Source organism: Bos javanicus, chromosome 5 (genome assembly GCF_032452875.1).
Source record: "Bos javanicus breed banteng chromosome 5, ARS-OSU_banteng_1.0, whole genome shotgun sequence".
NCBI lineage: Eukaryota > Metazoa > Chordata > Mammalia > Artiodactyla > Bovidae > Bos > Bos javanicus.
Genome location: NC_083872.1, coordinates 48,957,520 through 49,101,698, shown reverse-complemented (window position 1 = coordinate 49,101,698; position 144,179 = coordinate 48,957,520). Strand labels below are relative to the sequence as shown.

Sequence of the window (144,179 nt, the reverse complement as noted above, 5' to 3'; positions counted from 1 at the left end):
AAAAATGCTGTGAATTCTTCAGCTTTTCCACTCACTGCTATGTTACAACTCTAAAGTAAAATAAAATAAATTACTAGGACTCACATTATACAACCTCATGAGTTTACTAAGAAAGCAAAAAACAAAAAATCTTTTTTTTGCTAGAAGAAAAGTGTACTATAATATTACTTCTACAAGAGAAAATACAAGTCTCTTGTATTTTTATAAGGTGTTTACAATTAGTCAATGTTTGGATTGGGGTGTTAAAGACCTTTTGCCATTTACAGTATTTATTCTTCAGCCTTCTGAAACTGCTTTGGGAAATTTTAACATGTAGAAATGTTTAGTTCACTTATTGTAGGTGATTAAAACAGTTAAGGAAGGAACATTAATAAATGCCTTAATTTGGATAATATTCAAATAATAGATGTCAAAATGATGAGTTACTAGCTTTTTACATTTTCTTATCTAATGATTTAACCAATTAAGTTATATGAATATGTAATAAGGATATATGGTTCAGATAATCATTAATTGATACCTGTGCTGAGAATCTGTAATTCATTTTCAGCATGTTGGCTTTCTAAAAGAAGAATCAAATAAATGTCACTTCATTAAATTTGCTTACAATAATTGACACTGGGATTGAGTGTGAAGTCAAATGATTAAAAAATTGAAAAAACCAAACTGTACTTTATTGACCATAAGTTGAACCATGGGTTTGAAGGCAAGATGAAGCCTCCAATGCTGATACCATACATTCTATTACAGTATCTATTATAGTGGTACATCATCAACCTTCAAGTGGCACTCCTGTTATATTTACTCAAAATTGTAGTTGTGATTGTCCCATTCATCATCAATTGAAAATTGGAGGGGTGGCAGTGGAGATAGAGGTATAGATGAAACACAATTGGCTGTGAGTAGATAATTATTGGAACTGAAACTTCCTCTGCTGCTATGATGAAGTAACTGGTGCTAGACTTGTCCTTCTTTTGCAAACAACGAGGAAAGTGGACAAAATATAAGAAGCAACTGTTTTAAGACATTGAATGATAGGAATTGTTAAGTTTGTAAACCCTAAAAGAAAAGAAAGCCCAAGATCGCTCTGGATGTTTTTCTGAAGGCACTTTCCTGACTATGGAGTAGAGAAAGGGAATTCAAGCAGAGCAAGTTAGTCTCTGGGGAAACAGAGATGGGGAGATCAAGGCAGATGGAATTTGTGAAGCAAAGAACTTAGAAGAGAGATTGTGGGGTTGGGAGGAAGCTCAAGAAATGTTTGCAGAAGTTCCCTTGCTGCTGCTGCTATGTTGCTTCCGTCGTGTCCGACTCTGTGGACCCCATAGATGGCCGCAAACCAGGTTCCTCCATCCCTGGGATTCTCCAGGCAAGAACACTGGAGTGGGTTGCCATTTTCTTCTCCAATGTATGAAAGTGAAAAGTGAAAGTGAAGTCGCTCAGTTGTGTCCGACTTGTAGCAACCCCATGGACTGCAGCCCACCAGGCTCCTCCGTCCATGGGATTTTCCAGGCAAGAGTACTGGAGTGGGGTGCCATCACCTTCTCCAAGAAGTTCCCTTATTAAGCTAAAAATCCACAGGGAGTAACTTCACAAGGCTGGTTAAGGATCTACTCAGAAGCAATAACCTTAAAAGTTCCCAGAGCTGATGCAGAGCAGGGAGATATTTGAGCTCCAATCAACCAAATTGTAGAGACTTCACTGAACACTTGAAGCAAATGGTGCCAGAAGGATAATCCTTTAATGGCGGGGTTAAACTAGCTCTAGAATACATATTACTCCAGATCCACTCTAATGGCTTCCCTTGTGGCTCAGCTGGTAAAGAATCTGCCTGCAATGCGGGAGACTTGGGTTTGATCCCTGGGTTGGGAAGATCCCCTGGAGAAGGGAAAGGCTACCCACTCCAGTATTCTGGCCTGGAGAATTCCATGGACTGTATAGTCCATGGGGTCACAAAGAGTTGGACACGACTGAGCAACTTTCACTTTCACTTTCCACTCTAATGAAGCTTAACAACAAGATTCAAATGGATTGAACTAACCTGCAAGTTAACTCTCTTCAAAAACAAGACTCAACCCTTAAAAAAAATTTTTTTTAAATCCTGACATTTAAAACCTGAAATTCATAATGTCCAGCATCCAATAAAAAAAATTACTAGATGTGTGAAGAAGCAGGAGAAGGTAATACATAATCTAGAAGACAAATGAATCAATAGAAGAAGAGTAAGAAATGATGAAATTCACAGATAACTACTTTTAAGCACCTACTTTAAACATGCTCAAGGGTTTAAAGGAAAACATAAATATAATGAGGCAAGAGATGGCAGCTATAAAAATGATACAACTGGAACTAATACACTGAGAAGTGCAATATCTAAAATAAAAAAATTCACTGAATAGGCTTCAAATCAGATTAGACATTATAGTAGTTTTCTATAAACTTGACATAGCACTAGAAATTTTCTAAACTGAAACACAAAGGAAAAAGACTGAAACAAAATACAGCCTCAATGTCTGTAGAACAATATTAAGCAGACTTACATATATGTAATTAAAGTTTCAGAAAGACATAGGGAAAGGAGGAAGAAAAAACTATTTGAAAAAAGAATGTCTAAAATATTTCCAAATTAGATGAAAACTGTAAATGAGCAGATTCAAGAAGCTCAACAAATCCCAAGCAAGATGAACAGAGAAAACTGCACTAAAGCACATCTTAACCAAACTGCTGAAACCACGTGATAAAGAGAAGAAACTTTAAAGAAGGCAGAGAGTAAAAGACACATTACTTATAGAGGAATAAGCTTAAGGCTTCTTTTTAGAAACAATTCAAGCTAGAAGAGAATGGATTTTACAGTGCTGAAAACAACACCAACCTAGAATGCTATATTCATTGGAAATGTTCTTTAATAAATTAAAATGAAACAAAAACTTTTTAAACAATAGTTGAGAAAACTTGTCATCAAAAATCTGATACAAAAAATACAAAAGGAAGATTATATAAGATGGAAATCAGAAAAGCTAAATATGAGGATAAATACAAAATAATCTTTTCTCTTTTAAAAATTTCCTTTAAAGCAACTGACTCTTTGAAGCAAAAATAGTAATAAAGTATTGCAAAGTTTATAATATATAAAAGTAAGACGTATGACAGCTATAGCACAAAGAATGAGAGGGAAGAAACTGAAGTATAGTCTTATTACTTTCTTTAGCATACATGGAGAGGTAAGTATTATTTGAAGGTAGACTGTGCTTAGTTATAGATGAATGTTGTACATCCTAGGAAAAACAGTAAAAAATAAATAAAACAAAGAGGTACAGTTAATAAAATAATAGTGGAGATAGAATACTAGAAATAATCTAAAAGAGGGGAGAAATGAAAACAGAATAGATATAATAAGTAGAAAACAAATAGCAAAATGGTAGACTTAAAACTAACTTAAGGGGCTTTCCCAGGCGGTGCAGTGATAAGAAAAGAATCTACCTGTCAATGCAGGGGACACAAGAGACGTGGTTTCGATCCCTGGTTTGGGAAGATGCCTTGGAATAGGAAATAGCAAACTTCCTGGAAAATTCCATGGACAAAGGAGCCTGGCAGGCTATCGTTCATGGGGTTGCAAAGAGTCCTACACAACTGGGCAACTAAGCACAGCACAAAGCTAACTATATCTTTAATCACATTAACTATAAAAAGTCTAAACACCCATTTAAATAGCAGAGATTGTCAGACTGGATTTTAAAAAAGGAAGACTCAACAATGCTGCTTACGAAAAAAAAGTGTTTTAAATATAAAAACTCAGGTAGGTTAAAAGTAAAAGGATAGAAAAAATGAAAAATGTATATCAATCAAACATTAGTCATAAGAAATAGAGGCATTATTAGCGTCAGAGAAAACTGACTTCAAGACAAGGAATATAAGCAGAGATAATTGTTGAAGTTGGGTGATGGATATATGCCAGTTCATTATACTATTCTCTTTAGTTTTGAAAATGCTTGGCATTTTTCATAACATAACATTAAAAACTGAAAGATGAGAAACATGTGTTAAAACAAAAAATTTTTTTTTCTGTATAGACTGAATATACTCATCCTTATTTCATTTACCCATTTTGAAATAAAAATAGCTTATGCTGTGGGTTTGCATTACCAGCCTTAGTATCATAGAAACCTACTTTTTCTTTTTTCTATTATAATCATTTTAAGAGAAATTAAAGTAATACATATTTTGAAATCATACTTAGGATCTTCCCTGGTGGCTCAGACTGCAAAGAGTCGGCCTGCAATGCAGGAAGCCCAAGTTTGATCCCTGGGTCAGGAAGATCCCCTGGAGAAGGAAATGGCAACCCACTCCAGTATTCTTGCCTGGAGAATCCCATGAACAGAGGAGCCTGGTGGGCTATAGTCCATGACTAAATATACAAGCACCCACAGGAGTATTAGAGAAGGTTAATAATTCCCCTGGTAGATGTGGCTATTAGGTTCTGGAAGGCTGTGGGTGGATTTCAGTTTTATAGAGTTCCCACAGTTACTACATATTTGTAACACTGTATTGCAATTCACATTTTATAGCTACTTTTCTCAAACACTCTCGAACAGAAAAGAATGTTTTCCATTATTAACAGAATAATTTTTCTTTTCTCTTCTTTTTTTGCAAAAAAGAGAAGCAATTTGAAAACTGCCAGATTGAAAATGGCATATAATTGACAGGACAATAAACCATTTCACAGAGAATAGCCATACATGGCATTTAGCCCAGTTTAAAAAGATTTTGTCATTTAACTTCCATCTTCTCCATTGTTATTTACCATCCTTACTAGAGTTTCAGTTTGTCACAGATAAGCATAATTTCCAATCTCAGACAAGATTTTGTAGATAAGCTGTGCTTCTCATATACAGAAGTCTATGCATATTCTTCCCTAATTCACTAGGTAAGATTCAATAAACTTCCAACAGAAACTGAAAGATAATGTTTAACAGAAATTTTACCAAAATACACCTTAAACATGAAGCATTTTTTGTTATAATATTGATATCTTCTATTTTTATAACGCCATACTTATATACAGGGCTTCCGTGGTGGCTCAGTCAGGAAAGAATCTGCCTGCAATATAGGAGACCTGGGTTCAATCCCTGAGTAGGGAAGATTTCCTGGAGGAGGGAATGGCAACCCCTCCAGTATCCTTGTCTGGAGAATTCCATGGACAGAGGGGCCTGGTGGGCTACAGTTCATGGGGTCACACAGAGTTAGACATGACTGAGAATGCAGGCATGCATAGGTTTCAAAAAGATTTTTAAAAAGAAAACTTAAAAAAAACAAAAACAAAAAACATCTTTTTATTTTGTGTTAGGGTATAGCCCATTAACCGGAGAAGGCAATGGCAACCCACTCCAGTGTTCTTGCCTGGAGAATCCCAGGGACAGGGGAGCCTAGTGGGCTGCTGTCTCTGGGGTCGCATAGAGTCCGACACGACTGAAGCAACTTAGCAGCAGCAGCAGCAGCATAGCCCATTAACAATGTTGTGATAGCTTCAGGTGAACAGTGAAGGGAGTCAGCTATACATATACATGTATCCATTCTCCCCCAAACTCCCCTTCCATCCAGACTGCCACATAACATTGAGTAGAGTTCCATGTGCTGTATAGTACATTCTTATTGGTTTTCCATTTTAAATATAGCAGTGTGTACATGTTCATCCCAGACTCCCTAACTATCCCTTCCCTCATCCTTTCCCCAAACAGCCCTTACCCTGCCCTGCAACCATAAATTCACTCTCTAAATCTGTGAATCTCTTTCTGTTTTGTATGTAACTTCATTTGTAACATTTTAGATTCCACGTGAGGGATTTATATGATATTTCTTCTCTGTCTGACTCTAGATTCATCCATGTGACTGCAAGAGAGATTTCAAGTGGTTTAAAAGATACATTGAATATAACTGGATGGCATACATTTTCAAGACAGGGATTCTTAAAGTTTAAATCAGAATATATAATTCACCCTGCTGCTCCCTTCCCTCTCATGAAGAATGTAAGAAGTTGCTTACATTGTTCACATTAGTGGTTGTCAATCCTGGCTGCATATTAGTGATCTCGAGTGGCCATGGAGCAGGGTTTGGGTTCCCAGGCAGAGATGGAGGCCAGGTCACTGTGGTAAAAGCACCAGATCCTACCCACTAGACCAGTGACAAGGGCCCTGGTCTTCAGCCTTGCAGAAAAGAATTTCCACAAAGATAGAAAGTAGTGAAGCAAGTATTTATTAAGAGGGAAAAAAAGGACAGTACATATGGATAGACACACAAGAGTCTCAGGGAGAGAGAGAGTTACTGAGTCGTGCCCTCATAGCAGTTTGAATTACTTTTATGGGGCATTTCTTCTGGGTTTCTTTTGACCAATCATGTTGATTTGCCTGGTTCATAGTCCATAGTTGGTATATCTTGGGATCCCCCCATGTCTGTGCACACATCTTTTAGCCAAGATGGATTTTATTGAAAAGGTGTCTGGGTAGAACATCCCTTGACATAACTCCCCTGTGGCCTCCAAGAAGCCTTTTCTGTACATGTGTGGTCAACGAGGTCTCCTGACTCTGAGGAAGCCTAGCCTCCTCCCTTAATTGTCCTGCTATTCTTGTCTTGCAGTTTCAGTCAATAGGGAATGAATCGCCTCAATTGCTTTACCCTGTCAGGGGTTGGGATGGGGGACGGGGTGGGCATCTGCTTCCTATCTCATTAGACTCTCATGGAGCTCTTTGGAAACCTACCCATGCTAAGGTTCTAACCAAGCCCAAATACATCAGGACTGGCAGCATCAAGCTGGGGCTTTCATGGTGATTCCAATGTGCAGTCAGTGTGTGGAACCTATTCCTGTCCCCACACATACACTCTCTACCTCTCTGACTTCTACAAGTCTTCCCTAGATCATTTCACTCTAGCCACACAGGCTCCTCACCAACTTTCTGGCCATCCATCACATTCCCTACTCAAGGCCTGTGTATCTACTATTCTCTCCACCTGAAATATTTTTCTCCCAGACAGGCTTGCTCCCTCACCTCCTTTAGGCCTTTGCTCAAACTCATCTTTGCATTGAAGTTTCCTATCCCTCCTATTTAAAACCATACTCTCCTCCACCCTGCTCCAACATTTTCATCTCCCCTCCCTGCTTTATTATGATTGGTAGTCTTTCTCGCCATCTGACATATCTTATGTACTTTATACACTCTCTCATCTCTACACTCCCCAAAACTAAGTTCTGCAAGCTTAGTCTGTTCTGTTCACTACTATATTCCCAGGACCTGGGAGAATGCCTGGCACTTATTTAGCACTCTATGCATATTTGTTAAATCAATTAAGAGAGAGAAAGAGAAAATAAAAGGCCTTATATACGACCCCCAGGACTTCCCAGGCAGCTCAGACGGTAATGCAGGAGACCTGGGTTTGACCCCTGGGTGGGGAAGATCCCCTGGATGAGGGCATGGCAACCCACTCCAGTATTCTTGCCTGGAGAATCTGCATGGGCAGAGGAGCCTGGTGGGCCACAGTCCATGGGGTTGCAAAGAGTCAGACACGACTGATCGAAACAGCACAGCACACATCACAAGAACCGTAAGTGTGACATATTGGTTGGCCAAAAAGTTACAGAAATACCTGAACATACTTTTCAGCCAACCCGGTATTTTACGGTTAACCATTACCATAACATTAGGAAGAAGATATCTGTAATTCTTTCCACAGCCTCCCTCCTTCTAAGGCCACCTTCCTGTAACATGGTATAGGAGAGATACTTCTCTGGGCCACCAAGGATTTTTTACTCCTCCCTGCCACCTGAAACTTCAAATCACTTGTCATTGTCACGTGACGCTCTTAGCCTCACATAAAGATCAGAAAAAGTGGCTCTAGGGTAGACCTCACTGTCCATGCTGGTCTTTTCTTTATGACCCAACCACTCACTCACATATAAGTACAGACAGGTGAGATTTTGGTGAAATCCTGGAAAAGGGGGGTTAAATCAAAGACATGCAAACACAGACTTAGACATCCCCTTTCCGTCACGTTTTTTATTTGTTCACCTTACCGTTCCCACTGGCAAGCTTTCTCCCCAGGTTCCAGCCTTGTCTTCTCACTCTTTTTTCTTCTCTTCCCTCCCATACATTCTCCCTCATCTCTCAGCTGTTTGTTTCTCCACTATGCACAGTTCAGGTAAAATTTCCTCTTTCAGTACATGCTCTGTGATCCCATTTGCACTTCCCACTTATTGTTAAGATATTTTCCTAAATGAAAACAGCTCTCCCCCACCTTGGCAAGAATTATGGGGAGGGCTGTAGAAATAATTTCTCTCAATGAAAAAAATGTATATACAATGAAGGGAAAGAGAGAGGTTAATGACTATCCAAGGTAAAATCTCCAGTAATCGGGATTCAAACCCAGGTCATCTGTGATACCTTGTGTCTTAGTTAATGATAAAAGAATCTTGTGTTAGGCAGAGATTAGTGTGACCATTTCACAGAGAAAGACACTAGCTCACAGCAATAGTGCCTTGTTCATTCAGATGTGTTTATAAATGTGGGTCAACCCATTAGACTGGTCTTTTTATTACATTATAATAGAAGCCGTAATACCTTATACTAAGAAACCATAAGTTTAGTTAATATAATTAATAGAAGTGTATTAGTTAATATAGCTAATATATCTGTAGCATTTTATTTTGAGGAACTAAAAGTTTAGAGAGATATAGAATTATAGCCAACAATTATATGGCATTTACCAGGTGTCAAGCACGCTTGTAAGCATTCTACATGTGTTAGTGTATTTAACTCATAATCTTGGTGAGCTCTCTAATAATGATGATGATGATTGCTTCCACTTGACAGTCAAAGTCACACAGCTAGTTAATGACAGTGACAGCTGGGATTTTAAAACAACTAGCCTGATTCCAGAGTGTTTGCGCTTAATCGCTCTGCAATATAAGGAAACCATCCCTCCTTTACCTTCTGACTCCACCCAGCACATTTGAGGATTGACTTATTGGCCACGCTCTTCTACGTGCTTTACATGTTATCTCATTTAATCCTTACAAAGTCCGGTGAGGTGGGTACTCTTGTCTACATTTTACAAATACGGAAACTAAGGCTCATAGTTAAATGAGTCATATAAGATCATGGAGCAAATAAACAGTAGAGCAAAGATTTGATCCCGTGTCTTATTTACTACACCGTATTCTCTTTTCGGAGAAGGCAATGGCACCCCACTCCAGTACTCCTGCCTGGAAAATCCCATGGACGGAGGAGCCTGGTAGGCTGCAGTCCATGGAATCGCTGAGGGTCGGACACGACTGAGCGACTTCACTTTCACTTTTCCCTTTCGTGCATTGGAGAAGGAAATGGCAACCCACTCCAGTGTTCTTGCCTGGAGAATCCTAGGCCCCGGGGAGCCTGGTGGGCTGCCGTCTATGGGATCACACAGAGTCGGACATGACTGAAGTGACTTAGCAGCAGCAGCAGCATTCTCTTTTCAGAATATACAGTACCTATATAAATGAACATATACAAATACATACACACCACATGGAATCTAAGAGCTCAATGAGCTTAAGAAAAAAGGCAAACATATGACCTTCTGACTTCATTTCTGATTTTAAAAATATGATTGGAACGTTTCCCCCTTGCCCTTGAGGGCAAAGATTATGTCCTATTTTTGTTTATATCCCCAAAACTAGGCACAGTGTTAAGTAGGTAAAAAAGGAAACGTTCGTTCCCATGAATAGTGATTTACTTCTTAAATCGTGAATACTGGAATATGATGGACTCCTGTAAAAATGACTTTTTATGCTTTTAGTGTGATGGAAATTGGAAGTGACCATAAGTATAAGAGACAGTGCAATACCTGGCAGATGTTTGGCTTCACAAATAAATTTCACTTTAGACATTCAATACAGCTCATGGGATTCAGCCAAATGGTAAGTCTGAAATAAAACTAGCTATGAATAAGTGGAATTTGGTGACTGAAACTGCTCTTTGGGTTATGGAGAAAATTGCCACAGTCAACAAGGTACTTTAATATTCTGTGGGTGATTTAAAACAGAAAGGGGATAATAAAACAGTTTTTGAACAAAAAGGTAATTTGAACCTGGTAAGCAGGCTTGAAAAACATTTTTTGAAGGAGAGTAAGGGCAGTGTTGGAGAAGGCAATGGCACCCCACTCCAGTACTCTTGCCTGGAAAATCCCATGGACAGAGGAGCCTGGTAGGCTGCAGACCATGGGGTCGTGAAGAGTCAGACACGACTGAGCGACTTCACTTTCACTTTTCCCTTCCGTGCATTGGAGAAGGAAATGGCAACCCACTCCAGTGTTCTTGCCTGGAGAATCCCAGGGTCGGGGGAGCCTGGTGGGCCGCCATCTATGGGGTTGCACAGAGTCGGACATGACTGAAGTGACTTAGCAGCAGCAGCAGCAAGGGCAGTGTACCTAGGTAGGTTTCTACACTGGACCATGCTATTAAAAGAATGGGGTGGTGGGAACTGAGGTAGGCAAAAAAACAGACCCCAAAGATTTTCTGTGTCCTAATCCCCAGAATCTGTGGATATATTACCTTGTGTTGTGTTAGTTGTTCAGTCGTGTTTGACTCTTCGTGATCCCATAGACTATAGCCCGCCAGGCTCCTCTGTCCATGGAATTCTCCAAGAATCCTGGAGTGGATTGCCATTCCCTTCTCCAGGGGATCTTCCCAACCCAAGGATTGAACCCAGGTCTCCTGAATTGCAGGGAGAGTCTTTACCTTACATGGCAAAAAAAAAAAAAAAAAAAAATCAGATGTGATTTAGTTAAAGATCTTGAGGTGATGAGATTATGGTGGATTATCCAGGTGGTCTCAATGTGATCAAAGGGTCCTTCTAAGGGAAAGTGGGAGGTAGGAGAGTGAGACAGAGGAGATGGAATAACAGAAGCATGGATTGAGTAATGCGCTTTGAAGATGGAGAAGAGAACCACAGGCCAAGGAAGGCAGGTATCCTTTAGGAGCTCAAAGAGGCCAGAAAATTATTTTCCCTCTTCAACCGCCAGACACAACACAGCCTTGCCTACACCTTCATTTTAACCCAGTAAGACCCCTTTTGGATTTCTGACCCTCAGAACTATAAAATAATAGATTTGTATCATTTTTAAGCCACTAATTATGAGGCAATTTGTTACTGCAGTGATAAGAATCTGATAAAGAAGCCAACTTATCCATCATTATCACAATTCAAACAAATCATTTTTAAAGAGCTAATCAAGCCAAAGAATATATCATAAAGAATAAGATTAATACATTTGACTATGTAAAATTTCCATGTATCCATGTATCCAAAATAAAAGACAAATAACAAACTGAGAAATATACCCAGGACAAATATGACAGAGAGAGAAAAAATCATCTTCCTATTGAAAAAGAACTATCGAACTAGAAGATTTCCTAATGGAAAAGTGGGCAAAGAACATAACTAGATAATAACCAGGAAGAATGCAAAGGGTAAAAAACATATTTTTAAAAAATTATCTCATTTTTAAGGAGAAAATGCAAATTAAAACAAGACTAAGACACTATTTTTAATTTATAAAACCTGAACAGGGGACTTCTCGGGTGGTACAGTGGTTGCTGCTGCTGCTAAGTCGCTTCAGTCGTGTCCGACTCTGTGAGACCCCATAGACGGCAGCCCACCAGGCTCTGCCGTCCCTGGGATTCTCCAGGCAAGAACACTGGAGTGGGTTGCCATTTCCTTCTCCAATGAATGAAAGCAAAAAGTGAAAGTGAAGTCACTCAGTCGTGTCCGACTCTTAGCGACCCCATGGACCCCATGGAGGAGCCCACCAGGCTCCTCTGTCCATGGGATTTTCCAGGCAAGAGTATTGGAGTGGGGTGCCATTGCCTTCTCTGGGTACAGTGGTTAAGACTCCACAATTCCAATGCTGGAGGGCACAGGTTGGATGCTGGTCCAGGAACTAAGATCCCACATGCCACATGGCCAAAAAACCACAACTGAAACTCTTTTAAAAATTTCATATTCAAAGTTAGCAAGAGTTCCACCAGAGAGGCAGTGCTGGTAGAGGTGTTTATTTATGAGTACTTTACCAAAAAAAAAAAAAAAATTTTGCTATCATGTATTAAAAGGTATGGGGCGTCCCTGGTAACTCAGCAGTAAAGAATCCACCTGCCAATTCAGGATAAGCAGGTTCGATCCCTGGGTTGGGAAGATCCCCCGGAGAAAGAATTGGCAACCCTTTCCAGTATTCTTGCCTGGGAAATCCCATGAACAGAGGAGCCTGGAGGGCTACAGTCCATGTGGTCACAAAATCGTCAGGTACAACTTAGTGACTAAACAATAACAACATTAAAAGGTATAAAAATGTTTACATTCTTTTCTCCAGTGGTTCAGGTTTAGGGAGTGGCTGGTTTTTCTCTTTCTGTTCCTCCATGTCACCATTCCACCGTTCTTGGTTCTACTACATGTTGTCCACAGAAAGATCCCTGCGCTCCCTTGCTCTTTAGCTTCTAGTTGGGTCTAGTCAGTGAAGGAGAAGAGAGAGCAGAAAAGCGGAGGAAATCTGAGGACATTTACCTTCCATCACTTGATCCCTCCCTCCTGCCATGGCTTTGTGAACAACTTTGTTCTGTAAGCCAGTGGTTCTCAAACTTCAGAGAATCAGAATCATTTGGAGGCCTTGTTTCCAAATTGGTAGAATGGGGAAGGGCCTGAGAATTTGCATTTCTGATAGATTTCCAGGTGTTGCTGATACTGCTGATCTGGGGACCACACTTTGAGAAGTACAGATTTAAGGTCATGGTTTCCTGTGGGGCAGCTCTAATTGCTTGGTTGAGACTTTCTTTGTGAGCCAGTAACAATGTGGCCCTTTTCTCTCTTGGGCTAGGGATGGGAAGGGTGTGTTTGCCAATTCCTGAGTGCTTCACCATTCCTTGTTGATTCCTTTTTTTTATTTTTTATTTTATTTTATTTTTAAACTTTACAATATTGTATTAGTTTTGCCAAATATCGAAATGAATCCACCACAGGTATACCTGCGTTCCCCATCCTGAACCCACCTCCCTCCTCTCTCCCCTACCCTCCCTCTGGGTCGTCCCAGTGCACCAGCCCCAAGCATCCAGTACCGTGCATCGAACCTGGACTGGCGACTCGTTTCATACATGATATTATACATGTTTCAATGCTATTCTCCCAAATCTCCCCACCCTCTCCCTCTCCCACAGAGTCCATAAGACTGATCTATACATCGGTGTCTCTTTTGCTGTCTCGTACACAGGGTTATTGTTACCATCTTTCTAAATTCCATATATATGTGTTAGTATACTGTATTGGTGTTTTTCTTTCTGGCTTACTTCACTCTGTATAATAGGTTCCAGTTTTATCCATCTCATTAGAACTGATTCAAATGTATTCTTTTTAATGGCTGAGTAATACTCCATTGTGTATATATACCACAGCTTTCTTATCCATTCATCTGCTGATGGGCATCTAGGTTGCTTCCATGTCCTGGCTATTATAAACAGTGCTGCGATGAACATTGGGGTACACGTGTCTCTTTCCCTTCTGGTTTCCTCAGTGTGTATGCCCAGCAGTGGGATTGCTGGATCATAAGGCAGTTCTATTTCCAGTTTTAACCCTGCCCACACCTCTAGTAATCATCAGTCCTTTCATGAAGCTCTCTTGAATTAAACATTTGGAATAGGTCATCAATTTCCTGCTAAAACCCCAGCTGATATAAGGATTTACCCTTGAGAAATAATCAGAGGTGCAGACAGACTTTTGAGCAAAAGTGTTCTCTGCAGCATAATTTACAATAGCAGAAATATTAGAAACAAGGTGCATAGCCAACAATAGGGGAAAGATGGGATATGAGGTAGTTATGAACAGCTAGCTGTATAACTCTATCGGCTAACGTAGGGAATGCTCATGATGCAACGTTTAAGTGAGAATAAGATATAAAACCATATTCAGTGAATGTCCACAATTTTTATAATCTTGTGTGGATGTGCTTATATAGGTTCAAATTGAAATGAAGTTGAAGAGAGAATAGTTTACTGAAGGAGGATTCGATTCACCAGTATTATTTGTATTTTTCTGATTGAGCATTTTGAATCCAGAAGTAACTCCAATTAACATTTTCTTCCTTCATTTCCAGTTGGCTTCAGAATTAAAACCATACTTAATATTACATAAATATAAATATTATACTTAATCGATTTAAATTTTATATTTAATTAATGAAATTAAAATGTGCTTAAATATAAAGGAATAGGAACCAACTCTTCATGTCACAACCTCTTTCTTTATTTTAAACACGTGGATTCAGACAAATTTAATCCACAAAGTTTTACTGAGTACCTTCCCTCAAGGAAGTAACAGTCTTGGAAGGCACATAAGACACAAATAAACAAAAATAAACAAATGGGACTTAACTTATAAGCTTTTTTTTACAACTTTTATACCATAAACAAAATGAAAAAACAACCTACAGATGGAGAAAATATTTGCAAATGATGCGACTCAGTTCAGTTCAGTTCAGTGGCTCAGTAATGTACGACTCTTCACAACCCCATGGACTGCAGCACGCCAGGCCTCCCTGTTCATCACCAACTTCTAGAGTTTACTCAAACTCATGCCCATTGAGTTGGTGATGCCATCTGACATGCATCTGTCATGATGCGACTGACAAGGGTTTAATTTTCAAAATACACAAACAGTTCATAAAACTCCATAACAAAAAACCAAACAACCCAATTCAAAGATGGGACAGAAGACCTAAATAGACATTTCTCCAAAGAAAACAAACAGATGGCCAATAGGCACATGAAAATATATGTGCCTTTAATTTTCTAAATGCGTATCAAAACTACAATGAGTTACCACCTCACACCAATCAGAATGGCCGTCATCAAATAGTCTACAAATAATGATGCTGGGGAGGGTGTGGAGAAAAAGGAACTTCCTACACTGCTGGTGGGAATGTATATTGGTGTGGCCACTAGGGAAAACAGTGTGAAGTTTCCTCAAAAAATTAAAACTAGAGTTGCCATAGGATCCAGCAATCCCATTCATGGGCATATCCAAACTATAATTTGAAAAGACACATGCACCCCTATGCTCACAGTAGCGTAATTCACAACAGCCAAGACATGGAAGCAACCTAAATGTCCATCAACAGATGAATGGATAAAGAAGATGTGGTATACATATACAATGAAATATTACTCATAAAAAAGAATGAAACAATGTCATTTGCAGCAACATGAATGAGCCTGTTGAGGTTAGCATACCAAGTGAAGTAAGTTTGAAAGAGAAAGACAAATGCCATATGATATCACGTACATGTGGAATCTAAAATATGACACTAATGAACACATCTATGAAACAGAAACAGATTCAGAGACATAGAGAACAGACCTGTAGTTGCCAGGGTTAGGGGAGGGAAGGATTGGGAGTTTGGGACTAGCAGATACAAGCTATAATATCCAGAATGAATAAACCACAAAGTCCTACTGTATAGCACAGGGAACTATATTCAGTATCCTGTGATAAACCATAGCAGGAAAGAATCTGAAAAAGAGTTTATATATGTATAACTGAATCACTTTGCTGTACAGAAAAAATTAACAAGAGCATTGTAAATCAACTATACTTCAATAATAGTTTTTAAAAAGACACAAGATCAATGTGGAATAGTGGGGAAACCACCATTTGGGATTAAAACACTAGAGTGTGATTTTAGGTTTTGTCACAACCACAATCAAGCAGTCCATGAAATCTTTTGCAGAGTATGTAGTAGAACATAAATTATAAAGCTCAATTATGTAATCAGGGAATCAGGAAGAGCTTTTTCATCATTCTGAATGCTCTGTGGCATGCATAGCAAGTATGTGTTTACTAAGCTGGAGTTAACATTAGTCTATCCTTTTAATTCTTCTCTGCTTCAAAACAGATGTACACATTGTTCTCCCTGCACATGCATAATTACCAAAGTTTTGGCATATTAGTTATACTGAGAATGAAAATTCAAAACCGGAGGATAGTTAAAACAGAGGAGGCATTTTTCATAGATGGGAAAATGCGTATCTCATCCCTGATTCTTAACAAAGATATGTTTCCATGAAGAAAACTGGAAAGGCTGCTTAGGAATCTAGCTTATAGAAAAATAAGCAATTCAAATTTGTATGAGTCAGAGAAAAAAATTACTTTAAAAATTATACAACTGGAGGAAAGACAACCCAACAATGAACTGGTATCATCAAACTGTTAATGACTATGGGGTTCAAATAAAATATGAATGTAGGATAAACCTGAAACTCTGAATTAAAAAGAATATGAGCAACTAAGATGCAATGAGATTTTCAATTCTGCCATTTCAGTTCTGATCACATCATTCTAATCATCCGTTTCTTTCACTCCTATTGAACCTCCTGGGCTTCCCAAGTGGTGCAGTGTAAAGAATCTGCCTGCCAATGCAGGAAGTGCAAGAGACGTAGGTTTGATCCCTGGGTCAGAAGGATCCCCTGGAGTAGGAAATGGCAACCCATTCCAGTATTCCTGCCTGGAAAATTCCATGGACAAAGGAGCCTGGCGGGCTATAGTCCATGGGGTTACAAAGAGTCAGACACAACGGAGCAACTACACATGCACACAAGCCTATTTGTCCAAATAATAAATTCAAGTTTTACTTTTCCCTGCTCCTTCATAATATCTGCTGGCTGGAACTTCATTTATCTCCATATCCACTAGACTGAACTCTTTCATCACTACATAAATTTATGCCATAGTCTGTTTGGCCAGACCTCAACTTTAGGAATCCCTAATGTCTTTTCTTTGCTCAGACTCTGAAGCTGCCAAACCCAGCTGCAGAACCACAGTACTATTCTTCAGTTTCAGTTCAGTTCAGTCACTCAGTCGTGTCCGACTCTTTGCTTCCCCATGAATCACAGCACGCCAGGCCTCCCTGTCCAACACCAGCTCCCGGAGTTCACTCAAATTCATGTCCATCGAGTCAGTGATGCCATCCAGCCATCTCATCCTCTGTCATCCCCTTCTCCTCCTGCCCCCAATCCCTCCCAGCATCAGAGTCTTTTCCAATGAGTCAACTCTTCGCATGAGGTGGCCAAAGTACTGGAGTTTCAGCTTCAGCATCATTCCTTCCAAAGAAATCCCAGGGCTGATCTCCTTCAGAATGGACTGTTTGGATCTCCTTGCAGTCCAAGGGACTCTCAAGAGTCTTCTCCAACACCACAGTTCAAAAGCATCAATTCTTCGGTGCTCAGCCTTCATCACAGTCCAACTCTCACATCCATACATGACCACAGGAAAAACCATAGCCTTGACTAGACGAACCTTTGTTGGCAAAGTAATGTCTCTGCTTTTGAATATGCTATCGAGGTTGGTCATAACTTTCCTTCCAAGGAGTAAGCATCTTTTAATTTCATGGCTGCAGTCACCATCTGCAGTGATTCTGGAGCTCCCAAAAATAAAGTCTGACACTATTTCCACTCTTTCCCCATCTATTTCCCATGAAGTGATGGGACCGGATGCCATGATCTTCGTTTTCTGAATGCTGAGCTTTAAGCCAACTTTTTCACTCTCCACTTTCACTTTCATCAAGAGGCTTTTTAGTTCCTTTTCACTTTCTGCCATAAGGGTGGTGTCATCTGCATATCTGAGGTTATTGATATTTCTCCCAGCAGTCTACCTTCTGCCTAAAATTGTGAGAAAAGGCACAATGAAGAATCTCTCCCAAATTGCCTCCTAGTTAACCAGGAAAAAAACTTATATGAGAAAACTTGTCTATGAACATATGGTAAAATAAAAGATATAGTCAGATTTTGTTAAGAAACAAAATAGTCCTGCCTATCTGTGAAGTAGACTTGAAATATGAAATAAGCTTGTTCTTGCTCATTACTTGTTGCCACAGTGACCATGGCTCAGTAACTAAAGGCACTGACTTTCCATCCACTCTAAGCTACCTATGCCATTTATTATCAGATAGGAAAGGCATAGAATGACTTTTAGGTATCCAAGAACATAGAAGTCATATTGTCTTTCCAAACAAATGCCCTAAAGGCTTGCTTCAGAATCCCAACATATTAATAAAAATTTAGATTCAAGAAAATAAAAGTGATGGCTAAAGGAATTAGGGTAATCTATAAGGTAAATTAAATACCTAGAGAGAAGTTGAATTTTTACAAATAGTGTATAAATTTGAAATAAAATTAGTTACTTGAAACAGGTGATTTATACTATTTAATATAAAGATAATGATGTAATTTTTGACTACAATCTAAAATAACCTTCCCTGCTCCACCCCGCCCAAAAGGAAAAAAAAAAGAAAGCACAGGAGAGAAAGGAGAAGCTTCACCAAAGGAAATCAGAGCCCTGGGTTTTGCATCCTTAATAATGGGGAGTACAGTTCTTATGTTGCTCTTCATTTTAATAATTAGATGGCAAAAGTCTAAGAATGGTTTAATTGAAACAGGATGCCTTCCTTCCTAATTATCTCAGACTATAAGAACAAACTAACAATCCATGTCTAAAAGGGGAAAGGGATTAAAACTTAGGAACTATAAAATAAGACCTTTTGCTTTTTCTAACAATTAAGATGGTCATTTACCTCTTTTTCTGCCCAGAACCCATGCATTTTTCTGAGCAAAGAACCTCATCTGCCATCCCCACTCTATCCATACACTACAGATGAAAAAACATTGTTTTACATGATGTTATGTACCTGGTCTAATTATGTAGACGTGAATATCTGACTTGAGCTAAATCAGTCCTAGAACCTCGCCATCCCCATCCACCCACCACCCAGCCCTGAACATCATACTCCTTTTCCAGGGTTTGTTCAGGAGTTGTGCATGAGGGTTTTTTTTTTTTTTTTTTTTTAACTTTGAGGATAAAGTTGGGAAGATGGGTGGAGAGGTATGTATGGACAGTAAGAGAAGCAAAGAAGGAAAGCAAAGCAAGAGGATCTTGGAGCCTCAAGTCTCTGATTCAGGGCATCTCTAGCTGCACTCTTGCCCCTTCTGGTTACAGGAGCCAATGCATTTTCATTTTGCCTAAGTTAATTCAAGATGAATTTCTAAATCTTCAAACAAATATACATGTAAGATTTATGATTATAAATGCAAATGAATTTAATTCTCTTAGTAAAAAGTCAAAGACTCAGATTCCAGTAGAAAATAAATCCAGTTTTATGGCCCCCTCTACAGTACCTGACATCTTGAAATCATCTGAGATTTTACTTATGGAAAATTAATTTTTTACTTTGTGTATTAATAATGAATTAATTATAATTAATCCATGATAAAGTTTACAGATTCCTTTATTGTGATAAATGAACTAACGCATGAAAAGTGATGCTTGGCATACCCTAATCATTCAACAGTATTTGCAGTGATGAAGAGGTTTTATCAACACTCCACACAGAGCCCCTTTCTCTCTGCACTCATCTCAGACACTAGCAAAATAATGCTCAAAATTCTCAAGGCTAGGCTTCAACAGTACATGAACCAAGAACTTCCAGATGTTCAAGCTGGATTTAGAAAAGGCAGAGGAACCAAAGATCAAATTGCCAACATCTGTTAGATCACAGAAAAAGCAAGAGAATTCCAGAAAAACATATACTTCTGCTTTATCGACTATGCCAAAGCCTTTGGCTGTGTGGATCACAGCAAACTGTGGAAAATTCTGAAAGAGATGGGAATACCAGACCAGCTTACCTGCCTCCTGAGAAACCTTTATGCAGATCAAGAAGCAACAGTTAGAACTGGACATGGAACCACAGACTGGTTCTGAATTGGGAAAGGAGTACATCAAGGCTGTAAATTGTTACTCTGCTTATTTAATTTCTATGCAGAGTACATTATGAGAAATGTCAGGTTGGATGAAGCACAAGCTGGAATCAAGATTGCCAGGAGAAATATCAATAACCTCAGATATGCAGATGATACCACCCTTATAGCAGAAAGCGAAGAGGAACTAAGGGCCTCCTGATGAAAGTGAAAGAGGAGAGTGAAAAAGCTCGCTTAAAACTCAACATTCAAAAAATGAAGATCATGGCATCCAGTCCCATCACTTCATGGCAAACACATGGGGAAACAATGGAAACACTGACAGGTTTTATTTTCTTGGGCTCCAAAATCACTGCAGATGGTGAATGCAGCCATGAAATTAAAAGATGCTTGCTCCTTGGAAGAAAAGTCATAACCAACCTAGACAGTATATTAAAAAGCAGAGACATTACTTTGCTGACAAAGGTCCATCTAGTCAAAGCTATAGTTTTTCCTGTGAGAGTTGAACCATAAAGCTGAGAGCAGAAGAATTGATGCTTTTGAACTGTGTACTGGAGAAGACTCTTGATAGTCCATTGAACTGCAATGAGATCAAACCAGTCAATCCTAAAGGAAATCAGTCCTGAATATTCATTGGAAGGACTGATGTTGAAGCTGAGGAGCCAATACTTTGGCCACCTGATGTGAAGAACCAATTCATTGGAAAAGACCCTGATCCTGGGAAAGATTGAAGGCAGGAGGAGAAGGGGACAACAGAGGATGAGATGGTTGGATGGTACCACCGACTCAATAGACATGAGTTTGAGCACTCGGGGAGTTGGTGATGGATAGGGAGACCTGGCATGCTGCAGTCCATGGTGTCGCCTAGAGTCGGACACAACCGAACTGACTGAACTGAATCCTCAGCTTTCACTGTCTCAACTACCTGGATGATTTCCAAACCGATGTCACCTGCCTGGTCACCGCTCTTGGGCTCCCTTGTCTTATTTTCAATTTCTCATACAAATCATCACTTAAATATTCCACCAGAACCTCAAGCTCAACATATCCAAATTAAACTACCTCCTAATTTCCCAATTCCAGCTAATGGAACAAGCATTCTCCTCATTCCCTAATCTGGAAAGCTTTGTTGATCCTCTTGCCCGAATCCTTCATCAAGATAGTTGAGCCCAATGCCAAGATCATGCAGCTTCTCAGTCCATGTTAGTCTTCTTCCTTGTCCTCCTTTAATTTCAATACACTGCCAAGTCCTGTTAAGACTTTTTAAAATGCCACTTGTGCTTACCTTTCTGACTCCCTCCTTCCAATGTATTACCTTTTACAGAATTGAACTAGACTCCTAGTTTTCCTCCTAATTTTCCAGTTTCTTCTCTCTTCTGCTATCCTTATAGAGTATCCTCTTCAAACATGCCATTCACACATTTCTTGTGTGTTACCTAACAGGTTCCCTGGTAGCTCAGACAGTAAAGAATCTGCCTATAATGCAGGAGACCCAGGTTTGATCCTTGGGTTGGGAAGATCCCCTGGAAAAGGGAAGGGTAACTCACTCCAGTATTCTTGCCTGAAGAATCCCATGGATAGAGGAGCCTGGCAGGCTATAGTCCACGGGGTCGAAAAGAGTCAGACACAACTAAGCAACTAGCACACACAACAGGTTCCTTGGGGCTTCCCAGGTAGCTCAGTGGTAAAGGGTCCACCTATAATGTAGAAGATGCAGGTTTGACCCCTGGATCAGAAAGATCCTCTGGAGAAGGAAATGGCAACCCACTTCAGTATTCTTGCCTGGGAAATCCCATGGACAGAGGACCCTGGTGGGCTACAGCCATGGAGTCACAAAGAGTCAGACACAACTTAGAGACTAAACAACAACAGGTTCTTTGCTTTGAACATAAGTCTAAACCCCTCAGCCAGACTTTCTACTGACATGAGTCTAACCTATATCACCAACTTCCCGCTTTATGGACACTATGGCTCAGTTGACCTGGCACACTGGTTCCTACCCGATAACCCAAACACTTTCTGAATTCTCTGATATTTATCCTTGATATTTCTTCTGCCTAGAAAGTATTCTTGAATCATCTCTGCCTATCAAACCCTAGCTATCCTTCCTTCCAGGACTTTGTCAAATATCACCCTTGCCAAAAAAAGCCTTGATTTGTGCACCAGCTATAACTTGTTCTTTCTTTAAGCCACTATAGCATTCTGTATGTTAGTGATGAAAATATTTTTCTTAAAAGATTTTCAGAATTTGTTATCTTGACCTCTTACTGGATTTTAAGTGTTTAAGAGTTTTTGTCCTGTTTATCTTTTAATTTTATGAAGGCCCTTTTTAGTACAGCATATTTCACAGAGTTCAATGAATATTTATTAATTTATTCAATGAATATTTATTAAATTTAATAAAGACTGTATTCTTTAAGACAGAAAAAAATTATTTTGAAAGCATGACCAATGTTTCTTGAGCAGACTATGTAAAACAAAGACTTGTTCAAATATAAAAGGCTATTTACTATATGTAAATCTTTGCTTAGAGAATGAACTAGTTAAGCATGTCTTTGCACAACACATGAGAAGGCACCCATCATTTTTTATGGTGGTAGACCTGAATGAAACATGTACTCTGCAAGAAAACCAGGCCACAGAAACACCTGTGAATAGAGGTCTTTCTGAATATTTGATGAAGTGCCAGAAGTTAACCCTTATACACAGTTTATTTAGAAATATTTGACTCTCTGTGTTATTTTTGTTAACATGGAGATAATAACAGCTTTCACACACTACACTGCACAGCCTGAGTAGATGTAAGAAAATAATGGAATACAGGTCTAGGAATGCGGATTGCAACTCAATTCTGGAGGACCTTGAATGCTAGTATTGAAATTTTATTTAGTAAGCAAATCACGAATTTTTGTTTTTGTTTTTTTCTTACTGTTTGTGCTTGATGTTGTGGGCACTATCATAGACATGTGTTTCAGGGAAATTAACTGCAGAGCAGCAAGTAGGTTGGATTGGAAGGAGAGCCTAGAGGTAAGGACCTAACTCATCTACTTAGAGTAGGAAAAGGTCAATTGGACTAAAATGGCATAAGTAATGGACAGGAGGGAAAGGATGCTGATGAAGGAACTATTACAAAGGACTTACCAAGTGACCTGTAAACGATTATGATGGTCAGGGTAAGGAGAAACCAGAAATTGCTCTCAACGTTTTGACTCAGAAAGTGGAGACAGTACCATTCAGTGGGGGCTGGGATGGGGATGAGAAAGAGAGAGAGGCCCTGCAGGAGCTGGAAATGTTATTTCCTTTACTTCTCTGGTGGTTCAGATGGTAAAGAATCTTCCTGCAATGCAGGAGACCCAAGTTCAACCCATGAATCAGGAAGATCCCCTGGAGAAGAGAATGGTTACCCACACCAGTCTTCTTGCCTGGAGAATCCCATGGACAGAGGAGGCTGGTGGCTACAGTCCATGGGGTCACAAAGAGTCAGACATGACTAAGTGACTAACACTTCCTTCCTCTGAAAACAGGTTTTCCTCTTCCTTCTCCATCTTTTATTTTGGTTACTCTTCATTTGTTTGCCCTTTAAAAGTTAGCATTTCAGACAAGTCACTAATATCTGGGTCATGCGAGCCAGTTAGATATCTCTTTTTGAGTAGCAAATGGAACATAATTCTAAAGGATTTATCACCTGCAGTTTCAGGTTATCAGTGTGGGAAAATAGATTATGGTTATGTGCGCCTGGGGCAGGGAGAATATAAACTGGGAATTAGATTTTCCATTTAGAGATATGTATATGGTTTGGATTTCTATAGTTTAGATCAATTTTGTTGATATTTACATATAATAAAATACATTCATTTAAGTGTATTGTTAGGTATTAAGATTCATATTTAAATCTTTGAGTGGATATGTTTCTTTTTTAATTGGGCAAATATCCAGGAGTGGAATTGCTAGATTACATGGTGAGTTTATGTTTGACCTTATGAGAAACTGCCAGATTGTTATCCAAAGTGGGTGTACCATTTTATATTCTCACCAGCAATGTGTGAAAGCATTGGTTGTTCCACATCCTTGTCAACACTTGGTGTTATCACCTTTTTGAATTTTAGCCATTCTAGTGGGTATGCTGTTGTATTTCACTGTGTTTTAATTTGCTTTAATCAGCAAATAACTCAAATAACTAGTGATGTTGTACATACTGCCATGTGTTCATTGCCCATTTTTATATCTTCTTTTGAGAAGTGTCTACTCAAATACTCTGCCCATGTTTAAATTGGGTTCTTTGTCTTCTTACTGAATTATAAGTCTTTGAGATACATGTTCTTTATCAGATATATGTATTGTGAATATTTTCTCCCAGTATGTGGTTTGCCTTTTCATTTTATTAAATGCAGTCTTCAAAGAGCAGAATATTTTAGTTTTAATGACATTCAATTTACCATTTGCCGGGAGCCGGTGAGGCATTCCACTCGTGACAAACGTCATGAGGAAGGAGGCTCGGCATACGCAAAGGCGGGATAGAGCCTCAGGAATCCTCCTGGATATTCTCGAGCATCTACCCCCAAAAAACCAGAGTCTGCCTACTTTATTGCTTTGTGCTCTCACCTCTGACTTTACTGGGGGCTGTCTTCCACCACCATCTCACTCTCTCTGACAAAGAGTTAACTTACAGCTCCAATTAATAAAGTTCCTGGGCAATTAGGAGTGTTTAAATCCAAACCCCTCAGATAGCTCTCTAACTCGCCTGACAAGTTTACCCGGACTCCTACAGCTATGCATATGATTGTTTACAGTCTCCCAGCCTCGAGAGGCACAGGAAGCTTAAGATATTCAAATAGATTAGAGCCTCTCAGAGAGTTAGAAACTGTCAGAATAAAACTAGTAAAAGATTTCATTGATGAGCCAATGCTTGCTGCCAAGTTTCCACATCCCCTGTATTGTATCCTTGAATGTGTATTAATTAATATAGTTGGTATGTAGAAAAAATAAGTAGTGGCCTTGGTGTTAGTAAATTTAAACCCTTAAGGTAATAAATTCTTTCCTTTGTTGTAAACCCATTACACACCCGCCCTACAGGAATGCAATTTTATCTTAGGAAGATGGCGCCAAACCTTAAAATAATTACTCTTAGAGAAAATAAGTCTTTGTTGATAAGTCTTTGTCAAGAGTCATAAAATGTTAATAGGCCTTCTGGCCAGAAGATGATGTAAATCACCTAAACCATTTGTATACGATAAATTTGCAGGAAAGAAACCCTGGTTTTTGATAAGGATCAAAAACTGCTGACTTTGCATCCCCTAATATCCTCTATGTGTAACTTAGGGTATAAAAGCCCCTGTTGAAAATAAAGCTATGGGCCTTGCTCACCAGAGCTTGGTCTCCCCATGTCATTCTTTCTTTTCACATTCTGGCTGAAGTCTCCATCTGGAGCGCGGAGGTCCTCTGCGACCATTTATTTGCCTGGGCTTCTAAGACCCACTCGAGAAGGTGTCTAAGGTGGGGCACCTTCCGCTATTCGAGAGGGCGCCTGCGGCCTCCGTGGTCAGAGCTAACCTGGTGTCACAGGTTATATTGATTTTCCGCGTAAACCAAGCTACTCAGCCTCTTTTCTCCACTGAATTTTCCCACTGAGCTATCCTCATTCTATTACTCTTTATAGCTCTAATTAACATTTGAATAGGTCACCGACGCCGTCTCCCCTTCGAATACCCTGGATCAGCCGGGGCTGGACCTCGGCAACCATTTTTCTTAATGACCATTACTTTAGGAACTCTAGTTTAAGAAATATAAGCCTCAGCATTAACTTGCTACAAATTGCAAATTGTTATCAGTTTGCTTGCAAATTGCAGAATTAGGTTAGAATCTAGATAAACTGTACAAAAGTCCTTGAATGCGACTTCCACCTTTGTTTATATTATTAGGTATCATTTTGTGGGTGTATTGTACACCCTTTCCTTCTCCAGGGGATCTTCCCACTGCAGGGATCCAACCTGGGTCTCCCGCATTGCAGGCAGATTCTTTACCATCTGAGTCACCAGGGAAGCTCTGTACACAATAAGCAGTATAATAAATACTTCATATATTTCATTTAATCATTACAAAAAGCCTTAGTGAAGAGGAAACTTATTTGAGTAATAAAATAAGTTAAGGCTTAAATATTATCAGTGGCAGAACTAGAGTCTACCTGACTCCAAATCCCTTTGCATCTTAAATACTATGCAGTATCTTGTCTAGGAAATTTTTGTATATGTAAAAATCAAGAAGATATTTTCCTACGTTTTCTTCTAGAAATACTATGCTTTTAGTTTTTATGCTTGTGATCCATTTAGGTTCATTTTTGTATACAGTGTGAGGAAAGATTGGAATTCATTTCCTCCTATGAATTGAAGTTGCTCCGTCATCATTTTGAGAACAGTCTCCTTTCCCCCGCTGAATTACCTTGACACCTTTCTGGAGAATCAACTGGCAGTTTGTGCGGGTCCATTTCTGGAACCACTGTTCTGTTCCATTGATTTGTATCTCTTATATGGATACCACACTTGTATTGCTTACTGTAACTTTGTATCTTGGTGATATTATGATTTATAGTAAAAAATACATAATTCTGGCACGGCATTCCTATAACCCTTCAAATTACTTAAGTGTGGAGAGTGATAAAGGTGTCTTTTGTTATTTTGATGAGGTGATCTTTGGAATACTCCTAACTTACCTAAAAGTCAGGACTGGTCACCAGAGGAATCAGTGAAGTGATTAATGGATTGGAACTTTCCGTCCACGTCAGGAGAAGGCAGAAGGACTGGAGGTTGAATCAATCATCAGTGATTTAATCAATCAATGAAGCCTCCATAAAAACCCAAAGCACAGGGTTTGGGAGCTTCTGGGTTTGGGAACATGGAGGTACTGGGAGAACTGAGCAGCTGGGCAGGGCATAAAAGCTCCGTGCCCTGCCCAGTGCATCTCTTCCATCTGGCTGTTGAGTTATATCCTACTATAATAAACTGGCAATCTAGTAAGTAAAATATTTCTTTGAGTTCTATGAGCTGCTCTAGTAAATTAATCAAACAAAGGGAGGGGGGTCCCAGAAACCTCTGATCTATAGCCAGTTGGCCAGAAGTACAGGTAACAACCTGGACATGTGACTGGTGTCTGACAAGCCTAGACAGTGTATTAAAAAGCAGATACATCACTTTGCTGAAAAAGGTCCATACAGTCCAAGCTATGATGTTTCCAGTAGTCATGTACGGATGTGAGAGTTGGACCATAAAGAAGGTTGAGCACTGAAGAATTGATGCTTTCGAACTGTGGTGCTGGAGAAGACTCTTGAAAGTTCCTTGGACGGCAAGGAGATCAAACCAGTCAATCCTAAAAGAAATCAACACTGAATATTCATTGGAAGGGCTGATGTTGAGGCTGAAGCTCCTATACTTTGGCCACCTGATGCAAAGAGCCCACTCACTGGAAAAGATCATTTTTTAAAATGATCTACTTCTCTATCACAAATCCCTTTCTGCTTAAAATACTTCAGATGGCATCTCTTTCTAGCACTGTGATACACACAGTTAGGAGACATTCAACAAAGGTTTAAGCAACCAGATGTGAAAATAAACAGTCAGTTCAGGGACAGAAATTAAGTTCCTGAAAGAGACAGGTGTGCCAGACACAGTCTCCATCACAAGAAAACAACATGCTACCCTAGTTATCGGGCAATCAGAATCAACTTCAGGACAGCCTATGTGTTCAGTCGGTAAACCCCTCCTGGGGCTTTTGTGGCTCCTGCCATTTCCTATGCCTAGGAAGAAGTCTGATCCTAATTTGATGGGCAGGATGACACCTTTATCTCACGGTGAAGACATCTCAGTGATGACAATTAGAGAGATGCAGGGACAAGGCAATAAGCAGAGCAGTTTAAAGCTTAAAAGAATAATTTCAAGGTGAATAAAAGGCAAAGCTACTTCATAAGGTATTTAGTATATGTGTGGTACTCATTACCCTCAAGATATGAAATAGATATATAGCTTTAAATGCATTTTTCTTCATAGACCATTAAGTAGTCAAACACGTAAGTAGTCAAACACGTCATTGAGCCCATTCGTCATCCAATTTAGAAATCCCCTCCATGCTGCTGACTAATGATTATACCACCCTTGCTTGAATAGAGTGATAGTTCACTATTTCACAAGCCTGGCTATTACACTTTCCTAATCATCAGAACAATCAATGGAATTCTGTATTTAATGTCAAATACCACATCATTTCTCTGTAAGTCTTCTGTCTGAGGGCAAGCACAAAGTCTCTTGCTACTTATCTCTATTTCAAAGTATCTCTGATAGCCATTTCCACTCACAGAAAGCCTCAATTCCCTTTTAGGAAATCATATTTCTTCCATGGGGTATGGTTTTCAGAAGAAAAAACCTGTCTGCTTGCCTCCCACTTTGGAAACAAAGGGCAAATCCTTCCTTTCTTCACCCTTATAAAAGTAGTATATGGATGCATCCTAGGTTTGGTACTACACACTTTCTCTTCAGTTTTTAAATCTTAGAATGTGGAATGAATTTAAAAAAATAGACATCATTCAACACAGAGGAGAGGTAGTGAGCCAACTGCAGTTTGCAGTTATGAGACAGTGGCTGCATTTCAGCCTCCACATCAATTAGTGTTACCTTGGTTATTGTTCATTTCAGAAACTGGTTCTCTAATCTCAAGGCTAAGTGCTGCAATAGCCTCTCAATGGTTTAATTATCTTTCAGTGTTTGTTTCTGTTGCTTATGATTCAAATCTCTAACCAAAACACTATATATGAATGAGTGGATAGTTTTTTTTCCCCTTAAGTGTTGTCTCTGCTTCACTTAGGGACAATTTGGTTGCAATAGATAGAACCCACTGTGGCTGACTCAAAAAAAATTAGTTTTATTGAAAGAGTACAAAGAAACTTCAAGACACTAAGAGCATGAATTAGAACTGGGTCCAGGAGAATTGGAGCAGGGAAATGGGAAGTCAGGAACTGTGGTTATTCTTTGCATCTCTCAGGGGTCAAGTGTTTTCTTTCATATTTGTGTCTCTCTTGTGGCTTCACTGCTATTTTCTACACATATTCTTGTGTCTATTCCTCCTAGGTTTGTGTTCAATCATCTCACATTGACTGCTCGTGACCTTTTAGCTTAACCTACAATCAAGTGACTAAAATCTATGTCAGATTATCCAAGGAAAGAAAAATGTGCTCTCTGACCTGCCAGTGGACTGGCTGACTTTGAATTAGGTATTCATCCTGAGTCAAATTAGCTAGGGAAGAGGTGGGGACAGGTTAATTGTATATCCCTCTGCAGGCAGTGGATGTGGCAGGTCAAGGTAGAAGGTGCAGCTGGGAGTGACTGGCAAACCGACTGATTGGTCCAGTGTGCATTTGATGGCAAATGCTCCCCACATGGTCAGACATTTTGAAAAATTGTAGTCTGGGAATTGGAAGTTATCCTTTTTGAAGACGCATCCAAGATTTCCTGTGTGTATGCATGTATGTGTATGTGTGTGTCTGGTCAGTCATGTCTGACTCTTTGCAACCCCTTGAACTGCAGCCTGCCAGGCCCCTCTGTCCATGGAAATTTCCAGGCAAGAATACTGCCAGGGATTGAACCCACAATTTCTGTGTCTCCTGCATTGGCAGGCAAATTCTTTCCCTCTGAGCCACTAGGGAAGGCCACATTCCCTACTCACTAAGAATAATATTTCTCACCAAAGGACACCAGCTTGTTGGTAAATAGTCATACTGACCAGATGTTGCCCCTGAGAGGCTGACAGAGACCTATCCCGTTTCTCCTCACTCCCTGTCACAGGCAGGATGTCTATAGACCTCCTGCATTAGAATCAACTGGGAAGCTTGTTTAAAATGGAGATGGATTCTTTGGATTCACTCCAAACTACCAAATCAGCATTTCTGCAGGGGCAGGATTGGAAGGAGCTGCCCATCTATCTGCATTTTAAATAAATTCTCTAGGTGATTTTCAAGTACATTAACATTTAAGAACCACTGGACAAAAATATAAATTACTTGAGGATAGGGTACAATTAGTCTTATTCAGCATTAAACCCCTTATACATTGCCTGGCACATAGAAGATACACACAGAATCAATAAACTATCTCTTACATTAACAACATAATTCTGATTATATAGAAACATGTATCGGTGATAAGGCTTAACTTAAAATTACTGACTGAATCATAAACTGGATTATATTACAATACCAAATTATTTTTATCAATTACTAAGAGTACTTGTAAGGTGTCAAACATCCACCAATTATTAAAAAAAAAAACTCCTTGTAAACAAAAGTCAAGGACCAGATGGCTTTGCTGGAGAATTCTACTAAATATACAAAGAAGAACTTATACTAAAACTTCTCAAATTCTTCCAAAAGATTGAAGAGGAGGAAATATTCCCAAAGTCATTTTATGAAGCCACCATGATCCTGATACCAAAACTAGACAAGACCAGATCAGATCAGCTGCTCAGTCGTGTCCGACTCTTTGCGACCCCATGAATCGCAGCATGCCAGGCCTCCCTGTCCATCACCAACTCCCGGAGTTCACTCAAACTCACGTCCAACGAGTTGGTGATGCCATCCAGCCATCTCATCCTCTGTCATCCCCTTCTCCTCCTGCCTCCAATCCCTCCCAGCATCAGAGTCTTTTCCAATGAGTCAACTCTTCGCATGAGGTGGCCAAAGTACTGGAGTTTCAGCTTCAGCATCATTCCTTCCAAAGAAATCCCAGGGCTGATCTCCTTCAGAATGGACTGTTTGGATCTCCTTGCAGTCCAAGGGACTCTCAAGAGTCTTCTCCAACACCACAGTTCAAAAGCATCAATTCTTCAGCGCTCAGCCTTCTTCACAGTCCAACTCTCACATCCATACATGACCACAGGAAAAACCCTAGCCTTGACTAGACGAACCTTTGTTGGCAAAGTAATGTCTCTGCTTTTGAACATGCTATCGAGGTTGGTCATAACTTTCCTTCCAAGGAGTAAGTGTCTTTTAATTTCATGGCTGCAGTCACCATCTGCAGTGATTTTGGAACCCAGAAAAATAAAGTCTAACACTATTTCCACTGTTTCCCCATCTATTTCCCATGAAACTAGACAAAGACACTGTCAAAAAGAACATGACAGGCCAATATCTTTGATGAATATAGATGCAAAAATTCTCAACAAAATATTAGTAACTGAACTCCAACAACACATAAAAATGATCATACATCAAGATCAAGTAGAATTCATCCCAGCGTCACAAGGATTGTTCAAGGTATATAAATCAATCAATGGGATGCACCACATCAACAAAAGACAAAACCACATGATAATCTCAGTAGATGCAGAGAAAGCACTTGATAAAATTGAATATCCATTCATAATAAAATTTCTTCCCAAAGTACAGAGGGAACATATCTCAACATGATAAAAGTCCTTTATGACAAACCCACAGCCAATATAATACTCGATGGTAAAAAGCTGAAAACCTTCCCACTAAACCTGGAATAAGACAAGAAGGCCCACTCTCACTGCTTCTACTCATCATAGGATTGGAAACCCTAGCCACAGTAACCAAACAAGAAACAGAAATAAAAGGTATCCAAATTGAGAGGGAAGAGGTAAAATTGTCATTATATGCAGATGATGTGATACTACATATAGAAAATCCTAAAGACTCCGTACAAAAACTACTTGCTGTATCCTACAGCAAGGTAGGATACAAGTTTAACATATAGAAATTATTTGCACTTCTTTATATAACAATGAAATATCAGAAAGGAAGAGTAAAAGAAAAACAGTCCCTTTTATTTTTTAAAATTAAATTTTTTTGGAGTATAGGTAATTTACAATGTTGTGTTAGTTTCTTCTGTACAGCAAAGTGAATCAGTTATACACATATCTACTCTTTTTTATATTCTACTCCCATATAGGTCACTATAGAGTATTGAGTAGAGTTCCCTGTGCTATATAGTAGGTTCTTATTAGTAATTCTATTTTATATTTAGAAAAGGCAGAGGAACCAGAGACCAAATTGCCAACATCCGCTGGATCATGGAAAAAGCAAGAGAGTTCCAGAAAAACATCTATTTCTGCTTTCTTGACTATGCCAAAGCCTTTGACTGTGTGGATCACAATAAACTGTGGAAAATTCTTCAAGAGATGGGAATACCAGACCACCTGATCTGCCTCTTGAGAAATATGTATGCAGATCAGGAAGCAACAGTTAGAACTGGACATGGAACAACAGACTGGTTCCAAATAGGAAAAGGAGTACGTCAAGGCTGTGTATTGTCACCCTGTTTATTTAACTTATATGCAGAGTACATCATGAGAAAGGCTGGACTGGAAGAAACACAAACTGGAATCAAGATTGTCAGGAGAAATATCAATAACCTCAGATATGCAGATGACATCACCCTTATGGCAGAAAGTGAAGAGGAACTCAAAAGCCTCTTGATGAAAGTGAAAGTGGAGAGTGAAAAAGTTGGCTTAAAACTCAACATTCAGAAAACAAAGACCATGGCATCTGGTCCCATCACTTCATGGGAAATAGATGGGGAAACAGTGGAAATAGTGTCAGACTTTATTTTTCTGGGCTCCAAAATCACTGCAGATGGTGACTGCAGCCATGAAATTAAAAGACACTTACTCCTTGGAAGGAAAGTTATGACCAACCTCGATAGCATGTTCAAAAGCAGAGACATTACTTTGCCAACAAAGGTTCGTCTAGTCAAGGCTAGGGTTTTTCCTGTGGTTGTGTATGGATGTGAGAGTTGGACTGTGAAGAAGGCTGAGCGCTGAAGAATTGATGCTTTTGAACTGTGGTGTTGGAGAAGACTCTTGAGAGTCCCTTGGACTGCAAGGAGATCCAAACAGTCCATTCTGAAGGAGATCAGCCCTGGGATTTCTTTGGAAGGAATGATGCTGAAGCTGAAACTCCAGTACTTTGGCCATCTCATGCGAAGAGTTGACTCATTGGAAAAGACTCTGATGCTGGGAGGGATTGGGGCCTGGAGGAGAAGGGGATGACAGAGGATGAGATGGCTGGATGGCATCACCGACTCGTTGGACGTGAGTCTGAGTGAACTCGGGAGTTGGTGATGGACAGGGAGACCTGGCGTGCTGCGATTCATGGGGTCACAAAGAGTCTGACATGACTGAGCAACTGATCTGATCTGATCTGATCTGATCTGATTTTATATATAATGGTGTGCATATGTCAATCCCAATCTCCCAATTTATCCCTCTCACTTCCCTTTTCTCCTTGGTAACCATAAGTTTGTTTTCTATATCTGCGATCTTATTTCTGTTTTGTAAATAGGTTCACTAATACAAAAGTAATCCCTTTTAAAATTGCATTAAAAAGTACTTAGGAAAAAACCTGACCAAAGAAGGGAAAGGATTATATGCTAAGAACTATAAAACATTGATAAGGGAAACTTAAGATGATTTAAATGGATAGCTATCCTATGCACTTAGATTGGAAGAGTTAATATTGTTAAAATAGCTACACTACCCAAAGTAGGTGATATCTATCAAATTATCCATGACATTTTTCACAGAACTAGAACAAATAATCCTAATATTTATATAGAACTATAAAAGACCCAGAATTGCCAAAGGAATTCTAAGGAAAAAGAACAAAACTGGAGGCATAACCTTCCCAGACTTCAGATACTACTACAAAGCTACAGCAGTCAAAACAGCCTGGTATTGGCACAAAAATAGACATATGGATCAATGGCACACAATAGAGAACCCAAAAATAAACCCACACACCTAGAGTCAATTAATCTTTGACAAAGGAGGCAAGAATATACAGTGGAGAAATGACAGTTTATTCAGCAATAGTGTTGGAAAAGTTGGGTAACAGTAAATCAGTTAGAACACTCCCTCACACCATACACAAAAATAAACTCAAAATGGCTTAAAAATTTAAACATAAGAATGACACCATAAAATTCCAAGGGAAAACATAGGCAAAATATTCTCTGACATAAAACTGTAATAATGTTTTCTTAAGTCAGTTTCCCAAGGCAATAGAAATAAAAACAAAAATAAATGAATGGGACCTAAACAAATTTATTAGCTTTTGCAAAGGAAACTATAAATAAACAAAAAGACAAGTTACAGACTGGAAAAAAAATATTTGCAAATGATACAACTGATAAGGGGTTAATTTCCAAAATAGAAAAACAGCTCATACACACAAAGAACAAACAACCCAGGGAAAAAAATGTGCAGAAGACCTAAATAGATATTTCTGCAAAGAATACATGCTGCTGCTGCTGCTGCTACTGCTAAGTCGCTTCAGTCGTGTCTGACTCTGTGTGACCCCATAGACGGCAGCCCACCAGGCTCCCCCGTCCCTGGGATTCTCCAGGCAAGAACACTGGAGTGGGCTGCCATTTCCTTCTCCAATGCATGAAAGTGTAAAGTGAAAGTGAAGTCGCTCAGTCATGTCCGACTCTTAGCGACCCCATGGACTGCAGCCTACCAGGCTCGGGGATTTTCCAGGCCAGAGTCCTGGAGTGGGTTGCCATTGCCTTCTCCGCAAAGAATACATACAGATGGCCAAAAGAGGATTAGCAGATACAAACTATTATAAATGAAATAGATAAACAACAAGGTCCTACCATATAGCACAAGAAGTATATATATAAATACAAAACAATCACTTTCCTTATACCAGAAATGAACACAACATTGTAAATCAACTACACTTCAATTAAAAAAAAAAAGTCAATTTTTATGATACTTTTACTAGAATCCTCCTTTGTTTTTATGTTAGACTAGCCTGCAGCTCACATTTCAATTCTTCTTCTCCCAGAGGCATAGGTATGGTATTCATGTCCTATGAGTCCAATTTCAATTAATTTTACATCAGACCATTTCAAGGTAGAAATAATTGTCTATATTATCCTTGCTGTTCATTTTTCTATTAGTTACCTTTTTTTGGGGTCACATTCTTTGAGACTTATGGGATATTAGTTCCCCACCCAGGGCCTGAACCTGGGCCAGGACAGTAACAGCACCAAGTCCTAACCATTGGACATCCGGGGAATTTCTCTATTAGTTACTTCTTGTGTTTCACAGTTGTTGAGTGCATAAAATGACTGTGGGATGAATGGGCATGTGGGTGGTAATGGTCATGTAGATAACTTGCTAGTAGTAATCCCAAGTGACTCTTTAAGAAAGTGGTGGGTCATAGTCTTTCTTTGATCTCCTTTTTTGTAAAAATGTATTGTTTTTACACTATTACAGAACAAATATAACAGCAGTTTTATGCTTTGAAATTTATATCGCTAATTTCATGAACTTTTAGAAATTCTATAATATTTCTGACAGTTATGAATATTGTCTCCCTCTGTGACACTGTGTCAAAATACTATGACATTAGAGGGAAAGGAAGAGACTCATGTTCCAGCTCAGCCCACCCCCCACTCACTTCCTCTCTTGCCACTGAAAGTCTGCCAACTGTCTTGTTCCCTTCTCCTGTTGCCATTTTCCCTTCCAACACCATCCAAAGATCCTGGTGCTATCTTCTGGAGACAGAGGGGTTTAAATTAAGTTTAACCTAAAAAAAAACCTTCATGTACATGAAATATATCTCCAATTCAAAACATACCCAAAATCCAATCACTTCTCTTTTCCTGCACTGCCACCACCCTGGTCCAAACAACATCACCTCTTGCCTGATTATTTCAATAACCTGTTTTGCCTCCATGCCTCCACCCAGGCCCCACCGGCAACAGCCTACTCACAGTAGAACTCCCACAAATATGCCTGAAAAACACATGAGATACAGTCACTCTTCTATCTAAGCTCAGTTCTCTGCTCTGTGATGACCTAGAGCAGTGGAATGGAAGGGTGGGAGGGAGGCTGAAGAGGAGGGGGATATATGTATGCATATAGCTGATTCGTGATGTTGTACAGCAGAAACTAACACAACACTGTAAAGCACTTACACTCCAATTTAAAAAAATCCTCCACATGGCTCCCCAACTCATGTAGAAACTGGCCAAAATCTTGAAGTCCTGGTGGCTCAGATGGTAGTGTGTGCCTACAATGCAGGAGACCTGGGTTCAATCCCTGGGTTGGGAAGATCTCCTGGGGAAGAAAATAGCAACCCACTCCAGTATTCTTGCCTGGAAAATCTCATGGACAGAGGATCCTGGCAGACTACAGTCCATGGGGTCAAAAGAGTTGGACACGACTGAGTGACTTCACTAAAAGGCCCTATCCTGACATACAGTAGGTAGTCAATAAGTTTTTGTTGAATGAATGAATAAATTTAAGGAACTCTTAATTCTTATTTTCAGATTAGTGCTCTAGTTCCTCAAAACTTCCTCAATGGCTCAAATAGTTTCCAGACTTTCATTCTGGTCATCCTCTCACACAAATTTTAGGTGTTTAGTGTCCTTTCTAAAATCTGGCACCATGATTAATATGGTGATCCAGTTTTAGTATAACCCACACAGCTTACTCCATACATCCTTTTATCACTGTCATGTAGGATTACAATAGCTGTTTTGGAAGCCATGTCATAACACTGAGTTGCATTCTGTTTTTAATGAACAAAAATTCCCATTTTTGTTCACCCAGAAATTGAAGTTAATTCAAATCTACTCATCTTTGCCTCTGTGCAGTAGGTATTTTGAAACAATGTAAGGACTGATCAAAAATTACTTCTTTCACAGAATTTGATTCTTTTTGTTCAAAGACATTTGCATCAATGCTTCTAATTGCTCAGTTTTGCTACTATGGCAACACTGTTAGTTGTTACTATTTTTTCAGCCATTACATTTTCCATCATCACCCTGTCCCCTTGTCTTCCAACTGGTATGCAACACAAAGGGATTTTTTTTTCCTTTTTCTTTTTTGCTGAGATTATATTCTGAGATCTTTTAAATGATTCTTCTGATATGATTAATTATAGTATAGAAAGAAAAAGTAAATAAATTCAGAAGACCTAGGTACTAGCACATTTTCTAGCTTTGTGATCTTGGAGAAGTAAATGAAACTCTATGCCTCAATTTCATCACCTATATAAAATGAGAATGATAACTTGCTTTTGCTATTCAATACGGTTGTTCAGTGACAGCTTGGAAGTGCCAAAGCAGTACTGATGTAAAATAAGAAAAATGGCCAAAGATCCTTAACCAGGTACAATTAAATAAGCTTCTTCTCTTATCCTGTTATTTTTCCCCCCTTAAAATACAGCTATATAGTACTGAGAGCTGGTCTGATGTTAGGATGCCTGGGTTCTAACCTTCATTTTCTCACTAACTAGCTGAGGCACCTTGGACAAATAATATAACCTTCTAAGCTTTATTTTCTTAACTTAAAAACAATAGGATTTGCCTACATACTTTCTAAGATCCCTCTCAGCTTTTAAATTTTTGAAAATCTGTCATGCTGGCCCACATTCAAGAATAACACAAATCTTATTTGCACATTTGTCTTCATTAAGGTACATGTCTGGTGGCTTTTATGATTGAGATACTTTTGCTGCATTTCAAACAGGAGTAGAGGTGCAGTGCCTATAAAAGCTAAAGGCTTTTTAAAAGAGTTCCAAAACACCAAACTGAAACCAAAAAGTTTAGGTAAGTAATTAAAGAACCACTTGAGCTAAACTAGAAAGAATTTTCCAGTTACTGAATGTGAGTTTTGTAGCTCAGACCCCACCCAAAACCCATGGGTACTACAGACTTTAATAACAATAATACATCTTATTTAAATAAAAACAGTTAATCTTTTATATGCAGTTTAAATGTTTCAGACATTAGCCATCAATTACTTCTTTCCTTTAGAAAAAATGCACCACTTGGACTTTTACACAAGAAAGTCAAAATGCTAAGAAGGGAACATTAATATGAACGAAGAAGAGAAAGATGACTTGGGACATTACCTCAGATTCTTTTATGAAGTTTATTTTTGTTAAATATGCAATTGAGCATTTAAAGTGAGTAAAGAAAAATTAATATTATATTATTCATAATCCCACTACTGTATGAAACTTTATAAACACTTATTAGTTTTTAATTTACAGGCATATATTGAGTTCCTTAACTTCTGGGGAATAATCAACTTTAGGCCTTAATTGGAAGAGCCTATTATCCACAGGGAGAGTAGATGAGGAGAATCTTCAGAAATGTGGCTTAGCACCTTCCCAGACATCACTTTCTTAAGTTTTTTTCTATCTCACATAACACGAGCCTCTTTCAGTCTCCTCTCTGTTGGTTTCATGTTATCTTCTCTTTCCCTAAATGTTGGAATACTTCAGGGCTCAGTTCTCTTATCTTCTCTTGTTTCTGTGTAGTTATTTTCCGTGGCTGTGAATTCCATCCGTATGTTGCTGATATTTATATTTATAACTTTAGCCCAGACTCCTGTAATACATCTGCTTATTAGACTCTTCTATTTGGAAGTCCCAAACATAATATGTTACAGAGGTTCATAACATTCTACAGAAGGCAGTGATCAAAAACATCCCCAAGAAAAAGAAATGCAAAAAGGCAAAATGGTTGTCTGAGGAGGCCTTACAAACAGCTGAGAAAAGAAGAGAAGCTAAGGGCAAGAGGAAAAGGAAAGATATACCCATCTGAATGCAGAATTCCAAAGAATAGCAAGGAGAGATAAGAAAGCCTTCCTCAGTGATCAATGCAAACAAATAGAAGAAAATAATAAAATGGGAAAGATTAGAGATCTCTTCAAGAAAATTAGAGATACCAAGGGAACATTTCATGCAAAGATGGGCTTGAAAAAGGACAGAAATGGTATGGATCTAACAGAAGCAGATGATATTAAGAAGAAGTGGCAAGAATACACAGAACAACCATATAAAAAAGATCTAATGACCTGGATAATCATGATGGTGTGATCACTCACCTAGAGTCAGACACCCTGGAATGCAAAGTCAAGTGGGCCTTAGGAAGTATCACTATGAACAAAGCTAGTGGACGTGATGGAATTCTAGCTGAGCTATTTAAAATCCTAAAAGATGATGCTGTGGAAGTGCTGCACTCAATATGCCAGCAAATCTGGAAAACTCAGCAGAGGCCACAGGACTGGAAAAGGTCAGTTTTCATTCCAATCCAAAGAAAGGCAATGCCAAAAAATGTTCAAACTACCACACAATTGCACTCATCTCACACACTAGCAAAGTAATACTCAAAATTCTCCAAGCTAGGCATCAACAGTACATGAACTGAGAACTTCCAGATGTTCAAGATGAATTTAGAAAAGGCCAAAGCCAAGGAACCAGGGATCAAATTGCCAACATCCACTGGATCATAGAAAAATCAGGGCAATTCCAGAAAAATATCTACTTCTGTTTCATTGACTATGCTAAAGCCTTTGACTGTGTTGATCACAACAAACTGTGGGAAATTTTCTTAAAGAGATGGGAATACCAGACCATGTTACTTGATTCCTGAGAAATCTGTATGCAGGTCAAGAAGCCATGGTTAGAACTGGATATGGAACAACAGACTGGTTCCAAATTGGGAAAGGAGTCCGTCAAGGCTGTATATTGCCACCATGCTTATTTAACTTCTATGCAGAGTACATCATGAGAAACGGCAGGCTAGATGAAGCATAAGCTGGAATCAAGATTGCCAGGAGAAATATCAATAACCTCAGATATGCACATGACACCACCCTCCTGGCAGAAAGCAAAGAGGAACTAAAGAGCCTCTTGATGAAAGTGAAAGAGGAGAGTGAAAAAGCTGGCTTAAAACTCAACATTCTAAAAACTAAGATCGTGGCATCTGTTCCCATCACTTCACAGGCAAACAGACAGGCAATGGAAATAATGGAAATAATGACAGACTTTATTTTCTTAGGCTCCAAAATCACTGGAGATGGTGACTGCAGCCATGAAATTAAAAGACACTTGCTCCTTGGAAGAAAAGCTATGACAAACCTAGACAGCATATTAAAAAGCAGAGACATTACTTTGCCAATAAAGGTCCATCTAGTCAAAGCTATGGTTTTCCAGTAGTAACGTATGGTTGTGAGAGTTAGACGATAAAGAAAGCTGAGCACCAAAGAATTGATGCTTTTGAACTGTGGTGTTAGAGAAGACTCTTGAGAGTCCCTTGAACTGCAAGGAGATCAAACCACTCAATCCTAAAGGAAATCAATCCTGAATATTCACTGGAAGGACTGATGCTGAAGCTGAAACTCCAATACTTTGGTCACCTGATGGTAAGAACTGACTTACCAGAAAAGACCCTGATTCTGGCAAAGATTGAAAGCAGGAGGAGAAGGGGATGATAGAGGATGAGATAGTTGGATGGCATCACTGACTCAATAGACATGAGTTTGAGCAAGCTCTGGGAGTTGGTGATGGACAGGGAATCCTGGTGTGTGGCAGTCCATGGGGTCAGAAAGAGACGAACATGACAGAGCTTCTGAACTGAACTGAAACATAACATATCCAAATGAATCTCTTGACTCTCCCCAAAACTTATTATATCTCCAGGTAGGTACATCTCAGTAAATAGCAACTCCTTTCTTCTGGATACTCCATCCCCAAAAGTTGGAGTCAGTCTTGATTCCTTTTTCTCAGATCCAACATCCAACTTGTAAGTAAATCCTGCTTAGCTCTACCCTTAAAATATGTTCAGAATCCAAATGCTTCTTACTTTCTCACACTACTGCTCTGTTCCAAACCATAACCTTTTTCACCTGAATTTTTGCTGTAGCCTCCTAACTTATCTCTTTTTCTTTCTCTTTCCCCTCCTAAAATCTATTCCAAACATAACAGGTCTTAAATGTAAATTAGATTATGTTGCTCCATTCCTCAAAACCTCCCGTCTGTTCATCAGCCTTTCTGTGAAAGCAGGATCCCGCCTTGCGTATTCCCACTCTGGTTTTTGCCCTTGCCATTCTCTTCAGATGCCTACACAAATGGCCCTTTATGGGAAAGGTCTTCCTAACCACCCACATGAGATAGCATCCCCCACCTATGACCTTTACTCCCCATCCCATTTACCTTGCTTTGTTTTTCTTCTTAGCACCGTTCATTAACTGACACATTACGTGTTATTTGTTAATGTCTATCTTCTTGAGCTAAAATGTAAGGTCCATGATATTATTTTGTTCATTGTAGTGTCTCCATCCCCTTGAACAATGTTTGGCCTACAATAAGAACTCAATAAATATTTGTTGAACGAGTCAATGAACAAATCCTGCAGTCTTAACTAGAGACGACAAAATATTTGCTTTTAGCACCTAAAAAGTAGGCATGCCATTCATTGAATTGATATAGTGAAAATGACTGAATTGGAGCTATATACATCTGAACTGCACAAATAAGGTATTGATCAAAAAAATAAGTTGCAGAGAATATACAAGAGAAAAAAGACAGTCTCTTCAGCATGAAATGATGGGAAAGTTGCACAGCTACATGTAAATCAATGAACTTAGAACACATCCTCATACCATACACAAGTAAACTCAAAGTGGCTTAAAGACTTTATAAGATATGACACCATAAAACTCCTAGAAGAGAGCATAGGCAAAAATTCTCTGATATAAAGTGTAGCAGTATTTTCTTAGGTCAGTCTCCCAAGGCAATAGAAACAAAGGCAAAAATAAACAAATGTAACAAAACTTATAAGCTTTTATACAGCAAAGGAAACTATAAACAAATGAAAAGATACCTATGGGTCTGGGAGAAATTATCTGCAAATGATGCAACCAAGGGTTTAATTTCCAAAAATATACAAATAGTTCATAAAACACAATAAAACCCCAATCAAAAAATGAGCAGAAGACCTAAACAGACATTTCTCCAAAGACGACACACATATGGCCAACAGACACATGAAAAGATACTTAACTTTGCTAATTATTAGAGAAGTAATTTGAGAAATAATAAATTTCTTATAATTATTAGAGAAATGCAAATTAAAACAGCAATGAGGTAACACCTCACACCATCTCAAATGGCCATCGTTAAAAAGTCTAGAAATAGCAAATGCTGGAGACAGTGTGGAGAAAAGGGAACCCTCGAACACTGTTGGTGGGAATATAAGTTGATGCAGCCACTATGGCAAACAGCATGGAGATTCCTCAAAAAACTGAAACTAGAGTTGACATATGATCCTGCAGTCTCACTCCTGGGCATGTATCCAGACAAAACTATAATTCAAAAAGATACATGCACCCCTATGTTCATAGCAGCATTATTGACAATAACTAAGACATGGAAGCAACCTACATGTTCGTGGACAGATGAATAGACAGAGAAGCTGTGGTACATTTATGGAATGGAATACTACTTAGTCATAAAAAAGAATGAAATGCCATTTGCAGCTACCTAGATGGACTTGGAAATTATCATAGTAAGTGAAGTAAGTCAGAAAGAGAAAGACCAGATGATATCACTTATATGTGGAATTTAAAATATGACACAAACGAAACCATCTACGCAACGGAAACAGACTCACAGACATGGGGGACCGACTTGTGGTTGCCAGGGGGAAGGAGAGGCGGGAGAGGGACAGATGGGAATTTGGGGTTAGTAGATGCAACTTTTATATACAGAATGGATAAACAAGGTCTTACTGCATAGCACAGGGAACTATATTCAATACCCTGTGATAAATCATAATGAAAAACAATATATATATATATATATATGTATAACTGAATCATTTTTCTGAACAGCAGAAATTAACATAACATTGTAAATCAACTATACCTCAATAAAAATGTAGGTTCAGAAGAAAACATATTTTATACATATATAAAATTTTAAAATAGCTTAAACATACTTTATAGATATTATATATATTGTATATATATTATATGTATATAGAGAAAGACAGAGACAGAGAAAAGAGCAAGAAGAAAGGGAAGATGCATGAGAATGCTAAATACCAAATTCAGACAGCAAAATGGGTATTTGAAGGAGGTAATATGGGCAGATATGTTCACAATATAATTCTTTTTGTATATGAAAACAAAAAAAATTAGTTATGTATACTTTAATGAAAAATTCTTGGGAGGCTAAAGGAGATAATCTTTCCATCTTTATGTATAATACAATTAAATAAAATTCCCATTATACAACACTGTTTTCCTTCAAAAACCTTCTTACTACCACGCATGAGGTCTTTACCTTTTTAAAATATTCTTTTTATTTTGGAGAATTTCAAACATGTAAGAAATATAGAGAGATTAATATGTTAAACCCCCATGTACGAGGAGTTCTCCTTCTCTTCAAAATGGAGTAACAAAGATTAGATTTATCCTCTGACCTGAAACAACTGAAAATAAACTGAAACAGTTTCAAGACATTGTATATCAGGCAATGAAGGACACTGGTCACTGAGAAAGGAGGGAAGAATGAAGTGAGCCTGATGCCCCAACTTTATCTGGACAGAAGTTTCAAGCCTGACAGCAGAGAGGGGAGCCCAGTGAACATCGCTGTGGACCTGTTCTTCAGGGGCCAAATGCACAATGAAAGAACACACACCATTCAGAAACATTCCTCTTGTTCGGGTGGGCAGAAATGTTCTTATTTAGAGGCAAGCAGAAGCCAGGAGCAAGTTTCTGTCATGAGTGATGGGAGACAAAGCTTTCCATCCCATTGACAGAAATCAAAAGTGGTCTTCTCCCTCTGCTACCCACTCTGTCCAGGCTTAAACTTCTGGAAAGAATGGATAAGAAATATCAAAGGATACATAACCAAAAGTTTGAAAGTATTATAAAATACAGACTTGATGATTTTCTGTGCCTGTCTCCTATCAAGTTCTCGTATCACAATCAATATAACACAAAGTAACGATTTAGTAGAAAAATTGGATAATCATAAACTGAGCTATTCAGATCTCTTTACACCATTGTTTATATGACATGAGGCAGAAAACCTTGGTGTTAAGATGCCTTTTGCTGCTTAAGGAAACCAAATCTCTAGAGTAGCCTGGGTCACGAGCCTCTTTGTAGGTGTATTTCTTAAACTTCATGCTGAATTTGTAGATTCACACTTCTCTCCTAGTTCTAGCTAATTCTATAGGAGTCTTATCTCTAATGTATTTCTTCTTTGTGTGCCACCTCATAGTCTTTCTAATACTATTTTGTGACATGTGGTATCACTTAATAAGCCAGGCCCTTGGAAGGATGGAAATTTCATTCAGACACAGATCCTTATCTCAAAGAACACAGAGGGAGAAATAAACCAAGTATATGAATAAGTCTAACGTAAATGCACAAGAAGAAGTACTATATGAAAGTACTTTCAGAAAGTTTGGAACTTGTAAGAGATCTTAATGGTCAGGTATTCTTACTTCATTTTACAGATGAACAAACTAAATGAAAAACGGTTGAATGAATTCCTCTGTGAAGTACAATCTTCTCATGTGAGGCATTGTGGTGCACTGGAAAAAACAGTGAACTCAGGGTGAGACAATCTAGGAATGATTTTGGATATCAGCTAGTAAACTCTCATTAAGCACAAATTATCAAACTTTCTTGAGCCTTAGTTTTCGCATCCATAGAAACAGGATAATAATGCTTGCCTGTTAGTGTTGGCAAAAAGATCAAATGAGATCATGAAAAGGCTGTCTTGATTATGAGATAATATGAAAATATAGAATATTACTACAATTAATTAACTGCAGAACTGGAATAGACCTCAAATCTCCTCACGTTGAGACCTATGTCTAGCGCATATTAATATGAAACACTCTCTATGACTCCTTGTACATGATTTAGCAATTCACCTTCTTGCACAGGGTAGATTATAATTATCAATCATATGTATGTTGTTTACTTGAGTTGTATGAGCATTCATCACCTGTTTGAGTTATATACAGCAAATTAGAACAGATGCTCTTTCTATGAAACTTTCTTGGCTAATTCTCACAATAACATAGGATAAGAATTTTATCTAACATTTCTCAATACCATGTTGTATTTTCAGCCGGTTTATTCTGGCTTCTTCCTTAGAAGCACTGTTAGAGTTGAATAAAATTGATCAATTAAAAAGAAAAACATCAGGAACTTTGTAGGTCAAAGACATCCTTGAGGCACTTTAAGAGAAGTTAAGTGATAACATCATTATAATATTGTGTTACTTCTTTGATCTGCTAAGAAGTTAAATGAAATAATAAGCTTTTTTTATTTCTGAGTTTTCTTTCCAATTGTTGCAGGTAGCAATTAAACTAAGGAATAGGTTAACTGTAAAAGCTTTTGTCCTCTTCCTCACCTCATTACAGACTCCTTTCTCTTTAGGATGGGTGAGAAAAGTGGGAACTAAGTTTATTTCCACACATATTACTGTATGATTTAAGAAAAGTATTCAAGAGGTTGTGTGCTGTACTGGAAAGAACATGAAATTTGGATTCTGAGGCCATGGGTTTCAGTTCTCTGTCTGGCTCTTTAGACTTGAGTCAAGAAACTTTTCTAATGTCAGTTTTTTTATTCGTAAAAGATGAAAACTAATAGAATCTACCCTTTGGATTGTCCAAGGAATTGTATGATCAGATCAGATCAGATCAGATCAGTCGCTCAGTCGTGTCCAACTCTTTGTGACCCCATGAATCGCAGCACGTCAGGCCTCCCTGTCCATCACCAACTCCCGGAGTTCACTCAGACTCACGTCCATCGAGTCAGTGATGCCATCCAACCATCTCATCCTCTGTCGTCCCCTTCTCCTCCTGCCCCCAATCCCTCCCAGCATCAGAGTCTTTTCCAATGAGTCAACTCTTCGCATGAGGTGGCCAAAGTACTGGAGTTTCAGCTTCAGCATCATTCCTTCCAAAGAAATCCCAGGACTGATCTCCTTCAGAATGGACTGGTTGGATCTCCTTGCAGTCCAAGGGACTCTCAAGAGTCTTCTCCAACACCACAGTTCAAAAGCATCAATTCTTCGGTGCTCAGCCTTCTTCACAGTCCAACTCTCACATCCATATATGACCACAGGAAAAACCATAGCCTTGACTAGACGAACCTTTGTTGGCAAAGTAATGTCTCTGCTTTTCAATATGCTATCTAGGTTGGTCATAACTTTCCTTCCAAGGAGTAAGCGTCTTTTAATTTCATGGCTGCAGTCACCATCTGCAGTGATTTTGGAGCCCAGAAAAATAAAGTCTGACACTGTTTCCACTGTTTCCCCATCTATTTCCCATGAAGTGGTGGGAACGGATGCCATGATCTTTGTTTTCTGAATGCTGAGCTTTAAGCCAGCTTTTTCACTCTCCACTTTCACTTTCATCAAGAGGCTTTTGAGTTCCTCTTCACTTTCTGCCATAAGGGTGGTGTCATCTGCATATCTGAGGTTATTGATATTTCTCCCGGCAATCTTGATTCCAGCTTGTGTTTCTTCCAGTCCAGCATTTCTCATGATGTACTCTGCATATAAGTTAAATAAACAGGATGACAATATACAGCCTTGACGAACTTTTCCTATTTGGAACCAGTCTGTTGTTCCATGTCCAGTTTTAACTGTTGCTTCCTGACTTGCATACAAATTTCTCAAGAGGCAGATCAGGTGGTCTGGTATTCCCATCTCTTGAAGAATTTTCCAAAGATATTATTGATAAATAACCTCAGATATGCAGATGACACCACCTTTATGGCAGAAAGTGAAGAACTAAAGAGCCTCTTGAGATGAAAGTGAAAGAGGAGAGTGAAAAAGTTGGCTTAAAGCTTAACATTCAGAAAACTAAGATCATGGCATCTGGTCCCATCACTTCATGGGAAATAGATGGGGAAACAGTGGAAACAGTGTCAAACACTTGCTATGGTTGGGACATAAATTTGAGTCTGAACTTCCTAGCTATCATATCAAAGAGGGAAACAATGGCAAGTCAGCAAACCAACAAACAGGCTTCCCTGCTGGCTCGGTGGTAAATAATCTGCCTGCCAATTGAGGAGAAGTGGGTTTGATCCCTGGGTCAGGAAGAGTCCCTGGAGAAGGAAATGGCAATCTAATCCAGTATTTTTGCCTGGGAAATCCAAGGGAGAGAGGAGCCTGGCAGGCTTCAGTCCACGGAGTTGCAAAAGAGTCAGACATGACTCAGTGACTAAACAACAGCAACAACAACAGCAGACAAACAGTGGCCATACACAAGGCGAAAAGCAAATTTGTAGTTTTCCAATTCCTCAAAAAGTGAAACACAGAATTACCATATGAAATGAAATTCTTAGGTACATACCCAAAATAACTGAAAGAGGTATTCAAGCAGATACTTAATATTGATGGCAGTAGTAGTCACAATAACCAACAAGTAGAAACAATCAAAATTTCTATCAGTGGATGACAGATAAACAAAATGTGGTATATCCATACTAGGAAATACTATTCAGCCATAAAAAGAAACAAAGTGTTGGATACATGTGACCTCTTGCTGAATCTCAAAATGCTAAATGAAAAGAGTCAGATGCAAAATGTCACATTATTGTATGAGTCCATTTATATGAAATATCCAGAGGAGTTAAATCCATAGAGTAAGGAAGAAGATTAGGTTGCCAGGGAGCTGAAGAGGGGAAGAAATAGAGAATGCCTCCATAATGGGTATGGGGTCTCCTTTGGGAGTGTTGAAAATTTTTTGGAACTAGGTAGAGGTGATGGCTGCACAACTTTGTAAATGTATGAAATGCAACCAACTGTATACTTTTACATGGTCAATTTTATGTTACATGAATTTCATTTCAATAAAATAATAATAATAAATAAATAAAGCAAAATCCAAAACTGAAACAAATGAGTTGTCTGGAAAATTGCAACTGCTGATAATATTGAGGTCAGAAAGGACACTCTCTAAGGAAATAAACCCTAGCAATATCACTGAACATAATGTGTCATCATTTTTCAGAAGGTCCTTCAATATAGGCTAATGTCATGATTATTAAAAGAAATACGGCAAAACGTATGTTCCTGGGAACCAGGGGGAGTACGGTGTTAGTAATGTGGCTCAAGCTACACTGGTCTCTGACAAGCAGGCTTAAGGCATATTAAAACATATTAAACTACTAAAAATATATAGAGGAAGAGATAGATTATCAATTCTTCTGTAATACTTCATAAATTTTCCTTTAGTCAAAATTTTGGAAGCTGTAGAGCAGGAGTGAGTTTGAGACTGCACTCCCTGTAGAGTATGTGGGTGCAGTTTGCTAATTTAGAGTCTGTGCTAAGTTAGCCAATCTGGAAGCAAGAGTAAGAACCATTGGTAAATGAGGAGAATGTTGAAGTGAGTAGCGACAGTGCTGAGTCAGCGAAGGTTCTCCTGAGAAATTTTAGATCTGCTCAAACAAAGGGTAATTATAACCCCACAGTAGTTCCATGTAATAAATCATGCCCTCAGTATCGTGAAGGAGGAAAGGTTTCTAGTAGAGGCCATGGGACTATGTATATAAAAACTCTTTGTAAAGTATAAAGTTTATACCAATCATAGTTTTCATTCTTATGAATATCTGGGTATAATACCTAACAAACAAACAACATATTTGAATAGCATTTTCATATACAATATTCATTAATTATTCTTAACAAATACTTATCAAATATTATTTGTGTACCCAAGGATAGACTATATTATCAACATTTTAGAAAATAATTGAGGTTCTGAGAATCTGAGATTTCCTTATGTCACATAACTTGGAGACTCCAGACCTTTGGTTCCTAGATCATTCCAAACTTTATGCCCCAAGGGCTGAAATGACTAAGGACTATGGTTGCCAAATTCCTTCGTCTTCCTTAAGCACTTAATGTGATTATTTAACACCCTGGGCAAAGATTCATCATTTCTATTTCTGTCTGTGCAGTGGTTCAATTCAGTTCAGTTCAGTTGCTCAGTCCTGTCCGACTCTTTGCAACCCCATGGACTGAAGCATGCCAGGCCTACCTGTCCATCGCCAACTCCCGGAGTTCACTCAAACTCACATCCATTGAGTCAGTGATGCCATCCAACCATTTCATCCTCTGTCGTCCCCTTTTCCTTGTGCCTTCAATCTTTCCTAGCATCAGGGTCTTTTCAAATGAGTCCGTTCTTCACATCAGGTGGCCAAAGTATTCGGGTTTCAGCTTCAGCAGCAGTCCTTCCAATGAACATTCAGGACTGACCTCCTTTAGGATGGACTGATTGGATCTCGTTGCAGTCCAAGGACTCTCAACAGTCTTCTCCAACACAACAGTTCAAAAACATCAGTTCTTCGGTGCTCAGCTTTCTTTACAGTCCAATTCTCACATCCATACACGACTACTGGAAAAACCATAGCTTTGACTAGACAGACCTCTGTTGGCAAGGTAATGTTTCTGCTATTTAATATGCTGTCTAGGTTGGTCATAACTTTTCTTCCAAGGAGCAAGCGTCTTTTAATTTCATAGCTGCAGTCACCACCTGCAGTGATTTTGGAGCCCCCCAAAATAAAGTCTGTCACTGTTTCCCCATCTATTTGCCATGAAGTGATGAGACCAGATGCCATGATCTTAGTTTTCAGAATGTTGAGTTTTAAGCCAGCTTTTTCACTCTTCTCTTTCACTTTCATCAAGAGGCTCTTTAGTTCTTCTTTGCTTTCTGTCATAAGTGTGGTGTCGTGTGCATATCTGAGGTTATTGATATTTCTCCCAACAATCCTGATTCCAGCTTGTGCTTCATCCACCCCAGCTTTTCTCATGATGTACTCTGCATGTAAGTTAAATAACAATACAGCCTTGATGTATACTTACCAATTTGGAACCAGTCTGTTGTTCCATGTCCAGTTCTAACTGTTGCTTCCTGACCTGCATACAGGTTTCTCAAGAGGCAGGTCAGGTGGTCTGGTATTCCCATATCTTTCAGAATTTTCCATAGTTTATTGTGATCCACACAGTGAAAGGCTTTGGCATAGTCAATAAAGCAGAAATAGACATTTTTCTGGAACTCTCTTGCTTTTTTGATGATCCAATGGATGCTGGCAATTCAACCTCTGGTTCCTCTGCCTTTTCTAAATCCAGCTTGAACATCTGGAAGTTCATGGTTCACGTACTCTTGAAGCCTGGCTTAGAGAATTTTAAGCATTACTTTACTAGTGTGTGAGATGAGTGCAATTGTGCGGTAGTTTGAGCATTCTTTGGCTCATTGCCTTTCTTTGGGATTGGAATGAACACTGATCTTTTCCAGTCCTGTGCCCACTGAGTTTTCCAAATATACTGGCATATTGAGTGCAACACTTTCACAGTATCATCTTTCAGGATTTGAAATAGCTCAACTGGGATTCCATCACCTGCACTAGCTTTGTTCATAGTGATGCTTCCTAAGGCCCACTTGACTTGGCATTCCAGGATGTCTGGCTCTGGGTTGGTGATCACATCATCATGATTATCTGGGTCATGAAGACCTTTTTTGATTAGTTTTTCTGTGTACGCTTGCCACCTCTTCTTAATATCTTCTGTTTCTATTAGGTCCATACCATTTCTGTCCTTTATTGTGCCTATCTTTGCTTGAAATTTTCCCTTGGTGTCTCTAATTTTCTTGAAGAGATCTCTAATCTTTCCCATTTTATTGTTTTCCTCTGTTTCTTTGCAATGATTGCTAAGGAAGGCTTTCTTATCTCTCCTTGCTATTCTTTGGAACTCTACATGCAGATGGGTATACCTTTCCTTTTCTCCTTTGCCTTTTGCTTCTCTTTATTTACAGCTATTTGTGAGGCCTCCTCAGACAAGCATTTTGCCTTTTGCCATTTCTTTTCCTTGGGGATGGTCTTGATCCTTGCCTCCTGTATAATGTCATGAACCTCCGTTCATAGTTCTTTAGGCACTCTGTCTATCAGATCTAATCCCTTGAAACTATGTGTCACTTCCACTGTATAATCATAATGGATTTGATTTAGGTCATACCTGAGTGGTCTAGTGGTTTTCCCTACTTTCTTCAGTTTAAGTCTTAATTTGGCAATAAGGAATTCATGATCTGAACTACAGTCAGCTCCTGGTCTTGTTTTGGCTGACTGTATAGAACTTCTCCATCTTTGGCTGCAAAGAATAAAATCAATTGGATTTTGATATTGACCATCTGGTGATGGTATTTTCTTTAATTGCTGTTACATGGAGTTCTGTCTCAGAATCCATGCTTACCAAATACACACACAATGCTTGGCTGTACATTATTGGCTAACATATGAGTGTACCTTGTGTTAGGTGTGGTGCTAAGAATTAAGCAGACATATTTTCATTTAATCCTAAAAATAGCTTTCTGAGGAAGGTTTATCATTTCTCTTTTGTTAATATAGAAATTATGACTCAGAAAGATTAAATAATTTGACCAAAGCCACAGGCAGAAATATATATATAGTCTGACAATCCTTATAGGAGAATATTTAAAGATTCCTGAAAATCCGAGGCTGATTTCTGTGATTCCTACCTGAAGAGCCAGTAGGGTGTGGAACAAATGTTGAAAGTTCGTGACAGGACTCGGTCTATATCCAGTTTTGCTTAACTTCAGACTCACAGCTTAACCACTCTGCTATTGTGAGACATAGGTCTAGTATGTCTGTAATCATTTGATTCCCCACCCAGACAATTATGGTAATAAATTTTGGGTCATTATCATTATAAGTGGCTAAACTTTTCTATGTCAAACCCTCTTTAAAGTACTTAACAGTCATAGAATTCAGGAACATTTATGGATTTTAAAGTCCTCTAATGAATGACTAGGAAGTGCCTGTCCATGTGAGAGTATTTTTGAGGAGATGGCAAAAGTAAAAAATATAGATTACTGAGTATTATTCTGCTGTTGGATTCAGGATGTCAAAAAGCTAGTATGTATACTTTTGACGAATATTTTCCTGTTCAGATGTGTATAATGTAACAGGGCAAAATAATTCATTTGATGAAGATATCATGGTGTGTCAGATACTGTGGTAGATGCTGCCACATAGCTGCTCAGTTCAGTTCAGTTCAGTCTCTCAGCCGTGTCCAACTCTTTGCAACCCCATGAACCGCAGCATGCCAGGCCTCCCTGCCCATCACCAACTCCCGGAGTTCACTCAGACTCACGTCCATCAAGTCAGTGATGCCATCCAGCCATCTCATCCTCTGTCGTCCCCTTCTCCTCCTGCCCCCAATCCCTCCCAGCATCAGAGTCTTTTCCAATGGGTCAACTCTTTGCATGAGGTGGCCAAAGTACTGGAGTTTCAGCTTTAGCATCATTCCTTCCAAAGAACACCTAGGACTGATCTTTAGGATGGACTGGTTGGATCTCCTTGCAGTCCAAGGGACTCTCAAGAGTCTTCTCCAACACTACACTTCAAAAGCATCAATTCTTCGGTGCTCAGCCTTCTTCACAGTACCATTCTCACATCCATACATGACCACTGGAAAAACCATAGCCTGGACTAGATGGACCTTTGCTGGCAAAGTAATGTCTCTGCTTTTCAATATGCTATCTAGGTTGGTCATAACTTTCCTTTCAAGGAGTAAGCGTCTTTTAATTTCATGGCTGCACTCACCATCTGCAGTGATTTTGGAGCCCAGAAAAATAAAGTCTGACACTGTTTCCACTGTTTCCCCATCTATTTCCCATGAAGTGATGGGACCGGATGCCATGATCTTCGTTTTCTGAATGTTGAGCTTTAAGCCAACTTTTTCACTCTCCTCTTTCACTTTCATCAAGAGGCTTTTGAGTTCCTCTTCACTTTCTGCCACAAGGGTGGTGTCATCTGCATATCTGAGGTTATTGATATTTCTCCCAGCAATCTTGATTCCAGCTTGTGCTTCTTCCAGCCCAGCGTTTCTCATGATGTACTCTGCATATAAGTTAAATAAGCAGGGTGAAAGTATACAGCCTTGACGTACTCCTTTTCCTATTTGGAACCAGTTTGTTGTTCCATGTCCAGTTCTAACTGTTGCTTCCTGACCTGCATATAGGTTTCTCAAGAGGCAGGTCAGGTGCTAGGGTTTGAGTATTCAAGAAGTGTCAATCTGCCAGGGTTAGAGGAAAAGGGAAATGTTCTTTACCAAACAGGGCAAATCTCATCTCTCTGAGAATCATTTCCTATTCTGTAAATGAGAGGGTTGGATATCCAGGTCTTAAGTGATTCCGTTTTTTGACTGTGTATGGTTTCTTCTCTTCTGCCACTACGCTCATGTGAAAATATTCATCTCACACTGTCTTAGCTTTGCAATGCATTAAATTAGTTTGACAAGTATCTACTGAATTTCTACTCTCAGGCACTAATGGGGTGAATGAAGCAAGGTTCCTCTGTTCATAAAACCTACAGTTTAAAGGCACAAGACAATAAATAAATAGGAAGACAAATGCATAAAAATAATCACTAATAATAAACAAATAACTATAGGTTGGAAAGGTTCCAAGAAGAAAATAAGCAAGATGGAACATTTTTGTTTCTTCAGTCATATAATGTGATTGGCTCTTTCAATTCCCCAAATGACGACCTATATCAAGGTTATCAGATTTTAAAAGCGAAAAAATGATGATACCTTACAACTAACTCGGGAATCAATAAGCATTACTCTTGAAGAAAACTGTATTGGGGCTGGTTTACTCTGTATCTTTTCCTTGAAACATTAGAGGAGCTGCTTCTCAAAATGAGCCGCGAGAGAAACTTTTTTTTTTTTTTTTTGGTGAGTCAAGCGGAAAGACAAAGTGAAAAGAGCACCAGGGCTCAGGGAAATTTGCCAATCACCTTGCCATCAAGATTTCTTTAAGTCTCTAGGCTCCCCTTGGCAGCGGGAATCTGGATGAAAAGAAAATTAATGCCAAGAACTTCAAGGCAGATTTCCCTTCAATTATTACTGCCCGGTGGCAGGAACCTGGAAAGAAGAGGTCAAGGTGTGGCTTGGCAAGAGGCAACTCCCGGGAAAGGCGCTGAGAAGGGCAGGGCGGAGAACAGACGGAGAAGGAGACACCCCGAGATGCAAGCGCAGAAAAACTTTCGGCCGCTGAAGCCGCGCGCGGCTCAGGTGGCCCTTTCCCGCTCAGGTGAGCTCCTCCCGTGCCTCCCATTGGCCAAGGCGCCCGTGGCGCTGGGAGGGCGACGCAGCCCGGTCTAGTTCAGGGTCTAGGGCGGCGCGTCACTTCCGGTAGCGCGGAGCTTGTAAAACACCCTGGAGAGAAAATGGCGGCGGCAGCGGCTTCGGCGCCTCAGCAGCTCTCGGATGAGGAGCTTTTCTCTCAGCTCCGCCGTTACGGCCTATCTCCTGGCCCAGTGACGGAGAGCACCCGCCCGGTCTACCTCAAGAAGCTGAAGAAGCTTCGAGAGGAAGAGCAGCAGCAGCACCGGTCCGGGGGCCGCGGCACCAAGACGCGGAACAGTAATAACAATAACACGGCAGCCGCCACGGTCGCCGCCGCCGGACCAGCGGCGGCGGCCGTGGGGATGGGGGTCCGGCCGGTCTCCGGCGACCTCTCCTTCTTACGGACTCCTGGGGGCCTGGGCCGGGTTTCGGCTTCGGGTCCGGAGACCCCCTTGGGAGGGCCTGGGGGCGCCTCGGCCACCCTCACGGCTGGCAGCAAAGTACTGCTGGGCTTCAGCTCGGACGAGTCGGACGTGGAGGCCAGTCCCCGGGACCAGGCCGGCGGCGGCGGCGGGAGGAAAGACCGGGCTCCGCTCCAGTATCGCGGGCTCAAACCGCCGTCGGCGCCCCTGGCCGCCAGCGAGGTGACTAACAGCAACTCGGCCGAGCGGAGGAAGCCCCACTCGTGGTGGGGGGCCAGGAGGCCGGCGGCCCCCGAGCTGCAGAGCCCGTCGGGGAGAGATGGGGCGGCGGACGACGAGGAGCAGGAGGGGGAAGACGGCGAGGACAGGGACCCGGAGGCCGAGGAGCCGCTGTGGTCCGGCCGGACCGTGAATGGCAGCCGGCTTCTGCCCTACAGCTGCCGGGAAAACTATTCGGACTCGGAGGAAGAGGAGGACGACGACGTGGCCTCCAGCAGACAGGTATTGAAGGACGACACCCTTTCTCGGCATCGGCCCAGGCGGGGCCACAGTAAGCCTCTCTCGCCGCTGCCTGCGAAATCGGCCGGCGGCCGGCTGGAGACCTCAGTTCAGGGAGGGGGAGGAATCGCGATGAATGACAGGGCGGCGGCCGCCGGGAGTCTAGACAGAAGCCGAAACCTCGAGGAGTCGGCGGCGGCGGCGGCGGAGCAGGGAGGAGGGTGTGATCCGCTGGACTCCAGCCCCATTCCTAGATACCGCGTTAACGCTAAGAAACTAACCCCTCTCCTGCCGCCGCCACTCGCGGACATGGACTCAACCCTGGATTCGTCCACAGGCTCCCTTCTTAAAACCAATAATCATATCGGCGGCGGGGCCTTCGGCGTGGACTCCCCCAGGATTTTTCCCAACAGCCTCCCTCCCAGCGCGGCGGTGGCCGCCTCGAGTTCACTCAGGATCAATCACTCCAATCATACAGGCTCCAATCATACCTACCTGAAGAACACATACAACAAACCGAAGCTTTCCGAACCCGAGGAGGAACTTCTCCAACAATTTAAACGGGAGGAGGTGTCCCCAACGGGGGGTTTCAGTGCCCACTATTTGTCCATGTTTCTCTTAACTGCTGCGTGCCTATTTTTCCTCATTTTGGGACTGACTTACCTAGGCATGAGAGGGACAGGAGTATCCGAGGATGGAGGACTCGGCAGTAAGTATTCAACCCCGTGGTGAAGGCAACAAAGGGAATGCTGTTAGTGGCCGGCTCTAGCCGCACTGGGCATTTTACCCGAGGTGACTTCAACCTGCAAGCACATGGTTTAATAGTGCAACACAACACATTGAGGGCATTCGTGTTATCTTTCTTTAAGAAAGAATATGGTTATCGTGATAAGAATGATAACCCTGTGGCTGGTTTTAAAATTTTTCTGTATGATGTATTGGGGAATTCAAAACATCTTCTAAAAGAACAAAATATTATAAGCAAGCCTGTTAGTAGAGAGCATTAAAAATGTGTGACTTAAATTTTCTTTGGGCCTTAAGTAGTAACCATATGTGGAGATACCAGTCCAGTTACTCAAAATTTGAAGTTATTTTGACTGTTCAGGAATCATAAAGGCAGTGGGTTTTTTTGTTTTTTTCAAATTGAGTTGTTCTGAAAGGCAGTGTAAGATCTCTTGAAACTGTAGTTAAATATTTTGTAATATTGCAGTGTTATATTTTGTAGGATTAAGTATATGTGTAGGTATCTCTAATTTCTTTAAAGTGAATGAATGCAGAAAGTCAGAAGGCATGCTTCTAAACTGATTGATTTCCCAGCCCAGAGCAGCTCCACTTCCACCAGTGGAAAAAAGTAGTGGAATGGCAGTGCAGGGGTTTGCAGTCACCTTAATTTGGATTGGTCTCCAGGCCCTGCCTTTTGCTTTGCTGAATGGCTGTGGGCACTCACATTCACTCATTCATTAAGCCAGCATCATCTGTATTGAGCACTCAGGATACAGCAGTGGTTAAGTCAAGGTGTCCCTGCCCTTCAACACAGGAAGAAGATGAATACTGATCACTTTATGTTCTGTGAAGGATATAAGGATGGTGTAATTGGTGTACTGTACTGTAGACAGGGCTCTACTATATAGGGCTTCCCTCATAGCTCAGTTGGTAAATAATCTGCCTGCAATGCAGGAGACATGGGTTCGATTCCTGGGTCAGGAAGATCCCCTGGAGAAGGAAATGGCAACCCACTCCAGTATTCTTGCCTGGAGAATCCCATGGACAGAGGAGCCTGACAGGCTACAGTCTTCGGGATCGCAAGAGTCCGACACAGCTTAGCGACTACACCACTACTGTAGACATGGTGATGGTGGGAACTTTGTGAAATGAGACCTGAAGCAGGACAAGACGACAGCCTTGTATTAGACAGGAGAGCATTCTGGGCAGAGGTTACAAGAAGAGGAGGAAAGGCCTTGATTTGAGCAAGGGGGAGTGAGCTAGAGTGTGAGCTTCCCTGACATAATCTGTAAAATGATGCTAATCTGGATAAGAATGATGCCTGGGAAGATTAAAAGAAAGTAAATTTAGTAAGATGTACTTTAGATGTACTTTAAAGAAATTAGAGATATCTACATGTATACTTCGGAGAAGGCAGTGGCAACCCACTCCAGTACTCTTGGCTGGAAAATCCCATAGACAGAGGAGCCTGGTGGACTGCAGTCCATGGGGGCGCTAAGAGTCAGACACAACTGAGTGACTTCAATTTCAGTTTTCACTTTCATGCATTGGAGAAGGAAATGGCAACCCACTCCAGTGTTCTTGCCTGGAGAATCCCAGGGACAGGGGAGCCTTGTGGGCTTCCATCTATGGGGTCGCACAGAGTTGGACACGACTGAAGCGACTTAGCAGCAGCAGCAGCAGCATCACACATAATACTACAAAAGGTAACATTTTGTTAGATTCAGCAGTACATTTAGAAAGATGTACTGCTGAATAGGTAGGTTCTCAATGTTAGGTCCTTCTCCCCTGTACCCCACCCCCTGAAACTTTCTACCCTTTTCACTCAACATGAATTCACTGTCATGGTTTGTATTTATGAAATTGACTTCCTAGTTCAAAATAATTAGTTTTATTTCAAAATAGTCAAAAGATGCAGTTAGCAGACTTAAAGAGTGTAGTGAAAATAGTGTAAGCCTCTGTTTGGATATAGTCAATTCTAAGATAGTCAAATAATAGATTATGATAGTCCTTAACTATAGAGGGATTAGAAGAGGACTGAAATCCAGCACTCACGTTAAGGTGCCCTGGAAGCAAGAGGGATATATATATAGAGTCCTACCCCAGATATTACAGAGAGAGACAAGAAATAAAGTCTAGTTATCTAGAAGTTACACTAGTGAAATTCACATAAATGACATTACCTATGAGCAGTACCTATCTGCATGCTTGTTTCTGCAATGGAACTGGTCTGTTCTGTGAACTGGCCCTTTTTTAAGAAATAAAGGGTTTGCAAGTATTATTGCTGAATCTGCCCAGCAAACACAGAGGCAGATGGTGTCATCCTCACTTTATAGGTGAGGACAGTGAGACTCAAAGAAGCTAAGAAATGTACCCACAGTTAAACAGCTAGTGAGTGACAGGACTAAGATTTGGTTTCAGATTTTTTTTCAACTATTATGCCCATCCTACTTTGGGTATTATTTATAGAAAGCTTTCTAAATTAGAGGATACTTTTATTAGGATTAAGAAAATAATTGAATACTTGGTAGGATTTCATACAGAATTACTGTATGAAAGGTGCACAATTCTCAACTAAGGTGACTTACACATCTTTCTTGTCACTGTTAAGATGAACGACTAATATTTTCTTAGGCACGAAAATTTTAAATGGACTAGAAAGGGATAGGATTGCTAGGGCTTAGGTAACCGCCAATCACTTTCACCAGTGTGGAAGGAAGGAAATTATAAAGTAGTTTGCACTTTAATAAGTGGTAAATGTAAGGTAGCCTGGGGGGTGGAAAGAACAGTAGCTAAGAGACAGAGAATCCAGGTCTTAGGACTTGTCAAAATGACCTTAATCAAGTTAACCCTGAGCCTTGTTTTCTTACATATTAAATGGGAAAAACAGTTTATGCTGTATGTCACAGTTGTGAGGATCAAATGACACAGTTTGTAAACAAATGTAAAGTGATATTCAAAAGTTTGGACAGCAGTTGTATTCCTGGTAAACTACAGTATATATGTGAAGAGAAATGGTTGTCATTTTTTTTATATTTACTAGAGTATTTCTTGCCTATTCAACATTTAATTTTTATTGAATTCTGTGAAATACATATTATAGATATTGATATAGAAATTTGAGTCAAAATGTGATGAATCCTTAAATGTATTATATACTTGACCTACTGTATATCCTGGTAGAAAGAAGGTGCCTGTTAGTTCAGTTAGCGTGCACACCTAACGGTGAGTAACTTCACTCCCTATATTTATGTATTCTGAATCCTTTGTCACAGTATAATGGTTAGTCAGTGCTTAACTGTAGGTTTCGTTGATCAACCTGTGTGCTTATGGAAATAGTTTACTTTGAGTAATAATTTTACCAGAAGATTGTACGTTAAATGTGAGAGGAAGCTTTAGCGAGCTTTTATTACTTATCTTTTAAATTATGTATAACATATAGTAGATTAGCCCTTTTCTTTAAAAACTTATCAGTACCCTAGATTTAGTAATTAAGTTACTCTGAGTCTCTGCTTTCTCATATGTAAAATTTGGGGGTTGCCTTAGATAATGTCTATGTTCTTTCTAGCTCTAAGTTTTAAGATTCTGATTTTGAACTGCCTTACCAAAACAACTCAAGGATCAGCTTGAAGTCACATTAGATCATGACAACCCACCAAAAGAAAATAGAAAGGCAGAATAGATTAACTTTCTTAGGCTCATACAATCATTATTTAAAAGTTGTTTTTCAGTTACAAGAGACATGATTTTCGTAGAAAATTTGAACTGAGATCTATGAAGCAAAAAATGAATCAGTATTGTATGCCTCACCCCCTAGTCTCACACTCAACCCTGGCATAAATTCAAATAATAAATTAGAACTTTCTTAATGCTTTGCATGTAAATATCAATATATGCATACATATGTACATGAGTGTGTGCGCACAGACATTTTCATTGAACAGTAGAGTACCTGTTATGTGCCAAACAATATTTGAAGCTGCAGGGATATGTGGAGAACAAGGCAGATGAAATCTCTCCTCTCATAGAGTTTACATTCTAGCGGGGTTGGGGAGATGGACACGTGAACAAATGATAATTTCAGTTAGTGATAGTTGCTAACGTGAGAGTAATGATAGTAACTTGAAGGCCATAGAAGTGACATCATACTGTACATATTCTTCAGCTTATTTTTTCACTTAATAATGTATCATGGTTAACTTTCCTTATAGTAAGCTTAAGTACAAAGCCATAATTTAAAAATCTCACACTTCACTTGTCCCTTTCTAACCCTTTGCTGCTGCTTAGTCACCATATTGTGTCCATCTCTTTTGCGACCCCATGAACTGTAGCCCGCTAGGCTTTTCTGTCCTTGGGATTTCTCAGGCAAGAAGACTGAGTGGGTTGCCGTTTCCTTTTCCATCTAATCCTATAAAAATGCTAAAATCTCTGCCATCCTGAAAATGCTATTTAACCCTGTTCTCTAGCTCTTACTCCTTCTCAGCCAAGATTAATGTCTCTTTCCTCCCCTACCATTCACTCAGCCTCCATCTAGTGTTTTTTTTTTTTTTTTCGCTTCACACCCTCTTCAGCATTTATTATTTGTAAACTTTAAAAAAAAATTATTTATGTATTTTTGACCATGCTAGGTCTTTGCTGCTATGGCATCTTCTTCGAGTTGCAGCGATCAGGGTTGCTCATCGCAGTGGCTTCTCTTGTGGAGCACTGTTCCTAGGGTGTATGGGCTTCAGTGGTTGCAGCGCACAGGCTCAGTAATTACATCTCGTGGGCTTAATTGCTCTGTGTTTGTGGAATCCTCCCAGACCAGAGATCGAACCTGTGTCCCCTGCGTCCGCAGACTGATTCTCATTCTCTGTGCCACAAAGAAGTCCTAGTTTAGCTTTCTTTACCCTCCATTCCCTCTGTAACCTCACTGTTTGCCTCAGTTACTCAGTTGTCAAATCCAAAAGGTTTAAAGTTCACCTCTTTGATACATTCAGTACATCGACAATTCACTTTTCATGAAACTGTCTCCTTCCCAAACTTCTGTAACACCACTCTTTCCTACTTTTCATTTATTTGTCTGCCTATATTTTAAATATTGGTGGTCTTATTCTTGTGCAGTTTGCCTAGTTTCTCCTGGCTAATACCTCCCAATTTTATATTTTTTGCCTTAAATTTCTCTCTTCTGGGTTCTTGACTTAGTCATTTATTAGAGAGTTTTTTCTGGATGTACCAGAAATAACAACAGCATCTGTCCTTGTCAGCTTTCATTCTTTTACTTTGTTTCTCCTGCTTTGTTCCCTGTTTTAGTTAACATTTGTATTTAATAACATGATGCATTTCCATCCACCCAGAACTTAAAGCTAAAAATCTTAAATTTGCCTCCATTCCTTCCTTTCCTCCATCTCGCTTCCAAACTCAAATCACCGTCTAACTTGTTACCAAATCCTGAAGTTCTACCTCCTACCTATGTTTTGAATCAGTCTCTTTCTCCTCATTCCCCACTGTCTTGCCTGAACTGTTCTAGCAGTTTCCTAATAGTTGTCTATGCTTCTGGACTGTAGCTTTTCCAGTCAACTTTTCAGTGCCAGAGGATTATTTCTAAAAAGTAATATTTCATTCATGCTTAAAATTACTCAGTGGCTTTCCCTTACTCATTAGATGAAATCTAAACTCCTTGGCTAAACTGTTCATGATCTAAGTATTCCTGCTTTTTCTTACTTCATTTCCTAATAGTCCCTCTTACCACACTTTACTTTCTGGAAAACTGGAACTTTCTAATTTCTCACCTCTGTCTACTCTTGACTCCTTATCCTCCTTATCCTGGAGTTTGGCTCATCATTTGCTGCTCAAATAAGATCTTTCCCATTCTTCATATCATTTATTTCAGCGTTTATAATTGTGTATGCCCACTGTGCCACATAGATTACAGCTCCTTGAGATAATGTTTCTACAGGAGGAATTGAGTACACTGGTATAGGCTTTTCACTCAGTTCTGTGTTTGAATCCCTCCTCTCTCGCTTGACCACAGGGTCATGAGCCTGGATGACTGAAAGAACAGTAATACCATTGACGGGGATTCAGTTCAGTTCAGTCGCTCAGTCGTGTCCGACTTTGCGACCCCATGAATTGCAGCATGCCAGGCCTCCCTGTCTATCACCAACTCCCGGAGTTCACTCAAACTCATGTGCATCGAGTTGCTGATGCCATCCAGCCATCTCATCCTCCGTCATCCCCTTCTCCTCCTGCCCCCAATCCCTCCTGGCATCAGGGTCTTTTCCAATGAGTCAACTCTTCACACGAGGTGGCCAAGGTATTGGAGTTTCAGCTTTAGCATGAGTCCTTCCAAAGATCACCCAGGACTGATCTCCTTTAGAATGGACTGGTTGGATCTCCTTGCAGTCCAAGGAACTCTCAAGAGTCTTCTCCAACACCACAGTTCAAAGGCATCAATTCTTCGGTGCTCAGCCTTCTTCACAGTCCAACTCTCACATCCATACATGACCACTGGAAAAACCATAGCCTTGACTAGACAGACCTTTGTTAGCAAAGTAATGTCTCTGCTTTTGAATATGCTGTCTAGGTTGGTCATAACTTTCCTTCCAAGGAGTAAGTGTCTTAATTTCATGGCCACACTCACCATCTGCAGTGATTTTGGAGCCCCCCAAAATAAAGTTAGCCACTGTTTCCCCATCTGTTTGCCTTGAAGTGATAGGACCAGATGCCATGATCTTCGTTTTCTGAATGTTGAGCTTTAAGCCAACTTTTTCACTCTCCACTTTCACTTTCATCAAGAGGCTTTTGAGTTCCTCTTCACTTTCTGCCATAAGGGTGGTGTCATCTGCATATCTGAGGTTATTGGTATTTCTCCTGGCAATCTTGATTCCAGCTTGTGCTTCTTCCAGCCCAGCGTTTCTCATGATGTACTCTGCATATAAGTTAAATAAGCAGGGTGACAATATACAGTCTTGATGGGGATTAGAGATGCTGAAAAGGGATTTTGGGGGGGAAAGGTGGCATAGAGAAAACTAGTTTATTTGAAGCTTATTTTTTGAGTTATTCAAGTGGAAATAACCAGTAGGCTATTGTAGTTACACAATTGGAATAAAGATGAGAGAGTGGTACATAATGTGAAAGTAAAGTGCTGTTTATTAAAGGAATAGATAACTTTTTAATATTTGTTTCTTTTTTTTTAATATGGGTTTTTCTTTTTCAAGACAAAATCAAGTGCTACAAAGGGTACCGTAGTTTTTTTAAATTATATTTTTACTTTTTTGAGCAGTTTGACTAGCCAAAATATCTAAAACTTTGTATCTGTAATAAAATAGGTATAAAGAATTTTGAAAATTATTTGTTGCTCTCAGTCTTGAAGAATGAAAGCTGAGTGAGCTTGAAGTTTTTAAAAGTTGACCACTTTGTAAGAAAAAAATTCTTAAACTTCCAAGAACATTCATGGGAAAACCAGAGGTTTGTATACCTCAGTTTGATGATTTGAGAAATTAAAATCTACTGTATAAAATGTCTTTTATCTGAAAATTATCTCTAGCATAATTTAAAATACAAATCATCAGAAAACTTGTAAATTCCCTATGAATATATTCATGGAGTCTAGTTTGAAACACTGGCATAAATATCAGGGCTTGGATCATTAAGAAAGAAACCTGGGTTTGAATTTGGGCCTTTCCTCTTGTTAGCTTTTTTAATGAAGGCAAGTTGCTGAACCACTTTAAACCTCAATTTTCTCACCTGTAAAATAGATTTGTGAGAATTAAATGAAATAATGCCTGTAAAGTACTTGGCTCAGTACATGACACATAGTAATAATAATAGCTAATCCTTAATGTAGCACTTTGTGCCAGGCACTGAACCTAAACAATTATAATTGTTATGTAATCTTCATGATGCAGGTATTTATCTGATTTTGTCCATAGGGAAACTGAGACACAGAAGTTATGTAATTTTCCTGGGGTCATGAGTGCAGAGGCAGTGTTTAGACCCAGATAGTGGCCCTTAACCACTCTGCTAGATTGCCTTTTAATGTGTGTAAGTACATAAAGGCTCTGTATATGTCCTCTACTATTGTTTTTATCTAGACAATTATCAAAGATGTGGATAGGTGAAGCAGCTTAATACGTGAAATCCTAGAGTGCCAAGGGTAATCTGTGAAACTTCGTTAGGACAAGAAATTACAAATTTTTACTCACTTGACATTTAGGAATGGTGTGGAACCATTTATCCTTCCTTAGATTTTAGATTAATCAATTCACTGATGTATAAGGAGGGCAGTCTGCTGCAATATAATACAAGTTACATAATATATAAAACCATAAGTATATGATACTATTTCTAATTCTTGAAAGATTGACCTAGTTTCAAAAGTGGTGGGGAAAGTGGTCCTCTGATTTGTATTACCACTTTAAAACTTAAGTTTTCCATTGTTCATTTTCAAGATGTAAAAATCTTTTAAGTATAATACATTTGTTCTCTCATTTGCACCTTTTAAAAGAGCTTTGTATGTATTTTCCTATGCTTATAATTTATTTCAGTGAGAATGAAGCATTCTAGAATTTCCGGGATTTTTAAAAAATTAGATATTTTCATTATTTCTCAGTAGAGTTATGAAGTCTTAAAATAACTTCTTGCTGAGAAGTATTTTATTTAAGTGAAAGGAACCTTTGACCAAAGAGGTTATAACATCAGTGCAAAGAGATATTTATCTAGTTTATAAGAGTTTAAAACTGAAGTAATCTTTAAAATATTTGGTAGGCAAGTAATAGTAGCTTCTTTATGAAAAGTATATTACTAATCGTGTATCTTTATTCTTATCCTGTATTAAGTATACATGCAGAATTGCAACTATTTAATTTGGGAACCAAGCCCATACTAATTGTATAAATTATTAAAACAGTTATTGTCTCATAGCTTTAGACTTTGACTTTCATACTCAGAATTTATTTTTAACAGATTTTAAAGTGAACTGGTAGCAGTGTATTTGGATTTTGCTGTTTTAAGAATGTATGTTTTAACCTGAATCTCACAAGTGGTAGTTTAAAAAACAAAACAAAACTTGATCTAATTAATATTCTTCATTAACGTCACTCTGAAAAGTAGTTTTTAAGGGGGAAGTGTTTAGGTTTTAGTTTTTATCGAACATTTTTATGGTTAGGTTTTACATGTTTTATCTTATTCTTTTGAAAATACATTTCTAAGGAATTACCTTTTTAAAAGGATTATAAAAATTTATACCAACAGGTAGAAATATCTGAAAATAAAGTAACAAGTCTATCTTATAGAAACCATCATTATTACTTTTACAAGGTCTTAATTGTTTTTCTTTATTCTAGAGGTATAGATTTTAAGGAGGCTTCCCAGGTGGCTCAGTGGTAAAGAACCACCCTGCCAATACAGGAGATGGAGCAGAGCAAGTTCCATCTCTGGGTTCAGATAGAGGAAATGGCAACCCACTCCAGTATTCTTGCCTGGAAAATCCCATGGACAGAGGAGCCTGGTGGGCCACAATCCATGGGGTCTCAAGGACTTGGACATGACTGAGTGACTGAGCACACACATAGAGTTCAAAGTTATGCCAATTGTTTTGTCTTGATAGCAGAGTTACTGCTCTGTGTCCATAGTTTTTTGCTTAGAATGTTTTTGCACAGTGACTTATGCATTCATTTTTATAGCTGTATTGATATCAAATGGCAAGTTAATATTTAGGAATAAGGCTTGAGTGTAAAACTTTGCAAGTAAGTGACAAGTGATGAAGAATGTACCAACAAAATTGCTTCCCTGTCTTGAATATACATGAATGGGGAAAAAATCCTTTAGGGGCAATGCGCATTTTAACACATGGAACATCAATTTTATTTTGCAGTTTGAGACCTCTTTTACATGTATATATGTACAAAAGGAATTTGCTAATTGTGGCTATTCCAAAAAGCACTTTGTACTTATAAAGGAAACTTTTGCTCTGTAGGAATTCACCTAGGTATAATTTTTAAAATTTACATATAAAGAAAGTAATTGAAATTAATTGGCAGAGGGAAATTTATAGGCTATCTGTTTCTTCTAGTACCTGGGGTGTGGCTTAGAACCTTGCTCAGCCTTAGTAATGACTTCCTAGATTAAGGATACCTATTAAAGTGGAAGTGGAGTCGCTCAGTCATGTCCGACTCTTTGCGACCCCATGGACTGTAGCCTAACAGGCTCCTCTGTCCATGGGGTTTTCCAGGCAATAGTACTGGAGTGGGCTGCCATTTCCTTCTCCCGGGGATCTTCCCAACCCAGGGATCAAACCCGGGTCTCCCACATGGTAGACAGACGCTTTAGGTTATGAGCCATACCTATTAAGGTATCACAAATGCTTGCTTTCTTGAATTAGTTCACTTGAAGAAACATTGTTTCTCCTAGTCAATCATCCATTTACTCACTCATAAATTATTTATTGGGCACCTCCAACCAGTCCATTCTAAAGGAGATCAGTCCTGGGTGTTCTTTGGAAGGAATGATGCTAAAGCTGAAACTCCAGTACTTTGGCCACCTCATGCGAAGAGTTGACCCATTGGAAAAGACTCTGATACTGGGAGGGATTGGGGGCAGGAGGAGAAGGGGACGACAGAGGATGAGATGGCTGGATGGCATCACTGACTCGATGGATGTGAGTCTGAGTGAACTCGGGAGTTGGTGATGGACAGGGAGGCCTGGTGTGCTGCAATTCATGGGGTCGCAAAGAGTCGGACACGACTGAGTGACTGAACTGAACTGAACTGAACAGATGTGATTCTAGAGGATGAGTATATGCTTTGTAGAACTGTAGGAGTGATCCATTTTCCCAACACACCACCTTCCTCTTCTCCCCTTGCAGTATCTTCTCTCTCCTAAATTTATGTACTACCTAGTGCATCATTGTTTCAGATTTGTATATTGTAACTTGGAAAAGATGACTTTAAAACTTATTTTCTGCAAATTTGAATACTCCCTGTGATAAAGTTTACCACAAAAGAAATAGTTTCATTTCTTACAGGACTTTAGAAGTAATAAAGTGTATAGCTTGTAAGAAGTTGCTGAATAGCACAGGGAGCTAGGCCTGGTACTCTGATGACCTGGAGGGGTGGGATTGGGGGAGTGGAAGGGAGGATCAAGGAGGGGATATGTGTATAGTTAGGGCTGGTTCACGTTTTATTATGCGGTGGAAACAATGTCGTAAAGTGATTATCTTCCAATTAAAAAAAAATGTTAAAAGTAAAAGAGAAAGAGATAAGAAGAATGAATTTATCCAAAATGAAAATGTTACCAACTTGAAACGTTTACGACTGTGGTTCAAGATGTTCTAGAAGTATTCTTACAACAAAAGTTTTGTTTTTTTTAAATGTCATCTTTAAATCTCCCTTCATTTGGATTGTAAAGCCTTACATGATAAAAGTGTTTACTAAGAACTTTCTGTATTCAAGCAGTTTATCTTAATTTACATGAAGGGAGCTATTAATATTTATCTCCATGGGGAAATTGAAATACAGAGGGAAAATGGTTAGATTTGCCTTGTGTTAAGATCCCACCACCAACTAAGTTTTCAAGCCAGCATTTGAACCCATGATCTGACTTAAGAGTCCACAATCTTAGCCACTGGGAAGCAGTAGATTTTCTTAATGTATCTTTTCTCACATAATAACTTTATTGGGGCAGGTAAGTCACTCGTAACCTCTGGGCCTTGATTTTTGCATCTGTCAAATGAGGGGATAGTAAAATCAACTTTACTTACAGCCATGACTTTTGTAGGGCACCGACGTGATGTTTGTGGAAATGCTTTCTAGAAATTAGAAGTGATGTATAACTATGTTATCCTTTATTTTTTTAATTGGAGGATAATTGCTTTACAGTGTTTTATTGGTTTCCTCCATATAACAACGCGAATCAGTCATAACTCTGCGTGTATGTCTGTATCTCAAGGAAGATTTTGAGCCCTCATCCCACCCCTTGAGATCGTCACAGAGTGCCAGGCTGGGCTTCCTGTGTTATATAGCAGCTTCCTGCTAGCCATCGATTTTACACATGGCAGTCTGTATATGTCCACACTACTTTCTTAATCTGTCCCACCCTCTCCTGCTATTTTTCATGTCATAAGTTAGAATTTCCCAACAATAGTAGTTTAAGCAGCATGTGTTCAGCACTATGACATGTCCTGCTACTGCTAAGTTGCTTCAGTCGTTTCCGACTCTGTGTGACCCCATAGACGGCAGCTGACCAGGCTCTGCCATCCCTGGGATTCTCCAGGCAAGAACGCTGGAGGGGGTTGCCATTTCCTTCTCCAATGCGTGAAAGTGAAGTCCAACTCTTAGCGACTCCATGGACTGAAACCCACCAGGCTCCTCCATCCCTGGGATTTTCCAGGCAAGAGTACTGGAGTGGGGTGCCATTGCCTTCTCCCATTATGATGTTAATAAGTAATAGAAGAGTTGGTTAAATTTATAGCACCTATCAGAATTTTTTAAGCTGTCTCTCAAACTGTCCAAGTAGATAAAAGGAGTCATCTTTTTCTATTACCTAATTAGTGCCTTATTTCTAGGTGCTGAAAAAGAATTTTCTTACCTTTGTTGTTCCATCGCCAAGTCACATGGGACTCTTTGCGACTCCATGAACTGCAGCACGCCAGGCTTCCCTGTCCTTCACTATCTCCCAAAGTTTGCTCAGACTTATGTCCATTGAGTCATTGATGCCATTCAACCATCTCATTCTGTCGCCCTCTTCTCCTTTTGCCTTCAGTCTTTCCAAACATCAGGGTCTTTTCCAATGAGTCGGCTCTTTACATCAAGTAACTAAAGTATTGGAGCTTTAGCATCAGTCCTTCCAGTGAATATTCGGGGTTGATTTCCTTTAGGATTGACTGATTTGATCTCCCTGCTGTACAAAGGACTCTCATGAGCCTTCTCCAACACCACAGTTTGAAAGCATCAACTCTCAAATCCATAAATGGCTACTGTAAAAACCATAGCTTTGAATATACATACCTTTTTCGGCAAAGTGATGTCTCTGCTTTTTAATATGCTGTCTAGATTGGTCATAGATTTTCTTCCAAGGAACAAGCGTCTTTTGTGGCCTCAGTCAACTGTCTGCAGTGATTTTGGAGCCCAAGAAAATAAAATCTGTCACTGTTTACACTTTTTCCCCATCTATTTGCCATGAAGTGATTGGACTGGATGGCATGATCTTTTTTTTTTGAATGTTGAGTTTTAAGCCAGCTTTTTCACTCTCCTCCTTCATCCTCTTCAAGAGGCTCTTTAGTTCCTCTTTGCTTTCTGCCACCATCAGGGAAGCCCCTTATCTTTACAGTTATATTAATTTAATAGGTTATGAAACAGTTTGAAATTAGATTTTAGCCTCCTTGACCGTTAGATTTGCTGATAGGAAAGATGGGATACATTGCTTTAATCCAAAATATAGTAGTGAATTTGAAACAGAAAAACATCTCTTAGAAGTATAGATGGGTCTTAGAGTAAGCTTCGGAGAAGGCAGTGTCACTCCACTCCAGTGCTCTTGCCTGGAAAATCCCATGGACGGAGGAGCCTGGAAGGCTGCAGTCCATGGGGTCGCTAAGAGTCGGACACAACTGAGCGACTTCACTTTCAGTTTTCACTTTCATGCATTGGAGAAGGAAATGGCAACCCACTCCAGTGTTCTTGCCTGGAGCATCCCAGGGACGGGGGAGCCTGATGGGATGCTGTCTATGGGGTTGCACAGAGTTGGACACAACTGAAGCGACTTAGCAGCAAAGTAAGCTTCTGTTAACATTATCTGAAGAACAGACAGTACTTGGAGCTGGTAGGGAAGAATGGCCTGTCACATGCTGTTCTTCAGCTAGTTTGTAAGATAGGATACCGTGAGTACTGTTACTGCTAAAGTGTAAAGATGAGGTGTGCCCCTATGAATAGGCAGTAGATTGAACAGGGAGTAATGAAGAGATTGGGGGGTATAAAATAATAAAATTTGATAAACAACATCATGCTGATTTAATAAGGAATTTAAAGTGCATTAGGATCTTTGGTCTCCTAGTTAGTTCATATGTAGAACATAATGAAATTTTCATCCCATTTTGCATTTGAAATTGTATCAGAGATATGGTTTTAGACCAGAACTGTCTCAGAAACGTAGTATAAGCCATTATGTAATTTTAAGCCATATGTAATTTTAGTTTTTCTAGTAGCAACATTAAGATGTAAGACAGGTTTACTTAATCTGGTAATCTAGAATATTATCATTTCAATGTAATCAGTTTAAAAATTAGATATTTTGCATTCTTTCTATATAAGAATGTATGGCACTAATAGCTGATTTTATACTCAAAGACTCTCTCAGTTCAGACTAGCTAAATTTCAAGTGGTCAGTCGCACAGGTGGCAAGTGGCTACTATGTAGAATAGCACAGGTCTAGACTGCCCTGAGTTACGGAGTTATATTGGTATAATAAGATCTCACAACTGCTAATTTTTGAATCTTAATAATGTGCCTTACATTGTGTTGTCTATAATATTTTCACTTAATCTTTATAATAACTTCATGATGTAGCTTTGCTGTCTCATTTTGTAAATACAATGAGGTATAAGAGATATTAATTTAAAGTCTAGGGTCAAACATGTAGGACAGCAGGGATTTAAAACCAAGTCTGACCCTAAAATCCTCGTCCTTTTCACTGTATTGCACTGTTGTAAAGCATAGTCACTTGCCTAAGGCAGGTTGGTGAGTGAGATTCAGTTCTTCCACTGCTCAGTCATTTTTGATTCACTGCAGTGACTTGATTTAATTAATCCTTATTTTAAAGTATAAATACAGATCATTTTAGTTTAACCTAAAATGGAATCGGTATCCCCTAAATTCTTCCTTATATTTCGTTTGGGGAATATTCTTTATATTCTTTTCACCATTTCCTGTTGTAAACTGCTTTGTATAGCTCTTCAAACTAGACATGTAGGAGGAAAAAATGACATTTTGATTCTGGCACATGACTGTTTTGGGAGATAAGGAAAAAGTCAGCTACTGTTGAGAAAAATGAAAATAGAAATAACTAATAAAACTTTTGTTGTGGTAAAAAAAAAATTTATAGGTTTTAGTACTTTAGTTTGAGAAAGATTTCAGTCAGTCAGTTCAGTCATTCAGTTGTGTCCAACTCTTTGTGACCCCATGGACTGCAGCACGCCAGGCTTTCCTGTCCATCAACAACTCCCTAAGCTTGCTCTAACTCATGTCCATCAAGTCAGTGATGCCATCCAGCCATCTCATCCTGTTTTGTCCCTTCTCCTACCGCCTTTCCCAGCGTCAGGGTCTTTTCCAATGAGTCAGTTCTTCACATCAGATGGCCAAAGTATTGGAGTTTCAGTGTCACCATCAGTCCTTCCAGTGAATATTCAGAACTGATTTCCTTTTGGATGGACTGGTTGGATCTCCTTGCAGTCCAAGGGACTCTCAAGAGTCTTCTCTAACATCACAGTTCAAAGCACCAATTCTTCGGCATTCAGCTTTCTTTATGGTCCAACTCTCACATCCGTACATAACTACTGGAAAAACCATAGCTTTGACTAGATGGACCTTTATTGGCAAAATAATGTCTCTGCTTTTTAATATGCTGTCTAGGTTTTTCATAACTTTTCTTCCAGGGAGCACGCATCTTTTAATTTCATGGCTGCAGTCACCATCTGCAGTGACTTTGGAGCCCAAGAAAATAAAGTTTGTCACTGTTTCCATTGTTTTCCCACCTACTTGCCATGAAGTGATGGGACCAGATGCCATGATCTTAGTTTTCTGAATGTTGAGTTTTAAGCCAGCTTTTTTCCACACTCCTCTTTCACTTTCATCAAGAGCCTCTTTAGTTCTTTGCTTTCTGCCATAGGGTGGTGTCATCTGCACATCCGAGGTTATTGATATTTCTCCTGGTAATATTGATTCCAGCTTGTGCTTCATCCAGCCTGGCATTTCGCATGATGCACTCTGCATATAAGTTAAATAAGCAGGGTGACAGAATACAACCTTGATGTACTCCTTTCCCGGTTTGGAACCAGTCTGTCGTTCCATATCTGTTCTAACTGTTGCTTCTTGACCTTAAACTAAACTGAATTTGACCTTAAACTAAACTGAGAAAGATTAGGGGTGGTCTTATTCATCACGCTCTTTGGTTTATAAAACATCTCAGTTCTTTTGCATGGTGTTATTTTATGGTGAATTTACACTTAACATTTAATGAATTTGAATACCTAATGTTTGCTCATAAAGGCAAGTTGTTTGCTTCTAGAAGGAAAAATGAACAGTCTATGATTTTTGAATGGTTGTCTTCGGGATCATGTGTAAAATAGTTGTTTAAACTTGAAACATGTCTAACTGCACTGTTTTAAGTTTCCAGGCTAGCCCATAGAAAGTTATTTAAAACCATGTCATTTTACAAAAGATACATGCACTCCAGGGTTCATAGCAGCTTTATTTATAGTTGCCAAGATATGCAGCCTAAGTGTCCATGACAGATGAGTGGATAAAGATGTGTATATACACAGATGTGCACACACACACAATGGAATAGTACTCAGGCATAAAAAAGCAACAAAGTTTTGCCTTTTGCAACAACATGAATGGATTGTAGGGTATTATGCTAAGTGAAATAAGTCAGACAAAGGCAATTCTATGATATCATTTGTATGTGGAATCTAAAAAAAACAACAAACTAGTGAATGTAAGAAAAAAACAGTCTAACAAATACAGTGAGCAAACTAATGGTTACCTTGGGGGAGGTAGAGACAGGAAAGGGGAGAGGAGCAACAAAGAGGTAAGGGATTAAGAGGTACAAACTGTTATGTATAAAATAAGCTACAAGGATATATTGTACAACACAGGGAATATAGCCAGTGTTTTATAATAACTATAAATGGAGTATAACCTTTAAAAATTGTGGATTACTATATTGTATACCTGTAACTTATATAATATTTTACATCAACTATATAATATTGTACATCAGATCAGATCAGTCGCTCAGTCGTGTCTGACTCTTTGCGACCCCATGAATCGCAGCACACCAGGCCTCCCTGTCCATCACCAACTCCCGGAGTTCACTCAGACTCACATCCATCGAGTCAGTGATGCCATCCAGCCATCTCATCCTCTGTCGTCCCCTTCTCCTCCTGCCCCCAATCCCTCCCAGCATCAGAGTCTTTTCCAATGGATCAACTCTTTGCATGAGGTGGCCAAAGTACTGGAGTTTCAGCTTTCGCATTATTCCTTCCAAAGAAATCCCAGGACTGATCTCCTTCAGAATGGACTGGTTGGATCTCCTTGCAGTCCAAGGGACTCTCAAGAGTCTTCTCCAACACCACAGTTCAAAAGCATCAATTCTTTGGCACTCAGCTTTCTTCACAGTCCAATTCCACATCCATACATGACCACAGGAAAAACCATAGCCTTGACGAGACGAAACTTTGTTGGCAAAGTAATGTCTCTGCTTTTGAACATGCTATCTAGATTGGTCATAACTTTCCTTCCAAGGAGTAAGCGTCTTTTAATTTCATGGCTGTAGTCACCATCTGCAGTGATTTTGGAGCCCAGAAAAATAAAGTCTGACACTGTTTCCCCATCTGTTTCCCATGAAGTGGTGGGACTGGATGCCATGATCTTCGTTTTCTGAATGTTGAGCTTTAAGCCAAGTTTTTCACTCTCCACTTTCACTTTCATCAAGAGGCTTTTTAGTTCTTCACTTTCTGCCATAAGGGTGGTGTCATCTGCATATCTGAGGTTATTGATATTTCTCCTGGCAATCTTGATTCCAGTTTGTGTTTCTTCCAGTCCAGCGTTTCTCATGATGTACTCTGCATATAAGGTAAATAAACAGGGTGACAATATACAGCCTTGAAGAACTCCTTTTCCTGTTTGGAACCAGTCTGTTGTTCCATGTCCAGTTCTAACTGTTGCTTCCTGCATACAAATTTCTCAAGAGGCAGATCAGGTGGTCTGGTATTCCCATCTCTTTCAGAATTTTCCACAGTTTATTGTGATCCACACAGTCAAAGGCTTTGGCATAGTCAATAAAGCAGAAATAGATGTTTTTCTGGAACTCTCCTGCTTTTTCTATGATCCAGCAGATGTTGACAATTTGGTCTCTGGTTCCTCTGCCTTTTCTAAAACCAGCTTGAACATTAGGAAGTTCACGGTTCACATATTGCTGAAGCCTAGCTTGGAGAATTTTGAGCATTACTTTACTAGCGTGTGAGATGAGTGCAATTGTGCGGTAGTTTGAGCACTCTTTGGCATTGCCTTTCTTTGGGATTGGAATGAAAACGGACCTTTTCCAGTCCTGTGGCCACTGCTGAGTTTTCCAAATTTGCTGGCATGTTGAGTGAAGCACTTTCACAGCATCATCTTTCAGGATTTGGAATAGCTCAACTGGAATTCCATCACCTCCACTAGCTTTGTTCGTAGTGATGCTTTCTAAGGCCTACTTGACTTCACATTCCAGGATGTCTGGCTCTAGGTCAGTGATCACACCATTGTGATTATCTGGGTCATGAAGATCTTTTTTTTTACAGTTATTCTGTGTATTCTTGCCATCTCTTCTTAATATCTTCTGCTTCTGTTAGGTCCATACCATTTCTGTCCTTTATCGAGCTCATCTTTGCATGAAATGTTCCTTTGGTATCTCTGATTTTCTTGAAGAGATCCCTAGTCTTCCCATTCTATTGTTTTCCTCTATTTCCTTGCATTGATCGCTGAAGAAGGCTTTCTTATCTCTTCTTGCTATTCTTTGGAACTCTGCATTCAGATGTTTATATCTTTCCTTTTCTCCTTTGCTTTTTGCTTCTCTTCTTTTCACAGCTATTTGTAAGGCCTCCCCAGACAGCCATTTTGCTTTTTTGCATTTCTTTTCTCTGGGAATGGTCTTGATCCCTGTCTCCTGTACAATGTCACGAACCTCAGTCCGTAGTTCATCAGGCACTCTGTCTATCAGATCTAGGCCCTTAAATCTATTTCTCACTTCCACTGTATGATCATAAGGGATTTGATTTAGGTCATACCTGAATGGTCTAGTGGTTTTCCCTACTTTCTTCAATTTAAGTCTGAATTTGGCAAAGTATATATCCTGTTTTAGCACGTGTATCAGTTCAGTTCATTCGCTCAGTCATGTCTCACTCTTTGCTACCCCATGAACTGCAGCACGCCAGGACTGCCTGTCCATGACCAACTGCTGGAATCTACCCAACCCCATGTCCATTGAGTTGGTGATGCCATCCAGCTATCTCATCCTCTGTCGTCCCCTTCTCCTCCTGCCTTCAGTCTTTACCAGCATCAGGGGAATGAGTTAGCTCTTCGCATCAGGTGGCCAAAGTATTGGAGCTTAAGCTTCAACGTCAGGTCTTCCAATGAACACCCAGGACTGATCTCCTTTAGAATGTACTGGTTGAATCTCCTTGCAGTCCAAGGCACTCTCAAGAGTCTTCTCCAACACCACAGTTCAAAAGCATCAATTCTTTGATGCTCAGCTTTCTTTATAGTCCAACTCTCAGATTCATACATGACTACTGGAAAAACTGCCTTGACTAGACAGACCTTTGTTGGCAAAGTAGTGTCTCTCCTTTTTAATATGTTGTCTAGGTTGGTCATAACTTACCTTCAGTATTGGTATAAGTTTTAGGTCCTTAGAATATGGGCATGTTCTGTGGGAGTTGCATTAGGAGACAGCAAGTTTATTTTTGGCTTTTTGTATTTTCTTTTCATTCTCTTAATTCCTGTTCTTATGCTGGCCTAAGCTTCTTGCTATTCTGGTCTAATCTTGGTTAAACATCTGAGTGCTCAGTACTTCAGATTTTTTCTTTCTTTTTTTTAAATTGAGGTATAATTGACTTAGTGTATTAGTTTAAGGTATGCTATTAATACATAATGATTTGATATATGTATGTTTTGTGAAGTGATAATCACTAAGTTTAGTTAACATCCATCACCATATATAGTTACAGTTTTTTCCTTGTGGTGAGAACTTTTAGGAGTTACTATCTTAGCAGCTTTCAGTATACAGTGCAGTATTATTAACTATAGTCACCACACTGTCGATGACACCCCCAGGACTTATAACTGGAAATTTGTACCTTCTGACCACCTTCACCCATTTCCCCCACTGCCCTACCCCCTGCCTCTGGCTGCCACCAGTCTGTTCGGTGTCTATACGTTTTGTTTGTTTGTTTGTTTAGATTCCACATACAAGTGAGATCATACAGAATTTGTCTTTGATTGATTTCATGTAGCATAATGCCCTGTAATAAATAGTAGGTCCAGTTATTGGGTGTTTGGCAACTATAAACATAAATGTTTACACTTAAGCATTTAAATCTTAAGCAGTTTACATATTTTGACAAATGAAGAATTTGTAATGGAGGACTAGGCTAATCACTTAGTCCAAGATTGCAGGTCAGAGAGAGGAGTTAGGGAGTTGTTGGTTGAACTGTGGAAGTATGAATTGAAAGCTCACCCCCTAACTATTTTACTGTATTGCATTTCTCTCCCATTCCCTCTTTCCTTTTTAAGAAATTGCAACTCTGATCTTCTGAGTTCAGATTTTCAGCTAAATGATAAGAGAAATTCATTTGATTGAATTAATTCACAATATTATAGAATTCTGATAATAAAAATATGATTTTGATAAAACTTGATAATGTGATGATCTTTGGTGAGAATTGAGCCAGTATGGAATCAGAACTTAATCCTGTTTCTCTAAATCATCCTTCATTCTTATATGTGTTGTAGTTGGGTTGCCTCCATTTTTCAGTCAGAATTTAGCTCAGTAGTTCTCAACTTAATGGGCCGAGAACATTTGGGAACACCACCCATTACAAGGTATTGTCTGATGACCTAACAGATGATTTGCCCTTCTCATATTGTGCTGTTATTTTTAACTGTGTATCAATACTACCATGATTAGAATATAAAAAATTACATATTCATGATAGAATTTTGTCATATTTTCTTAGTGTGTAAATACTAAAAATACTACCTTGGGGATCTGAATATCTTGATGTAAACGAAATCCTTTTACTTGTAAAGAAACATTGCTTAAAACATGGTATAAGGAAATTATATACACTGGTTATATTTTAGAATTTGTTTTCAAGGCAACCATAGTGAATAATGGGAAATCAGCTGTAATATTTGAATGAATGACTAGCTTGCCAACCTTCAACTGGTAAAATCCCTTTAATCTTCTCAGAGGTGATTCTGCTTTAAATACAAGATCTTTATTAACCCAGATTTTCTCTCTGATTAGCGAAATTTTGGGCATTTAGTATAAAATTCAGGTAAGGGGGTTTTGGGCAGAAAGCCTTAACTTGGGGGTCTTCTATTTTGTCTCTTTCTAATTTAAGAGTTTCTGAGGACCGTCATTTCTTCCCAGTAGCTCCAGGGCATAGACAAGTGAGGAATGAAGTAGTGGCGTATTGTGTTATTTTGTAAACTGAGTGCCGTCTATTTTTTTTTATTTCATACTAGGATTGGGAAAAAAATGAAAAAGCTAAGATTTATTAATCTCTTTTCTCCCCACATTGCTAAGCATAATCAGAAACCATCCCATTTTATGTTAGTTTGCTAGATAGAGTCTCAAAGAGGGTGACCTGCCGAAGGTCCCAAGTCATAAATTTTGGAGCGAGTATTCCTTGCTCCAGAGATTTTTCTTTTTCATTTTACCTCACTGCCTTTCAGTGTGAAGAGTTATTTTTCATTCATCTAAATGACATGATTTCAGAAGTAAGCATTACTTGAGGAAGTTTTTATTTAAATTATAAAAATTTAATTTGTAATTTTAGATTAAAAAATTATTTTTGGCTGCACTGGATTGCTTTGTGTGGGTTTTCTCTAGTTGCAACAGGTGGGGATTGGTCTTAATTGCGGCTCATGGGCTTCTCACTGCAGTGCCTTCTCATTGCAGAGCACTGGCTCTAGAGCATGCAGGCTCCAGTAGTTGCGGCACACAGGCCCAGTAGTTGGCACCTCCCAGGCTCTAGAGCACAGGCTCAGTAGTTGTGGTGCATGGGCTTAGTTGCTCCTTGGCATGTGGAATCCTCCCAGAGCACGGATCAAACCCCTGTGTCCCCCTGCACTGGTAGGTGGACTCTCATCGTCTGCCACCAAAGAAGTCCTGTAATTTGAATTTTAAAATGTTAGTAGGTTGAAATTAATATATTAAAGTTATAAATTATATTAATATTGTGTCACCCAAGAAGGAAAAAGAATAAAGATACCACCCAATTACTTTGAAAATATTTAGTGCCTTTATAAGAAAATTCTGTAATATTTGAGCTAGAAAATGAGAGAAATAGAATGATTTAGGGTCACTGCCTAAATTTTATTGTAGGCAGAATATCAGTCCACATACATTTAAAGAAATAGTGGTACAGCATTCTGTTGGGTTTGTTTCAATCAGTTCAGTCACTCAGTCATGTCTGACTCATTGCGACCCCATGGACTGCAGCACACCAGGCTTCTCTGTCCATCAGTAACTCCCGGAGCTTGCTCAAACTCATGTCCATCGAGTTGGTGATGCTATCCAACCATCTTATCCTCTATTGTCCCCTTCTCCTCCTGCCTTCAGTCTTTCCCAGCAGTAGGGTCTTTTCCAATGGGTCATTTCTTCACTTCAGGTGGCCAAAGTATTGGAGCTTCAGCTTCAGCATCAGTCCTTCCAATGAATATTCAGTCAGGATTGATTTCCTTTAGGACTGACTAGTTTAATCCCCTTGCAGTCTTCTCCAACACCGCAGTCCAAAAGCATCAATTCTTCAGCGCTCAGCTTTCTTTATGGTTCAGCTCTCACATCATTCATGACTACTGGAAAAACCATAGTTTTGACTAGATGGACCTTTGTTGGCAAAGTAATGTCTCTCTTTTTTTGTGGGGAGGGGGTTAGTTTAGATTGCTTATTTAATTTTATTTATTTTAAGGAAATACCTCCTTTCTTTAAAATTCTTTTTTGATAATTTTGTAATGGATTTTGTAAATACATGGTGATATGGATTTTGATGTTTCAAAGCAAGATTAAAGCTTGTAGAGTATACATTTGCAGGGGTTGAGAAACAACTTAAAATAGTAAATCAAATTTCTGGCAAGTCAGTTTGCTAACTAGAACAGACATAACATGAATGTAAATATATGTGTAATCTTGTGCTTTAATTTATAAGACTTTTTTCCTACCAGTTTATTACAGATTTGTTGCCATACTTTTTTGGGGAGGGGGCCTATTTTTGTTAATAAATTTTGATTCTAAGGGAAGGAATTTTCCACTGAATGAATAAAAGTAGATGAAAAAAGTCAACATTTTTGTCTTATACAATCACCTTAGAGTTTAAAGGACTTAGAAGTCACTGGCTGCTTTGGACAGTGGGATTTGGGAGAAGATGTTTTAGTTCATCTCTCAAGAGTCTTAAACTGGAGGTTTACTCAGGGTGTCTGTGGACTTGGACTGTAAAGACTTTAGAATTTAATTCAGGTCAAGGTACTCTGGGTCTGTATTGCATGCAGTTATTTCACTTACTTCTTAAAACAATCCTGAGAGCCAAGTGGTGGCTTTAATCATTTAATCATTCCCATTAGATTAAGAAACTGAGGCTTAGGGAGGTTAAGAAACTTGTCTAAAGTTAGTAAGTAGTAGAACCAAGATTTCAGTACAGAGAATCTGACTTCTGGCATGGGATCTTTGTCTTTGTACAGTACTGTCTACCTGGATTTCATTTGAAACTGTCTTCACCAGCTCCCCCTCCCCCAAAAGTTTTATATTCTACTAGACCAGGAGTTCTTAACCCCCTCTGGTCTCTGAACCTTAAAGAAGCCATAAGTGGATTCCAGGTAAACTTGAAATTAGATGCAAATTTTGAATGTGTATTCATTTTTCTCAGAATAGGGTCCATAGATTTTGGCAATTTCTCAAGGGTCTCTGACCCTCCAAAGTAGTGAGAATCACTGCACTGTAAGCTGCTCTGAGGAAGGTACTATGAGTTTTCATCTTTGTATTCCTTAGCATCTGGTTTTTTGATTGCTCAAAAATATTCATTGAAGAGAATTTAACAAATAAGAGATAGTATGTGGGGAAGTAAGCTTAGAATTGGTCATAATTTGGGAATTTTAAGATACCTTGAAATGTTTACTAAATGAGTATGAGAGCATTAGTTTTATTTTCTTGGTTCAGAAAATTGTTTTGTTACTGACAAGTTTGAATTTTCAGCTGTAGTATATAGTAGCCCTATGAAGTTAGGTTTTTTGAAGTCAGAGCTTAAATTAGCAAAATTTAAGTGTGTTCAGAAATGCCATTGAAAAGTCCTCTAGATCTAGAGGCTGCTATGTGGTTTCTCTAAAAGGCCAGTTTTGTGTTTTTTGTTTTTTTCATCCAGTGTAGGAATGAACTGTTTTAGTACTTGGTGGAGCTCTAAGGTCCATGATGCTGCTAAGTCACTTCACTCATGTCAACTCTGTGCGACCCCATAGATGGCAGCCCACCAGGCTTCCCCGTCCCTGGGATTCTCCAGGCAAGAACACTGGAGTGGGTTGCCATTTCCTTCTCCAAGGCATGAAAGTGAAAAGTGAAAGTGAAGTCGCTTAGTTGTGTCCGACCCTCAGCGACCCCATGGACTGCAGCCTTCCAGGCTCCTCCGTCCGTGGGATTTTCCAGGCCATAGTACATCTTTAAACATTAAAATCATACTCTGTGCTTAAAGTATTCCTAATTATGAGAGTCACGTGGAAACTGAGAGCAGCTGAGGGAATGGCAGTGTCATATCTCCCATCTTAGGCTTTGTCTAGAGCACATGTGTTTTGACTGTATCAGGGTAGATTGGTTGTTGGGAATTGCATGCTTTATTTTTTTTCTAAGTGATTGTTCATGTTCACACATTTATTTGTATTCTCTCTCTACTACAAGTAGGAGTTAAAAGTAGACATTAGGTGAAAATCTGATGATTCCAGCAAATGTTGTACTTCTGTTCATTGTGTTCAAGCATGAGTTTTACTCTCAAGGTTTCATATATTTTTACCAACAAAAAAGTTTTTACCACGTCAAAACTGCTTGCATTTTGTTTTATTGAATGTTTTTCTTTTTTTTTGATCTAATGATGACATATTTAAATTCCATATTTAAATTCCTCTGTTTGCCAAATGACTTCAATTTCATCTGCTTTCTTCCAGAGCTAAAAGGCAAGATGTAATGTTTGAGCACATTGCTCATAAAGTCGGTGTTGAGGGGTTTTTGTTTTTGTTTTTTTTCCTGTTAGTTCCAAATTCAGTTTATATGTTAGTTTTGGTCATGCTTTAATCGCTGTGCTTTGTCTTTGCATATAATGCCCCTTTCCGTTGTCTCTGTTTAATGCATGGAATAATAACTATTTTTTGTTTTTTTTTTTTTCAGTTTTATTCACTTTCTCATTGCACTGCAGCTTTTCTCTCTCCAGCTTTCTTATTTGAATAATGTCTCCTTGCTGCTCAAAACTAACCATGCATTGTGACTGAGAATGTTACTAAGTAGAAGGAAAGTGTTAGTCACTCAGTGTCCAACTCTGCAACACCGTGGACTGTAGACCAGCAGGCTCCTCTGTCCATGGGATTCTCCAGGCAGGAATACTGGCATGGGTTGCCATTTCCTTCTCCACGGGATCTTCCCAACCCAGGGATCAAACTTGGGTCTCCCGCATTACAGGCAGATTTCTGTACGGAGTCACAAGGGAAACCCTAAGTAGAAGGAAAACCTCATGAATTTAGTTGTATGGGAAATGCATGTTGTTTTATTGCATTGTGCTGGAGATGGGTTGTACAGTGTATCACAGATTCCTTTTGGATTTCTAAATTCTCTTTTAGCAATATTCTTTTAGAACAGCCTCTTTATAATACAGTTTTTATTCTTGGCAACGTAAACCTTGAGGAAGTGTTATAGCCAGTCTCTAGTGTATAACAGTTAATGTTTAAAATCTCTTAATACAGTGAGCTGTCACCATGTTTAATAAATTACAGTATTGTATTAACATAAATTCCTTTGGGTGCCAAGATATCTGTTGCACAGATGCTTGCTATTATTTATAGGTTTGTTTCTAACCTTTGTAGGTTGACTTTTATTTTTCTGTTCATTTGTCACCATGCAGTAGCATAATTCTTTAACTGGCATATATGCAAAATAGTTTTCAGGAAAAGACTTTGAAAGTACTGAAAAAGCAGATCACTCAAAATTTTTGGACCTTAAGCAGTATAGTAAGATAAAGTCCCATAATTTAAATAGATATATTGTCTTTATTTGAATGTGTTCTTATACGGCCTTTCTTCCCAACATTGGGTAAACTACAGAAGTGTCTTTATCTGACAAAACTAGATGGTGGCAGTAGCCTGATCGGTCTCTTTGGTTTTGAACCTCTAAGACCTGGTGTTGGGGTGGGGAAAAATTCATTTGTTTGTATTTTATTTTAGAGTAAGCTGTTGGTATTTTCTGTAAGTCTGAGTCTTCTTTTATATTAAACATTTTTTGAGTGGGAACTTCAATTTTATTTGCTAGTCAGATTCAGTAATCAGTAACTCAGATATTCTTCTTTAAGTTATGGATACTCTATTAAGATATCAGAATTAATTTTTAGAAGGAATGTGTAATGTTTTGATGTGCTAGTGATCTAATTTTCTAATTTGTCATTATTTTAGATACATGAAGCCAGTTTTGTAAAATCATTGGTAGATGAACTACCTCCAGCTCAGGAGGTTAAATGTATTAGAAAATAGTTTTGAATATTTATAAACATTTACTTTTTAAAAGTTACTAGATAAAAACACCTACATTTTGCTACTTCCTTATATGCCAAGTTTCTCACACTATTTTAGTAAAATAGGATAAAATCTTATCTGTAAATGTAAATTATATGAATTTTTAAAAATAAGACTATAGTAGCCAGGTCTTTCTAAAACAAAACAAAAAAACTCTTAGATTCCAGTAACTCTTCTAGCTTTTTGCATAAGAGGAACTTTTCAGTTTTCAATTTGTTAAGAATTTAGACTAACTTGGAAGAAGGAAAAAAAATTTTTTTGTACAATGAGCTGCAACTATTACAACTGGGGTTTTAACCTAATGTATCTAGGAATTGAAGTGGTCTTTTACCAGTTTTCTGGTAGGATTTTAGCAACATTAATGAATGGGGCTTCCCTGGTGGCTCAGTGGTAAAGAATCTGCCTGCCAGTACAGAAGATGGGAGTTCCATCTTTGGGTAGGGAAGATGTCCTGGAGAAGGAAATGCCTGCCCACTCCAGTATTCTTGCCTGGAGAATCCCATGGACAGAGGATCCTGGTGGGCTACAGTCCACAGGGTTTTGAAAGAGCTGGACATGACTTAGCGACTAAACAACAGCCACCATTAACAAATACTTATTGTTTTGTTTTTTATACTTTTTCTCCTCTAGTATTTTTTTATGAAACATTTCAAACAGGAGATTGAAAGATTGTGCTGTGAGCACTGTAGATTCTACAGTTTACATTTTCTGTATTTGCTTTACTATGTATCTTATTCATCATTCACCGTTCTTTTTAAAAAATATGTCTAAGTAAATTGAAGATATTAGAATATTCCACCCTTACATACTTCATGAATGTTAGTAATTAAGAGTGAGGTTCTTTTTCTTTTTAGGTAAAATTTGCATGTAGTCAAATGCACAAATCTTTAAGGTACCATCAGATGAGTTTCAAGGAACACATGTAGTCATGTAACATAAACCCCTGAGATATAGAACATTACCTTCACCTCTTCTTCCTCCTGCCCAGTCAGTACACTGTCACTGTTCTATTGTTTTCACCATAGATTTATTTTGCTTATTCTAAAACTTCATATAAGTGGATTCATAGAATACTCTTTTGTGAGGCTTTTTCACTCAGCATGATCTTTTTGAGGTACATTAATGTTGCATTTTCTAGTAGTTCATTCCATTTTATTACTTTTGGTTTATTTTAAAACCTCGGGTGTACTTTACACAGAAATTATTTGTCCCTTCCTGAATTCTTAAAGCACTCTATATTAAATTCTAAGGTATTTGTTATATCATAGATACTCATTTATCTTCACTACTACGTAAGCAACATGTTTTCATAGCATGGTGTGTAAAATATGCCCCACTAATACTTGTTGAACGGTCTATAGTTAAAAGTCTTTCTTACAGCTTTTGTTACAGAGATCCTAAACTTGAGTTACAATTATAATGTAAAATCAGTGCTTAGATGACTGGAGAAGGAAAAGGCCACCCACTCCAGTCTTCTTGTCTGGAGAATCATATGGACAGAGGAGCCTGGTAGGCTCCAGTCCATGGGGTCCCAAAGAGTCAAGAGACGACTGCAGGACTAACCCTAGTGCTTGGATGAAGATTAAATAAAATTTTAATAAAAATTTTAATTATAGTCTGTTGTCAATTTTCTCCAAGGGAGTCTTCATTTTTATGGTGAGCAAATGTGAGACTTTCAAATGACCATAAGTTTGAAAGAGATCATAATGATTCTTAGCATATAAGGGTGAAGAGTGGGAATCAATCAAATAATAAGACTATTGCCAATTTAATTTTGACTTTGACCTTTTATTTCTCTGAATACATTGTTTCAGTTTTCATTATATTCTTGGTACTTTGATAATCACATTTAAAGCCTTTTTTATTTTATAGAGTCACCGTGTACATTTCTTATTCTTCAGGAAAACTTATTTGGAAGTAGCACAGGATCGTTGGCCTCTCAGAACAGGGCAAGTGAAAAGCTGGGAGTCTTATATAAGATATGAAAAGTGGAGAAGCATCTGTGTTTTTGCCGTTCTCGTTTCTTTCACTGATTATCCCAATCTAGGTCTGTACCTCTGTAAATCCAGATAGATAGGTAGGCTTACTATGGAAAGGTTATTTATGAGTAGAACATGGTGATACAAGAGTTTGTCTTAGGCAAATTTTATAGTAGACAGTTCTTGTCCATAAAATTCTGCCTATTGTGATTGCAGATTGAATCTCAATATTCACAGTAATTTACTAAGTACATTTGAAGTGAGCTGTTCCTGAGCTTTAAAATGTCCGTATATTTAATGGAGCCATGGAACAATAGGTGAGCTCTCAGAGAACAAATGGGCAGCAGTGCCGTGTTGCGAAAGAATGCACTGCCTTGTTCACCATGTCCATTTTTAGATCAGTCTGGCTGGCAGTGAAATGCAGAAGTGCTTGCCACACAGGTGCCGTGTTCTGCAGCTGTTGGAAACATTTGCCCTCCCACCCACCCACCACTCCCCCACTCCCCCAGTCCCCCACTTCTTCACATATAATTATGCTCTGTTTAAATGTTAATGCTAGAAGATGGGATTTGAGAGTTTGAATGTCTGTTTATAACTAGGTACAGCTCAGAGAGATAATTGGTCATTTAAGCAGCTGAATTTAATTGTCTAGATACTTGAAGTTTCTAAAAACTAAAAACCTAGCCTTAAGGTCAGAGTTTTAGAATTACAAGAGACTGCCTTTACCTTTGAAAGAGCATGTCTGCAGAGTTACTGACCTCCAGACTGAACTTCTTGAAGACAGAGCTTATATATATATTTTCATTTTTTAATCTGTTGCAACACGCATAATGCCTGGCATCTAGTAGGCACTTAATATATGCTTGTGAGAGTCTTAGATAGCAGATGAAGCCAAAATATTATTTAGATGTGGTATGGTTCTAAATCAGAAAATTATGATTTTTTTTTTTTTAAGCAGATGCCTCATGGTAAGTTTTATAGCAGCCTTGAGAACAAAGTGCTGCGGCAGCAGAGAGAAGGGGAATGGTCAGTGCTGCCCATGGTGGTTGTCGAATACTTTATGTTTTGATATATCATGGAAAATCTTTTCCTAGACTACAGTTTAGAGAACTTGGTTTTGAAGAGTTTTTATCATCTTAAGAGACGTCAGTGTATTTTCCCTAAAGCAGTGTCTTTTCCTCTCTATCCCCATTTTAGGCAATTTTCATGCATTACGTAAGGAGATTAAAGTTTAATGATTCCAAATCTGAAAGTTCTAGAGAAGAATGTTTTCCGTAACCTGACTAGAACAAATATTTTCTTTTCTGTAGTTGCCTTTTCTTTTCTGAAAAGAAAGTAGGCTTTGAAGTCAGACTTAGGTTTGAATCCTACCTCTTTAAACAGCATTTACCTGAAGGAAGCAATTTAACCTAATCATGCATCAGTTTCTCTGTCCATAAAATAGGGGTAATACCTGCTGTAAAATAGTGATATAAGGAGAAATAAGCTACTTCCTAAAAGCGTGGCATCAGTATTCCTGGAACACATCAAGAATTTAAGAAATATTCAGTTCAGTTCAGTCACTCAGTCGTGTCCGACTCTTTGCGACCCTGTGAATAACAGCACGCCAGGCCTCCCTGTCCATCACTTCCTTTTTATTCGAAGGAGAATCTTGAGGAGTGAGCAGGATTGTAGTACTTCTTTAGCTTTAGGGAAGCTGTTGTAGGAGGCTGCACTATGCCTTCAGGCTTCTGTTCTTTCGGCATGTATTAGTACACAATATCTGCAAGGCAGGTAGGGATTTTGCAGTCTTGTTGGTGGAGGAAACAAAAACTGATAGTTAAATTATAATATAAGATAGTAGGGATACTGAGAGTAAATACGTAGAGGTTCTGAGAAGAGGAAGGTCCTGATAAACTGCAGTTGTTAGGCATCCTTCATGACTGTAGGAGAGCTGCAAACTGGACCTTAAAGACAGAATGAAGGAGCAGGAAAAACATTGAGAGGATCAGAAGGATAAAAAGTACAGGGCCTTTCTGGCAGAAATTTTTTTCCACCTTTACTCAGATATAATTGACATACAACATTGTATAAGTTTAAGGTGTGCAAGTATGTCAATTTGGTAAATTTATATATTGCAAAATTATTACCACCTTAGCATTAGCCACCACTTCAGCCTGTCACAGAATTGTATCATTTCTTTTTTGTGGTGAGAATATTTAATATCTATTGCTCTTAGCAGCCTGCAAGTTTTTAACAGTATTGTTAGCTATAATCACTGTGCTGAACATTAAATTCCCAGAATTTGCCAATTTTGCAACTAGAAGTTTACCCTTTGATCCGTATTTCTCCCATTACCCCCACTGCCCATCCCCTGGTAACCACCACTCTACTCTCTGGTTCTCTGAGTTTGGCTTTTTTAGATTCCACAGATAAGTTATATCATATTGTATTTGTCTTTTTCTGTCTGAATTATTTCACTTAGCACAATGCCCTTAAGGTCCGTCTATGTTATTGCAAATGGCAGGATTTCCTTCTTTCTCATGACTGAATAATACTCCATTTGTACATATGTACTGCATCATCTTTATCCATTCACCCAATGACAGGCTGTTCCCATATCTTGGCTATTACAAATAATGCTGTGATGAATATAGGGGTGCAGATCTCTCTTTGAGACCATGTTTTCATTTCTTTTGGATGTATACCTCATAGATTTGCTGGATCATATGGTAGCTCTGTTTTTAATTTTTTGAGGAACTTCTATACTGTTTTCCACAGTGACTGTACCAATTTACATTCCTACCAACAGTGTATAAAGCTTCCCTTTTCTCCCCATTCTCACCAAATTTACCTCATCTTTTTAAGGATAGCCATTTTAACAGGTGTGAGGTGATACCTCACTGTGGTTTTGATTTCCAATTCCCTAATAGTTAGTGATGTCGAACACCTTTTCATATACCTCTTGGCCATTTGTATGTCGTCTTTAGAAAAATGTCTGTTCAGTTCTTCCTGGCAGAATATTTTTATATGGCTTGTAATAGTAGTTTCAACTATTTAGAACAGAAAAATGTTGGGGCTGACTGAAACTGTCTGTGCTGATGTAGAGGAAGCAGGAGGAAAGTACCCTGAATGTATTATTTCGAGAGAGTGACCTGTCACTTACTACATGTGTCTTTGTTTTAAAGTGTAAGCCAGGTAGCATGCTTCCTATTCTCGGAGATTTCTTGCTCAGATTAATAGATTAAAAATCTTCAAAATCCTATATTATCTTATCTATTAATTCCCTTAAATAATCTTTGACTTCATTTCTTGCTATTTGCTCTCTCATCCACACAGCTCTCTTTCCAGGAGTAATATGACTGACATGCTACCACTTCACAGCCTGCGGACTTCTTTCTGTCTGTAAACCTCTTCCTTCAGGTATCCATGTGGCTTGTTCCCTCAGCTCTCTCGGGTTTCTACTCCAGTGCAATCTGAGGAAAGAGGAGAAAAGGGAACTCTTGTACCCTGTTGGTGGGAATGTAAAAATTGGTGCAGGCATTAGGGAAAACAGTATAGAAGTTCCCTCACATGGCAAGTGCCATTCCTACTGTTTTATTTCCAAAGCACTTAGAATCATTTGACATGTAAAAAGTGCATTTGCTCATTGTCTCTTCTAATCCTTCTAAAATATAGACTCCTTGAGGGCAGATACATTTTTTTTTATTCACTGCCACACTACCAGTGCCTAGTGCAAACTAGACAGGAAATACTTATTAAATGAATAAACTTTTTCTTTCTTTCTGAGTTGTAAAAGAACTTTGGTCACTGTAGACTTTTCTTTCCTTTAGTGCCATTGAATGAACAAAACAGGGCCTTCCTGAGGAAAGCATCAGTTCATTTGGTTAACATTAAACACGTACTTTGCAAATATAGACATGCCTCAGAGATACTGTGGGTTTGGTTCCAGACTTACTGTAATAAAGTGAATATTACAATAAGGGGAGTCACAGGAAATTTTTGTTTCCCAGTGCCTATAAGAGTTACACTTACACTATACTGTCTAAAAAATGTGTAATAGCATTATGTCTAAAAAAACACCTACATTTGTAATATACTTCATTTTCCCCCTTTTTTATCTGAGAATTCATAATGATTGACAAATTTGATCTCACCCTAAGAGAATGGAAAAGGTTTACACTTGTTTAGAAAGGGTCAGTAAAACTAGTAGCATTTTTGAAATTTATGTGAGAGAAAGATGTTTAAAGAAGGGGAGTCAACAGTATGTCTTGTAAGTAAGTAGGAAAATATCACAAGATTTGAATTAGTTCCTTGTGAATCTAATCAATCATTTTCCATCACAGCAAATTTCCCATCACATTCAAATGATTGAATCTAATCAGTCATTTCCCATCACAGCAAAATGTGATGGGAAATGATTGAACGATTTTGAAGAGTCTTTAGTATAATTAAAGACATATTTTTAAGACTGATTTTTGGTAGGACAGTCAGAAGAAGAGAAGTCAAAATTTTAAGGACATTTATAAAGAAAAGTTTGATGTATTTGAGGTTTGAAATAATCTGAACAAGAAAAATGAAGGAAAAATGGCCACAACAGGAGAATTTGAGAAAAAGCAGAAATGAGACGCTGTTTGGGATGTATGGAATATAGGAGGACAGTGTTTGAAATACCAACTTGTTATTGTCATTGCTTTAGGATAAGTGATGAGGGCTTCCCTAGTGGCTGAGTGGTAAAGAATCCACTTGACAATGCAGGTGATGCAGGTTCGATCCCTGGATCAGGAAGATCCCCTAGAGAAGGAAATAGCAACTCACTCCAGTATTCTTGCTTGGAAAATCCCATGGACAGAGGAGCCTGGAGGGCTTACAGTCCATAGAGTCGTAAAGAGTCGGACATGACTAAGTGAGTAAACAACACCAACAAAGCAATAACTATAATTTACTCTCGGTTTCCATCCTTAGAAAAGAGGCTAGAAAGTGAGGTGACAGTTTTTTTTTTTCCTGTGAATTGCTTTTGGAATATGGTTTCTTCTCTACAATGGCCTAATTAGCAGGGGAGGGAGGAATGTTTTCACTAGGGATAACAGGATGTTTTTTATCCTTCTATGATCATAGGTAATGTGGGTGAGAGAAAAAGTACTGATGTAGTTTCAGAAATACTGAAATGATTTGGGGGGATAAAACTTATGCATAGAAATGCTTTTGCTTTGTTAACACTGCTGTTTTTAAATGGAGTTTCCTTTCGAATCTTAACCTCAAGACTGTGTTTACTTTTGTTTGTTAATTTAGTAGGTCTGTCTGTTGACTTAGTATGTGACAGTTTTCATGGAAGTCAGGGAACATTTTGCTTTAATTTTTAGCAGTAGGTGTGTATATTGTTGGCCTTTTAGATATGGCATACTCTCAGCTAGCCAAGTGTGCTAGATAAGAGGCCGAAACCTAGAAAGAAACAACTGGCAGAGCAGTGTTTTTCAACAGAATTATTGTTCTGCTCTTTGGCTTTCTTATTGTCATTCTATACATCTCCCTTCCCAGTTGCTCAGACGTACCCTTTTCCAGCTTCCTGCAAAATTTAACGCTTCTGCTTCTATGTTAACACACAGCATTGAATAAAGAAGGGCAGATTTAGCCTAGACAGCTCAAACAGCACTTTTCAAGCACTAACTGTTTGCTCAATACTATGCTTGACTCTGAGCATACAAACCTGAATATACATGATCCCTTGTGAGAAAATCACAGCAGAGCAATCTAGTGGGAGAACATCCATAATCTACAGTAATATTTGCATAGAGATACTTGAAGAGCTAGTTTCCATTTAGTAATCTTGACAAAAACAAATGCATAAACAGTCAGAAAGTGGTCCTCTCATGGCTTTTCTTCATAAATATTAAAACCTATATTTTAGAATTGCATGTTTTAATGTTTTTTAGAATTTCTTTTCAGTTCAGTTCAGTCGCTCAGTTGTGTCTGATTCTTTGCGACCCCATATAGACAGCAAAGAAAATATTTGTTTTTTTAGAATCATTTGACCAATTTAAGTAGATTGACAGAGCATTTTTGGTAGTATATTGAACTAAATATGGCTTTATTTTAAATTATTTAAATTTTACATTAATAAAAATTAGTGTATTAAAAAGGATCTTTTCAGTCCAAGCATGTTCTGATTCTTAACATTTTATTTAATCGTTAAGTTTTATTATCCTTCCTATTTTCCTATTGAGTACTTTTGATTTTTTGTTTTTAAAAAATTTTTCTTGGCATGAAAACCTTATTGCTTTATAGAAAAATGCTGTCTGAAAATTCATTATCAAATCCTTTTAAGATGATAGCAGAATATGTTTCTCCCCCTTTTTAAATTGTATTTTTTTATTTAAACTGGTCTCACACATGAACTTTCTTAGAATCGAGTAGTTCCTGGTTCCTATGGGACTTCCTGTTTTCTCAAATAAAAATAGAAAAACACCTCAGAAAGGAAACCTGGTCAGTGTGAACAGCTTTGTAGGCTCAGATAGTCTTAGTTGTGTCCTGACTTACAGAGATCCAGGTATCTGAAAGCTTTGAATATTTTTGCATATAATTTTAAAGTAGAGGGTAAGGAGGAGATTCTAAATAATAACTAGAAAAGTGCTATATAATATTCAGCCATAAACTTGTTTGAATCTTTTGGGGAAGGATGGATATAGGGAGGTTGAATGGAAAATGGTAAATCCTTTCTTTATAATATATATTAGAAAAAAGTTGTTTAGTATTGAGACCTAATTCTTAGCTATTTTGATGTGTGTGTATGTTTCTTGACACTTTTCCAGATGTTAGCAAGGACTAGGCAGGTTTGTCTTTTAATCATTGGAAGTAAGAATTCTAAATGAATTACTCAGTTTTAAAGCATCTTGCATATTTCCTCTAGTAGTAACTGACTTTTATATTTTGAAGAGAAACCAAGTTAAGGAGCCAAAATAAAGTCACTAATAGTAATGATCATAGGTAACATGTATTAAGTGTTTGACACTGTATCAAGCATTTTATATGATTTATCTCATTTAATCCTAACAACTGTATAAAGTAGGTGTCATTACATCCTTCCCTTGTAGAAGAGGAAACTACAGCTTAAAGTGGCTAAGTAGATAGTAGTTCAAGGTCACGTTGCTAGCAAGCAATGGAGCTAGGGCTGGAACCAAGTCTGAGACCAGAGCACCTACTCTTAATTATTATAGAGCAAACTACAAAATCATAGTGAGAATGGTAAATATAGTAAGTCTGAAAAAGTAGTTCTCTAACCTTTGTTATCATCAATTTGTTTATATTTTGTTTGCATGTTTACATTCAGTTTTAGCAGAGTACATTTTAGCATTTCTCAGGGCTTGGTTAGGGGGATTGTTATTCTTAAATGATACTAACAGTTCTCTCTTTTTCTTTCCTTGATAGTAAAAAACCCCTTTGATGAAACATTTGGAGACATGCAAGTAAGTAAATCTTAATACTGATACTTTATGTCATTTTTTTTATGATAAAAGTATTAGGATGAATATCAACTGACAATAGGAATTTTAAACGTTCTTTTATGCTGAGGCAATAAATTCTCTTATTTTTGAGTATTCCTTTTCTATAATATAATTAAATCTGACACAGATTTTCTCCAAAGAGCAGAACTGTTTATCATTTAAAGATAAAAGCCAGTCGCAAGGTAAAATGGCAGTGGCATGTCACCTGGGGATCTGGTCTTAGCCTTCAAAGTGTGTGTGTGTTTTCTTAGTTGTTGGATACTCTCGCAGATTTTGCTCTTCTTTTGTTCTCTTTGGATTTTTTGCTCATTGGCAGGCCTTTTCAACTGTCAGGAAGCAAAGGATTTAGAGTCTTATGCAACCTATTTACGATTCTTTTTCTTTTTAAAGGATTTATAATATTAATTTTAACCTAAGTGTTACATGGAAATATTTTTCACTTGCCCCTCATCATTATAGGCAATACAAAGGTTGTGATATTTAAGTTTATATTATAATACACAATTAGTTGTGGTTTTTTTTTTTTGTTTTATTATTATAGGAACTGAGAGTAATATAGATAGACCTGTATGGAAAACATTGTTGTGCTAAAGGATATGTGATAATGTGAAGTCAGATCCATAGATTGTTACTTTAGATTGTTAGTATTGATTATTTTCAGTAGTATTTTATTGTGACGATACTTTGTTTTTTTTAAAGTTGACTTGATCGGTTATGATATTATCATTGCTATGGCATCGTAGTTTAAATTTGCAGTGTATACTCACTGAACGTTGAAAATGCAAGACTTTATTTTCTTCTGTATAATTTTCCACTTGGAGGAACCTGAAGTTCCTAACCTCTGAATAATAGTAATAATTATAATGAAGATAATGGCTAGTCACTTGAGTGTTCATTCTGTGCGAGGCACTGTGCTAAGTAATTAAAATCCATTATTATCATTTAATTAAGGACTTGATACAAATACAGAAAATATCCTTGAGACAGTTGGCTGAAATAGAGACGGGAATATTTAAAGGTGACACTATATGAGAAAATTTGGTGGCGTCACCCTATGGTTTGACTTTTCCTCTTACGAATCAGAATGATTCAGAGAATGAGATTTGCTTCAAAGAATGATTTATATGACTAAAAGAAAATCTGGAGCTTACCAAAATACACAATTAGAAGGTAGCTATTAGTATTTCAAATTAAAAATTATTTTTGCTAATGAAAGGTTACTTTTGAAAGCTTACTTTAAATATGGATTTATTTGTAGATCTTTAATTTGTTTTCAGGGTGATCAGTAGACACATTTCAAGCCAAGAATTAGAAGAGAGTTTGAAAAGCAGAATGGAGGAAGTTAATAATGAAACTATAAGCCAATATAAGTTTCTCTAAGAAAGTAACTTTGGAATTTAATATACAGACCTTTCAGGTTTACCTATAGTTTAGCATAATGGTGCTAAAGATTATTGAACCAAAGCCTTTCTGCTCTTCAAAGTTAATTTGTTTCCATTAATAAAATATTCCATAAAAACTATTTAGATCATAATTTAGTTGATCATTTGGATGGCACTTGACACCCTTGTAGTAATATAGATGGTCATTTTGAATGAGTTGCCACTGGAAAAATAATTCTTGAAAAAATTATAGTTGAGATTTTGGGGTGTTTAAATTCTTTGTAAGAGACTGTAATAGCATATATACTATCCAGTATGAGATCCAGTTATGTATGATTAAGTTTTGTTATTTTTTCTACTTGTCTAGTCCAGTGTTAACAGATCTGAATGAAAAGATGATGTTTATTCCCAGGCCTCTGATGTTCATTAAAGATATAATCACAGAGGACGGTGTCAAATATTTGGCTTTAGTTTTGATTTTGAAAGGGGTGTGGAGAGGGGCATGATCAAGACATGTAAAACAAAAAGGAAATCACTCTCTTTTCCAAATAAGAGAGGAAAGAGACTGAAAATGCTCAGCTCTTTTAGTACCAAAGCTTAGTCAGATTTACCTTGGTTTTATATATCAAGTCTGTAATCTACGCAATCAGTGGGAAACCTCATCTTATTATATTGAACATATTTATTAAAAGTGATTTTGTGGTTTAATGTATCACAGATGCGTAGCTTTCAGAATCCTGTATTTCAGTCCCTGCAGTTACTTTTTGATGTCTGATTTTTACAGTTTGGATTTTTAATCTTATTTCATAAGGACTGACTTGATTCAGAATCTGATTGAGATAGAGTTGAGGGAGTGAAAAAGCAAACGGGAAAAGCGAGTAGTTTGCTACTTGCTACTTGGAAAGCAAGTAATGCTGAAGGATTGTCACCTATCTTTGTCTCTATGAACCATCTCACATAAAACCTGGGACTCTGCTAGTAGGATTGCGGCACCTCTGATGAATTTTCTTCTTCCTCCTGTCACTCATTAAAGCTTCATTGACAAAAGTATGCCATGTATAGTGTGCAAACTTGTCTCTTCTGTCCTTGAACATACAGCGTGAAAATAAATGGATGTGATTACATGTCATTGGGCATATGAACTTTACTTTCCTAGCTTTTTATATCCTGTATGAATTTGTTCCTGGTCACATTTATCCAATAATCCTATTTCGTCAGAAACTTCGGGAGAAAGGAAATCATAAAGACATAACCTCTCATGAATCATGCATTTATTTCAAATAATTTGATAAGCTATTCTTATCCCCTCTTCTAACCCACCCTGCTCCATTGTTTATGTCCATCTCCGTTAATTGTGATTACTCTTAAATTGAGGTCTCAGTGCTTTAGCCTTCTTGAGAGGGTGCTTAGGTGTTGCAGAAGTCTCCACTTTGGTTTCCTTTCATATGGTCAGAATAATATTCCTGACACACATTTCTGTTTAACTTTTCTTCTCCTAAATGTTCAGGATGAAGTCAAACTCTTTTTCTTGGTATCTAGGGTTCTCTAGCTATTGATTCCAAACTACTTTTCCAGGAGTTTGCTGAGTCAAAGTTGGCTACTGGTTATGTAAGAAATATAACCAAAGCATTTACGCTTTCAGGCCTATGCTGTGCCTTCTGCTTGGAATGCTGGTCAATTCTATTCTTTCTGTGAAGCTCAGTTCAGATATTCCCTCTTCCATAAATGGATCTTTCCACCCCTCTGTCTTCTGTATTTACATTGTACTTTGTTTGCAACTATAACATTTAGTATGTTTTCTGCCCTTAAGAACAGGAATCATCTTGTTGGTGTGGATTTCTCGCTTTTCTGAGAACAGTTCTTAACTCCCAGTTGTTGTTCAGTCACTCAGTTGTGTCCAACTCTTTGCTACCCTGTAGACTGCAGCACGCCAGGCTTCCCTGTCCTTCACCATCTCCTGGAGCTTGCTGAAACTCACATCCATTGAGTTGGTGATCCATCCAACCATCTTGTCCTCTGTCCCCCTCTATTCCTGCCTCCAGTCTTTCCCAGCATCAGGGTCTTTTTCAGTGAGTTGGCTCTTCATGTTAGGTGGCCAAAGTGTTGGAGATTCAGCTTCAGCATCGGTCCTTCCAGTGAATATTCAGGGTTGTAGATGCTTATTAAATGTTTCTTTCACTTTAATGGTTCATAAACGTATGCATGACCACTTTGGGAGCCTCGGAGTGGTTTGAGGGTTAATCAAAAATGTCAGGTTGGTTGACATTATGTGGTTGTCAGGTTAAAACAAAACATGAAGAAAACAGTCAATGTGCATAAGTATGCATTGTATAGAGGGGAATTGGGAGCATTGCTTTGATTGGGGGGGGGTTGTTTTGTAGGAGAACTTTTCTGGCACTAAGGTTAGTACAATACCCCAATCATCCTCAAGAAAGTAGAATATTTAGATAGTTTAGATTCTTAGGTTAAGGTTTCTTTAAAATATGGTAGCCATTGGTTAAATATGAATTTGTCTTTTATATTATGTAGCTTCTATGATTTTTAAATTTACTTAATGTTTTTCTTTTCAAACAAAGATTATTATTTGGTGCATATTCCCTTAGGATCAGGTATTTTATAATGTTTTTCTTTTAAATTTAGGAAAGTAAGAAAAATCTTATGATGAACACTTTATACAAGCTTCATGATCGATTGGCACAGCTTGCAGGTAATTGTCTCAACATTCATAGTATGTAAAAATGTTTTGAAGATTGTATATGTAGCATGTGATATCAATAGAAATGGTTTTTCCTAAGTTCAGTGTTGTTATATTACATACATGTGGATATTTTCTCTTTATAAGTTTTTACTCCCTGTAGGGAATGGGTTTTTATTTGTATAGATATGTTTAATCAAGGCCTTTATCCTGCCTGACATATGTATACAATGAAATATAGATATATACTATATTATATAAGTTAACACTTTTTTACTGCACTGATAGTAACAGAATTCTGAAAGCTTGTATATCAATTGAATTGAGTAAACAACAAATTAACTAAAATCATAGATCTAATATAAAAGTACAGATTTTCTTTTGGTGAAGGTATAGGTGTCGTTTCTTTGGATAAGGTAAATAGATTACAGAATTTCTTTCTCCTGACACGTTGCATTTTCCTCATATTCTTCTCTAAGTAAATCTGAAAATTCTCAGGTGTGCAGCATATCTGCAATTAGAACAAGAGAAGTGAATTGGCATCAAGTTTAGCATCTGTAAGCTATAGTAGCCACCTTGTCATTTATTATCTTTTAAGTTGTTTCACTTATTTTACATATAATCTGAAAGAAGTGACTTTGGATTCTCTTCCTATAAACAGTTACAAGGAAAGCAAAATGTAATTTTACAAACTTTTGTATGTAGTGAGTCCTTTTGTAGAAACCAGATCATTTATAGAAGCCTAGTAGGTAAATGTGGAACTTCTCTGGTCCAGTAGAGGCATTTAGAATCTGGATAGTTCCCCATCCTCTCACCAAGGTTTTTTTTTGGGAGGAGGAAGTTAGTTCTTTAATTCTGGTCAGTGTTTTTGGCTAATAATTCTGTATATATCATTTAAAGCATTTTTTGTATTGACTGATGGACTGTTAACATACATATGCTGCAAACTAATGACATTAATTTGGTAGCTGTAGCACCCAGAAATAGAGTATTTAATCTACATGGAATTCCTGATATTGCTCCTATAATACAAGCTTCTACAGTTGTCTCTATAGCAGTTTTTTATGAAGTGTATTAGATCAACATAATCTGGAGTGCTTTTAAAGATACAGATTCCTTCCTGTAGAGCAGGGGTCTGCAAACTTTTTATCTGTGAAGGGGCCAGATAGTAAATTTTTAGGCTTTGTGGGCTAGACTGTCTCTGTCACAGCTACTCAGTTCTGCTGTTAGAGCATGAAAGCAGCCATAGATAATACATAAGTGAATGAATGTGGCTGTGTTCCAATAAAACTTCATTTATTAAAAACTGGTGGTAGGGCACAGTTGGTCTTTGGGTTTGCCAGTCCCTGCTATAGATCTGTAGAATTGGATCTCTGAGGATAGATTATAAAGTTTGAAGACTTTTTTTGGTTCATCTAATAGGTATTCTCGTTTTACAGCTATGACCATTAAAATCTGGAACAAAATTTATAAAGTTGGAATATGGTTGCTTTTATGATAAAAAAATCTGCCAAAATTTCTACTTTAACTATTATACTTTGATGTTAAAAAAGTTTTTTTTTAAGTACTTTAAAGAAATAGTAGGAGAAACAAAATTGAAGTTCACTGTAAGGATAATTGATATCTCATAACCATAGAGTGCCTGGTGGGGTGAATAAAGCTTTGGATTCTCTTATAAATAGGTATGAGAAAAGGAAAATGTAGTTTTCCAAACTTTTGTATGTAGTACACCTGATTATAGCTAGAAGCTTCTATCTAATTTCCCTGTTGATCTGTGTTATAATGTTTTTTTAAGTTTTGCACATGCCTTGCTAAAAGTAGGCTTAGTAATACTCCAAAATGGACATTTTAATTCAGATTACTTGAGTCTTGAATTATTAGCTTTAGTAATAGATGTACAAGTTAGCACAATGAATTTTCCCCATTGAAAAATATATCCATAGAGGGCTTTCTTTGCACCAATACCTATGAATAGGCATCAGTGAGCACTACTTGGTTCTTACCCCTGGCTAACAATTTCATTAGGAATATAAAAGGAAGGTACATTTCTATGTAGATTGAAATGCATGTAAAGGTTGTGGTTTATGTAAAAATACTTGTTTACATTGCCTATTGTAAGTTTTTTCTAGACAAGAGTGTTTGTCTTCTTTCTTTACCGATGATAATAATACAGTCTATAATTGTGTATTTTATAAAACTGTTTTGATTAATTATATTTGTTTTCTTTTGTTTAACATAGTACTGATTCAAAATTAATATGCTAATCTTTTCAGGAGATCATGAATGTGGCAGTTCTAGTCAGAGAACACTTTCTGTCCAAGAGGCAGCTGCATATTTGAAAGTAAGCAGTGAATTAGAATTTTAATAGCTCTATTCCTAAAGTTAATATAAATTATTACAATTTATATTTACCATCTGATGCATTTGATTACTTTTACTGTTAAAAGTTTGGGCCTGCTGTTCGGTGTAATGTGACCAGATAGAGAAAGCAGAATTACTCAGCTGTTTTAAAGTACTCTATTATGAGAGAATGCACAGTAGTTTGGAAAGGGTGCAAACACCATTGATGAGAAAGAAATTGAGATAGGTAAGTAGTACATAAGAAAGCAAGTAAACATCTAACCATTGTCATTTATTTCAGTCCTTCTGCCCTGCGATAATTTCATTTCATGGTTCTAAGAGAACTTGCAGATACATTTTTCTATACGACTGTGAGTAATGTTTAGGAAATCTTAAAGGAAAAGTACTAGAAGGTTAAAATGGAGACGTGTCACTCTGATTGCTAAAGAGGGGAGAGTGGATATTGAAAATCATACTAGGGAGCTTGATGTTAGTCCAGTTCCGTAAAGATGTGAGTACTTGCATATGGAAATACTAATCCCTAAAAGTTGGCATCCATTCATTGAGAACAGGTCATGTCATACAAACTTCATTGTAATTGTGGTAAAAAACACATAATGTGAAATCTACCATAAAGTGCACGGTATTGTTGACTATGTATATGTTATTGTGCAGCAGATCTCTCAGGCTTTTTCATCTTGCATTACTGAATCTGTGTACCCATTGCACAGCAACTCCCCTTTTCCTTCTCCTAGTCCCTAGCCACCACCATACCACTTTCTGCTTCTATGAGCTTGACTATGGTAGATACCTCATATAAATGGAATCATGCAGTATTTGTCTTTCTGTAACTGGCTAATGTCGTTTAACACAATGCTCTCAAGGTTCATTCACGTTGTAATAGATGGCAGAATTTCCTTTTTTTTTAAAAGTTGAATAATATTCTACTGTATATACCTCACATTTTCTGTATCCATTGATATGTTGGTAGGCATTTAGCTGTTTCCACTTCTTGACTATTGTGAATAATACTGCAGTGAACATAGGAGTGCAAATTATCTCTTAGATCGTGTTTTCAATTCTTCTGATAAATACCCAAAAGTGAGATTGCTGGAACATGTAATAGTTCTATTTTTAATTTTTTTATTAACTTCCATACTGATTTTCTTAGTGGCTGCACCATTTTACATTCCCACCAACTGTTTACAATGTGCGTGCGTGCTCAGACACTCTGTTGTGTCGGACTCTTTACAACCCCGTGGACTGTAGCCTGCCAGGCTCCTCTGTCCATGGGATTCTCTTGGCAAGAATACTGGAGTGGGGTGCCATGTCCTCCTCCAGGGGATCTTCCCAACCCAGGGATTGAACCTGCATCTCTTACATCTTCTGCATTGACAGGTGGATTCTTTGCCACTAGCGCCACCTTGGAAGCCCATAGTTTACAAGGATTCCCTTTTCTCCATATCCTTGAATACTTCTGTTTTCTTTTGGTTTTGGTTTGTTTTTTTAATAACGGCCATCCTAACAGGTGTAAAGTGATATCTCATAGTGGTTTTGATTTGCATTTCCCTGATTAGTGATGTCAAGCATCTTTTCCTATACCTGTTGAAGTTCCTTATTTATTTTTGGTTATTAACCCTTATCAGATGGTTTGTAAATGTTTTCTCCCATTCCACAAATTGTGTTTATACCCTGTTGATTGTTTCCTTTGCTGTGTGGAAGCATTTTAGTTTGATGTAGTCCCACTTGTCTCTTTTTGCTTTGGTTACCTGTGCTTTTGGTGTTATATCCAGAAAATCGTTGTCAAATCATAATTTAAAAATCATTACTAAGACCAATATCATGAAGTATTTCCCTAAATTTTCTTCTAAAAGTTTTATAGTTTCATGTCTTATGTTTAAGTCTTCACTCCATTTTGAGTTGATTTTCGTGTAGTGTATGATAAGGTTTCAGTTTCATTCATTTACATGTGGAAATCCAGTTTTATCAGTACCGTTTTGAAGAAACTATCCTTTTCCTATTGTGTGTTCTTAGCACACTTGTTGAAATCAGTTGACCATCAATCTGAGTGTGTCTCCATTTTATTCCATTGGTCTATATGTCTGTCTTGATGCCAGCACCATACTGTTTGATTACTGTAACTTTATGATATGCTTTGAAATCAGAAATATGGGGCCTCTACTTTTGTTCTTCTTGCTTAATATTATTTTGGCTATTTGGGATTCTTTGTAGGTCCATATGAATTATAGTATTGATCTTTCTATTTCTGGGGAAAAAAAAAAAAAACTGCTACTGAAATTTTGATGGGCATTGCATTGAATCTGTAGATTGCTTTGGGTAGTATGGACATTTTAATTAAGTCTTCCAGTTCACGAACCCAGGATGCCTTTTCATTTATTTGTGTCTTGAAATTTCTTTTAGCAGTGCTTTGTAGTTTTTAGTGTGTAAGTCTGTTACCTTCTAGATAATGTTTATTCCTAAGTATTTTATTCTTTTTGATGCTTTTTGTAGATGAAATTTTTAAATTTTCTGGTTGTTCATTTTTATGTGTAGAAATGCAACTTCTTTTTGTATGTTGTTTTTTTTTTTTTCTTCGGTCCCACACGTTTGCTGAATATACTTAAGTTCTAACATTTTGGGGTTTTTTTTTTTTGGTGGAGTCTGTAGGGCCTTCTATGTACACAATCATGTTATCTGCAAACAGATAGAATTTTACTTCTTCACTTCAAATTTGTATGCCATTTATTTTCTTTTCTCACCTAACTGCTCTACTGTATTGAATAGAAATGACAACAGTGGACATCTTTGCCTTATTCTTGGTCTCCAAGGAAAAACCTCAGTTTTTCATGATTAAAAATATATTAGTCATCAGCTTTTCATATATGGCCTTTATTGTTTTGAGCTAATTTGCTTCTCTTCCTAGTCTATCATGTGTTTTTAATCACTTAAGGTGTTGAATTTTGTCAAATGCTCTTCCTGTATTTATTGAAATTATCATATGATTTTTCCTTCTGTTAATGTGATGTATTACATTGATTGGCTTTTGTGTGTTTGTCCTTTCATTCTTGGAATAAACCCCACTTTTGATCCTTTTAATATGCTATTTAATTCACTTTGCTAATAGTTTGTTGAGGATTTGTGTCTATATTCATCAGGGATATTGGTCTGTATTTCCGTTCTTGAAGCATTTTTGATGTCAGAGTAATGGTGGCCTCATAAAATGAGTGTGAAAGTGTTCCTTCCCTGTTAAGTTTTTGGAGGACTTTGAGAAGGCTAAATGTTAATTTTTAAAAAAATATTTGGCAGAATTCTCCAGAGAAGCCATTGAATCCCAAACTTTTCTTTGTTGGGAGGCTTTTACTGATTCAGTTACTGATTCAGTTTCTGTACTAGTTATAGATCTGTTCAGACCTTTTCTTCATTATTTAGTCTTGATAGGTTATATGTTTCTAGGAATTTATCCATTTTTTTCTGTTATCTAGTTTGTTGACAAATAATTGTGCATAGTAGACTCAAAATCCTTTGTATTTCTCTGACATCAATCTTAAAAATCTCTTTCATTTCTCTTAAAAAAAAATTATTATTTTTTTTTTTTGGCTTTGCTGGGTCTTCGTTGCTCGGCGCGCTTTTCTCTAGTTGCAGCGAGCAGGGTCTGCTCTCTAGTTTTGGTGTACACGGGCTTCTCATCTCAGAGGCTTCTCATTGCAGAGTGGGCTTCAGTAGTGGCAGCGCAAGGGCGCAGTAGTTGTGGTGCACTGCTTAGTTGCTCTGCAGATGCGGGATCTTCCTGGTTCAGAGATTGAACCAGTGCGTGTCTCCTGCATTGGCAGATGAATTCTTTACTACTGAGCCAGCAGTAAGGCCCCTTCTTCCTTCATTTCTGATTTTGTTTGAGTCTCTTTCTCTTTTTATTAACTAAGGGTTTGTCAATTTTGCTTATCTTTTAAAAAACCACATCTTTGTTTTGTTGTTTTTTTGTCCTATTTTCTATTTTGTTTCTGCTCTAATTCCTATTGTTTCCTTCTGCTAACTTTGGGCTTAATTTATTCTTTTTCTAGTTCTCTGAGGTGTAGAGATGGGTTATTTGAGATCTTTCTTTTTTAATGTAGGCATTTACCGTAGTGAAATTCTCTGTTAGAACTGCTTTTGCTGTATCCCATAAGAAGCTGTTGGGTTTCTTACATCTGAATGTCCATTTCTTTCCCCAAATTGTAAAGTTTTGGTTATTATTTCTTGAAATAAACTTTCTGCTCCTTTCACTCCTCTCCTTCTGGGACTTCATAATGTGTGTATTGGTCCAATTGATGATGTTCTGTAAGTCCCTTAAGCTTTCTTCACTCTTCTTCATTCTTTTTTCTTCCTCCAACTGGGTAATTTTAAATGACTTATCTTTTAGTTCCTCGATTCTTTGTTTTCTGATGGATTTAAGACTGCTGTTGAACACATGCTGTGAATTTTTCAATTCAGTTGTATTCTTCAGCTCCAGAGTTCCTGTTGGTTCTTTTTAGTATTTTCTCTCTCTTGATATTCTCATCTTACTTATATGTTGTTTTCTGAGCTCAGTGAGCATCTTTATGCCAGTTTACTATGAAATTTTTATTGGATAATTCATATACCTCAGTTTCTTTAGGGTCAGTCCCTGGAGATTTATTTTGTTGTTTTAGTTGGGCAGTGTTTCCTTGTTTCTTTTTGTGTGTCTTGCTTGCTACTTTGTTTTCGGATATTCCATTTGAAAACACAGCCACATCTCCCAGTCTTTAAGAACTGCCTTCATGCAGGGGAAGACCTTTACCGGTGATCTCAGATACGCTGGGGTCTCCTCAAATCTTTATTGTGGACTTGTGGGTATATATTCCCAACTAGAGAGGTTTTACAGGTTTCTGTTTTTTTTTTTTTTAATAGTTTCACTATATATTGCAATTATTTTTTAAGTACATAAATTTTTAGTTGGAGTTTCAGTATCAGACTCTCAAAAGTTAATAATAGAATGAGTAGACAGAAAAGTAGAAGGGTATAGTAGATCTGGAAAGCACTGTGAACCAATTCAACATAATTAAGATTTATATAATTTTCACACAGAAGTGGGATACAAATTCTATTCAGGTTCCCATTGATTATAAATCAGGAGACACTGGAACATATCCAGGAACGTAAAACAAAGTATAAAAATTTCATGGTCTGAAGGTATTGAAATACAGGGTCTGTTCTCTTATCACCATGGAATTATGTTAGAAATCTATCAAAAGATATTTAAAAATAACCCACGAAAAAAAAAAAGTTGATGAAAAAGCAAATAAAAATTACAAGACAGAAAAAGAACATTAAATTCCAACAATTAACTAAATAATATGCCAAAAGAAGAGTTGATCTGACTAAGATGACTGCAGCTCTTGCACAGTCCTGACTTCATTGCACCCTTTTAAATGGGCTTCCCAGGTGGCACTAGTGGTAAAGAACCCGCCTGCCAATGCAGAGATGTAAGAGACGTGGGTTCGATCCCTGGGTCAGGAAGATCCCTGGAGAAGGAAATGGTGACCCACAGTATTCTTGCCTGGAGAATCCCGTGGACAGAGGAACCTGGCAGACTACAGTCCATAGGGTTGCAAAAAGTTGGACACGACTGAAGCGACTGAGCATGCAAGCATGCAAATTAGAAATGCTAAAGGTTTGCATACATTGTACGCTAAATAAAAAACACACTACACACTATTTTAAATCTCAAATACTATGATTTTTCAACATCCTGTTCAGTTACTTTCATATCCTTCTCATGATAAGTTTATATATCTGAGAGTTTATGATTTATATATAAAAATTGTATCATATAAAAAAAAATAAAAATAAAAATAACCCACGTAGCAGCAGCAGCAGCACGTATTTTCAAGTGCAATGTGACATATACCAAGAGAAATCTTTGACTTAGCCATTGAAAGTCTCGATAAAGTTAGAAGACTGAAAAAGCGCAGAGGGTGATTGCAGAGAAGAGAGCATTTAAATGAGAAGTTAATATCAGAATAAGAATTTAATACCAAAGATACTTTAAAAATCCCATGTATTTGGTAATGTCCACTTTTAAATGATGGATGTGTCATTTAAAAGAGTATCATTTAAAAGCCATAACAAGAAAAGAGTTGTGTCCGACTCTTTGCAACCCCCATGAACTATAGCCCGCCAGGCTTCTCTGTCCATGGGATTCTCCAGTCAAGAATACTAGAGTGGGTAGCCATTTCCTTCTCCAGGGAATCCTCCCGACCCAGGGATCAAGCACAGGTCTCCTGCCTTGCAGACGGATTCTTTACCATCTGAGCCACCGGGAAGCCCCACATCAAGGAAAATTAGAAAACATGCATGACAGAATAAAAGTGAAAAGAGAATTATCAAAATTTGTTGCATGCAGCTAAAGCCGCTCAGTGCAGCTAATGCAGTGTGGGATCTTGAATGAAGTATGAAAACAAATAATGGGCACTAATATAAAATTCTGTGAAATTTGAACAAAATCTTTTTATAGGAGCTTATAGTCTCTTGCTCCCTCCAGTGCCTGTCTGCTGTACTGCGGGTCCTCTAGAGCAACAGCAAGCTGTCCCGCTCCTTTTTATTTTCAGCAACCCTCAGGCATCTAGCCCATGTCAGGTCTCGGTATTTTGAAACAGGTAATACAGAAACCAGTCCTTTGGGTAGCTCCTTGAAAAACTGAAACATTGGACACACGTTCCAGCTCTTTCCCTCCTCAGGGAGCAATGAGGAGTTGGGGGTTTTCTAACACTTACTTTGCACTGAGCTGCAGGCAGGGTCAGTGGCAAGTGAGTGTGTGCTAATTCATGGCCTTTGTTCTTGGTGATCCCCAGCCTGGTGCCCTTTGACCTATTAGTGCTTAGATTCAAGCACGACAGAACCCCATCCGTCTGCTACTGCTAAGTCGCTTTAGTCGTGTCTGACTCTGTGCAACCCCATAGGCGGCAGCCCACCAGGCTCCCCCATCCCTGGCATTCTCCAGGCAAGAACACTGGAGTGGGTTGCCATTTCCTTCTCCAGTGCATGAAAGTGAAAAGTGAAAGTGAAGTCGCTCAGTGACCCTCAGCGACCCCATGGACTGCAGCCTTCCAGGCTCATGGAAAATCTGTCCATGGGATTTTCCAGGCAAGAGTACCAGAGTGGGGTGCCATTGCCTTCTCCGCCCATCCCTCTGGTGGCCCCCCAAAAATCTGAACATTTAGATAAATACTCCAGTCTTCTCTTTCCCTGCTCAAGGAGAAGCCAGGAATTGGGAATTTTCTCCCCATCACATTATGCTGTGCCAGAGGCAGGGGCTCCAGTATGTGAGTGTTACAAATTTTCCTACTTTCATGCAGCTGGTTTTGTACTTGTTTGGGATGCAAGAACCTCTTAACTGGTTTCTGGGTTTCTTATCATACAAAGGGAATTAATCTGTGTATTGTTGAATTTGTGTCTCTAGCAGGGAAGGAGGATCAGGGCCTTCCTATTCAGCTGTTTTGCTGACGTCACCCCCTCTTTTTTGTTTTTAAATTTAGAATATTGTATTGTTCTAAAGCTTTCAGCAAGGTTTTGGTGGCAGTCTCCCATGATATGTTTGTCAAAAAAGAGAAATATGGACTCAGTTTTTAATTTAATTCATAACTTACATGTAGATAACACAGAAGATGTGAAGACAGTATAGTACGGTGAGGAGTAGATGTTGATTCAAATTGTAGCACTGGCGTGTAGAAGCTTTGTGTCCTGGTAAAGTCCCTGTACTTCTCTGTACCTGTGTCTCAGTGTGAAAATGGGACCGTTGTTATTAATGACTGTCAGAGTTGTTGGGAGAATGTAAGTGAAAGTAGAAAGTACCTAGTTCAGTTCCTGATGGTTATACTAACTTCCATTAAAATTTATTTCTTTTTTTGTGTGTTTCCTAACTAAACCAGTGTCATTCTGGAGAGAGTTTTCTTTAACATGCTGCAGATTTTGTCTGTCAACCTCATTCTCTCCTTTGTTTTCAGTTGTGGCCTAGATGACAACATTAATGACAGGTGAACCTGTGGAGAGTGTAGTAGCTAATAGTTTGGATAGCTGAAGGATCAGGATCCAAAAAGGTCTAAATAAGGAGGACTTATAATTACAAGGCTGTGTCTTAAAGAGTAGAAGAATTGCTAGATGAATTATTCAGGTAAAGGCAAAGATAGGATTGGATTGAGTAGGCTAAAGGGAACATAGAGTCAAATAGTCCAGGAAAAGGGCAGAACATATGGGGATCCAAAGCAAGTGAAAGTTTTTACTTTTAGCAGTAGGAAAAACTGATCCCAACCAATGAGTCCCTCTTGGTTTCCCCTTTTTTTCCCCCCAGTTGACTCTCTCTTGGCTTGCCTTGTGGCTTGGGCTTCCCTTGTGGCTCCGCTGGTAAAGAATCTTCCTGCAGTGCGGGAGACCTGGGTTCGGTCCCTGGGTTGGGAAGATCCCCGGGAGAAGGGAAAGGCTACCCACTCCAGTATTCTGGCCTGGAGAATTCCATGGACTGTATAGTCCATGGGGTTGCAAAGAGTCAGACATGGCTGAGCAACTTTCACTTCACTTGACTCTCTCAGAGTGGTAATGGCACAGATATCAGACATGTGCTATTGTCGGTCATAAATTCCTGGGATAGGATTAAGTTACTTTTCACAAGAACCCTGAGATTCTTTAACTCTACTGAATTGTGTTTGAAGGAAGGACTAAATGGATGGGATAGGGCTTGGGGACAGGATAAGGCTTCATCTTTTTCTTATCCAGCCATTTGACTGGATAAGGTGAAAAAGAAGGGACATAGAACCAGAGTTGGGACAATTGAAATCTAAGCCAAGCAGCAGTGGGTACAAAAGAATTACTTCTATTAAAATCTGGCAGCAAAGAAGTTACTAGAAGCACCCCTTCATGAGTTGAGTAGAGAACTGTCTGTATTGAGGTTTTTTTTAAAAAATGATGATAGTGAATTCCAGTCTTAAAAGATCTTCATATCTTTTCTCTGGAACTGTTTTTTGTTTCAGATTAGGTTTTGCCTTTTTAAAGAAGAAATTTAGTAGAACATATAATGTGTCTTTTTACAAAAGATTTTGGATTAATTTCTTAATTCGTTAAATGAAGTTACTTTCTGGAGATAATATCCTTTTTGTTATACATTTAGGGGGGTGTGTGTGTGTATTCTTTTTGGAGTTTTCATTTTCAGATTTTCAGTTGCTGTGAAATCTGATACGACTTGTACCAAAGATGCAGTTTGGACTGCTACTAAAAGAAAAACCTTAAACAGGAATTTTTCAAAAAAAATAAAGTTTTATGGTCTAGATAAAAGTGTAGGTGCTGTTTTTAATAGGCTGCTTCTTCTTTTTTTTTTCTTTTCAATATAACATTACCCCATGCTTATGATTTAACTCATATAGAAAATAAAAGGAAAACTGCATTTCAGATTCACCACCTAAAGTTAGCCACTCATTTTGGTCCATGTTTCTCTAGTCTTAGATTTCCCCCCTGAAATTAGTATCAGTATAAATGTTATAAATACTGATATTTTTTCCTTAAAGTTGTTAGCATTTTCCCATGTCATTGTTCAGGCTTTTAAAAACTGTTCCTCTTTATTACTGAATAATATTTCTTTACATGTTTTTATTCTCCTGGGTTGTGGGATTTCAGTATTATGAAAGCACGCTAATTTTGCATTATAGTATTTGATTTTGTGATTATTTCCTTATTTCCTTAGTCCTAGAAAGGAAATCACTTATTCAAAGAACTTTTGTTAATACTTTTGAAATATGTTTCCAAATTACTTTCTAATTTGTAATGATAATTTTAGCACAACCTATTTTATTTTACCCAAGTTCTCACATAAATATGGAAGAATCCCACTACAATTCTGATATCAAACAGAGACAACCATATGTATATCGTAGGCTTTCTGCTTCTGGAGAGAGACCTATTGTACCTTTTATGTGCTTGTACCATGGTTTCACCTGCAACACAATTAAGTTTTTGCATTCAGGAATAAATGAGCTAGAGAATATGTAGAACTCCTATGCTGTAAGCTAATTTTCCCCCAGCGTCTGGTGCATTTTAAGTAAATGTTTGATTGAGTAAAAGGAATGAATGGTTTAGTTCCTAAGTCACCTCCAACTCTTTTGTGACCCCATGGACTGTAGCCCACCAGGGTTCTCTGTCCATGGGATTTCCCAGTCAAGAATGCTGGAGTGGGTTGTCATTTCCTTCTCCAGGGGATCTTTCCGACCCAGGGATTGAACCTAGGTCTCCTGCACTGGCAGGTAGATTCTTTACCACCGAGCCACCAGGGAAGCCCAAAATGAGTGAATAAGCCTCAGTAAAAACTTTTTTCACTTTGAGTCTTTATATTCCATTTTTTTTATTTCTCACACTTTCTTCTTCAAAGAAAATTTAAATAAATGTGACAATTAATTTAAATAAATGTAACATTTTTTCTTACTCCTACAGTGTTTTTCTTGGGCTTTTTATTCCTCATTTTTGAGGTTGAAATCTAGTTTTGATTTGTGAAAAGTTAAGAGGTCCCTCTGGTGGAACATTTAGGAAATACGTGGCACTATTATTTTCATGAAAAGACAGATGCAAAGTTAAATGATAGGAGCTTTGTATGATAGCATAGCAATAGAATGATGAAATGAATGGTGGTTCATTTCCTAGGTCACTTTTAAGACCTGTTTAATTTTAAACACAGTATGTTTTAAGATTTGTGAAGAATATAATAGGAAAGAAGATTGCAAATATGCCAAATTATGGGCTGAATAAATTTTTATGGACTAACTTGGAATGTTAATCACTGTTAATAAGATTGTGTCTTTGTGGAAAAATAAATATCCTAAAAAATAGAATGAATTAATACCTTTCATAATGGTTATAGTATTTCAAGTATAATTTGTCTTGGTACTTTCTGTATGTTACCTTTGATTTCACAGTGATGCAACAAGGTAGGTGGTTTCAGACTCACCTTTATAAAGAAAATAAAGCTTAGTTCAGTTCAGTCGCTCAGTCGTGTCTGACTCTTTGCGATCCCATGAATTGCAGCACGCCAGACCTCCCTGTCCATCACCAACTCCCGGAGTTCACTCAGACTCACGTCCATCGAGTCAGTGATGCCATCCAGCCATCTCATCCTCTGTCATCCCCTTCTCCTCCTGCCCCCAATCCCTCCCAGCATCAGAGTCTTTTCCAATGAGTCAACTCTTCGCATGAGGTGGCCAAAGTACTGGAGTTTCAGCTTTAGCATCATTCCTTCCAAAGAAATCCCAGGGCTGATCTCCTTCAGAATGGACTGGTTGGATCTCCTTGCAGTCCAAGGGACTCTCAAGAGTCTTCTCCAACACCACAATTCAAAAGCATCAATTCTTCGGTGCTCAGAGGGGTTTAATAAGTAGGTCATCCAGCTAGTAAGTGATGGAACTGTGAATAGAATCAAAATATCTGCTCTTTTCACTATACTATTCTGCCTCTTAGATGGAAGAGCTGGGTTTATAACCCATACCTCATACTGAGTGGTCAAGAGACTGACACTGAATAGAGTTCAGAATCTGAAGATGTGAACAAAGTATATGCATCTGCCTACATGACTTATTTTCTCTTAATGTCCTCTTATGGTTATACATACAGCAATTCAGTAGTGGAGTCATGATCTGATTCCAGGCCTCTTGGATTCTAAAGACCATATTCTTTCCATTATTCCTGGAAGTAAAAGATCAACTTTCCAATGAAACATTAAGAACTAAATCATACTCACTGTTGATTTCTGTGTGTCATATTTTACGTAATTTAAAGGTAGCATCTAGTGTGTATTGTTTAGCCCCTAAATCATGTCTGACTCTTTTGAGACTCCATGAACGATAGCCCAGTAGGCTCCTCTGTCCATGGGATTTTCCAGGCAAGAATACTGGAGTGGGGTGCCATTTCCTTCTCCAGGCTATCTTTACGATGCAGAGTGTCTCCTTCATTGCAGGTAGATTCTTTACCACTGAGCCACCAGAATATTCACTAAAGCCACATAGCTATTAGTGTCATGCAAATTATCCATTTGTGAACTTTATCTGGTAGATTATTAATGTTGGCTTAACTTTTCCCTGTACCACTATCTTTTCCCCTCCATGTGTTTTGTTGCTTTCTTTAATGAACTGAATCTTTTCCATGAAGCAGTATTATTTTTGTGCTTTGAAACTGTAATCCAAGTTCAAAGCATCTGATATGGGTTTTTAAATTACACATTTCGGCTAGTTATTTTGAAAATAAGGTAAATTTGTAATTGGGGATCAATTACAGTGTATTAAAATAGTTTTAATTTGTTAAAGATTTGGGAAAACTTCCTTTCAATTTAGAAATATTTCTGTGATGCTGTCAGCAGTGTGTTAGCTGAGCTGTTGCTTATAAATAAATAGTAACAAGTAATTATGTTAATAATAGACCTACTTTAAAAATTAAAAACTTTGTTTCCTCTTGAGTTTTATCATCAGTTATTTGAAAATGGGTGTTTTATGATACAGGAATGCCTTACCTCGAGGATTGGCAAACTGCAGCTCATGAGCCTGGTTTTGTATGGCCTGCTGAGGTTTTACAACATTTTTAAAGGTTGCATTAAAAATATGTAAGTGACAGAGACAAGAAGTGTATATGTTGCAAAGCTTAAAATATTTACTGTCTGCCCTTTGCTAAAAAATTGGCATACCCCTTGCATTACAGTTTTCCAGGTGGCTCCAACAAGTGAATAAAGCACTTCAGACTTAAAATCAGGTAGATGCTGTGTGCTGCAGCGTTAGCATGAACTGTTTAATTTGCATATGCCAGAAAAAAAATTCAACTTTTACTTCTACAAAAATTCCATTTTATGATACTGTTGGCTGCTGCTACTGCTAAGTCGCCTCAGTCGTGTCCGACTCTGTGCGACCCCATAGATGGCAGCCCACCAGGCTCCCCTGTCCCTGGGATTCTCCAGGCAAGAACACTGGAGTGGGTTGCCATTTCCTTCTCCAATGCATGAAAGTGAAAACTGAAAGTGAAGTTGCTCAGTGTGTCTGACTCTTAGTGACCCCATGGACTGCAGCCTACCAGGCTCCTCCATCCATGGGATTTTCCAGGCAAGAGTACTGGAGTGGGGTGCCATTGCCTTCTCCGTTATGATACTATAGAACTCCATGTACTATGTCAAATATTTGTGGAAGTAATGGTTTATTTAAGAACTCAAACTCTGTTAAATCTTTAATGGGAATTTTAAATAAATTATCATTTGTTTTTTAAAATGTTTATTCATAAAGGAACATTCCATGGTTCTGTTGTGTTGCAAGTAGTGGTTGGATATCGAAGGGTATTTACATAGGAAGGGAGAACAGAAAATGGAAAAATAACAACAGATACCTTTTTCTATGCTTCTGCTGTTTTATAACTAGAAGTGTTAAGTTCTTTGTTCTTCCACATATTTAACTTATTAGAGTAGCTGTCCTTGTTAATTTGAACCATTATGTTTATTTTTAACAATAATTAATAAGAGCAGTCATGCTATTTATAATCTTTAGCCTCCATTTTTATATTTAAATTACACAGCAAGTAAACTTGGAAATTCATTTAATTTTGCATTACTTGAAATATGTTTAGTCTAATTTTTCACGTTCTGTATAGTAATGAAAAAATGTCATAAAATACTGCATACTGCATTGAATAGAAACTGAAAAATGTGTATGTAAATACAAGTTAAATACAATGTATGTACTTCATTGATTTTTAAAATATCCACATCTTTCAAGGGTGGAATCTTGTTTGTGTCTTTGAAGGATACAGTCTTTGAAAAGAACTAAATGAGTACAAAATCCTTTTCAAAAACCGATATATTGCAAACAGGAATTAACACAGGTCTTCAGCTCTGTGTCAGTTCAGTTCAGTCACTCAGTCGTGTCTGACTCTTTGTTACCCCATGGACTGCAGCACACCAGGCCTCCCTATCCCATCACCAACTCCCGGAGTTTACTTAAACTCATGTCCATTGAGTCAGTGATGCCATCCAACCATCTCATCCTCTGTCGTCCCTTGCTCCTCCTGCTTTCAATCTTTCCCAGCATCAGAATCTTTTCAAATGAGTCAGTTTTTTGCATCATGTGGCCAAAGTATTGGAGTTTCAGCATCATTCCTTCCAATGAATATTCAGGACTGATCCTTTAGGATGGACTGCTTGGATCTCCTTGCAGTCCAAGAGACTCTAAAGAGTCTTTTCCAACACTACAGTTCAAAAGCATCAATTCTTCTCACCTTTCTTTATAGTCCAACTCTCACATCCGTACATAACTACTGGAAAAACCATAACCTTGACTAGAATGGCTTTTTTTGGCAAAGTAATATCTCTGCTTTTTAATATGCTGTCTAGGTTGGTCATAACTTTTCTTCCAAGGAGCAAGCATCTTTTAATTTCATGGCTGTAGTCACCATCTTCAATGATTTTGGATCCCAAAAAACAAATTCTGGCATTGTTTCCATTGTTTCCCCATCTATTTACCATGAAGTGATGGGACCAGATGCCGTGATCTAGTTTTCTGAATGTTAAGTTTTATGCCAACTTTTTCACTCTTCTCTTTCACTTTCGTCAAGAGGCTCTTGAGTTCTTCTTCACTTTTTGCCATAAGGGTGGTGTCATTTGCATATCTGAGGTTATTGATATTTCTCCTGGCAATCTTGATTCCAGCTTGTTCTTCATCCAGTCCAATGTTTCTCATGATGTACTCTGCATATAAGTGTAGTAATCAGGGTGACAATATACAGCCTTAACATACTCCTTTCCCGATTTGGAACTGGTTTGTTGTTCCATGTCCAGTTCTAACTGTTGCTTCTTGACCTGCATACAGATTTCTCAGGAGGCAGGAAGGTCAGGTGGTCTGGTATTCCCATCTCTTGAAGAATTTTCCACAGTTTGTTGTGAACCACACAGTCAAAGGCTTTGGCATAGTCAATAAAGCAGTAGATATTTTTCTGGAACTCTCTTGCTTTTTCGATGATCCAGTGGATGTTGGCAATTTGATCTCTGGTTCCTCTGCCTTTTCTAAATATGGCTTGAAGATCTGGAAATTCATAGTTCACATGCTATTGAAGCCTGGCTTGAAGATTTTTGAGCATTACTTTGCTAGAGTGTGAGATGAGTGCAGTTGTGTGGTAGTTTGAGCATTCTTTGGCATTGCCTTTCTTTGGGATTGGGATGAAAACTGACCTTTTCCAGTCCTGTGGCCACTGCTGAGTTTTCCAAATTTGCTGGCATATTGAGTGAAGCACTTTTACAGCATCATCTTTTAGGATTTGAAGTTGCTCAAGTGGAATTCCATCACCTCCACTAGCTTTGTTTGTAGGGATGCTTCCTAAAGCCCACTTGACTTTGCATTCCAGGATGTCTGGCTGTAGGTGAGTGATCACACCATCATGATTATCTGGGTCGTGAAGATCTTTTTTGTATAGTTCTTCTGTGTATTGTTGCCACCTCTTCTTAATATCTTCTGCTTCTGTTAGTTTCATACCATTTTTGTCCTTTATTGTGCCCATCTTTGCATGAAATGTTCCCTTGGTATCTCTAATTTTCTTGACGAGATCTCTAGTCTTTCCCATGTTAATATTGTTGTATGGAGTTTTCAAAATCTTGTATTGCTTGTGCTTTATCTAATCCTCATCCATGCAATATAACCAGAAATATGTTCTCTTGATGTTTCTTTATCAAAGCTTTAATCTTCTCTAATTTAGAGTAAGTGAATATGAGTTCTGTTTGATTTTTTAGTTATATGCAAGGTGATTTCTGCTGTCTACTTACAAAAATTAAAACAGTAATTATTGGGAGGGAGGTTCAAAAGGGAGGGATATGTATACCTGTGGCTGATTCATATCGAGGTTGACAGAAAACAACAAAATTCTGTAAAGCAATTATCCTTCAATAAAAAAATTTTAAAAAAAGGCAGAAATTGCCTGAACTTATCTTTTATAATTGCATAACTTTTTGAAGCAATACTAAACAAAATTTACTTTTTCTTATTTTCTAGTTCTTATTCACATGATTCTATATCTTTCATAGTAATAGTTGAATGCTGTATTTTACTTTTTAAAGTATATAGCTATTTAGCTCTCGTCATGATTATTTCTAATTTAATAATATCCAACAGAAGTGATCTCATATATAAGTCATCTTTTAATCATTAAATGCTAACATTGACTACAAATTTTTTGGTATTTATAAATAATGCTGAAATTATCACACTTAAAAAAAAAATAGCCTATAGGTTATCGTTAGCATCTGAAAACCCTGGCAGTAGTTACACATAAGTAATGATGCCTAGCAAGATTAGTTTTGCTTCATAAAATTCTTTATTATACTTTCAAATTTGATATATTAAAATAACATTAGAAAGTAAACTGATCAAATGAGAACATTGTAATTTCCAATGCTGTTGAAGAATCTGTTGTTAAAATGCAGTAGCTATTACATATAAATATTTTTAAAGAATTTTATAAAGTGACTTCTTGTTTCTATTTCTACTTTTAGAAATTCATTTTTTTGCACTTCCAAAAGTATGTAAAGACATACTTTTGAATAGAATACAAGTTCCCATGAGCATGGAGAATTTTGGCTTTTTGCTTAGTGCTACATTTCTAGGTCCTAGAACAGTACCTGGCACATAGTGGGCCCTCAATAAATATTTTGAATGAAAGAATTTTTAAGGATGTTTATTACAGTATTATTTGTTATACTCAAATAATTGAAACCATTTCATGTTCATTAGTGAGAGGATGATGGTGTAAAATAACCACACAATGGAATACTGTTGTACTGGAAAAAATTGGAGTTGTCTCATGAATATTTATACTGATATACATTGACAACACCAGTTCATTCTGTGAAAAAAGCAAGTAGAAAAACAGTTTGTATAATACAACACCACTTTCGTTTTTAATATTTTGATTTAAAAAATACATAATCCACTTATGCATAGCACTTCTTAAACTTTCAGGTTTCAGGATCCTTTTGTAATCCTAAAATTACCGATGATCCTAAATGGCATTTGTTTGTAGAATATATATGTATGTATTTATTTATTTAGATATGTATTTGTCATATTAGAAATTAAAGCAACATTTTAAAGTTTACTTATTCATTTAAAATAAGAATAATGACTTTATTACATGTTAGCATAAATAGTGTGTTTTATGAAAAATACTAGTTTCCAAAGTAAAAACATTTAGTGAGAAGTGGCATCGGTTTACATTTTTGCAACTCTCTTAAATGTCCAGGTTAATAAAAGACAACTGAATTCTCATATCTGCTTCAGTGTTCAATCCATTGTGATGGTGTTTTGGTTGAAGTACATCACAAAAATCTAGCCTCACACAGATAGGTAGTCAAAAAAACAGGGGAAAGTATTTTAATTCTCAAGTCAGATAGATACTCTTCTTTGATATAGCATCAAAACTCTACAAGTAATAGTTTCTTAAAGATTAGTGTAGTATAGAATTTAAAGCCATGACAGTGAACTTTTCATACTAAGGCCTTTTCGTCTGTTTTGCAGTTAGAATGGATCTTTTACCTACACAATATTTTATAGCTTATGATTGGTCATTTGGAAAATATTGGGTCACTAGTTATTCGAATCTTCATAATGTTGACACATTTTAATATGCTGTACTCTAAAGTCACATTTGTAAATATCACAGCACAGTCTCATTTCAAAAGTTTTTTAAGCACTGAAATTGTTAAGCTCATAATAATGGATGTAAGTTTTAAAAATTCTACTTTTCACTTCATTTGAAAGCTTTAATTTTATCGTGAATAACACAATCAGTTGTTTCTCTGAAACTGATGGGCATATTCATTCACTTGTTGAGAAAATGGCTGTGAAACCCGAGTCTAAGTAATTTGCCATTTTGTTCATCTACAAATAGCATCATTCCATTAAAAAGAAAAAGTGACTAATTCACTCTTATCATGATGATACTTGAAAAGCAAATTTTAAAAACAATCTAGATTTATTTTTTAAATAAAAAATGAAAAAGCATAGCAAAATGTTAACAGTGGTTATCTTAGGGTGGTGGGGAAATGGTGACTTTTTTCTTTTATTTCTTTTCATTTTTCTGTATTGAATAATACATTTTTATTATATAGTTTAAAGTGTTATATAAGGTATGTTATTTATAGGACAGCTTACACATAAAATCAAGTGAATGTGAATTATTAAGGTTATTTTCTTTATTTTTCTTATTAGGATTTAGGTCCTGAATATGAAGATACATTTAACATCTCATTAAAGTGGATTTTTGAAAATGGAAAAGATGTTGGGATAAGGTAAAGGATTTGGTTTCTACTTTGTTTATTTTGTAGTCTAAGCAGTGATTTTAACTAAATTCTCCCTTGATTATTTTTGCATAGGTGTGTTGGTTATGGCCCTGAGGAAGAATTGACAGATATAGTTGATGTTCAGTTTTTACAATCCACAAGACCACAGATGTCCTTCTGGTGTCGTTTTCGACGTGCTTTTGTTACTGTCACCCACAGGTTATTGTTGTTATGCTTAGGTAAGTTGTGAGAATGAGAAAGATACATTGTAGTCTAGATGTATTTCATCAAATGCCAGGGTTGAGAATATACTTCTGTAATAGTTGTCATTATAAAGCGCATCCAGAAGTCTTCACTAAGATATAGTAATATTGAGGGTTTTTATAATGTCGGTTGGCTTTCCCGGTGGCTCTGATGGTAAAGAATCTGCTTGTAGTGCAGGAGACCCAGGTTTGATCCCTGGGTGAAAAAATCCCCTGGAAAAGGGGATGGCAACCCACTGCAGTATTCTTGTCTGGGAAATCCCATGGACAGAGGAGCCTCGTGGCTATAATCCATTGGGTTGCAAGAAGTTGTACACAACTGAAGGGACTAACACATACACAATGTCAGTATCAATCTAAGGGCTTAGGAAACAGTGCTATGAGAAGTAGGAATCAGACTTTGTCATATGAATGTTACAGAAAAAGCAAATACAGTGCATAGATAGAAATCCACTTTAGGAAATAGAGCAGGAAGATACAAAAATTAGCTTATTTTTTAAATACTGAGTTAGAAATTAACTTTTTAAAAATTATTTTTAATTTTAAAAATATTATTTATCCAAATTAAAATTTTCATTCAGGCCTCTTAATTTTATGTGACTACTAGAAATTTCTTCTCTTTTCTACCCAAGTCCTTTAAAAATAATTTAGTTTGCTTAAAATTAAATGTTTACAGTCTCATAAGACTCACTTTTCTAGTAGCTTAATGCTGCAAAGAAAAAGGTTTGTGAAGCATGTTACTTTGTATTCAGAAAAAAAAAAAAATGGAATTTAAATGTTCAGTTGTCAACCTAAGGAAGAAATTTTTTTCTGGAAAGATTAAGTGACACACTGGGAAATGTTTAATATTAAATTTTTATATTTAATTTTATTATATAGCTAAATCAAACCACTGTCTTGAAGACTTATTCCACTATCCCATTATGGCAGTTAAAATAATCACCTATAGAAACTGTCAAAATGGCTTTTTTTCCTTCCACTTTGTTATACCAGATTTAACAACTGACGGTTGTTTCAGGTTGCAACAAATATTACTGAATGCCACTGACCACGATTTTAAAACACAATATATGTAAATATTACAGGTGTAGTGATGGTTTGTGTCGTTCTGCGTTACATGAAATATCGCTGGACAAAAGAAGAAGAGGAAACAAGGCAGATGTATGATATGGTGGTAAAGATTATAGGTACAGTATTTGTAAAAATCTGAACTATTCTAGAATACTCATGGTGTCCAATAGTTGTTTTCTTTATAAATTTTTTTGATTTACTTTCAGATGTTTTACGAAGTCATAATGAAGCTTGCCAGGAAAATAAAGATTTACAGCCTTACATGCCTATTCCCCATGTGCGAGATTCTTTAATACAGCCTCATGACAGGTGTGTTCAAAGCATTATGAGTTGAAGTAAATCAGAATGTTACCTTCTGCGGTCATGAAAATTGCATTGAGAGTTATGACCCTTCTCAACAATAGCTGTTTTACTATACAGGTGTCTTTTTGTACTTTAAACTCTTTTCTAAGCTTTCATCTATTATCGGCCTGATTTTAAGTGGCATAATAGACAACTGGATTTCTAAGCATACTTTTCTTACTTTTTAAAAGTCTCTACTTTATTTCCTTCAATTATATCCTGATAAATAAACAGAGACAGACAGTAGCCAGTGATGTTTTACTAATGTTTTAAAATACTTTATTTTGTTGTTAATGAAGCTTTTTAAATAAAAGAATTCAACAACAACTTCTTGAAAGTAAAAGATGATGTCACATCCTAAAGCAGCGTTCTTACCCTGTGTAAGATGTGTAGCAGCATATCAGAATCATCAGTAGAGCTTTTGAGAGGGGAAAATACCAATGCATTGTTCCACCTCTGGACATCCAAATATGATAAATTTGATGGGAATTTCAGGCACCTTAATCTTTTTGGGAAAAACTGCATAAGCATTGATAAGAACAGCCCTAATTAAGAATAACAACTACTGCCTTCAGTTACTAATATTTGAAAAAGATGACAAAGATGATAGTAAATTTGTCATTTTCCTTCAAATGATAGGAAGAAAATGAAGAAAGTCTGGGATAGAGCTGTTGACTTCCTTGCTGCTAATGAGTCTAGAGTTCGCACAGAAACACGAAGAATAGGTGGTGCAGACTTTCTAGTTTGGCGGTGGATCCAGCCTTCTGCCTCCTGTGACAAAATATTAGTAATACCTTCTAAAGTGTGGCAAGGTCAAGGTATGTATGCTTAAACAACAAAAAAATATAGTTTTTTCAAATATAAAATTCTTATGTGTTTAAAATAGTACAACTGAAAGATATATGATGGCAAAGCTCCCTTCCAGCCCCATCCCATAGAAGGAGTCAGTGTTAGCTTCTTACTGTCCTCCCACTTTTCTGTGTGCTAATACAAATAACATGGTTTGTCTTCACAGTGATACAGTACTAGATACATTACTTTGATTTTTTTCTCTTTCACTTACTAAAAGCAACCTAGTATTAAAGATCTAACTGCATTCTTTTCCCCTGATATTTTTTGTGCAGATAATTTGTAATATATAATTTATATATTTCTTATTTATATATACATGTTTATATATGCACAAGTATATATTTATTTTATATTTAAAACATATGTAAGTGAAATCATAACTTTTTAACTTCTCTTTTTTTCTATTTTTGCTTGCCTTTTTCATTAAGAGTCTTTCACCAATGCGATACTTGCATATCTCATGCCAAGTCACTTTTGTGGGTGTCTTTCCATATTTTTCTTAATGTTTGTATAGTTGCAAAAACAGATATAAGTTTATAGGAGGATTTGGTGTTTGGTTGCCTTATGTACCTAAACCTCTACAAGTAATAACTGTTAGCACATTTGAATTTTTTGTGTATTAATGGTTAATTGCAAAAAGAAATCTCATGGCTAGTTTAATTTGTATTTCAGAACTAGTAGTGAGTTGAGTTTCTTTTAATCTTGTTGGATAGAAAGCATATTTATCAATGCTTGCTATACTTAGACTATATGGGAAAGGTAAGTTAATTGTTTTGAAATTGAAATAAAATGCAATCTCTCCCTTTTTTCTCTAATTGAGTTTCACTTTCAAAGACCTTGAATAATAGGTTCCGTAATTGTGGCATAAAAATGAAGCTTTGTTGCCAAGATGACACTAAACCATTAACTATTTGTTTTAAAGGGTACATGCTGGGGAGTTCCCTGGTTAGCATTTCAGGCTTTCACTGCCGTGGTCCAGGATCAATCCCTGGTCAGTGAAGTGAGATATCCCAAAACCGAGTGTTGTGGCTAAATAACAAAATGGTGCGTGTCTGAAGAGTTGGTATAATAGTTACAGTAGTCTTTTGAGTTCACTACCACTGCAGGCTATTGTCATTTAATGGTACTTTCCCCAAGTAACTGTTAAATAGTCAACCTTACTGAATTTTTAGTTCAGTTTCTAAATAGTACTTAAATAAGAAATTGATGATAATATTAGTATGTCGAAAGGTATTTTAAAGCACCAGTTAAAAATTAAACACTATCTGCTGGGAAGCACAAGAATTCTCTATGCTTCTGACAAATGTCATGTTTGGAATAAACAGCATTCATTTAAAGGACCCAAAGGTAGCTCCTGAGGTATTTAAAATGTATCATTCAGTAGCTACTGTATCTTTACATAGCCATGGGAATTAGAGTTTAGTTAGATCAATCAGTTTGATCTTTTGAACTACTTTCTGACTAGAATGGGCCAGGGATAGTTTCTTCCAGGTCTTTTATTTTCTGGAGTCTTGGGTGTAGGCTAAAATAAGGTGATATGAATGTTTCTGTTTTTTCTGGTTGAAGCCCTGCTAACCTAGGTCATTATTAGAATTTCAAGGAAGTCAGACTGTCTGCAGCTAAAAGGTCATCTAAGAACAGAATCTATATACTGCTAGAGAAGTTCGGAAGGTACTAGAGGTTCATAAACCTTCTTGATGTGAGATTTGGCAAAGATTTTTCATATCTAGTGACTATACCTCCATCCCATGTCAAACACTGTTCGAATATTCATACTCCAGATGTTTCTTATTACTGACACTTCTGAAAACTTTAATTGATACACTCTGGTTTTTGTCTTGAACTCATCCTTTCAGCCTTCCTGCTTCATGTATTTGGGAACTCCAGAATCTCTGATTCTTCAGTGCACATTCTTTCTCCAGTTCCTTTAGCCTTTCTCCTATCTTTACTTCTTTTCCTGTCCATCTTAGTTTCCTTGGTCCATCTTTTCAGTCACTCTCTTGCTAGTACCCTTATGTCATCACCTGTCCTTAATCTTACCCTGGTAAATTCCAACCAAGGATGGAACTGTTTATCTCTGCTTGTCTGTATGCTAATGACTGAGCAGAGCAAGGAAAGTCATAACCACTTGGCAGACTGGCACCTTTATAAATAATTAACTGCAAGTAGGTTGTTAGTACTACTTGCCTTTCTTGTTCTTACCATTTTTTGCTAGTCACTTCAGTTTCCTATTCTACTCAATAGCAGTTTCAGATCTCATCCCCTCTTTTCAAACCTTTGCTGTTCTCTGTCTTCTGATTCTCAGTTGATGATTCAAATAGAAGCAATTGGATTGTACCTGCCTCAAATTTCCACCACCAAATCCATAGAATTACCAGAATCTGTCCTATCCTGGTAGCTCAGATGGTAAAGAATCTGTGTACTGTGGGAGACCTGGGTTTGATCCTTGGGTTGGGAAGATTGCCTGGAGAAGGAACTGGCAGCCCACTCCAGTATTCTTTCCTGGAGAATTCCACGGACGAAGGATCCTGGCAGGCTGTAGAGTCCATGGTGTTGCAAAGAGTCAGACATGACTGAGCAACTAACATACAGACATGCTCATCCTCACCTCCTGTTGCAATCAAGGAGCTTTCTCACTTAACAGGGACCCAGCCCTTCTTTTTAGAGGATCCCTCTGGATCTCATTCCCTCTAGTCTTCTCCCATATCTTCCCTTACTGTGTTTTAAATTCCTGCCTCTCCTGGATCTTTTCATTAGCACTGAAACATACTGTAGTCTCATCTTTAAAACACATTGTTGCACTATACATTGTCCTGTAGCTGTCACCCTGTGTCTCTACCTGCATATAGCCAAACAGCATTAAACAGTTTACTCACTGTCTTACTTTTTCACCTCCCATTTATTCTTTGCTGCTAAGTTGCTTCAGTCGTGTCCAACTCTGTGCTACCCTGTAGACGGCAGCCCACCAGGCTCCCCCATCCCTGGGATTCTCCAGGCAAGAACACTGGAGTGGGTTGCCATTTCCTTCTCCAGTGCATAAAAGTGAAAAGTGAAAGTGAAGTTGCTCAGTCGTGTCCGACTCTTAGCGACCCCATGGACTGAGGCCCACCAGGGTCCCCCATCCATGGGATTTTCCAGGCAAGAGTACTGGAGTGGGGTGTCATTGCCTTCTCCCCATTTATTCTTTAGCTGACTTCAGTCTGTTACCCATCCCCATCATTTCAAGGAAATAGCTCTCAGACTTTGATGTTGCTAATTTCAATGGACATTTTTCTTTCTTGTCCTTATTTTACTTAGCAGTATTCACAATTGAACCTGCCTTGGTACTTTCTTGTTTTGTGGTTGCCACTTTCTTCTGGTTTTCATCCTACTTCTTAGCATTTCTTAATTCTTTTTTTCCAAATTTTCCTGGACCTCTAAGTTTTTAAGTCTTTCCAGGCCATCTTTTATCTTCTCCTGGTCTTCTCAAATGATCCTATGCTGCAACTTCATTTGCTATATATATGTTGATAACTTTCAATTTTATATCATGCACTAAGTCTTCTGTTTTGACTTTCAGATTTTTATACACAGCTGTGTACTTGTCTTCTGTACTACTAAGAAGCGCCAGACTTTCAATACATGCACGAACATAATGTCATCTCTCTCCAAACTGACCTCTCCTCCAGTGTCCTGTTTAATTAATGATACCGTCCCCTCTTCAGTCGGTTCTGTCAAAAACCTGGGAGTCATCCTTAATCTCTCCCTGAGTCCCTACATGTGCGGTCATTAAACAAGTCATGTCAAATCTGTTCCATAATAGATTTGACTGATTCTGTCCACTTATTTCCATCTTCATCATTGACCTGTCTTATCCACATTGCCATCATCTCCTCTTGGACAACGTAATAACCTCTAACTGGTCTCCTTGCATTCATTTTTTACCTCCATCTATTTTCCACATAACAGTCTATTTAAAAATTTTAAGAGATCCCGTCTTACTATTCCTGTCCTTAAAACATTTGAGTGGATTCCCATTGCTCTTATGGTAATGTCCAAGGACTTTAATGTGGCTTACATAGTCCTCCGTAATCCAGCATCTTCCTCAGGTTTATCTTTCTGTTGTTCCATCTCGAGTCACAGTGGCTGTCTTTTAGTTATTTGAATATATCAAGTTCCTTCTTGCCTTGGGCTTTGTATAAGCTGTCACCTTTGCTTTAGATGTCCTTTACACCTCTCTTTATTCTGTCTCTGTTTATTCTTTAGGTTTCAGCATAAATTTTTTCTTTTTTAATTGAAAGATAATTGCTTTATAGAGTTTTGTGGTTTTCTGTCATACATCAACAAGTATCAACCATAGGTACACTCTCCTCAGTGTTATCTGATATTCACAGATGGGCTTAAGTACATTGACAGCTTTCTATACCCTTCTTTCTTAGAATTTGCCACAGTTATAATTTCTTTGTTGATACTGTTTTTCATCTGTCTCCCCCACTGTAAAGTGTGAGATCAGTGACTCTGTGTCTGTCTTGTGACTGTGTGTGTCTTATTCACCTTGATCCAGGGATCTAGCTCATAGTAAAAGCATGCAATGAATATTTTTTGAATGAACTCAGTGACTGAATACCTTTCAATAAAATGGAACACTGGAAAATAGTAAAACTAATTTGTTTTTTTATAGCATTTCATTTAGATAGAAGAAATTCACCACCAAATAGTTTGACACCATGTCTGAAGATTCGAAATATGTTTGATCCAGTTATGTAAGTATTATGACAAAAGGTACATGCAATTTTTTAATATTTGGATGAAAAATACATGATAGTCTTATAATGCTGTGTCTATAATTGAAAAATCTCCTTTACTTCTAAATATTAACTACCAAAATGTTATGGTTTTCCCAATTCTTCTTTTTAAATTTGAAACAAAGTTTTCCCAAAAGACACAGGTGTATAATGACTTGAAAAACTTTTTAAAATCTTTGTATTTACTGTGAATCCCTTATAGAAGACAGATGCTTGAATCAGATTAATGACAGATACGATGATAATCAACAGTATCCTTTATTAAATGTATGTCATGTTTGCCACCACTCTTTGCCTCTGTAGGCAATATAAATAAACATATCTGCTGTCTTAAAATTTCCAAACCCTTATAAAAAGTTTTCTACGAAAGGTACATACCCTCCTTTCTATAAGATTTGTCTACCTGTCATTGCAATATTTGAGGAACTTTTATGTCCATTTACCATTTGAGAAACTTTTCTATATAATTACAGTGACACGTGCATTCCAGAATATAGTATAGTTAAAAGTTACTTCTTTAAAATCCATAATATTTTACATATAAGCTGTAATAATCTTTAGAATTTGCTTCCTAGAGGTGACTGCTTATCTGTCCAATAATAGGACAAATCAAATTCTGTTTTTTTTTTTTAAAAGCTGATAGTGGAAATTGTAATATATATAAAATATGCATAATTCCCATCTGATAACTCATTTATTTCAGGAAATAGTTGATATGGTAGATTAAGTAACGGTGAAATTGTTAATGTGAAAAGCACTGTCAGCATACACACACACAACACACACCCCCTTCATTTTGCAGAGGTAGAAACGACAGTGTGGTGATCCCTCTACTGGGAGTCTCACCTTATACCTTAGAGATTAGGAAGTCTATGCCAGCCCAGTATTTTATTACCTGAGATGAAGATTTATGATTTGAAGTGGAATGGCCTTTTCCTCTGCCCCACCGTCTGTATCTCACAAGAAAGACAAATGTGTGTTACTATAACAGAACCTCTTTCATAATAGTAAAGTGACTTATTTTTGCAAAATGTTTGTGCTGTATAAAGTTTCTAATATTTTGGGAAAAAAAGCTTAGAATATAATATTTACTAAGAATTTTCCTTAAGTTAGGAATTTGAAAATGTCATTAAAAAATAATACTTTTATAAGTTTATCACAACTCATTGAAGTGTTTGTTAACACTTGTTTAGATAGAAAAGAGAAATGACTGTAAGTGCAAAGGATTTTAAACATAAAATTGAAAACATATTTATCTTGCTATGGTAGGCTGATCCTTCTTCCTGTGGTAGGCTGATCCTTCTTGCTATGGTAGGCTGATCCTTCAGTGCCTCAGCTTGTACAGTCTTACACTGGAAAGTGAGAACATAGCTGGGACTTCTGAATGCCAACATTTTTAAATCTACCTACTGCTAGTAACAAGCATTTATATACTATTAGTTTTTTACAATATATGGTTTTTAAGTTGTCCTGATTCTAGTTAGGTATGTGGTGATGCTAGTGGTAAAGAACCCACCTGCCAATGCAGGAGACATAAGAGACTCAGGTTCAATCCCTGGGTCAGAAAGATCCCTTGGAGGAGGGCATGGCAACCCACTCCAGTATTCTTGCCGGAGAATCCCATGGACAGAGGAGCCCGCCAGGCTACGGTCCATGGGGTTGCAGAGTCAGACACAACTGAAGCAACTTAGCATGCACTCGTTGAAGAGACAGAAAACTTCTTTCTAAGTAAGAATTTTTGTTTGAAAAATTGATTTTTGTTTTCATTAATTTTTTAGGGAAATAGGGGATCAGTGGCATTTGGCAATTCAAGAAGCAATTTTAGAAAAATGCAGTGATAATGATGGCATTGTTCACATTGCAGTAGACAAGAACTCTCGTGAGGTAAAGTAACTTTCACCATTGAATTCTACATTTTGAATTGTTGCTATTAAACTAAGACTATTTCTTTCTTCCTTTTTGTTTTCTTTTTAAAATATTACAGGGTTGTGTATATGTTAAATGTCTGTCTCCAGAATATGCTGGGAAAGCTTTTAAGGCATTGCATGGCTCTTGGTTTGATGGTAAGAAATTCGAATACTACAAACATTTTGAAAAGATAAATTATGGCTTACTGTTAAATTCCACCAGATTTTAAATTAAAGAATCTTAGGTTATCATTTGTAGAGTACTAATTTTAATTATTTTATTTGTGTTCATTTATCTTTTACCACGGTTTGTTTTCTATTAATATTAAGCACATTCATACAGATCTAAAATATTATTTTTATCTTACAACAGGGAAATTGGTTACAGTAAAATATTTACGACTAGATAGATATCACCATCGCTTTCCCCAGGCTCTTACTTGCAACACTCCCTTGAAGCCATCAAATAAACATATGAACTCTATGTCTCATCTTCGTCTTCGGACTGGCCTAGCCAATTCTCAAGGAGGTTCCTGAAAAGACTTCTTCCACTCCTAAGACTGTTCTTTACAGTAGGAAAATTCCTGTTTGGCTTCCTGTCTCCCTTTTTAAATGCTTTTTGTATGTAATATTTTTATTGAATACAGCTCTATTTGAACGTTCCAGAAATCTTAAGGTTCCAAAGGGACTTAGCAGTGAGGCAGCAATGCTGAGTAGATAGAGTAATTGTTTTGTTCAGTTTTTGGAGTTCAGTTAAGCCAATGCACTTAAAAGTTTTGCATGAGGAACATTGACCTTATTAAGCATTTTCAAATGTGATGGTTGTATTTTTGCACCAAGAAGTGTTTGAATAACCACACAAAAGCATGGGGAAAAGGCTTCTTGTTTTTCCATAATTTCCTGTAAACTGATATTGTGAATTTTTGTATACAGTCACCTAAATAGTTCCTTACAGGCTAATGTGGTAAAACTGTTAATTTCCCAATTTAACCTTAGGTTTCTATTGCTTGTAAGAGATTCATTTGCTACAGCTGGAATATGGGAAAATCAATTCGGGTTTAGTGGTTACATAAAAGTGTAAGTGGATGTTCATGTACTTAAACTGGCTTTTGTATATATGTATAAATGCTGGTGACGGCCAAAGTAGTCTGTTTTGTGAGGATGTCTGCATTAAAGCAGTAAAATAAGCTTCCTATTTTATTCATAATCTAATGTGTGTATATATATGTGTGTGTATATATGTGTGTATGTATATATATATGTGTGTATGTGTATATGTGTATATATACACACACATATATACATATGGCTATACTATCATACAGATCAAACAGCCGAACACCTGGAAGTATTAGATACAAGTTTAAAATAACTTTTATAGGTTTTATATAAAAATGTCTGAGTATGATTTTGTGTGGAAGTTCCAATATCAGTTGTAATAGATTCAAATTTATGTGAGCAATAAAAAAGCAATTGGCAGATATTGGGAAACTATTTTGTGAAAAGCTGTATTTATTATAAATACTAGGGCTATGACATAGTACCGCTGGGATTAAGTCATTTTCCCAATCTATTTATAATTTAATGAAATGTTAGCTTCCCTGTTATATGTCAAGTTTAAAACAGGGCACATTGTCGCAGCAAAATGTGTATTTGAAAAATTCCGTTTGCAATTTTGGGTTATGAAAGGTCGCAGTATATTAAATGCACGAGTGATGGTCACTTTGTGCCTGGGTATTTACTTTGTTTCAGTAAAGTTACTTTATTATGGTTTATGATTTCAGATTAAAATAGTTATGGAGCAAAGTTTACTTGTAGCAATTGGCTTTTTAAAAATAACCCGTTGATATATCATTGTCAGTCCAAATGAATATGTGAAAAAGCTGAAATTGTACCAATCTTGATTTTGTTTAAAGCTCAGTTTCCTTTTATTTAAAATTGTATATGTGTTAGGTTTGCAGCATGAACTTGCACAGTTAATGCACGTTTCCTGGTTAAGTAAACATGATGCACACTGTTCTGTAACAGAAAACCTTATTGTGCCTTACCTTTGTGCTTTTGTGGGCACCATGTTTATGAAGAATAAAAAATGATTTGTTACCTGAAGAGAATAAATTTTAAATTCTCAGTTTATGTCTCAGATGCTAACGTGTGAAAATATAAATATATATATAATATATATAATAACCAATCTTTCTGTATTTTATGTGCATCACAGTGATTTATCTGAGCTTAGTGACCCCATCTTGTGACCTGTTACAAGAGTGAATGTAAAAAAATAGTTGTGGCATTTTAAGAGGTCGCCTTTCGATGCATATGCATCTTTTTCTTGCTTCTAAAACATATTCCATGTAAGCATTGTACACTTATTATTGTAATATATACTATTATGCAGCTTATTTTACCTGAAACTGTTAAGCCGACCAAGATCCCTCCCTGCAAGACAGATGGGAATGTGTATAATAACTAGATATTTGAAAAGTTCTGAAGTTTGATGTAATCTGTTACTTGTCCTGTTTAAAAAAAGGAAAAAAATTCTAATTAAAAATTTATTAGGTTTTTTTTTAATGTGTCTTGGCTTTAAAAAAATTTTTTTAAGTGCTCTGTGTGTTTATTATATTATTTTTAACCAGTGAAAGTAGATCCCTTTATTTTTAATCTTTTTGGGTATTTGTAAATATACATATGCTATAAAAGTGGATGAAAGTTAATTTTAACTTTCATCCATAAAGTTAATTTTCTTTATGAAAATATCTTTGTCTAACTTTCAAGTGTTTGGCTCAAAGTGGGGCAAGAATATAGATCAGATAGCACTGCTTGGTTTAGCTAAACATTTTTTCATAGCAAGACTTGCTCAAAAAAGGAAGCCATTCTTTCATACATTCTGGCTCAAACACTTTATCATAAATAGTCTGTGGTCTTGCTACTTTGAGTAGCGTTGCTTTAGATTTTTAGATGGTTTAATCAAGTAAAAAGAAGATTTAGTTGGTAGAATTTTATTGATTGCTAACAAATGTCAGGCACTGTTATTTGTTAGGAGTACAAAGATGAAAAAGACATGACACAATCTTCAAGATGGTCATAATCTAGAGGAAGAACATAGACAGCTTACTTAAAAGGTACTGTTGAAAATACAGTGAGTGAAGAAAGCAGAATAAATTCTGGGAGTATAGAGAGGTACCTTATGTATCTTAATAGTTGGAAAAGATACCAGGACAGATAAAGTATTAATAACATTAGACACTTTTGAATTAGTGTAGATACAGTGATACGTCTCTTTTCACCTCAGCTCTCAGGGAAGCTTCTATTCTTGTGATGAGCTCATAAAAATTAATGTGTGGAACCTGAGTTACTACAAAATCCATTTTCATTCTCAGTGGTGTGCAGATTCTTGAATATCCTTGTGAATATTGAAGCCTCTTATTGAACTTTGTTATATTTTGTGTGCTATTCACTATTTGGATGACAAGTTGTAATTTCCAAGTGAACAATGTCTTGAAGTATCATATGCCCAGAAAATTTCCTTTAATCATATTGACCTTACAATTTTCATTCCTTGCTCCTGGTGACATTACATTACTATAGGTCACCTACATGGCGGCTTCAGCCTTTTTCCCTAGACTTATCTCATCAAGTCACTTCTTCAGATGACTCAACAAAGAATGTAAATCAAGCAGAGTTTTGGCAGCCACTCTTGAAAAGGGTGTTCAAGAACAGGTATTTAATTGAAAATTAGAAACCATTAGATGTGGTCTAAAGAAACTGTCCATAACGCTCATTCTACTGGCCTAGTGAGCATGACTAGCTACTCCCTTTAAGTCTCACTGGAGAAACTTTGTGACTAGAAATACATCCTGATGGTAGATTTCTATACCTAAGAATCTCTGCTTAGGGCAGCAGGAGAGACTCATTTTGTTGATTCTTAGACTTTAAAACCAGTAGAACCTGAGTACTTTAGATTTACTGTTTCTTGCATGGGTGGACATTGGAGACCTGCACATGCTCCTTAAAGTTGGAAAGAAGGCCATCTAGGTATAGAAAGATCCATATAGTGAAAGCTATGGTTTTTCCAGTAGTCATGTATTGATGTGAGAGTTGGGCCATAAAGAAGGCTGAGCACAGAAGAATTGATGCTTTTGAACTGTGGTGTTGGAGAAGACTCTTAAGAGCCCCTTGGACTGCAAGAAGATCAAACCAGTCAATCCTAAAGGAAATTAGCCCTGAATATTCAATAACAATGCAGCAGCTTTATTATACATCATTATACAACAGACAAATTCAAAATCTATTTGGCTTAGGAATTTTACTAAAAAGATAGCTAGCCCAGAGATAAGAAAACAGCAACTGAAAAAGGCAAAAATTGTTCATTTTTAAAATTATACTTGATTTACGTCATTGTGTTTCAGGTGTACAGCAAAATGATTCAGTTATACAAACCAGTCAATCCTAAAGGAAATAATTCCTGAATATTCATTGGAAGGACTGATGCTGAAGCTGAAGCTCCAATACTTTGGCCACCTGATGCAAAGAGTCAACTCATTGGAAAAGACCCTTATGCTGGGAAAGATCGAAGGCAGGAGGAGAATGGGGCGACAGAGGATAAAATGGTTGGATGGCAACACTGACTCAATGGACATGAATTTGAGCAAACTCTGGGAGGTGGTGAAGGACAGGGAAGCCTGGCGTGCTGCATTCCATGGGCTCACAGAGTCGGACACAACTGAGCGACTGAACAAGTCAAGAGAACACATGAAAAAGACAGATTGAAGAGAAACAACCTAGTGCGTGTATAAACCTCACACAGTTTCTCATGGTGGAATTACTGAGTACAAGACTATATAGAGACATGAAAGGTAGGTGATGGTCAGTTCATGGAACACGCAGGTTATATTATGAATTTGGATGAAGGTCGTTAAAGGGAGATCGGCTGAGGATTTGTTGGGCTGAAAAATGGAGAAAGGATTTGAAAAATATCCAAGAGATAAAATGGGAAGGACTTAATTGGATATTGAGAGAGAAATTGGTGTCCAGTTTTCTAATATAGGAATTCTAATCCAATATTTGGAGAATAGGTGATAAGTGAGAAATTGGATGGGAAAGATGATTAATTGAATTTTTTGATATGTTGAGATTGGGATGGCTATGGAATATCCAGGTGGACATCCCTAGTAGGTGATTAGATTTTCAATTCTGAGGTATTCTGAGAAAAATCTGAGCTGGAGATAGATACAATTTGCAAGTTAAAACCACAGAGGTGAATTAGATGACCGAGAGAGAGAGGGAGTCCATATAGAGACAGAAATTTCGTTTAATCCTAATTCTGCCATATATAGCTATTTGACCCTTCTGTGGCAGTTTGGGTTGGGGTGAGATATTAAAATTCTGAAACAAATTAAGAGGGTAGAATTTGAAAAGGTCTTTGAATGGAGTGATGTTGAAAGAGAAATTTGGTATAACACATTTCTAGCTTGGGCAACCGGTTAGATGGTGTTGACATTCCCTAATTATGGATGGGGATGGGGGGAGGGGAGCCAGATGCTAGTCAGGATACTAGATAAGACTTTCCAGAATTGTAAGAGTTAGGCTAAATAGTCCTTCTGACTTCTTTTTCTAGTGTAGGACGCTGTTGGAGGAAAGGTGACAGGGACAATCTATCACCCTTGAGACTCTCTCCAAAAAACAGAATTGTTAACTTCCACAAGGTTCTAGCATTGTCTATGATTGTCTAAGAGTGATTGAACATTTTCCTGATTGTAGAAAATGAGATGTTGAGTATATCTGTAAACCTATGACTATTGAAAGGAGGAATAAATACAAAAGTTGGTTTTTAAATAGGATTGTTTGTAAATAGTTTGCCACGCACTCATGACCAGGAACTCGTTTGTTGCTGTATATTATACCCTTATAAAGCCTTTGTAAGCTAGTCAGGTTTTATAGACCTGAAAACCATTTTTTTTCCCTTGGTGACTTCATTTCTCCTTTGATTTATTGAGCTAATTAAAAAACATAACTTTAAAGGGCAGTTTTAGTTTAATAGTTCCAAGTGCTACAATACTTCCTTTTACTTAAAAAAAAAATTAATGTGGATATTTTGAGATTTCATTGACTTTATTTACTACTGAGTAATAGCTAAAGCTCAATCAAGTTGGCCTGTCTTTCTCTAGACCAGTGCTGTATGATACTTAATATAATGTCAACCATGTATAATTTTAAAATTTCTGATGGCCACATTGTAGAAAGTAAAAAAACAGGTGAGATTAATCTTAATACATTTTATTTAACCTTATATATCCAGGATATTATGATCTCAATATGTAATAAAAGTTTTTATTAATTATTTTTTACATGCTTTGACATCTAGAATATAGATTATGTCTACAGCTAGGGTGACCCTGTGTTGTATAACTTACAGTACTAAAACTTGTACAGATGGTCACCTTATTTATAGCCCATCTTTCAGATGCTACATTTTCACTGAAAACGTTTGATCTATATTTAGGTTTCATAAAATCTGCAGTTTGAAAAGTTTATTCATATACCCAGTTTCTTCCAAAGAGACTTAAAAATGTTCCTATAACTAAATCAGGTATCAGTTGTTAAATTTACATTAATTCAAATTAAAAACTTCAGTTCTTCAGTTGTCCCAGCCACATCCTAAGTGCTCAGTAGCTACATGTAGCCAGTGATTACCATGTAGACAGTGCCAGTTTAAACAACCTGTACGTTCCTAGCTAAATCCTAGTACTCAGCCAGCCACTGTGCTACAGCTAAACTGCACTGCTTGCCCTTCCCCTTCGTACTTAACTTTTGCTTGATGCTGACTTTACTGGCATTGGTGCTATTCTTTTTGCCTGAAACATGCTTCATTTCCTTCTATATACTCAAATGTTGCTCCTCTTCCAGGAAGTGTTATTGTTTGCCCTTGGGTTGGAACTAATTTCTATCCTTTGCATTCCTGAAGTATTTGATTTCACTTGTCTTGTGGTTTTGGCAGTTTCTGTCTTGTGTTCTAATATTCATTAATCTGTTGTAGTTTGGATTCTGTCCTTATTACCCCTCTGAAATCACTCTTTAGGGATCACCACAAACTTCCTTTTACCAAATTCTAGAGTCATTTCTATGTCCTCACCTTTCTTGAACTCAGCACTAACTAATACAGCTGATCATTACCTCCGATTTTACTTAAAAATTTTTATTACGAAGCAATTCACACACACTAGAATATATATGAAGGCTTCCCTGGTGGCTCTGCAATGCAGGAGATGTGGATTCGATCCCTGGGTTGGGAAGGTCCCCTGGAGAAGGAAATAGCTACCCACTCTTGTATTCTTGCCTGGAGAATCCTCATGGACAGCTGGCAAGCTACAGTCCATGGGGTCGCAAAGAGTCAGACATGACCAAGCGACTTAACACTTTGACTTTCACTTAGGAAGTGTATATTTTCCTTACATTTTGAAGTACAACATCATTTAAAAAGTAGAACATTAACTTTGAAGTGCCTCAGTGTCTAGGAGAAGGCAATGGCAACCCACTCCAGTACTCTTGCCTGGAAAATCCCATAGATGGAGGAGCCTGGTAGGCTGCAGTCCATGGGGTCGTGAAGAGCTGGACACGACTGAGCGACTTAGCAGCAGCAGGAGCAGCAGCAATGTCTTTAATACTTCTCTATCTTTCCTAACTTCCGGATGACAACTGTCTGAATTTTGTATCAATAAATCTTTTATTTTTCATTATAATTTTACCACGTTTATGTGTCTCTATAAGTACAGTATTTCCTGCTTTTGGCTTTTCTGTGAATAGAATCAAATTATATGTATACTTTAGTGACTGTTTTTGCTCAACTTCGTTTTTGAGATTCATCTGTATAGATGCATGTAGCTATCACTCATCGTCATGGCTATATAGCATTCTATTACAAAATGCATACCATGATTTATCCATTCAACTATGGACATTTAGATTATTTTTAGTTTTTTTATTATTATAATCAAGGTAGTTATGAACATTTCTTCTTGGACATGTTTCCAGCTGCATGCATTCAAGTCTCCTAGGTCATTGAAACTCAAGAAATATGGTTCTTCAATTAGCAGTATAAACATTACTTGTGTTAGTCCAAGCAGATTTGGGGCCCCACTCTAGACACTGAATCAGAAATTTTGAGTTGGGGCCTGGTACTCCGTTTTAAGGGCTTCCCTTGTGGCTCAGGTGTTAAAGAATCTGCCTGCAATGAAGGAGACCTGGATTTGATCCCTGGTTTAAGAAGATCCCCTGGAGAAGGGAAAGGCTACCCACTTCAGTATTCTGGCCTGGAGAATTTGGGTCACAAAGAGTTGAACACGACTGAGTGACTTTTACTCACTCTGTTTTAATAAATCCTCCAGATGATGCTGGTGGCATACTGAAGTTTGAGAACCATTGATCTAAAGGTACCCTTTGTGAGATTAATTTGTACCTTCTGATTATGATTTTTGGCTTCCATATTCTTTTTGAAATACTTTTTAATATTTTTTTCCCATGACACTTGAGTACTCCTGATGAGGAAATGATTTACAACTGATGAGGAAATGATTTACAACTAAGGGACTAGACTGAAAAATCACAAAGCCCATCAGTGTGTTCTACAGTGACGCTCTCAAGGCTCTGGCAAAGCCATAAACTGAAACAGTTTTCTTTTATGATAGCCTGCTCAAAGACAGTCTAGCTGCCAATTAATCAGTTTATTAAAAAACTGTATAAACCAGACTTAACTGTTTCTAAACTGTCTGCAATTTGTTCCCTCCCTTTCCCCACATTTTGCACATTTTTTTGTCTTTTTTTATGCTTTGATAAGTTTTTGATTATCTACCTCATGTGACTAAATCTGCATATAAGTAACTAATTAAATATTTCTGAGTATCCTTTCACACACCACAATTCTGTTACTGTTTTTTTTCTCCTACTTAACTGGTTACTCTTTTTCAGTCTCCTCTGCCAGCTCCATCCCCTTTACTCAGTCTTTTAATATTACAGTGCCCTGGGCCATAGTGTAAGCTCCTCTGCTATTCTCTATCTAGATACTTGCTCTAAATAGTCCTGTTTTATGGTTTAGTTGCTAATACGTGTCTGACTCTTACAACCCCATGGACTGTAGCCTACCAGGCTCCTCTGTCCATGGGATTCTCCTGGCAAGAATATTGGAGTGGGTTGCCATTTCCTTCTCCAAGATAGTCCTACATGGGCCTAATAAATGACACAAATTTTTATCTGCAGCCTTGACTCCTCCCCTAGGTCTAGACTTGTTTTTTCAGCTCAGTACTTGATATCTCCATTTGAATGACTAAAGGTTTTTCACCTTTTACATACCAAAACAAAACACTGATTTCCATGCCTAACTGCCTCCAAACTTATTATTCTAGTCTTTCCTTTCTCCATAAATTACATACATCTTAAACTGAAAACCTAAGAGTTATCCTTTATTTCCTCTTTTCTTCCTCAATTACCACATTCAGTTAGTCTTTTCAGCTCTTCCATATCTATCTAATCTCCTGTCTATCCATTCTCTTGATGCCATCATTTATGTCTTGCCTGGATGGCTATAAAAGCTTCCTAAGCTGGTTTCCTTGTTCCCTGCCCAGCAACAGTTAATGTGACATGCAGGAATCAAAGTTGTCTTCAGAAACATGTATCAGAACACGACATTCCCTAAAACAAAATCTTGCAATGATTCCCACTGCATTTCAAATAAAATCCATTTATTTTATCATGGCCTTCAAGGCCCTCTATATACTGGACTATGCCCATCTTTTCAACTATTTCTCCTATCATGCCTCAGCTTTCTCCACTCATTCTGGTTTACTTTCTCCCCCTCTGATACACAGCTTACCTTCGGGCCTTCATACTTGTTTTGTCTGGAATTCTGTTCCCGGGCCTAGATCTTTACGTTTGATGAAGTCCAATTTACTATTTTGTCATTGTTGTTGCTTGTGTTTTGTTGCCTAAGCCTTTGTATAATCCTAGATCATGATAATTTGTTTTCTTCTAAGAGTTTTTTTATTTTTCCTGTCATGTTTAGGTCACTGATCCATTTTGAGCTACATTTTACATACAATGAGAGGGTAGGGGTCCAGCTTCATTGTTATATATGTGAATATCTGTTTTGGATGTCCTGGCAACATTTGTTGAAAAGACTGTTCTTTGCTCCTCTTGAATTATCTTGTCACTCGTGCTGAAAATTAGCTGACAGTAAAAGTGAGTGTTTAGACCCCCATAGAGCCAGGGAGGCACCAGCTGCCCCACGGGGCGGAGGCCGAGTCCACAGTGTGAGGGAGTCCCTGGCCCCTCTGCGCCTATGTCTGGCAGAGCCGGTGTGAGATGAAGAGACAATCCTTCCCAGCCACCGGGATAATCAAGAGTTTGGCGGGACCTTCAAGCACACACCGAGATAGGAGCCAGACAAAAAGCACAGACTATGGTGCTGAAACAGATTAATAAGAAACTTAGTAATTTGGCCCGTGACCCTCCAGCACAATGTTCTGCAGGTCCAGTTGGGGATGATATGTTCATAGGCAAGCCATAATTATGGGACCTAATGACAGCCCATGTCAAGGTGGTGTATTCATTTTCCTTCAGACTACCCCTTCAAACCACCTAAGGTTGCATTTACAATAAGAATTTATCATCCAAATATTAATAGTAATGACAGCATTTGTCTTGATATTCTAAGATCACAGTGGTCTCCTGCTTTAACTATTTCTAAAGTTCTTTTATCCATTTGTTCACTGCTATGGGATCCAAACCCATATGACTCCCTAGTGCCAGAGATTGCATGGATCTATAAAACAGACAGAGATAAGTACAACAGAATATCTCAGGAATGGACTCAGAAGTATGCTGTGTGATGCTACCTTAAAGTCAGAATAACCTGCATTATAACTGGAGTAAACTTTAAATTACTATTCCTTTTTTGATTTTCTTATTTGGCTGCTCCCCTATCAGACCTCATCTTTTTTAATTTTATTTTTTATTTACCTCCCTTCATTCATTCACATGGTCATCTGAGAAGACTTAAGTTCTTCCAGCTTTGAACAATAACTGCTTTTAGAAACTGTAAAGTAGTTACAAGAAAACAGTTGCCCAAGATTCAGAATTTTTTAAAAAATGGAGCATGTGTATTATGTGGCCAATGTCTTCACTCTAACTTGGTTATGAGACTAAAACCATTCCTCACTGCTCTTACCTGCTGAAGAATCATCTAAGAGGGAGGAAGATGGATGCTGAGTTGTCACATCAAAGGAAGCAGCATTATTTAGCAGCATCCATTCTTGTTTAAGCCTTCCACTGTTAGAGATTTGAGGTTACATGGTATACTTTATGCTCATAACTGATGTGGCTACAGAATTGGTATTGAATTTATAGTATCAGCAGAACAAAATGTGATGTATTTTATGTATGTCAATAAAGGAATGACCAGTTCTGGTTCTACAGAGAATGGAAATTAGAAGTCAAACACCCTTTGTATTCCAAAATAAGGTCTCAAAACATTTTGTTATTTTCATTTAAATTGTTAGGAGGCTTGGAGTTACTAGTTAATCTATCTTCCAGTATACTGTTTAATATAGCAGAGAATAAATGATGCAAGTTGTCAATGGAGGAGTGACCAGCTATTAGCTCTGCTAGAAACTGATTTATTTTTCTTCAATAAAATTATGTAAACGAATGAGTTAGCTGCCTGGATTAATCAGTATGGGAAACAATCTTTTGTAAGTACAAGGCTGTTTTTTGTATGTACTTTTGGGATTTGCCTCATTGTTTGACATCAAATGATGTAAAGTTCAAGACAGTAAATATTTTGCCATGTTCAGTTAAAAGTATGCAGTCTGTTACAAGTTGACATATTGATTGCTGGATCTATACAGAATCAATAAGCTATTGAGATAGTGTAGCTTTAGTATGCTGCACATGATACTGGTAGCCAGGGAGTTCATAGATGGGCTTGGAACCCAGCAGTTTTACAAAGTACATATGGAGTTTAAGAAATTTATTTTCCAGGTGCAATCCCTGTATAACTAAATTTTTTCTTCACCTTGCACACTTGACAGCTGAAAAGACCATAACATGGAAGTGACAATGGGTCAAAATTTACAAAATAAAGTACTCTTTTGGTGTGGGAGTTGACATGAGGCTATGTTAAAGTGACTACCTATGTGGGATATTGAGTTTTTTTAGTGGATTGAATATCCATTAAAATGAATTTGTTCAGCCATTTATGTTAATGAGTATGTAAGTGCAACAGATACCACTTCAGGTGACTTAGTTCAGTTCAGTCTCTCAGTAATATCCAACTCTTTCAACCCCGTGGACTGCAGCACGCCAGGCCTCCCTGTCCATCACCAACTCCTGGAGTTTACTCAAACTCGTGTCCATTGAGTCGGTGATGCCATCCAACCATCTCATCCTCTTTCATCCTCTTCTGCCTTCAGTCTTCCCCAGTATCAGGGTCTTTTCCAATGAGTCAGTTCTTTGCATCAGGTGTCAAAAGTATTAGAGTTTCAGCTTCAGCATCAGTCCTTCCAATGAATATTCAGGACTGATTTCCTTTACGATGGACTGGTTGGATCTCCTTGCTGTCGAAGGGAATTTCAGGAGTCTTCAACATCACAGTTCAGAAGCATTAATTCTTTGGCACTCAGCTTTCTTTATAGTCCAACTCTCACATCAGTACATGACTACTGGAAAAACCATAGCTTTGACTAAACAGACCTTTGTTCTCAAAGTAATGTCTACTTTTTAATATGCTGTCTAGGTTTATCATAACTTTTCTTTCAAGGAGCAAGCGTCTTTTAATTTCATGGCTGTGGTCACCATCTGCAGTGATTTTGGAGCCCAAAGAAGTAAAGTCTGTCACTGTTTGCATTGTTTCCCCATCTATTTACCATGAAGTGATGGGACCAATGCCGTGATCTTAGTTTTCTGAATGTGGAGTTTTAAGCCAACTTTTTCACTCTCCTCTTTCACTTTCATCAAGAGGCTCTTTAGTTCTTCTTCACTTTCTGGTATAAGTGTGGTGTCATCTGCATATCTGAGGTTATTGTTATTTCTACTGGCAATCTTGATTCCAGTTTGTGCTTCATCCAGTTCAGCATTTCTCATGATGTACTCTGCATATAAGTTAAATAATCAGGGTGACAATATACAGCCTTGACATACTTGGAACCATTCTGTTGTTCCATGTCCAGTTCTAACTGTTGCTTCTTGACCTGCATACAGATTTCTCAGGAGGCAGGTCAGGTGGTCTGGTATTCCCATCTCTAAGACTTTTCCACAGTTTAATTCAACAAATAATGTATGAGACATGTGAGGAAAACTTTTCTAAAACAGATCAAAGAAAATAAATGGAGATAATCATCTTTCCTTGATAAAAAAGACTGAATATAGCAAATAGGCTCCCTAATTCTTCCTAAAGTAGTGAAAAAGTTTAATGCAATTCCAGTAAAGGTTTCCACAGATTTATTGGGTTGGTGCAAAAGTAATTGTGGTTTTGCATTGTTGAACTTTGCTGTTCAACAGTGCCATTTAAGAATGTATTCGGATACATTCTTAAATGTGGTTATTTTATACATCATTTTATTGCACATTTCTTGCTTCATGTTTTTTTGCTAATGACTTATTGCTGTTTATTTTATATTTGTTTTAGACTAGGGAAATGATGTCTAAAAGCAAAAGACAAAAAGCAAATTTGAGCGATTTTCTTATTTGAGTTCAAAATGTGTCATAAAGCACCGGAGATAACTCACAACATAAACAATACATTTGGCCCAGGAACTGCTAACGAACATACAATGCAGTGTGGTTCAAGTTTAGCAAAGGAGACAAGAGCCTTGAAGACAAGGAGTACAGTGGCTGTCCATTGGAAGTTGACAATGACCAATTGAGAGAGAGAAGTTAACAAAGAACTCAACATCGAGTATTCTACAGTCATTCAGCATTTGATGCAAATTGGAAAGTTGAAAAAGCTCAGTAAGTGGGTGCTGTGTGAGCTGACCGAAAATCAAAAAAATTGTTGTTTTGAAGTGTTACCTACTCTTATTCTGTGCAACAGCAATGAACCATTTCTTGATCTGATTGTGACATGGGACAGAAAGTGGATTTTATACAACAACCAATGCCAAACCACTCAGTGATTGGACCAAGAAGAAGCTCCAAAGCACTTCCCAAAGCCAAACTTGCACCATAAAAAGGTTATGGTCACTGGTGGTCTGCAGACTGTCTGATCCACTACAGCTTTCTGAATCCTGGCGAAACCATTACCTCTGAGAAGTATGCTCAGCAAATCAGTGAGATACACCAAAACTGCAACACTTGCAGCCAGCATTGGTCAACAAAAAGGACCCAATTCTTCTCCACAACAGCAACAGCACCCTACCACACATCATACAACCAGTGCTTCAAAAGTTGAACTAATTGGGCTACAAAGTTCTGCCTCATTCACCGTAGACCTGACCTCTCACCAACTGACTACCACTTCTTCAAGCATCTCAACAACTTTTTGGAGGGAAAATGCTTCCACAACCAGCTGCTGCTGCTGCTGTTGCTAAGTTGCTTCAGTCGTGTCTGACTCTGTGCGACCCCATAGATGGCAGCCCACCAGGCTTCCCCGTCCCTGGGTTTCTCCAGGCAAGAACACTGGAGTGGGTTGCCATTTCCTTCTCCAATGCATGAAAGTGAAAAGTGAAAGTGAAGTCACTCAGTCGTGTCCAACCCTTAGCGACCCCATGGACTGCAGCCTACCAGGCTCCTCTGTCCATGGGATTTTCCAGGCAAGAGTACTGGAGTGGGGTGCCATTGCCTTCTCCATCCACAACCAGCAGGAGGCAGAAAATGCTTTCCAAGGGTTCGTTGAATCCCGAAGCACAGATTTTTATGCACAGAAATAAACTTATTTCTCATTAGCAAAAATGTGTTGATTGTAATGCTTCCCATTTTGATTAATAAAGATGTGTTTGAGCCTAGTTATAATGATTTAAAATTCATGGTCCAAAACCACAATTACTTTACTAGTAAATTAATGTCTTGGGATTGTAAATGAATTTATAGAAAATCAGCTGGAAGGAATAACAAAGATATTAAATTATTGAATTAAAATATGATTAATAAGGAGAGATTGGCATCAGATGTTAAAATTAAATGTGTTAACATTGTTACACAGTTATATAGTCAGACAACTAATGCTTTGAAACAGGTACTTATCAGTGCATAACTGATACTAGAAGGTCACTTAAATCTATTTGCTGCTGCTGCTGCTAAGTCACTTCAGTCGTGTCCGACTCTGTGTGACCCCATAGATGTCAGCCCACCAGGCTCTCCCACCCCTGGGATTCTCCAGGCAAGAACACTGGAGTAGGTTGCCATTTCCTTCTCCAATGCATGAAAGTGAAAAGTGAAAGTGAAGTTGCTCAGTCGTATCTGACTCTTAGGGACCCCATGGACTACAGCCTACCAGGCTCCTTCATCCATGGAATTTTCCAGGCAAGAGTACTTGAGTGGGGTGCCATTGCCTTCTCCGTAAATGTATTTAAGGGGGACCAAATTTTCATAAGTAGTTTCACTAGAACTTTTAACTTGAAATTTTTTGCTAAGACTACAAAAAAACCTTACTTTCTTATAGTTAACTTATAAAATATTTTAACTCTTAGAAATGTTTTTTGACAAAACCATTAGAAACATGGAATGATAATCTTCACTTCATGTTGGCTGTTCCATAATTGAATCATTTTACAAAACATCCCAGATTTCATCCATTTTTGTAAGAGTATCTTCTAGTCAAATCTTGTATCTTTGACCTTTTGTTCTTGTCAACTTTAATAGCTAGTTGGACTGATTGACACAGTCTATGGCTCTGCTCATGGCTTAAACAGTTTCCCATCATCTATATCAATTTCATGAAATGCTACATATTTTGTGAGACTTGCAAGTTCTCTTCATAGTCAATTTTCATTGCACTTGCATTGTATTTTTGAATGACAATCTGTAAGACAGTGGCAAACACAGACATTAACACAGGAGGTACTATGAAGCAGTAAAGAATGTTTGAGAAAGGGTGGTTTTCTCTTTTTTTTTTTTGGCTACACTGTCCAGCTTGTGGGACCTCATTTCCTCAACCAGGGATTGAACCTGTGCCCTTCAGCAGTGTATACATGGAGTTCTAACCACTGGTTGTTGTTTAGTTGCTAAGTCATGTCTGACTCTTGTGACCCCATGGACTGTAGCCTGCCAGGTTCCTCTGTCCATTGGATTCTCCAAGCAAGAATACAGGAGTGGATTACCATTTCCCCCTTCAAGGGATCTTCCCGACCCAAGGATCGAACCTGTGTCTCCTGCATTGGCAGGCAAATTCTTCACCACTGAGCCACCTGGGAAGCCTCCCACCATGCTTTAATAACATGGAAAAATCAAAATCACTTTCCTTGGTTTTCCCCAAAGGCAGCTGAATATACTTAAAACACTATTTAGGGACTTCCCTGGTGGCCCAGTGGATAGGAATCTACCTGCCAATGCAGGGATCACAGGTTTTATCCCTGGTCCAGGGGAATTCCACATGCTCTGGAGCAACTAAGTCTGGGCCACAACTGAGACCACGTGCTGCAGTTACTGAAGTTCGTGCCCCCAGTGCCTGTGCCCTGATCCAAGAAAAGCCACCACAGTGAGGAGCCTGTGCACTGCAACTAGAGAAGTTCTGTGAGCAGTAACGAAGACCCGGCACACCCAGAAATAAATAAGTAATTAAAAAAATATATTACTGGGTTATAAAACAGAACCTTATATATGAAGATAAGTGGAATAAATATTACCCTATGAAATTTACATGTTTGTAGAAGTATGCTATTTTCATTGTATGTAGAAAAAAATAAAGTTCAGTTGAACTTTCATATGGATTTGAACTGCATGGGTCCACTTATGCTCAGATTTTTTTCAATAGTAAGAACGACAGTACTACCTGATTCATGACAGGTTAAATTGGCCAATGCAAAACCACAGATACTGAGGAATCAAATATAGGTAGGGTTGATTATAAGTTATACTTGTATTTTTGACTGCACAGAGGATCACCACCCACAACCTGTGTGATTCACGGGTGAACTGTACATCATAAAGTATATCATATTCTAATATTCGAGAAATTGGTAAGAAAATTACTATTTACCTGGAGTAATTTTTAAAGATATGCCTTGAAAATTTTAATATTCCACTCACCTAGGAGCTAGAACCTGATTCAAAAATAACCAGTTTTCAAAAAAAAAAATTCACAGGGTTAAAACTATGGAAAGATTAATCACTGATGACTCATGAAGCAACTCAGAATCTTGAAGTGCCTCATTTCAAAACTTATTGTAAATCAAAAATTACAGTTATTTGAGTTCCCTGTAAAGGTCATGAAAGATGTGTTATTTATACTCATGTATTTTCCTGTAATCTTTCCACCTCTTACGGGCATATAGAAAATAAGAGTTTAAAACTTATCCTCTGCAGTTGGAAAGTAGACACGAAAATTACTCTGGTTGCTTAAATCAGGGCAAGATCTATGGAAGACCTGTCTTAGAATCATTTGGGATGCTTGTTAGAAATGCAGATTTCTGAATCCCTCACCAGACCTGAATCACTGTATGTAGGAGAGCTCTCAGGATAGTAACAAGTTCTCCAGGTATTCTCATATTTAAGTTTGAGATCCATTGCCACATGACTTCTGGATCTGAGATATCAACCTTGAGAGCACAAAAATAATTCCTCCCATAAATGTTGATACAGGGGAAAAGTGACATTAAAATGGGTGTGCTACTTCCCACAGAGTATAATAAGAACAGGAAATAATATGTTCTGCCATCAGATGAAAGGAATTTTAGAGGCAAAGTTGAAAATAGTTAAGAGCTATTTCAATCTTTGTTATACTAATAACATCATTGCTTACATAATGTATAGATTTTTCAATGTATTTTTCCTTATTGATGTTAAGTGACATGAAATTAGCTGAGCCTCATTTGATTCCTTTGGAAAATGTTTTTGTTCATGTTTTGCTTTTACTTTAAACACTCAGATGTATCTTTAGGAGTTCTTTCCACTAAATATCTTGAGTTTTCAGAGCTATGGTTGTGATATATGTTTTCATTAATGCTAGCCATTTTTACTTGTAATCCCAGTTATAATTGTTACCAGTGGGAACTGAATAAAATGGTTTTTATGGGACTTCCCTGGTGATCCAGTGGTTAAGTATCTGCCTTGCAATGCAGGGAACATAGGTGCAGTCTCTGGGGAACTAAGACCCCACATGCTACAAAGCAGCTAAGCCCACACACCGCAACTCCTGAGCCTGGCTCCAGAGCTTCAAGGCCCAACTAGATAGTCCCTGTGCCCACTGCAGTGAAGGACACTGCAAACGCAACCAAGATGAGGCAGCAATATATCCATACACACACACACACATACGTATAATGGTTTTTGCTACTGCTAAGTCACTTCAGTCGTGTCCAACTCTGTGCGACCCCATAGACGGCAGTCCACCAGGCTCCTCTGTCCCTGGGA

The 144,179-nt window shown here is 37.9% G+C and overlaps 1 protein-coding gene and 1 pseudogene across 1 annotated transcript; both read left to right on the top strand.

Annotated features, from left to right (window-relative positions):
- The first annotated feature begins 53,849 nt into the window (after positions 1-53,849).
- LEMD3 (LEM domain containing 3) lies at positions 53,850-128,195 on the top strand. The gene is made up of 13 exons (XM_061416585.1): positions 53,850-55,424; positions 91,596-91,633; positions 95,695-95,761; positions 98,023-98,090; positions 116,338-116,417; positions 116,502-116,647; positions 117,757-117,858; positions 117,949-118,051; positions 118,724-118,902; positions 123,597-123,678; positions 125,499-125,604; positions 125,705-125,783; positions 126,001-128,195. The coding sequence occupies exons 1-13, from the start codon at positions 53,897-53,899 to the stop codon at positions 126,162-126,164; spliced, it is 2,742 nt and encodes a 913-aa protein (XP_061272569.1). The 5' UTR covers positions 53,850-53,896; the 3' UTR covers positions 126,165-128,195.
- An 81-nt stretch (positions 128,196-128,276) lies between these two features.
- LOC133247594 (ubiquitin-conjugating enzyme E2 D3-like) lies at positions 128,277-143,843 on the top strand (annotated as a pseudogene).
- Positions 143,844-144,179: the final 336 nt, after the last annotated feature.

Coding starts and splice junctions, on each gene's coding strand:
- LEMD3 (XM_061416585.1), top strand. CDS start 53,897: ATGGCGGCGGCAGCGGCTTCGGCGCCTCAGCAGCTCTCGGATGAGGAG. Junction 91,634..95,694: donor AAACATTTGGAGACATGCAA/GTAAGTAAATCT, acceptor TTTTAAATTTAG/GAAAGTAAGAAAAATCTTAT. Junction 116,418..116,501: donor GGAAAAGATGTTGGGATAAG/GTAAAGGATTTG, acceptor ATTTTTGCATAG/GTGTGTTGGTTATGGCCCTG.